Source organism: Dendrobates tinctorius, unplaced genomic scaffold (assembly GCF_039654945.1).
Source record: "Dendrobates tinctorius isolate UK_male_01 unplaced genomic scaffold, ASM3965494v1 ptg000022l, whole genome shotgun sequence".
Taxonomy (NCBI): domain Eukaryota; kingdom Metazoa; phylum Chordata; class Amphibia; order Anura; family Dendrobatidae; genus Dendrobates; species Dendrobates tinctorius.
Genome location: NW_027361690.1, coordinates 20,013,300 through 20,140,620, shown reverse-complemented (window position 1 = coordinate 20,140,620; position 127,321 = coordinate 20,013,300). Strand labels below are relative to the sequence as shown.

Here is a 127,321-nt window from a genome sequence, read left to right as displayed (position 1 = left end):
AGGCAGGAACATGTCCCCAATACATAGCACAGGTCCCCAGTAGGTAGCACAGGTCCCAAATAGGCAGGAACATGTCCCCAATACGTAGCACAGGTCCCCAAAAGGTAGCACAGGTCCCCAGTAGGCAGCACAGGTCCCAAATAGGCAGGAACATGTCCCCAATACATAGCACAGGTCCCCAGTAGGCAGCACAGGTCCCAAATAGGCAGGAACATGTCCCCAATACGTAGCACAGGTCCCCAAAAGGTAGCACAGGTCCCCATTTTTCAGCACAGGTCCCCAATAGGACCCAGAGTTAAAAAGAAAAAAAAAATAGTACTCACCTATGTCCCCTGCTGCTCCGAAGAGGCGCATGCTCATCTCCTTCTTCCAGCACAGGCACAGGCGGCGTGACGTCATCAGGCCGCGCAGGCGGTGTGATGATAATCACGTCGCCTGTGTGGTCTCTGCTGCATACTGAGGGCTGCGCAACGCCTTTCCTTGGCACCTCGTCCCGCCCGTGATTACAGGGCCTGTCGGTCCTGTAATCAGTGCAGTTTAATGTCGGCCTGGCCAGGGGCCGGATAAAAGTCCTTGGCGGGCCGCATGTGGCCCGCGGGCCGCATGTGGCCCGCGGGCCGTAGTTTGAGGACCCATGGTATATACGGTATGTATTTTGTATGTAATTATGTAAATGTTTTGATTTTTTTTTTTAGTCCCATCAGACGACGTCTAAGTACAATCACTATGGGCTGTTCGGCGCATGGGTACACACACACACGCAGACACCAGACAGACGCAGACACACATGCACACATTCTCTGCCCACACACTCTTCCTCTTCATAATTTTCTTTGACAATTTGCAGCGTTTTTGGTGCAAACCATTTTACACCTGCGTTTTTGCTGCAGATTTGACTGACTAAATTGAAGTCAATGAGTCAAAAACGCTGCGTAAACGCAAAAGAATTGACATGCTGCAGAAAATAAAATGCTGCAAATACGGTCGGAAATTTACTGATCATGTGCCCAACATTTCAGGAATGTCATTGAATTACCTTGCTTTCGTATTCCATTGCGTTTTTGGAGCATTTACGTGCACGAAAACGCGCCGTGTGCACCTAGCCTAAAAGGCCTCCTTCACACGTTCGTGTTTAAACATGTACATGAAAAAACGATACTGGTGCAATCATTATTTTCCATCAGTGTGTCATTTGTGTGTCCGTGTTTACAAGTAGCGTTTTTCCGGTATGATTAACAAAAAAAAATGAAATTACAACGCTTCTCCTATACTTTGCAGAGTCAAATACAGACAGCACATGGATGCCATCCGTGTGCTGTACTTGTTTTTCACAGACCCATAGACTTGTCACTTGTCATCCATGCTGCTGGAAAAAAATGGATATGTATCCGTGTGTTTTGCAAGGACAAATGCGAGTGTAAAAAATGTGCATATCAGCATAGGTTATAATGGGTATGTGTGGCTTCCGTGAAAACATCCGATGCCACACGTTCTGCAAACACGGACATGTGAAGGAGCCTATTTCTGGACTTAACTCTTGGTTGAATCCACAAGCATTATGCTGGCAGTACATGTGAACGGAGTATTTGATGCCTCACACAGACCACAGGCTGGAAACCACAGACTGGCTCCATTGAACTACAAATAGGTTAATTTGCATGCAATGCCGTAAAACCAACTTTCTACCATAGATTATATTCATAATTTAATACAGATTTACCTAGAGGACATCTTGAGAATGTGAACATAGATGTAGAAGACTAATCACCTAAGTGACGTCAGAAAGTGAGGGTTGTTTCTCCAAAATCCATTAACTATTTTGCTATGAAGTAAACTGATACCTCTAGAAATCTCACGAAACCTTTCAAGAGACATTGTAGCTTTAAATATGTGGTGCCCGGTTTTGAAATTCCACAAACTTTTAGTTGATTCACCATTAGTTTTGTATCCTGCTAAAAGAAGTAAACCAATGTAAGCATTTAGAGTGGTCAGTTATCTAATTTGTTCCATTTATCACCATAAACTCGTTGTCCCTCAATGTTCGTCATTTGTATTATAATACTAGCTGAAGAGCCCGGCGCTGCCCGGGCATAGTAACTAACTGTGGTTAGTTATAGCAAATTATAATTATCCTCCATCCCATAGTCCCGTGCCCATATACCCATCATACATATCCACGATCCCATAGGCCCGTGCCCATATACCCATCACACATCCTCCATCCCATAGTCCCATGCCCATATATCCATCACAAATCCTCCATCCCATAGTCCCATGCCCATATACCCATCATACATATTCGCCATCCCATAGTTGAGTGCTCATATACCCATCACACATCCTTCATCTCATAGTCCCATGCCCATATACCCGTCATACATATCCTCCATCCCATAGTCCAGTGCCCATATACCCATCACACATCCTCCATCCCATAGTCAACCATTATGACATCATAATGAGCGGCGGGGCTTGCAACCTATGATGATATCAGCGTCGCCATGGCAACCATTATAATATCATGAGGGGCGGGACTTGATACACACACTTTTTCCCCATTATGTAGATAGGGGCAAAATTGTTTGGTGAATTGGAACGCGCGGAGTTAAAATTTCACCTCACAACATAGCCTAGGACACTCTCGGGGTCCAGACGTGTGAGGCTGTGTGCACACGCTGCGGATTCCGCTGCGGATTAATCCGCACGGATTTTGCAAAAACCGCAGATAATCCGCAGGTCCAAAGACCTGCGGATTATCTGCAGTTTTGCCTGCGGTTTGGTCCTGCGGATTCACTATCTCCACAATGGTGGAGATAGGAACCCGCAGCGGTTTCCGCAGAAAGAATTGACATGCAATTCTTTCTGCGGATTCAAAACCGCAGCAAATCCGCGCGGTTTTTTCCGCAGCGTCGGCACAGCGTTTTTTTTTACCATTCAAATGAATGGTACTGTACACCGCAGCTAAAACTGCTGCGTGTCCGCAGCGGCCAAAACCGCTGCGGAAACGCAGCGGAATCCGCAGCGTGTGCACACAGCCTGACTGTGTCAAATTTTATGGCTGTAGCTGCGACGGTGCGGATGCCAATCCCGGACACACACAGACTTGAGCTTTATATATTAGATTTAGGATAGTCATATTTAGGAACAATGCGAATGCTGATTCTATATCAGATAATCTTGATATAGTGTAGCTAGTAGAACCAAGAGTACCTTTTATGATATTTTCAGAGGACAAATCTACTAGCATGACTAGGCTGCAAGTTCCAAATTACATCCTTGTTTTTACAATGGATTTCTTGCACCCGACTAGTTGTCTAGGTATCATGTTCATCTTCATACTCCACTTCAGAATCTGAATTTTAAGCATTGCTTTCCCCGTCACTAATGTGGTCCTCCTCTTCGGACACATTTTCATGTGGGATATCATCTTCTGGATGACTGGATGAGTACTTGCTCACTGATAAGAACAGTGAAGAAACCTCCACCATTTTGAACAATGAGATTAAGTACACAAATTTTTCAGGCAGAAATAATTAGTGACCTATTGAACAGTATAAAGTGTTATCGGATCATATTGACCCGAACAGTACAAGTGAATCAGCGTGTAGCAAAAAGTAAACAGAAAAAACCAAAACCCAACACTCATAGCAAGAACTCCTCAAATGAGGAAAAGTCAATCACAAGATTCAGAGCCTCATAACAAATAATCTGCAGGGTCTCAAATTTAAATTTGGGTCATATATACCCGAACAGAACAGCAGGGTAGGGATTATCTAATCTCAAGAAAAAAAAAAAGTCTGCAGTCATACTACATGACTGTGACCTGCTGAACTGTGACAGTGTGTAATACGTGCACTGCCAGGATTCGCCTGCAGACTGGTCTCACCTGTGAAGCCCAAGCATCTATTCAGCACTTGACAGACGAATCCCATACATGTGGTCACGTCTGCGCTGGAAACAGGGGGATCGGCTCTGCTCCCCATCTCCCAAACCCTGAGTGAAGCCGCTAGGTGCTTTGGAAACCCAAAGTGGTTAAAATACTGATAAGAAGTACAGCAAATAGTTTTTACAGAAAAGCGTATATTCATTATTTTGAGCAAATTCTGAGCACTTTTTCAGGCGGTTTTTATAGCTGCAAATCTGCCTGAAAACAACATGATGTGAACAGACGTTTATAGGGTTTTCAGACTTAGGCTATGTGCCCACGTTGCGTTTAAATCCAGACAATGAAAACCGGACTCCTTCCCAGAAATCGCGTTTTTTTCTGCGCGATTTTACTGCGATTATGTTTGCAATTTTGCTGCGATTTTCAAGTGCGATATTCAAGCACTTTCCAAGCGATTTGAAGCATCGCTTGGAAAGTGATTGACAGGTTGGTCACACTCGTCAAACATAGTGTTTGACAAGTGTGACCAGGTTTTTACTATTGAGGCCGTCTATGCGGCATCAATAGTAAAAGAAAGAATGTAAAAAATAATAATAAAAAAAAATAAAATAAATAAATCGGGGTATATTCTGGCGTCCCGCGCAGTCTCAGCGGCGCTCCCGTTCCCAGCGATGCCTTGCGAGACCTGTGATGACGTTGGTCTCGCGTTGCTATAGCGATCTCACAAGACCGCTACAGTCACGCGAGACTACGTCATCACAGGACCTTGCCGCAAGGCATTACTGGGAACGCTGTGGCCCGGGATGGCAGCGCGGGACGTCGGAAGGTAAATATACCCCGATTTTTTTTTTTTTTTTTTTTTTACAGGGGTATGGTACCCAGGGCCTGGAGGACAGTCTCCTCTCCACACCGTGGGTACCAACCGCACATGAGACGCTTAACTTCCCGCATGGTGGGCATAGCCACATACGGGAAGTCAGCGATTCTCATGCATTCCTATGGGTGCGGAATCGCAGCAATTCTTTGCGATTCCGCACAAAAGAATGATCATGCTGCGATTTTTTCCGCAATGCGATTCTGCCGAGGAAAAAAGCGCAGCATTAGCACAGCATGTGCGGAATGCCATAGGAATGCATGGGGGGCGTTCTGTACACGATTTTTAAACGTTTTCTCGCCGAAAATCGCGGCAAAAACGCTTAAAAATCGCATCGTGGGCACACAGCCTAAACCAGCAGCAAAACCAGGCTCCTTCTGAGGGAAAAAATGAAAGTGAGTAGCGGAATGTAACAAATATTATGCGAAGAAAAAGCAGCTCTTGGCGGCCATGGTTTTAGAAAACACCACACACCGCGGCACCGTGCTTATTCCTACCAGGCACTCACAGACGTGTAGCTTTAGGCTAAGTGCACACGTTGCAGAAAATTTCTGCACAAAAACCTGAATCCCTTCCCAGAAACCGCACCTATTTTTCCGCGGCGGTTTTTGATGCGATTTTTACCGCAGCGGTTTCTAAAAGCATGGGAGAAGCCTAAACCGTGGAAAAAAACCGCAAAATTAATGTGCATGCTGCGGTTTTTACCGCGATGCGGTTTTTTTGCGGTAAAAAATGCATCAATGTGCACAAAAAGTGCAAAATGCATAGAAATGACTGTGCACCTTATTTTTAGCGGTTTTATAGTGAAAACCGCGGTAAAAACCGCTGTGTGTGAACACTGCCTTAGACTTAGAAGAACTACAACAAAAATGCGTGAAAAATATCCAAATATTTCCTACTTGTAAAAACCGTGTTATATAACATCCCCAATAAACCCAGCGTAAACCAGACGAGTGAGAGAAAACCGTGCGCAGAGAAGAACCAAAGCTCTCATCACCCAGCGGCGGCCGAGGGCTTCACTGACTAGACCCCGCCTACAATGCTACCAGCTCATCACGTGACCTAACAACCTTCCCGCTGCCTATCGCGCCACTGTCCCGCCCACCACAATTTCCGCTTGAGACTGTTGACTGTACCGCTCAGCCTAACTTCACTAATAACACTACCTAACACGGCTCCGTCTGTTTACCACGCCCCTATAGAATGACAAGATTCCGATGCTGATTCTGGATTGGTTGGTTCGGCTGTCACTTAGAGCCATGCTTGGCGAATCAGTGACTTGGCTCGCATTTTGACTGTTGAGAGGGAAGTGGGAGATGCAGGTGTTGTGCCGCTGCTGTGGTTACGGTGCAGGGAGCCCATGAAGCCGGGCGCTGACTTGCAGTAAGTGTGCGATGGCTGCGCTGTCAGCTGTAGCCGGGATGTCTGCTTAGCTTTGTACATAGGTGAGCGCCGGTGTAGGACTACAGGTGCCAGGACGCCTATTGCTGAGAGCTGTCCCTCATTCATGTCCTGTGGGGGTGACAGCTGGGCTCTCGGGGTAGGCACTCCCAGCAGTCCCATAGTAGTAGATGGAGCACTGGGGGCTGTGATTCCTGGTGGGGGCCCCGGGGTTAGGGCCACTCAGGTGGATGGGGGAATAAGGGTATGTGCACACGCTGCAGATTCTGCTGCCTTGTACAGTACCTTTATTTCCTATGGAAATAAAAAAAAGCTGTGCACATGCTGCGTTTTTTTCCGCGCGGTTTTTCTGCGGTTTACAATCCGCAGCATGCCAATTGTTTGGTGCAGAAACGCTGCGGTTTTACACCTCATCCATTATGAGGTGCAAAACCGCAGAAAAAACGCAGATATTCCGCAAATAAACCTCAGAAAAACCGCAGCACTTTGTCCTGCAGATTTCCTGCGGTTTTCTCTACAAAATCCGCAGAGACTAAAAACTACGTGTGCACATAGCCCAAGGCGCAGCAATGAGGCAGCGGGGTTCACATCCGACAACTGTCAGAGCTGGAAACCATTGATCAGAGGACGTGCTGGGTGTCAGACCCCCCCCCCGATCTCCCGTACAGGCCGGTCATCAGTACGTGACGCTGGGTGTCAGACCCCCCCGATCTCCCGTACAGGCCGGTCATCAGTACGTGACGCTGGGTGTCAGACCCCCCCCCCGATCTCCCGTACAGGCCGGTCATCAGTACGTGACGCTGGGTGTCAGACCCCCCCTGATCTCCCCTACAGGCCGGTCATCAGTACGTGACGCTGGGTGTCAGACCCCCCCGATCTCCCCTACAGGCCGGTCATCAGTACGTGACGCTGGGTGTCAGACCCCCCCGATCTCCCGTACAGGCCGGTCATCAGTACGTGACGCTGGGTGTCAGACCCCCCCGATCTCCCGTACAGGCCGGTCATCAGTACGTGACGCTGGGTGTCAGAACCCCCCCGATCTCCCCTACAGGCCGGTCATCAGTACGTGACGCTGGGTGTCAGACCCCCCGATCTCCCCTACAGGCCGGTCATCAGTACGTGACGCTGGGTGTCAGACCCCCCCGATCTCCCCTACAGGCCGGTCATCAGTACGTGACACTGGGTGTCAGACCCCCCCGATCTCCCCTACAGGCCGGTCATCAGTACGTGACGCTGGGTGTCAGACCCCCCCCGATCTCCCCTACAGGCCGGTCATCAGTACGTGACGCTGGGTGTCAGACCCCCCCGATCTCCCCTACAGGCCGGTCATCAGTACGTGACGCTGGGTGTCAGACCCCCCCGATCTCCCCTACAGGCCGGTCATCAGTACGTGACGCTGGGTGTCAGACCCCCCCGATCTCCCCTACAGGCCGGTCATCAGTACGTGACGCTGGGTGTCAGACCCCCCGATCTCCCCTACAGGCCGGTCATCAGTACGTGACGCTGGGTGTCAGACCCCCCCGATCTCCCCTACAGGCCGGTCATCAGTACGTGACGCTGGGTGTCAGACCCCCCGATCTCCCCTACAGGCCGGTCATCAGTACGTGACGCTGGGTGTCAGACCCCCCCGATCTCCCCTACAGGCCGGTCATCAGTACGTGACGCTGGGTGTCAGACCCCCCCGATCTCCCCTACAGGCCGGTCATCAGTACGTGACGCTGGGTGTCAGACCCCCCCGATCTCCCGTACAGGCCGGTCATCAGTACGTGACGCTGGGTGTCAGACCCCCCCCCCGATCTCCCGTACAGGCCGGTCATCAGTACGTGACGCTGGGTGTCAGACCCCCCCTGATCTCCCCTACAGGCCGGTCATCAGTACGTGACGCTGGGTGTCAGACCCCCCCGATCTCCCCTACAGGCCGGTCATCAGTACGTGACGCTGGGTGTCAGACCCCCCCGATCTCCCGTACAGGCCGGTCATCAGTACGTGACGCTGGGTGTCAGACCCCCCCGATCTCCCGTACAGGCCGGTCATCAGTACGTGACGCTGGGTGTCAGAACCCCCCGATCTCCCCTACAGGCCGGTCATCAGTACGTGACGCTGGGTGTCAGACCCCCCGATCTCCCCTACAGGCCGGTCATCAGTACGTGACGCTGGGTGTCAGACCCCCCCGATCTCCCCTACAGGCCGGTCATCAGTACGTGACGCTGGGTGTCAGACCCCCCCGATCTCCCCTACAGGCCGGTCATCAGTACGTGACGCTGGGTGTCAGACCCCCCCCGATCTCCCCTACAGGCCGGTCATCAGTACGTGACGCTGGGTGTCAGACCCCCCCGATCTCCCCTACAGGCCGGTCATCAGTACGTGACGCTGGGTGTCAGACCCCCCCGATCTCCCCTACAGGCCGGTCATCAGTACGTGACGCTGGGTGTCAGACCCCCCCGATCTCCCCTACAGGCCGGTCATCAGTACGTGACGCTGGGTGTCAGACCCCCCGATCTCCCCTACAGGCCGGTCATCAGTACGTGACGCTGGGTGTCAGACCCCCCCGATCTCCCCTACAGGCCGGTCATCAGTACGTGAGGCCCGTCGTCTCCTCGTCAGTCACTGCCTCCGCTGTACAGAGGACAGCATGCACCGTATTCTGTGGGACCCTCTTATAGGGCAGCACTGAGCGGCTGAGGACCGGGGGTCTCCGGTGGGCCGCCAGGGCTGTACACTGTGATGTGACTGTACGGAGTCCTTGGAGCAGATTTCCTCTCCAGTCTGGAGAATAGAAATAATTGGGGTAAGTTGCGGCCACTTAGAAGGCGCGCACCACCTAGGACCTCATTCACACGTCAGTATTGTGTCAGAGCCAGGAGGGGAACCTCTCATTGACAGACTGACGCCTGCTTGTGGCAAATACTGAGGTGTGAATAGAGACTAAGGCACGTTATTAGAAAGCCCTAAAGTCAAGAAAGGAAATCTACCTCTCCTGTGACCAGACCACAGTTTATCACTTAAGCCTGTTTCACACTTCCGTTTTTTCAAATCCGTCAAAATCCGTTGGTTTCCGTAAAAAAACGGATCCGCCATTTTTTTGCAGGATCCGTTTTTTTTGTCCCATAGACTTACATTAGTGGTTACCGCGGATCCGTAAAAAAAACGGATCCGGTTTTTTAAAAACGGATCCGTCTGCATCAGTTTCCGTCAAAAAAACGGAAACGGATCCGTTTGGCGGACACAAAAACGGAAGTGTGAAACAGGCCTTAGGAGCTGCGATTGTACCGAAACATATTATATTACTAGAGTTGGGCCCAATGCTATTGCATCGGGAGGGAAGTGTGTGTGTGTCCCGCAGCTGCCTGCCCACCCACCTCCGTGCAGTCACAGCCGGCAGGAAAGACGGTGGTTTGCAGCCTGTGCTGGAGATGGGGTGCGGCGCCACCCCATCTCCATCACTTGGGTATTCCAATATGGCAGTCGGTGCGGTGAAATAAGGGATTCGAGGACTTCCAAATGGAAGTGGATGATGGACAATTTTAAGTAAATATATATTAGAAAGGGAACCTTCACCTGATTAATGGTGTCCGATCTGCAGGAATCCGAGCCCGGCTGTACGACTGCACCAGGTGTATTACTCTGACATGTCGGGGAGAACACAGTAAGTAGATGCTGCAGGTGATTGACAGCTGTCAGCCACTTGGGAGAAGCTGGCAGGGGCAGCACTGGACCAGTTAGGTCACTCTATGTGTTCCCCGGCTGCACCCACTAACTTATGTTTTCTCTGAAACCCCAGAATATTCAGAGAACGCTATACCTGGCAGCAGCGGGGCTCTGATTTCTGCTCTTTGCGCTTGTGAACATCCCCTTTAATAGATGTGGATAAATGCGCCTGATTCCTTGTGGTGACCTTCCCCTGTACACGATATACGGTGTCACTTCTGGCCATGATGTTACTAAGAGTGTGTGCACACGCTGCGGATTCTGCTGCGGATACAGTACCATTATAATCAATGGAAATAGAAATCCGCAGTGCAGACAGTGCGGAATTTTCTGCGCAGATTTGCTGCGGTTTCAAATCCGCAGCATGTCAATTCTTTGTGCGGATTCTGCTGCGGTTTGGCACCTGCTCCATGGCAGGTGTCAAACCGCAGGGGAAAATCTGCAGATAAACCTGCGGATTTACACAAAAATTCCGCAGGACAATCCGCAGCGTGTGCACACAGCCTAATGCTTCTGCTTTTCTCCTCTAGGGTCTCCATATCTGACCGCTCAGAATCACAATGTCTCTGGACTTTGACAGTGGAGCGTTACAGACCCAGCACGATGATGAGGAGTATGATAAAGAGGATTACGCCAGAGAGCAGGAGGTGAGGCCTGCAGCCCCTGATCGCCCCGACGCCTTTTGTCCCTTCTGATCTTGAATAAGGAGGTGGATTAGTGGTAAAATCGTACACCTACAATTACCGCGGGGATTAATTACCTGACCCCATCTGCTCCCAGCTTTCATTACCTTTGGGATGTACTTATTATCCTTTTTATTTTTTGTCCGGTTAAATTATTAAATCCAATCAGTGATCCAAGCTCCACGAGCGTTAGGCAGATTATTTAATTTGTTCCGAAATAATTTTATTAAAGTGGCACAAAATGTTATTTTCTGTTTTATTCAATTGTTTCTTTATTTTTTTTTTATAGAATACGCGCCTCCATGTAGAAGTTGCCCCCAAAGGTGTTTCTAGCCTTTAACTCCTTGGTGTCATAGCCAGATTTTGGCTTTTATGACAACCTATTTTATTGTGACATTCCAGGACCCATACGTTTTTTTTTGTTTGTTTTTTGTAAAAAATTTTTTCTGCAACGTTCTCCTATAAGGACTTTTTTTCACTGTTTTTGTAATAATTGTAATATTTGTTGTAATAAAATGTTAACTTTATTCTGTACATTAGTACAAATACGATAAATTCAATAATTAATATTTATTGGAGGGCTTATTTTTTTGAAGCAAAATGAACAAAAACATCAATTCTAAATGTATTTATTTTCTTTAACGTAATTCACTGTAAGGTATCATTGACATCTTCATTCTGCTGGTTCTGACAATGACGGCAATACCAAATTTATATATTTCTTTTAATGTTTTTGCTACTTTTTCATACAAATGATTTTTATTTAAAAAAAAAATCTTTTTTTTTTTTTTGGGGGGGGGGGGGGGTGGGTCACCAAATTTTGATAGCTATAACTTTTTACTTTTCTATAGACAGAGTTCAGTGAGGACTTGCTTTTTGTGGGACAATCTACCTTTCTTTCTCGCTTCATTGGGGGACACAGGTTACCATGGGTGTATGCTGCTGTCGCTAGGAGGCTGACACTATGCAAATGAGAAAGTTAGCTCCTCCCCAGCAATATACACCTACCGACAGGACCAAATTACCTCAGTTTTTTGCTTAGTGTCTGAAGGAGGCGGACCTAGATTTAACACCAGATCTGCAGTGCTTTTTCCTTACAGGTTTTGTGTGTGTTTATTAATCATTTCACCTTTATTTTTCAGATACAGCTCTTCGGGTAACAGGGTGCAGATTTCTCACCCTGTTTTCCCACATTTAAGCGACCGAGAGAGCATCGCCCACTCTCGGACCCGCTGGTAGGACTTTGTCCCCTGTTCCCCGTCAGGGAGTTTCAGGGCGACTCTCGGTGGCCAGTCCTTGCCTTATCCCCTCCTCACCCCTCTCCTTGGAGAGGGCTGAAAGGAAGACGGTGGTCACCGGTGGTGGCCTTCCCCCTTATTCCTATGGGGAAACACCATCTTCTGCACCTTCTGGAGACAGTGCGGGAAGGAGGATCGTACTCCCAGGGACCCTTTCCATCCCGAGGGCTCCTGATGTCATCCTCGGCCATGAAGAGGTGCCGGATCAAGAAGCAGATACTAAGTGTCCCCCCCCGAAGCTAAACCCCTGCAGCACCCACCAGTATGCTCCTGCTTCTCCCTTACTTTCAAATTCCGCGCCTTTTTTCTTACAGTGCGCGCTGTCCGGCATTTTTACAGCCTTCTTCCCCGGGCTGTTCTTTGTTTAGGTCACGCCCCCTTGCAGGCGTCGGCCAATCAGTGCCTTTCTTTCAGTTTACAGCGCCGGACACGCCCCCTGCCTGTCCCGACAGACATTATGCTCATAGCAGGCTGGTCACGCCCCCACAGGCGTGCCAGCCTATCAGGACACCGCTTTCAGTTCCTTCGACCGGGCACGCCCCCTTCTTTTTCGGCGCGCTTTTTTGGGTCCCTAAGTTGTTTACCCCGTTCAGCGTGTCTTGTGGCTCTGAGTGCACAACCTCCATCTTGTGCTCCTGCAGCGTCTTCTCTCTCCCGGGGGACTCAATACCGGCCTCCTGTTCAGAGTTCCGGCGGCGGACGCAGCTACCTGCGCTACTGCTGCTGCATCGCTGGGTGTCTGGTAGGCTCCGCTTTCCACTCCCTTGGCCATCGGTTAGCCCCCTTCAGCAGTATCGCCTCCATAGCGTCCTGCTGCAGTCTTCAAATGCGCTCTACCTATGCCCAACCCTGCTGGGGCCTCTGGCTAAACCCCTACGGTAGTTCACTACGCTTGTGCCAGCTGTAAGAGAAAGTGGGCTTCAGGCCAGCCGTCTCCTTTCTGCCCGTCCTGCAGTCCTTCCACCATGTCTGCCCCTCAGGACACCTCCAACGCCCTGGATGAGAGCACCCACCACCTCCGGAGTAGGCTTTTGCCATGTCCCAGTCGGTATCATGTCTGTCCGTTGCCATGTCTCAGTCCGTATCAGACCTCACCAAAATATCACAATCCCTGGTACAGGTCCTGGAATGTATGCCACATCTCTCTACCACCACCAGCGCTCCGAACACCTCTCACGGTGGTTCGCACGCACCTGACCACGACCTCCACAGGGACAGATCAGGAGAAAGGTCTAGGAAGCGGACTCTGTCTAGTTCCTCCTCAGATTCAACAGCACCACGGGTGCCCCTTTCTGCCCGTTCCCCCTCCTCGGAGGCGGACGTCGGGTCAGACATAGCCTCTCTGTCAGAGTCTGACTCTGATGCAGATCACACCTCTAGAACGCAGGACATGGTAGATAGACTTATTTCGGCTATTGTTCAAACACTCGAAATAAAGTAAGAAAATGCTACTGCTCAAGATCAATCCGTTTCATTCAAATGGGTAAAACGTCCTTCCAAGCTTTTCTGCAATCACAACGAGTTTGAGGTTACTACCTCTAGACACTGGGAACATCCTGGGAAGCGTTTCCTGGGAAGGAAACGTCTGGACATCCTTTACCCCTTTAGTCCTGACCTTGTCAGCAAATGATCAGAATCTCCTAAGGTGGACCCGCCGGTTTCACGCTTAGCTTCTCACACAGTCCTGTCCATTCCCGATGCGGTGTCCCTCAAGGACGCTACGGACAGACAGATCGAGTCTCTAGCCAAACCAGCCTTTGAGGCGTCAGGCGCTTCTTTTTGCCCAAACTTTGCCTCCTCATGGGTGGCGAAAGCAATATCCACCTGGGCCAAGATACTTTGTCAAGGCATTGTGGCGGCAGCCCCCACACAAGAGCTAACAGATTTGGCAGACCAAATTGCCCATGCGGGTAAATACTTGTTGAATGCCTCCCTGGATGCTGCTGCTTGCTCAGCAAGAGCAAACAGCAATGTTGTTGCTATTCACCGCATCATTTGGTTGAAGGTGTGGAACGCAGATCCGGCCTCCAAAAAATCTCTCGCTGGCCTACCTTTCCAGGGCGCCAGGCTCTTTGGGGCTAAGCTAGACCAGATCATCTTGGATGCTACCGGAGGCAAGAGTACTTCTCTGCCCCAATCCAGGCCAAGACGCCCTTTCAACAGAAAGGGCCCCCAGCCTTTTCGGCCCTTTCGGCCTTTCTCTTCCTCAGGCGGATCATCTCAGCAGGACCGTTCTTCTGCACAGGGAGAAAGAAGGAAACCTTCCTTGAAACCTGCCCCTCGCTGGAGGTCTAGAAGCTGCCTATCTAAGTCCTCCAGTTCTCGCAGCCACAGATTTTCCATTAAATGATGGGTCACCCCCACCTGGTAATCTTTCCATGGTGGGAGGCAGGCTTCTGCTTTTCAAGGAAACTTGGTTGGCAATGGTCGACGACGCCTGGGTCAGGGAGATTGTCACATCAGGCTACAAAATAGAATTTTCTTCGCCCCCAAAAGGACGTTTCTTCCTCTCACGTCCACCAAAACAGCCCTCTCATGCCCCAGGGCTTTTCCAGGTTGTCTCTTCTCTCCCAAACTCAGGAGTTATCGTACCCGTTCCTTGGCACGAACGGTTTTCCGGGTTTTACTCAAACCTTTTCGAAGTCCCAAAAAAGGATGGTTCCCTTCGCCCGATCTTGGGCCTCAAAAAATAGTTGAATCGTCCCCTTTGGGTCTGCCACTTTCGAATGGAGTCCTGCGCTCGGTGATCGCCTCCATGGAGCCGGGAGAATACCTTTGCTCTGTGAACATTCAGGACGCTTATTTGTATGTTCCTATTTGTGTGCAGCATCAGAGGTTCCTCAGGTTTGCCATACAGGAGTGCCATTATCAGTTCACGGCTCTCCCATTCGGTCTGGCATCTGCCAACAGGGTCTTCACGAAGATCATGGCGGTGGTCATGGCCATTCTTCGTTCAAAGAGGATTCTTATAATCCCTCATCTTGACGATCTCCTGGTCAAGGGTCCATCTCGCCGGGACTGCGATCACAGCCTCCAGATCACTCTGGACACGCTGCGTCGTCTCGGCTGGATAATCAACAAAGAGAAATCGACCCTGATCCCAACTCAGCGTCTCGTATTCCTGGGCATGGAATTCGATACCAGCCAAGCTCGAGTCTTCCTTCCAAAGAAGAAATTTTCGTCCCTCCGACAGGGGATCAGAGCTCTAAAGCGCCCGGTCCCTCTTCCCCTTCGGCTCTGCATGAGTCCTGGGGAAGATGATTGCCTCCATGGAAGCAGTGCTGTATGCCCAGTTTCACTCCCGCCCTCCTGTCTGCTTGGGAGAAGACAACGATCTCCCTGGACCGTCCAGTGCTTCTGCCTCTCAACGTGAGGCAATCCCTAACTTGGTGGACGCTTCCTAACTTGGTGGACGCTTTCCAACTCGGTCCTACGCGGGAGATCCTTCCTTCCCATTCAATGGCAGGTCATCACAACCGATGCCAGTCTCTTGGGTTGGGGAGCGCTTTTTCTCCATCTGATAGCGCAGGGCCACTGGGATGCTCAGGAAGCCCTCCTCCCAATCAGTCTCTTGGAGATCAGGGCAATCTTTCTTGCCCTCAGCCGCTGGCAGTCCATCCTCATGGGGAAGCCGGTCTGCATCCAGTCGGACAACGCCATGGCCATAGCGTACATAAATCACCAAGGCGGAACTCGCACCAAGCAGATCATGCTGGAGGTGGCGAAGATCCTGTGTTGGGCGGAAAGCCATGTCAGCCGTCCACATTCCAGGAGTGGACAACTGGGAAGACGATTTCCTGAGCCATCAAGGGCTCGTGTCAGGCGAGTGGTCTCTCAACCCTGCCGTCTTCCACCAAATTTGTCTGAGGTGGGGCGTTCCGGATGTCGACCTCATGGCGTCTCGAACAAACCACAAGGTTCCCCGGTACGTAGCCAGGTCTCTCGATCCGATGGCCGTCGGTTGCGACGCTCTTGTGATCCTGTGGTCCCAGTTTCGCTTGCCTTTCCTGTTCCCACCCCTTCCCCTGATCCTAAGAATCGTAAAAAAGATAAAGGCAGAAGGGGTCCCCGTTCTGTTAGTAGCTCCGGACTGGCCACGGAGGGCCTGGTATGCGGAGCTAGTGAACATGCTCTCCGACGTTCGCTGGAGGCTACCAGACCGTCCAGACCTTCTATCGCAAGGGCCCCTCTTCCACCCGAATTATCAGTCTCTGAATTTAATGGCATGGCCGTTGAGGCTGCGGTACTGAGGGACGCAGGTTTTTCCCACCAGGTCATCCAGACCATGATTAAGGCAAGGAAGCCAGCGTCATCACGCATCGATCACAGATGTTGGAAAGCCTTCTTTCGGTGGTGTGAGGTCAACAGTTTGTTTCCTATGACCTTTTCTCTCCCCTCCTTTTTTTTTTTTTTTTGTTTTTCTGCAGGCTGGTCTCTTCTCCGGCCTTTCCCTAAGTACCTTAAAGGGTCAGGTGTCTGCTCTGGCTATCCTCTTTCAAAGGGATCTGGCTTCTCTACCCCAGGTGAAGACTTTTCTTCAGGGTGTCGCTCACATAGCGCCTCCTTACCAGTCTCCGGTCGACCCATGGGATCTGAATCTTGTTTTGGGCGCCCTCCAGCGTGCACCTTTTGAGCCGATTCAGGATATTTCTTTTTCCCTCCTCTCGTGGAAGGTTGCCTTCCTTGTCGCCATCACCTCGATTAGGAGGGTCTCAAAGTTGGCAGCATTGTCCTGTCGTTCCCCTTTCCTAGTTTTGCACTAGGACAAGGTAGTCCTCAAAACGATTCCTGCCTTTCTGCCAAAGGTAGTCTCCGCCTTTCACATCAATGAGGACATCGTCCTCCCCTCTCTGTGTCCCTCTCCAGCTCATCCCTTGGAGCGATCGCTTCACAAGTTGGACTTGGTCAAGGCTATTCGAATCTACCTTGCTAGGACTGCTCCCTTCCGTCAGTCCGATTCCCTGTTTGTCGTCTGTAAAGGTCATCCGAAAAGATTTCCAGCCTCCAAATTCACCATTGCTCGTTGGATTCATTCAGCGGTTCTGGAGGCATACCGCGTCCAGGACAAACAGCCTCCTCCGGGGGTGAGGGCTCACTCTACCCCAGCTGTGGGAGCTTCCTGGGCCGTTCGTCACCAGTCTTCGGCCTTGCAAGTCTGCAAAGCTGCTACCTGGTCGTCCCTCGATACCTTCGTGAGATTTTACAAGGTAGATATTCACGCCTCTGCTGATGCAGGCTTGGGTAGGAAGATACTGCAGGCGGCGGTCTCTCACCGGCCGACCTAAGTACCCTTCTCTCAGCATTTATTTCCCACCCTTGGGACTGCTTTTGGACGTCCCATGGTAACCTGTGTCCCCCAATGAAGCGAGAAAGAAAGTGGGATTTTTGGTACTTACCGTAAAATCTCTTTCTTGGAGCCTTCATTGGGGGACACAGCACCCTCCCTTAATGTTGTACCGTGTTGGCCAATGTGCCGTTGTTTTGGTTGGTAGGTTGAGTTCTTACGGTTGAGTTCCTATAGTAGCTCCTTATACTGATTTTTGCACCAACTGAGGTAATTTGGGTCTGTCGGTAGGTGTATACTGCTGGGGAGGAGCTAACTTTTTCTCATTTGCATAGTATCAGCCTCCTAGCGACAGCAGCATACACCCATGGTAACCTGTGTCCCCCAATGAAGGCTCCAAGAAAGCGATTTTACGGTAAGTACCAAAAATCCCACTTTTTGGGGTTCTTATGACAACAATCAATCTGGAATTGCTTTTATTTTTGAAGTTCACTGTGTAGTATAACGTGCCACGTTCGCTTTATTCTTTGTGTAAATGCTATTAAAGAGTGTTTTATTATACAGTATTTGCACAAGAAAATCGCTTTTTTCATGTCATATTGTGAGAGCTTTAACTGTTTTCACTTTTCTGGGTACAGAGCTGAATTAGGGCTAACATCAGAAAACAAGCCCTGCATCGCTGCGGTGCAGCTTCTTCAGGGGAAGTGCTGGTGTGCAATTGAAGTGGTCTTTAAATAGCCGTAAAGACAAATACTTATTAGTTACCAGTAATGGAGCCGCAGATGCGATATCAAATGCCCGGGCACTGCCGTGCGCAGGCACAATGGGGCTAAGTGAGACAGAAGACATGGTAGTGAGACCCGCGCGTGCAGAAATGTGATATTAAATGCTGGGGCACAGCCGTGCGCAGGCGCAGTGGAGCAGACATGGTAGTAAGGTCCACACGTGCGTGAAGAGGGACCAATTACTGAAAATGGCAGGCGCATGCGCGGTGTGTGGCCGCACACAAGAAAAAAACCATATTGAATAGAAAACAAATAGAAGTGCCGCGCGTGCGCAGTATTCGAGCGTCTCTCATGAGCCATACTTGAGGCATTGTTGCTCGGGGCTAGAATTTAAAGTGCCGTGCATAAGGAAGTGCCTGATCTCAAGGGCATAAAGATAAAACTGATTTCGTGGAACCACACATATAAAGATAATCAAATATCTTGTATACTCGTGTATAAGCCCAAATTTTGCCACAAACTGGGAAAACTCATGTATAAGCCGAGGTTGGTGCTGCACAAGGGTTAATGGTGGTCCAAAAAGGTGCTCCATAGATAAATACCCCCATAAAATGCTGCACAGGGGTTAATGGTGGCCCAACAAGAGGCTCCAAGGATAAATATCCCCCATATATTGCTCTACAAGGGTTAATGGTGTCCCAAGTAGATGCTCCATACATAAATACCCCCCCATATGTTGCTGCACAAGGGTTAATGGTGTCCCAAGTAGATGCTCCATACATAAATACCCCCCATATATTGTTGCACAAGGGTTAATGGTGTCCCAAGTAGATGCTCCATACATAAATGCCCCCCATATATTGCTGCACAAGGGGTAATGGTGGCCCAAGTAGATGCTCCATACATAAATGCCCCCCATATATTGCTGCACAAGGGTTAATGGTGGCCCAAGTAGAAGCTCCATACATAAAATACCCCCCATATGCTGCTGCTGCTGGGGGCCTGGTGCCGATGTCGCCGCTGGCTCAGGCCCCCGGCACTGGCTATATTTACCGTTCCCCGCTCCATCGCTGTCTCCCGGGTCCTGTGCAGTGATGTTAGCAGAGGGCACGCGCTGACTACGTCATCGTGCCCTCCGCTGAATGTCACAGCCAGAGGACCCGGGAGACAGCGATGGAATGGGGATCGGTAAATATTTCTCTGCTCCCCATCCTCCCCCGTCATACTCACCCCCTCCTGGCGCACGGTCTCTTCAGCCCCTGCTTCCCGCAGGATCTCGGCGTCCCAGCTGTTCCTGCATTCAGCATTCACGTGGTACCGCTCATTAAATATGCGCATATTCATGAGTTTAATGAGCGGTACCACGTGACTGCTGAATGCAGGAACAGCTGGGACACTGAGATCATGGGGGAAGCGGGGGATGAAGAGACCGTGCCAGGAGGGGGTGAGTATGGTCTCTGACACCCTCCACTCCCCTCCGAGCCGAGAGGTGGGGGGGGGGGGACTTTCAGCTCGAAAAAATGGGCTGAAAATCTCGGCTTATACACGAGTATATACTGTATGTCCTCAGCTTGTAACTTTTTATATACTGTAAATGGCTGATGAAGCAATTCCTTCAATTCGGCCACCAGTGTCCATTGACCTTCATGTGGTGTTTCCTGAGAGTTGGCCATATCTACAAAAAAGGGTTTCATCTCAAGAAATTGATCAATCATTAAATAGGTGTTGCCCCACCAAGTGGCTTGATCCACAATTGCACCTTTTCCAGCATGTCTCTTCAAGATGGAATCAATTTTAGGGGTTCTGGCAGCAATATGCAATTTCCTCACTTTGCTAATCATAGTTCCAGCATGTCCCTCTTGCAGACTATGTCTTATTGTCAGCTGCAGTGTGTGCACAACACTGTGCATGTGATGAATAGGAAAGTGTTTTGAAGCAGCTTCAACAAGATCATATAATTGTAAAGAATAATTTTGTTGTTCTTCTGTAGTAATATCTGTTTGTTCCTCCGTTATGGGGACAGTACTGTGGACTTCCATCTCCAACATACTGAATGAAATGTTCTTCTAGCTGCTGTTCACCTTCATTATTCTCATTCATCAGTTTAGTTGTACTTATCATGTTGGAAGCATTATCAGTTACAATAGCAAGAACCTGTTCTTTTTTGCATTCATAATCTTGAAGAGCTTTTTCCACTAAGGTCTGGAGAAACTGACTGCTGTGATGAGCTTTAGTTTCTTTTACTGCCAGCGTCTTAGTAACAATTTTTTTGTTGTCACAAACATATCGAACGTTGATAGCAAAATAGTTCACTCTGTGACATGTGCAGGCCTCCATTTTAAGAAACAAAGCATCTCTTGAGAGTCCTTTTAAGATCTTCCTTTTAGTTAAGGGCTTCTTCAATCACTAATTTTCTAATACTTTCTCTTTCCAGAGAAACACCAAGTGTCATGATTCAGGTTGGATGATGACAGTTAAAAGCACATGTAACCTTTTTTTCCTTAAGCTGTGTGCTTAAGTTTGGTTTTGCCCCCGGTGGCCATTAGGATTATTACACAGTGGTGTCTTTTGTTCTAGTTTGCCCCCGGTGGTGGTTAGCGTTATTACACAGGAATCACTAACAGATGTGATTCCTCTGGCTTAACTATAAAGGTGTGTCATGTGCTCTCACTGGTGTTGGTGTTCATTTCAACCATCCTTGGTGGGGAAGGAGCTAGAGAGAGTTCCTTGCAGCACAGTCAGAGTCCTGGTGTGGAAGGAGTCAGAGGGGATTTCCTTGCAGCTCTGACAGAGCTTGGTGGCAGCTATTCAGGAGGAAAGCTGCATTCTGGTGGTGGACTCTGTTGCTGGGAGCAAGAGCAAAGATAAGTGGTGTTTCTCTGTTTGTGCCTTTCCTTTATGTGTGTTTCAGTGCAGTGGTGGGATTAGTCTCTGCACCGGCCATTTCACTAGAAAGGGGTAGGTGCAGGGTGAGCTAGGGTTTAAAGGTATCCTGAGTGGCGCCCGGTGCGAAACCGGCCTAGGGGTCGGTAGGAGTGTAGAGACACTGACTCGGGAGTGCAGGAGGTCTCCACGTCCCCGTTCCCTATCTCAGGGCCCTCCATTGTAATTGTTTCCCCTTATTATTTAAATTCGCCCTGCTGGAGGCAGTGTATCCGGTTTCACGTGTATTTCTGAAATTCGCCTGCTGGAGGCGGTGTATCCGGCTGCACTTCTTATTATTTAAATTCGCCCTACTGGAGGCGGTGTATCCAGGGTCGCGTGTGTCATATAAATTTGCCCTGCTGGAGGCGGTGTGTTCAGTCACACGTTGACCCTTACATTGTCACCAACCAAAACATTTTTTTCTCTCTGGTGAACCATGGGCCAAGTTCAGACCAGTGAGCAGTTGTTGCTGGCCCTCACTGAGATTAGTGAGGAGCTGAATGATGCGGTTCAGCAGCACCTGCAGCGGAATTATGGGTCTGAGGCCTACCCTCAACTAGAGGGTCCATATACAGCTTTGGCCAGGATGTGCCGTGGAGTCCCTGCTGGGGTGCAGGACTTGCTTATACAGGCGGACGTACCCAGGCAGGTGGGTGGAGTCGGTGTCCCCATGGTGCTGCCTGGTGTTCCCCAAGGTGAAGGGGTACTTCCCTGTAGTGAGCAGACTAATGATTTAGTCCTTGGCATTGACACCGAAAATTCTGTACTGTCAGAGAAGCCGTGCCCCCCTGGTCGTGTGGAGGTAGACTATGTGGGAGTGTATATTTCCTCCTCGCCCTCAGAAGGTACTATGTCAGCAGAGGTGATGGTTTGCGAGGTACCTGAGGGCATACCGGTGCTTGTGAATAGTGGAGCTGAAGTCAGTCTGGTGGATGCTCAGTTTGTCCAGACTCATGGTCTGAGGTGTGAGACGCCGGACAGACCCATAAGCGTCCAGGCCATTGACTCAGTCCCACTGAGCCAGGGGGGTTAAACCAAGTCATAGAAGACATTGTGCTGTATAGTGAACATCATGACGAGTCCCAGTCATACTACGTCTTGGAGGGAAATCCAGCACCTATCGTTGTGGGCCCCCCTTGGTCTAAAAAAACACAACCCGGTTTTAGATTGGCGGACTAGGGAAGTAGTCAGCTGGGAGCAGTTTTGTGAGGGCTGCTTTCTCTGCCGTCTCTCTACAACCATCCCCTGCCTCTCCAGTGCGGGCAGCAGAGGTGCTGCAGGAGAGTAGGGGCAAGTCTCAACCCTCGCCGTTGGCCAACCCTGGGAGGCGGAGACCTCGTGGTGGAAGGGGTTGGAGGGTGGTGTACCCCTTGGTGGATTGCAGGGGTGAGTGTGGTGACACTGGGGGACGCCTTTGTTGTCAGTTCCAGAAGGAGTTCACCCTATTTTGACAAACGAATGTGTGGCAATAAACATTCAGGTCCGGACCTGTGTGTGAACGAGCATGTATGGGTGGCCACCAAAAACATCCAGTGGAAGTGTGTTGCGGGGGTCTGGAATTCTCAGGTGATGGGGCTGTATCTGGTGTTGGCTATCCAGGGCCCGGAGACTTACCAGCTGGAGTTACCCACATACTTGCCCATACACCTCTCATTCCCCAGATCGGTGCTTCGGAGATGGGTGGTGCCTCCGGAACATTTTTTGCCAATACCAGCGGTGCTCGTTTGTGTAAACCTGAAGTGCAGGTAGTTCTAGGTGTGAACTCTGGATCTGGACGTCCCCGCTGTAGGTGGTTCCCTGATGAGGAGCGGTCTTGAGGGTCCAGAGGCCCCTCATTGAGGGAGGGTACTGTCATGATCCAGGTTGGATGATGGCAGTTAAAAGCACATGTAACCTTTTTTTCCTTAAGCTGTGTGCTTAAGTTTGGTTTTGCCCCCGGTGGCCATTAGGATTATTACACAGTGGTGTCTTTTGTTCTAGTTTGCCCCCGGTGGTGGTTAGCGTTATTACACAGGAATCACTAACAGGTGTGATTCCTCTGGCTCAACTATAAAGGTGTCGTGCTCTCACTGGTGTTGGTGTTCATTTCAACCATCCTTGGTGGGGAAGGAGCTAGAGAGAGTTTCTTGCAGCACAGTCAGAGTCCTGGTGTGGAAGGAGTCAGAGGGGATTTCCTTGCAGCTCTGACAGAGCTTGGTGGCAGGTATTCAGGAGGAAAGCTGCATTCTGGTGGTGTACTCTGTTGCTGGGAGCAAAAGCAACAGAGCAAAGCTAAGTGGTGTTTCCCTGTTTGTGCCTTTCCTTTCTGTGTGTTTCAGTGCAGTGGTGGGATTAGTTTCTGCACCGGCCATTTCACTAGAAAGGGGTAGGTGCAGGGTGAGCTAGGGTTTAAAGGTATCCTGCGCGGTGCCCGGTGCGGAACCGGCCTAGGGGTCGGTAGGAGTGTAGAGACACTGACTCAGGGGAGTGCAGTAGGTCTCCACGTCCCCATTCCGTATCGCAGGGCCCTCCATTTTAATTGTTTCCCCTTATTTAAATTCGCCCTGCTGGAGGCGGTGTATCCGGCTGCACGTCTTATTTAAATTCGCCCTACTGGAGGTGGTGTATCCAGGGTTGCGTGTGTCATATAAATTCGCCCTGCTGGAGGCGGTGTGTCCAGTCACACGTTGACCATTACACCAAGTTTGTGGGCCATTTCTCCATTAAAAGCTGGTCGTTCAAATAATGATAATGGTACACTGTCCTTCACAACAAGCTCGATGAGCTGTCTTTTAAACACATCTGCTGTGATTGTTAGTGACTTTGTCACTTACGCAATATCTTGTAACTGATGTTTGAGACGCTCTTTCCTCCTCCTTTGCCTGGGGGGAAGAGCTGGTTTCTGGTTTCTTGGTGCTGCTGTGATCTTTTTCAATCACAGCTTTGTAAACTTCTGGGTGGCAGGGTTGTAAATGTGTTTTTAGATTGGAAGCTCTTAAAGGAGCATTTTTATCACTGCCTGAGTATGCTCTGATTTTGGCATCCCAGCATTTGTTTTCATCTGGGTTACTTATACACTGAACACAAAATGTTTTTTATCTTGAGTCACTGTGAAATGCTCAAATACAGCTGACTTCATAAGATGCTTCTTAGACATTTTGTAATTATGTAAATTTGCTCTCAAAATAATTTTGTCCTGTAAAAAAAAAAAAAAGGTATATTGTAATTCTTGCAAGAATAGGGAATCATGCACTGTATAATTTAGGATGAAACAATCTTTGCATAAATCAATAGGACAGATAATTATAAAGTTTGTAAAATATGCTGTTAGACAGCTTTACTCTGAACTTTCAATGTCAGGCTTGTCTCGGGGTACAGCTCACTAAATGCTCCACATCATATTTCTTCATAGTCTATGTAGATATGTAGATGGGAGGGAGCATGCTTGTGCTGAATCATATTCCAGAACACACACACACAAATATATACTGTATATACTCGTGTACAAGCCGCCCCCCCCCCCCCCCCCCCCAATTTTGCCTCAAAAACTGGGAAAGATTATTGTCTTGCGTATAAGCCTAGGGTGGGAAATGCAGCAGCTACTGGTAAATTTCAAAAATAAAAATAGATACCAATAAAAGTAAAATTGAGACATCGGTAGGTTAAATGTTTTTGAATATCCATATTGAATCAGGAGCCCATATAATGCTCCATACAGTTCATGATGGCCCCATGATTGCTCCGTGCAAAATACACCCCATACAATTCTGCACAAAAGTTAATGGCCCCATAAGATGCTCCATGGAATATGCCCCATATGCTGCTTCATAAAGGTTATGGCTCCATATATTATGCTCCATAGATTATGCCCCATAAAATGCTCCATAGATTTTGCCCCATATGCTGCCTCTGCTGCAAATAACAAAGAATGACATACTCTCCTCTTGTCGCTGGCCAGGTGCCGGTGTCATGAGCAGGTGGGGACAAGTGACTGTGTCACCGCTGGCTCAGGGCCCCAGCACCAGCGATATTCACCTGTCCCCGGTCCATCGCTACACCCGCTCTCTCTTCCGGGTCCTCTGTCTCTGACGTTCAGGCAGCAGAGGGCGCGGCGCGCACTAACTACGTCATCGCACTCTCTGCTGCCTGAACGTCACTGACAGAGGACAGAGCAGCGTGCAGTGACAGACCGGGGACAGGTGAATATTGCATATACTCTCCTCCCCCCCCCCCCTCCTGGTGTGGTTTCTGCAGCCCCTTCTTTTCCGGCAGCTTTTCCTTCCTTCACCGTTCACGTGGTACTGCACATTAAAGTCATGAATATGCGCATATTCATGACTTTAATGATCGGTAGCACGTGACCGCTGAAGGAAGGCTGGGACAAGCAGGGGGGGCTGCAGAGACGCGCTGGGGGGGTAAGTATGATCTCTGACATCCCCGCTCCCCCTCCCCTCCTGACCCCTGGTATATGACTCGCATATAAGCCGAGAGGGGGACTTTTAGCCCCCAAAAAATGGGCTGAAAATCTCGGCTTATACGCGAGTATATACGGTATGTCCTCATGGATACTGTGTGTTTCTGAATCTGGGATGTTAGAAAACAGTCTTTACCCTTATTTTCTAGGTATAGTGTATATAAGTCATCAGAGCAGCCAATTTCTCCAAAAATGAGCTAAGAGGAAAAACAAATGAAAACCTCAAGCATATAGAGACAACATATACTGGACTATTGATTTATGCACAGTTTATTGAAAGTTTAGATATGCTTTAAGAAGTAATTGCCTTAATCCTGTATTCCTGTTCACTCCAGAAGTTCTGAGATGAATGCAGGCATTCCTTCCCTGTGTTTATTGTTTCCCCTTATCTGTAGAGGAGGAGCTTCACTACTAATCATGAACATAAACTGCAGCACAGATTCATCTCAGCTAAAAGTCTACACCTTAGATCAGGAATAGGACGGACATTTATAGGACATTTAATAACTTTCCCAAATTCTTATGAAAAAAATGTTCCCCACAAACTGCATTGAACTAGTATACCCAATTTATTATATATTTTAGGAGTCTGTTCATTTTATACCAACTCCACCAAAATGGATTCCACGTCCCTGACTCCACAGCCCTGACTGTACCATCACTATCCCATGGAGAATGAATAGAGCAGTGGTGCGCATGTCTGGACACCGCTCCATTCACATGGGGCATTTCCGTATCAGTGGTGTTCCCAACAGTTGAACCCCCCCCCCACCAGTCAGGTGTGATCTTTGCATCCTTCAGGTGATGTTCTGTATGCAGCATTCAGTGACTTGATGATGGAAGGTTTACTCGACCAGATATTAGTGTATAAAATAGACTTTTCACATCTGGTGCCCTAAGCAATGTCATTTTTTATATTGATAAAGGAATATTATCAATAAATATTGCTTTTTTTTTCCCTACAGCTCCAGCAGCTATTAACAGACCTTCCTCATGATATGCTTGATGACAGCCTCTGCTCATCTTCAGAGCCAAACTTTAGTGACTGTAGTGACCATGACTTATCTGAACAGTAAGTACTGTCTTTTCTTGCTTTGACACTGTCATATCATATTCATAATTTCTTTGACAATTACATTTTCCTTTTCAAGGCAGCCTCATTGGAATCCTGAGGAACACTGGGAAAATGATGGAGAAAGATCTGATCATCAAAATGTAGGTAGTGTGGCGTTGCGCCTACTGTGTGTATTGGGGAATACTCACTTGGCAGCGGATTAACATAGTCAGGTACACAAAACAGACCATTTGGTTTATTTAAACATCATAAACCGCACTGTAAGCCAGGTTGCACATCACCGTCTTACACACAGTCCATTACTTCATCACATGTGGCTTTACAAAGCATTCACTAGTCACACCTGACTCTCCAGTCACCGGGTGACTGCAAAGATCAGTAACTGACCATTATCAATGCATATAGTTCTTTCCTCATACCCGGGGTTACCTCTCAGGAGCTCCTGCTCCACAGGCTGAGTCCTTGTCAGTCCAAGGACCTCAACAGGATGGCATCTTTCTCAGCATAGGGCCGTCCCAGGCTCTGCGCACACATGTGGCCTGTCCGCGTGCTATTCAGGACATTCGTCTAACACCCAGGTCCAAGGTCTAACTGCGTGCCCTTCAGGAAGTTCATCCCCACCCGGGACCTTCCAACACAGACCTTTCAGGACCTAGCACTCGGAACCATTCATATCCATGCACTCTGCCTATGTGACCAGATCTTAGTCACATTATATGGTTGTAACCACCCCCCATGGATGGGCGGTGCATGTGTGGTTAGTCAGTTCCTGCCCAGCTCTCTGACTAACCCTATAAGCCCCCCTTATAAGTAATACACAACAAACAAGTTCAGAAAAGAGCGACCAGAATGGTGACCGGTCTGCAAACCCTGTCTTATGAGGAAAGGTTGCAGGATTTGGGAATGTTTAGTTTGCAAAAGAGAAGACTGAGAGGAGACTTAATAGCTGTCTACAAATATCTAAAGGGCTGTCACATTGTAGAAGGATCATCTTTATTCTCATTTGCACAAGGAAAGACTAGAAGCAATGGGATGAAACTGAATGGGAGGAGACACAGATTAGATATTAGAAAAAACTTTTTGACAGTTAGAGTGATCAATGAGTGGAACAGGCTGCCACGAGAAGTGGTGAGTTCTCCTTCAATGGAAGTCTTCAAACAGAGGCTGGACAGACATCTGACTGGGATGATTTAGGGAATCCTGCTTTGAGCAGGGAGTTGGACCAGATGGCCCAGGAGGTCCCTTCCAACTCTACGATTCTATGATACGCTTGTGGAACTATAAGTCCCAGCATAACCATGTCATTTTGGGCTTATAGCGCAGAGAACCTCTGCGACACATACCGGCCATTTAAAATAATGCCAGTCCCTAATTCACCATCATAATTATGCCTCCAAGCGCATCCTTAAGAGCATACACAGCGCCCCCTAGCTGTAACAGGGGTCATTGCATCATAGTACAATCCAGACCTTTTTTTCAGCTTTCTGATTTCTTGTTCTGATGGATTATGTGTTCTTGCATTTCAGTGTCAAACTGGTTATAGTGACCGAACAAATTCTGCTCAGTATATGGGCCTACAAAATGGACCTCCTAGAAGCCAAGATGTGGAAGAAATCAAGCCCACTGGGTGGGGAGCTCTTGGCAGAGACAAAGATAAAACTCTCTTACCTAATAATTATATGTACCCCAAAGAATCGGCAAATGAGGAATCGAATATAGGAACCTTTCACAGTGACAATCATTATGATGGACCTGACCATTGTTCAACCAGTGAGTTATATCATCTCCCAGAGGACTTTCAGCCTTATACCAATAGTGCACATCGGATGAATGAAGGCTTTCCAGAGGATAAGCATGACAAGTTTCAGGTGAGTAATGAAAATCCATTTAAAGCCATCATGTGTCAGTGAGTATGATGCTGTTGGAACCCCAAGAGCTCAGTCCTCTGCTGATTTCCAAGCTAAAACTGCACCCAAACCCGTTTGATGCTTGTCTGTGTCTGGTTCCTGCTCCGGCATATCGGGACTAGTAAGTACTAATGATGCACTTTGGGGCCTTCCCTGCAAACCTCTTATACTATGGGTACGGAAAGTATTCGTACCCCTTTAAATTTTTCATTCTTTGTTCAATGCAGCCATTTGGTAAATTCAAAGTTAATTTTTTTTTCTCATTAATGTACACTCTGCACCCCATCTTGACGGGAAAAAAACAAAAATGTAGACATTTTTGTACATTTATTAAAGAAAAACTGAAATATCACATGGTCATAAGTAATCAGACCCGTTGCTCAGTATTGAGTAGTTGCGCCTCAAACATTTCGGTGACTTACCCTCTCTCAGACGTTAATGCATTTGCCAAGTTTTATTGCAGCCTTGGAATTGAATGAATCTGACATTATGTCCCGTGGACTGAAAAGGTGGTTCATGCCTGATAGAACAAAATAGCCCTTGTCTGTCCCAGCTAACAGAAGAGTTCAGCTTGTTGCTTATTGTCAGTGCTTACAGTGCTGCTCTTTTCTACAGCAGTATAACCCCTTAACCCCCAAGGGTGGTTTGCACGTTCATGACCGGGCCAATTTTTAAAATTCTGACAATTCCCTTTATTAGGTAATAACTTTGAAACACTTCCATGGATCCTGGTGATTCTGACAATGTTTTCTCGTGACATATTGTACTTCGTTAGTAGTAAAATTTCATTCAAATAACTTGCGTTTATTTGTGAAAATAACGGAAATTTGGCGAAATTTTTGAAAATTTCACAATTTCCAACTTTGAATTTTTATGCCCTTAAATCACAGAGATACGGCACACAAAAAATTTAATAAGTAACATTTCCCACATGTTTACTTTACATCAGCACAATTTTGGAACCAAAATTTTTTTTTTTTGTTAGGAAGTTATAAGGGTTAAAAGTTGACCAGCGATTTCTCATTTTTGCAACACCATTTTATTTTTACGGACCACATCACATTTGAAGCCACTTTGAGGGGCTATATGATAGAAAATACCCAAAAGTGACACCATTCTAAAAACTGCACCCCTTAAGGTGCTCAAAACCACATTCAAGAAGTTTATTAACCCTTCAGGTGCTTCACAGGAATCTTTTGAATATTTAGAAAAAAAAAAAAAAAAAAAAATGAACATTTTAACTTTTTTTCACAAAAAAATACTTCAGTTTCAATTTTTTTTTATTTTACCAAGGGTAAAAGGAGAAATTGGACTGCAAAAATTATTGTGCAATTTTGTCCTGAGTACGCTGATACCTGATATGTGGAGGGAACCACTGTTTCGGCGCATGGCAGAGCTCAGAAGGGAAGGAGCGCCATCTGACTTTTTCAATGCAAAATTGGCTGGAATTCAGATCGGACGCCATGTCACGTTTGGAGAGCCCCCGATGTACCTAAACAGTGGAAACCCCCCACAAGTGACCCCATTTTGGAAACTAGACCCCCCCCCAGGGAACTTAACTAGATATGTGGTGAGAACTTTGAACCCACAAGGGCTTCACAGAAGTTTATAATGTACAGCGGTACAATTAAAAAATCATATTTCCACAAAAATGATCTTTTCTCCCCCAATTTTTATTTTCCCAAGGGTAACAGGACACTAAAAGTTATTGTGCAATTTGTCGTGAGTACGCTGATACCCCATATGTGGGTGTAGACGACTATTTGGGCGCATGGCAGAGCTCAGAAGGGAAGCAGCGCCATTTGACGTTTTGGGCTGGAATTGAGATCGGACACCATGTCTCGTTTGGAAAGCCCCTGATGTACCAAAACAGTGGAAACTCCCCCACAAATGACACCACTTTGGAAACCAGACCCCCCCCCCAAGGAACTTATCTAGATGTGTGGTGAGCACTTTGAACCCCCCAGTGCTTCACAGAAGTTTATAATGCCTGGGCGTGAAAATAAAAAAATGATCTTTTAGTTCCCAATTTATTTTTTTATTTTTTTTTTCTCCCCAAGGGTACCAGGAGAAATTGGACCCCAAAAGTTGTTGTCCAATTTGTCCTGAGTACGCTGATACCTCATATGTGGGAGAAAACTACTGTATGGGCATACTTGGGGGCTCGGAAGGGAAGTAGTGACGTTTTGGAATGCAGACTTTGATGGAATGGTCTGCGGGTGTCATGTGCATTTGGAGAGCCTCTGATGTGCCTAAACTATTGAAACTTCCCACAAGTGACCCCATTTTGGAAACTAGACCCCCCACGGAACTTATCTAGATGTGTGGTGAGCACTTTGAACCCCCAAGTGCTTCACTTGGGGCGTGAAAATAAAAAAATCATATTTTTTTCCACAAAAATGATATTCCAGGTCACCACCTGACAGCACACTGGAGGACGTCCTTCTTATACGTAGTGGGACAGGAAACCACGAGAGCTTAAAAAGATCCTCCCCCTACCATCCTTCAGTGTTTTTCCTGTCCTACTGCGGATAGGAATGACGAGAGAAGATCTGACCGTTCCATGCAGGCAGTTAGGATCGGAGGGGCCCAGCCTTTCCCTTCCTACCTCGAGAGGTGTGCAGCTGACACCCGACAGAGGGTCCCTCAGCTTATCCAATGTAGCGCTGCTCCTGGACTCCGGGTTGCTTCCTCCTGACAGGGGCTCTTAACCCCAGACACCGCCACCGTCAAGCCCGGGCCGCCTCTCGGGAGTCCACTGGCCCCACAAGCGGACCTCGGCAGCATGTCATCGCGCCAAAACCCCCCCCCCCCCGGGGGACGTGGCACGTCAGGAAGCAAGGCCGCCATACCCGGAGGAGCGGGGGCACGCCACAGACCGGGGGCGCATCAGAGCCGGGCGCGTGACAGACCGGGACGCGTCTCTTCCGGTCGCGTCGCCTATGCGCAACTTCTGGCGGCGACCGCCCGGCGTCACTGGCTGCAGCTGGTATAGGCCCACCAGAGAAGGTGGACAGGCGTCCTAAGGAGCGGATCGGCAGCGCGGATCGACGGGCAGCGGTATGCAGGTTCTGCTGCTGTTAAGGGAGCTGGACGTGGCCAGGACCACTTACACGTCTCTGTGTCTTCACAGCGGCCAGCAGGCAGCCACAGTATTCCTCGTTACCAAGATGGAGGACCAGGCAAAGTCGGAGATGGGAGCAGTAAGCCAGGGTCATGTGAGTAACCTCAAAAAGAGAGGTCACTGCAGGGCCCCAGTAAGCAGACCCCACAGAACACGTATTTTATATGTTCTAGGGGGGAACCTCCACCTCAGAGAAAGGAGCCCAGGCGAAAGGAAAAGAAGTGTCCGGTTTGCTCTAAGAAACTAAAGACCCTCTGCGATGCATGTGAAAAGCGTATAGTGGGGAGGAACAGGCTACACATGTCTAACATGAGAGCAATAATTAGGGAAGAAGTACAGGCCTTGGTATCCGGCCTGACCACTTCCCAGACCCCGCAGGTGACCCCCCCCCCCAGTTGTCCAGAAATAGACAGAGGGAATCGGACACGTCTTCCGAAGACATCTTGTCCAAATCAGACGCAGAAGACGAGGAGATCAGAGAGCACCCAGAAAGGGGAAGGAAATATCTCTTATCGTCCGGGGATACGGACGAGCTATTGGGGGCAGTGCGGCAGACTATGCAGATCGAGGAACCCCCAGCTACGCTCTCAATACAGGACGAGATGTTCGGGAGGTTACGCTGCCAGACTTCGATGGTCTTCCCAGTAAACACCCACATACGGGCAATGATATTGGACAAATGGGAGGAAGCAGAGAAAAGATTGACTATCCCCAGAGACTTCAGGCTTCGCCTGCCATTTGACCCAGAGGAGGTCCCTAAGATAGACATCTCAGTGGCGAAGGTGTCAAAAAAGACGGCGATTCCGTTCGAGGACTCCTCAAGCTTGAAGGCGCCCCTAGATCGGAAAGCAGACGGACTCTTAAAAAGGGCCTGGGAGAGTTCAGCAGCGGTCATAAAAACGAATATAGCCGTGACATCAGTGGCACGCTCTATGCATCTGTGGATAGATGATTTAGAGGAGCACCTGTCAGAACTCCTAGAGAAACTATCCTGAAGTCACTCCCCTTACTAAAATTAGCTACTGGGTTTTTGGCTGACGCCTCGGCGGAGTCGGTTAGGTTCACAGCCAGAAGCCAGTCCTTGTCCAACACAGCCACAAGGGCCATCTGGCTTAAGAGTTGGTCAGGTGACATGCAGTCGAAGAATAAGCTATGCTTGATTCCCTTCTCGGGGGGTAGAGTCTTCGGGCCCGTGCTTGATGATATCTTAGAGAAAGAATCGGATGAAAAAAAGGGGTTCCCGGAAGAAAAACGTAAAAGATACCAGCCCTTTCGTATACCCCGTTACAACCAGAGAACGGACTACAGAGGGAAGGGGAAGTCTGGTTGATGGAGCTACCCTAAAGGAGGCGAGGGTAGAAGTAGGAATAGAGATACCATCTTCTCAGGCCCAGGGTCCAGCTCCTGGAAAAAATGACCCCACCAGAGTAGGGGGGAGATTGCTCAAGTTCAGGGGAAAATGGCAGGAAGTTACCTCCAGCCCCTGGGTACTACAGGTCATTTCTCAGGGGTACAGGATAGAGTTCAACTCCCTGCCCCCGAACAGATTCTTAGTGACCAGTTCTCGACTCAGTTCAGCATCCCCCATGTGGTTGGACATCCAGGATCTCCTGGAGGTGGAAGCAATTACGCCAGTACCCGCTCAGGAAGAAAGAAGAGGACACTACTCGAGCCTCTTCGCAATAAAAATGCCCTCTGGGGAGACCAGAACCATAATAAATCTCAAACCCCTAAACAAGTGGGTAGCGTACAAACGCATCAAAATGGAATCGATAAGATCCACGATCCCGCTTCTGGGAAAAGTGGTGGTAATGTGCACGCTCTATTTAAGGAGCGCATATTACCACGTCCCCATCCACCCAGATCACCAAAAATATCTCAGGTTCGCGGTAGAAAGGGATGGCAGGATACACCATTATCAGTTTTGCTGCCTACCCTTCGGCCTAGCATCCGCCCCAAGAGTCTTCACAAAATTAATGGTAGAAGTAGTGGCCTACCTAAGAGCCCGAAACATCACGGTGATCCTGTATCTAGACTACTTTTTAATTATAGCCGATTCAGCAACCCAGCTCAGAGTCGACTGTCAGTCCTCAATCTCCACGCTGCAGAGTTTGGGTTGGATCATAAATTGGTCAAAGTCAGATTTCATACCCAAGCCCAGAATAAAATTTTTGGGGGTCATGCTAGACTCGGAAAGAAGAATGTCCTATCTACCTGTCGAAAAGCAGGCCAGCATGCCAAAGAAGATTCGTCAGTTCTCAAAAAATCGGGTATCGATCAGGGACGCAATGAGAATCTTGGGGCTGATGACTTCATGCATTTCCTGCATCAGATGGAGTCAGTTCCACTCCCGCAACCTACAACGGGCAGTCCTAACGTCCTGGGACAGAAGGCAGAGCTCGCTGGACAAGAAAATACTTTAACACCCCGAGCAAGAAGGTCGCTGTTGTGGTGGACCATTCCGAGAAACCTAGAAATCGGTGTCTCATGGGTTCAGTCCCCGGAGGTCGTAGTGACAGCGGACGCGAGTTGGTACGGCTGGGGCGGACACGTCACAGGAAAATACTACCAGGGGCGTTGGACTCCGGAGAACAGCAACAGGTCCTCCAACTTCAGAGAACTACATGCGGTCTGGAAGGTACTGCTCGTCGCCTGGTCTCACGTAACGAACAAGCACGTCAAAATACTGTCAGACAATACCACGACAGTAGCCTTTCTCCGCCACCAAGGCGGACCAAGACACCCGACACTGCAGGCCTTAGCAGAACAGATCTTCAGATGAGCAGAGAAGGAGGTCCTCTCAATCTCAGCCGTGCATCTGGAGGGCACCAGGAACCAGGTCGTGGACTTCCTCAGCAGAAAAAGAATAACCGCAACAGACTGGGATCTCAACGACGAAGTGTTCAGCAGCCTGTGCGACCGTTGGGGACAACCAGAAATAGACCTGTTCACGGACAAATGGAATGCAAAAGTCAGGGCCTTCTACACCCTGAACGAGCTGGGGAACCCGATAGAGCATCTATCCCTATCACAGTCCTGGAGCAGGGGCCTGTTGTACGCCTTCCCACCTCTAGCTCTCATTCCACGGGTCTTCAGGAAAATCTGCTAGGACAGAGCCAAGTTCATATTGGTGGTTCCCTATTGGTCAAAAAGAAGTTGGTTTCCCCTACTCAAGAAGATATCGGGCGAGGAACCCATTCTCCTACCAAGAAGAGAAGACCTCCTCCATCAGGGTCCGGTCCTACACCAAAGGCCGGAGGCTTTCCAGTTGTCAGCCTGGATCCTGAGCGGCAGGTCCTAAGAGCAAGGGGTCTATCGGACGAAGTCATTTCCACCCTACAAGCAAGTAGAAAACCCGTGACCGCAGCAATATATAACAAGGTCTGGAAAAAGTTCTGCAGCTTTTGTAGAGAGGCGACAGTCGAAACTGACCAACCCAACTTCCCGAAGATCCTTGACTTCTTGCAGGCAGGGTTCAGAAAGGGCCTTAGACCCAGCACTCTGAGAGTGCAGATCGCAGCCTTGAGCGTGTTCTATGACACAACCCTATCATCGCACCTGTGGGTGGCCCGGTTCTCAAGAGCGGTACAGAGGCTTAAACCCCTTAATAAGAAAGACCGTCCCTCCCTGGGACCTTAACCTAGTCCTCAGTGCGCTATGTAAACAGCCATACCAGCTAGGAGCAGAGATAAATATGGGTAATCTCTCACTCAAAACAGCCTTTCTGGTAGCAGTTACCTCAGCCAAGAGATTAGCGGAACTGCAGGCCCTATCGACCCAAGACCCCTACTTACAAGTATTTAGTGACCGATTAGTCCTAAGACTTGACCCGGCCTTTCTACCCAAGGTTGTCTCAAACTCAAACATGAATCAGGAGGTAGTACTCCCTTCCTTTTTTCAGTTCCCCAAGAATAACAGGGAAAAAGCTTACCATAACCTGGACGTAAGGGAAACTGTACTCAGGTACCTGGACGCAACCAGACCCTGGAGGCAGGACAACAATCTTTGTCCAATATAGAGGCCCTAATAAGGAGGAAAAGGCGTCGAAATCTACAATAGCAAGGTGGATTAGATCCACTATTAGCATAGCCTATAGAGCACAAGGTCAAAATCCCCCTGGGAGCCTTAGAGCCCACTCAACTAGAGCCATGGCCGCATCATGGGCAGAGAAGGGGGGAGCCTCGGTAGAACAGATCTGCAGGGCAGCGTCTTGGGCCAGTCTTAGTACTTTCTCCAAGCACTATAAACTAGACGTGGCATCTACACAATTAGCATTTGGGAGAAAAGTACTCCATGCAGTAGTCCCGCCCTAGAACCAATATGCTTTGGTACTACTCCAGTGTGCTGACCTGGAAAACCGTAATTAGACCTACCGGTAATTGTTTCCAGGAATCCATCCTGACAGCACTATTAGTTCCTTCCCTATGACATGACACTTTCCATACAACTGTGATGTAACATGTGTATGAAGAATGTTGGTTTAAATAAAGTCTGTTTGCATCCATCCAGCTGTGTTACTTTGTGAAATCACTGAAGGATGGTAGGGGGAGGATCCTTTTAAGCTCTTGTGGTTTCCTGTCCCACTACGGATAAGAAGGACGTCCTCCAGTGTGCTGTCAGGATGGATTCCTGGGAACACAATTACCGGTAGGTCTAATTACCGTTTTTTACCCCCAGTTTTTTATTTTCCTAAGGGTAACAGGAGAAATTGGACCCCAAAAGTTGTTTTGCAATTTGTCCTGAGTAGGGTGATACCCCATATGTGGGGTTAAAACACTGTTTGGGCGCATGGCAGAGCTTGGAAGGGAAGGAGCACCATTTGACTATTTCAACGCAGAATTGGCTGGAATTGAGATCAGACGCCATGTTGCGTTTGGAGAGCACCTGATGTGCCCAAACAGTGGAAACCCCCCAATTCTAACTCCAACCCTAACCCCAACACACCCCAAACCCTAATCTCAGCCCTAACCCTAATGGGAAAATGGAAATAAATCAATTATTTTGATATTATTTTTCCCTAACTAAGGGGGTGATAACGGGGGTTTGATTTACTATTTGTGGTGGGTTTTTATGTTTGGCAGCTGTCACACGCTAAAAGACACTTTTTATAGTAAAAATAGTTTTTGCATCACCACATATTGAGAGCTATAATTTTTCCATATTTTGACCCACCGAGACATTTGAGGTCTTATTTTTTGCAGGACGAGTTGACATTTTTATTGGTATCATTTTCGGGCACGTGACCTCTTTTGATCGCTTTTTATTCCGATTTTTGGGACGTAGAATGAACAAAAACCAGCATTTCACGAATTTTTTTGGGGGGTGCGTTTACACCGTTCCACGTGCGGTAAAATTGATAAGGCAGTTTTATTCTTCGGGTCAGTACGATTACAGCGATACCTCATTTAGGTCGTTTTTTTATGTTTTGGCGCTTTTATGCAATGAAAACAATTTTATATAAAAAAATAATTATTTTTCCATCGCTTTAGTCTGTGAGCTATAACTTTTTTATTTTTTCGCTGATGACGCTGTGTGGCGGCTTGTTTTTTTTGAAAGACAAGATGACGTTTTCAGCGGTACAATGGATATTTGTGTGTGCCCTTTTTGATCGCGCGTTATTGCACTTTTTGTTCGGCAGTATGATAATAGATCATTATTTTTTTGCTTCGTTTTTTTATTTTTATTTTTTAAGGGGTTCGCTAAAGGGGTTAACTAATGAGACAGTTTCATAGGGCGGGTCGTTACGGACGCGGCAATACCAAATATGTGTACTTTTTATTGTTTTTATTAGGGAATATTTTTTTTCTTTTTTTTACTTATTACATTGTCCCAGGGGGGACATCACTGTCCTGTGACAGATCGCTGATCTGTCAAATCACAGATTGCTGTGACAGATCAGCAATCTGTCACAGGCATTGAAGCAGACTTCCTCATGCCTGCTGAGGAGGCCAGCTCCCTGCAGGCCCCCGAAGGTCCCCGTCGCCATCTTGGATCCGGGGACCTGCAGGGAAGGAGACCACCGCAGCAGCGCTGCACATTGCACTGCTGTGGGAGGCTCAGGGAAGCACGGAGGGAGCCCCCTCCTTGCCGATGCTTCCCTTTAACCCCCGGTACACCCCGCGATCGTGTTTGATCGCGGTGTGCAAGGGGTTAACGTGTCGGGGGCGGTCCGTGACCGCCCCTGACACATCGTGCCTGGTGTCAGCTGTGATAATCAGCTGACACCCGGCCGCGATCAGCGGCGCTCACTGTGTGAGCGCCGCTGATCGCTGTGACGTACTATCCCGTCCCTGGTAATTAAGTACCAGGGCACATGGACGGGATAGTACGTCACATGGCAGAAAGGGGTTAAAGGGGACATGTCACATTGCACAAGCAGTCTGATGTTCCAGCGTCTTGTTCTAGAGCAGGTATATATATTTTTTTGTAGTGCCTGCTCATTCTTGGCTTCGTCGTCCAAAGTGAGGGCCTAGTTAGTGACTGACAGCTAACTCCATGCACTGTTATGCAAGAAAAACTGTCAGTCACTGGTTAGAACTGCCCTTTGACTCCTAAGCCGAGAATGAGCAGGGCTGTAACTGAACAAAGGTAAGGCCTCATTCAGCCATACCTATTTCACGCACGTGTTTTTCCCATGTTTTTTCACGAATAAAACATGTACCCGTTCTAGATTAGGGTGCTATTCCCATGTCTTTGTTTTTCTCGCTGACCGTGTGTCCCCCTCCCCCTTCCCCCAAAACATCTGATTTTGTTTGGACTAACCGATCAAAATTACCCATACTTGAGAAAATCATTGATGACACTGATAATTAAAAGCTAAACACTAATGGATATCAGACCTTTTTTTTTGCGTATTTTAAAAATCATTGATGTCTGAAATATATGAAACCCACTATATATGCTGTATCAGTGTGTTCATTTTATCCTGCCATAGATTGCACAGCTTTTGTAAGCTACCATATTATCTTCAATAAATTAAGATTGCTTACTAGGCAAGTCAGGTTTTTCCATTCCTTTTAATGGGGCCGGAGCGGAACTGGAAACAGCTGAAGACAGCGGCTGGTAAGTATGTTATTATGATGGGCAGGCAACATGGATTAGTGCCACCACTCCAGCTCTGAAATGATAATAAAAAAAACCCTGAGTGGTGCATCACATGAAATCTGTAGTGCATGTACAGTACAAATCTGTAATTCTCCTTTAATAATCTGACTTAAAGGGGTATTCCTATCTCAAATATCATATCCCAATATGTAGTAGGTATAAAAATAGCAAATACGTACATTTGTAAATCTAGTATAATTTTTCTGATTCGCTAGGCCTCTTTCTCATGTGCATGCATTGCAGGACCTTAGGTATCCATGGTTACTACCACAGATATAGTGACAGCTAGTTGCTAGTGGTCGTAACCATGGATACCAAAGTTCCTGCAATGCCTGCACATGAGGAAAGAGACATAGCGAATTAGAAAAACTATACTACATTTCTAATTGAAGGTACACACTTGGTCAAAATTGTTGGTACCCCTCGTGTAGTGACAGAAATAGCTCGAATCTGACATAAGTAATGATAAATCAAAAATCTATGAAAATGAACAAATGAAAGTACATTGCTTTTCATCCATGCTTCCACAGAATTTAAAAAAAGACAAAAAAAAAAACTCATGAAATAGGCCTGGACAGAAATGATGGTACCCCTAAAAAAAAAAAAGTGACAAAAGGGGCATGATAAATCAAGGTGTGTCTACTAATTAGCATCACTGGTGTCTACAATCTTGGAGTCAGTGAGTGGGCCTGTATAGAGGGCTACAGATACTCACTGTGCTGTTTGGTGACATGGTGTGTATCACACTCAACATGGACCAGAGGAAGCGAAGGAAAGCGTTGTCTTAGGAGATAAAGAAAATGATAGACAAATATGTTAAAGGTAAAAGTTATAAGACCATCTCCAAGCAGCTTGATGTTCCTGTGACTACAGTTGCACATATTATTCAGAAATTTAAGCTCCATGGGACTGTAGCCAACCTCCCTGGACGTGGTCGCAGGAGGAAAATTGATGACAAATCAAATAGATGGATAATACAAATGGTAACAAAAGAGCCCAGAAAAACTTCTAAACAGATTAAAGGTGAAGGTCAACCTCAAGAAACATCACTGTCAGATGGCACCATCCGTCGTTGTATGAGCCAAAGTGGACTTCATGGAAGACGACCAAAGAGGACACCATTGTTGAAGAAAAAAAATCATAAAAAAGCCAGAGTGTAATTTGCCAAACTACATGTTGACAAGCCTCAAAGCTTCTGGGAAAATGTTCTATGGACAGATGAGATAAAAATGGAACTTTTTGGCAAGGCACATCAGATCTATGTTCACAGGCTGAAAAATGAAGCATATCAAGAAAAGAACATACTTTGAAACATGGAGGAGGCTCTTTTATGTTCTGGGGCTGCTTTGCTGCATCTGTCACATGGTAGAATCTGTGCAGGGTATAATGAAATCTCAAGACTATCAAGGGATTCTAGAGAGAAATGTGCTGCCCAGTGTCAGAAAGCTTGGTCCCGGTTGCAGGTCATGAGTCTTACAACAGGATAATGACCCAAAGCACATAGCTAAAAACACCCAAGAATGGCTAAGAGGAAAACATTGGACTATTCTAAAGTAGCCTTCTATGAGCCCTGACCTAAATCCTATTGTGCAAATTGCCTCTTCAGAGAGGAAGAGGACTTGAACTTTATAGCGCCACCTGTTGGTAGTTGCGATCCTACAAGTCACAATCAACCCTTTAACGAGTCTTGCAATATGACTTAGGATAAAAGCCAAACCAGAATCTCAACTTGAAGACACGATGTTTCGGGCTATTGGCCCTCGCCAGTGCAAAGTATGAGAACTGATTTGGCTAGGTGAGAGGCTCTGGACTAAGGAAGTAAGGTTTCTCCTTGTGGAGAGTGACATACCAGCTCGGGCTTGTCAAGGTAAGGGGGCTTATTCGCCATGCAAATTGCCTCTTCAGAGAGAAAGAGGACTTGAACTCTATTGCGCCTGTTGATAGTAGCGATGACTTGGATATCCCTCAAAAATGGGAAATCTGTTACTCGTGTATTATTTGTAGTTCTTCCAATGCTGACATCTTTTGCAATATTTTAGTGAAATGACATACTTTAGAGTGGATTTAATAAGTTTTGCCATTTCTATAGATATTCCCTGCTGCAGAAGCAAATGGCCATCACACGTCAGAGAGCATTCAGCTGAAATACAATCCATACCAACTAAATGTGACCCGGAAAGATGTAGCCACCAACCAGGACCCTATAGGACGAGATGACAAGTATGGGGATCTGCAGAGAGAGTTCCTGGATACTGGTGAATGTAAGTTTCCTAGTAAAGAATCAGTCTGGATTTCCAAACATTGATAACACAGGTCTGCAAAAAAAAATAAATTTCAATGGCTGTTTTGGTCATTCGACGTAATCTTTGTTTTTTTGGTGCGCTGAATCCTAAAATGACCTTCGTTTTGTCATAGGACATCATGTTTACTGACAATTTAGGAAACTATGTTAAATAAGGCAATACCGCAAAATAAATGAAAACAGACTTCTAAAATTTGTTTTTGCAAATTTTTTCATAAATCATTTTTGAACTAAAATGAGCTAACACGAAAATCAAATTATTATTTCCCCCCCCCCCCCCTGTGAGGCTCCTCTTGGTACATTTATGCTTGTGAGTAGCATGTGTAATGTCCCTCTGAAGCATCCAACACTAGTCTGCCATCATTGTAATGCTCCCCCTGATATCTTCTTTTCATCTCTTTTATGTCCTGGTGGAATTGTTCACCTTGCTCTTCACTCAGCTCCCAAATTTTCAGGATAGTCAAGTTGAGAATGGAGGAAATGCACTTTCCAGGACGTCCTATCCTGACAGCACCATGGGGTTGTCCTTTCATCCTTCCAGGGACAGGAAATGCGCGAGAGGTTAAAAGGTCCCCTCCCACACCACACTCCAGTGTTTTTCCTGTCCCTGTAAGGACAGGCACGAGAGCGCCGCAGCCGCGGCATACAAAGATCTTACCGGGGCCAGGAGGTTCGGGGTCCTAACCACCAACTCCTCCGGGTCGGACGATGTAAGCGGCACCCCCCTAAGGAGGGTTCCCCGCCGGGTGTCCCGTGGAGCGTCGCTCCGGGACCCATCCCTGCTTCCCCCAGCGCGGCTCCCGCGGCCAGAACGCATCAGAGCGGCGGCGCGTCACTTCCGGGCGCCCAGATATGACGACTTCCGGTCGGGGCACGGAGGACGCGTCAGAGGGCGGCAGAAGGAGCGTTCCTGAGCAAGACAAGGTAGGATAAGAGCGGGGGGGAAGCGGGAGACCAGCGGCAGATTGAGAGCGACAGACGCCTAGGTTTCTGTCAGACGCCGCCAGCATGGACGCCAGGACCAGTGAACAGCCAGAACCAGCGTCCGTGAGTAAAGGGGCACAGGGGCAAGATGGCCAGAGACGGGAGCTTGTTTGTAAAGGGAGGACTCCTGTCTTTTAGGATAAGGCGACACCGGCTCCAGCAACAGCCAGGACATCAGGCAAACCCAAATGCCCCATCTGTGCCAGCAAGCTGCCGAACGCATGGAAGAAACCCCTATGCGAGGATTGCACACTCCAAATTGTCAGAGGCGAGCAGGCAGCCTTTCTCACGGAGATGCGCGCAGTAGTCAGAGATGAAGTTCAAGCCTCGGTCTCTGGAATGCTACCTACTCAGTCTTCCGGCCGGTCCCAGTCCAAAAGACCTAGATGGGAGTCCGACCTATCATCGGAAGAAGAGATACGGGGCGCGGACTCGGAGGAAGAGGGCGAGATTACCTCGGAACCCCTAGAAACAGGGAAGAGGTACCTCTTTACATCAGAGAACACGGAAGAGCTGCTCAGGGCAGTAAGAAGTACAATGCAGATAGAGGAAACCCCGAAAGAACAATCCATCCAGGACACAATGTTCGGGGGACCTAGAGCCAGGATTCGTCAGGTCTTCCCAGTTAATGACCATATCCGGGCAATGATCCTGGAAGAATGGGAAGATGCGGAGAAAAGACTGATCGTGCCGCGAGACTTTAAACTGCGACTTCCATTTAACCAGGAGGACATCAGCACTTGGGACGAGGTGCCTAAGATCGATTCACCGGTGGCCAAGGTGTCGAGGAAAACTTCGATTCCTTTTGAAGATTCTTCCAGTCTCAAGGAGCCCATGGACAAAAAGGCCGACGTGCTCTTAAAAAGAGCTTGGGAGGCCTCAGCGGCAGTGATAAAAGCAAACATAGCCGCTACATCGGTCGCTAGATCCATGCACCTATGGATTGACCACTTGGAACAACAGTTAAAGGACAAAACCCCTAGGGTTGATATCCTTGAGAGTATTCCCCTGTTGAAAATCGCGACCGGTTTTCTAGCAGATGCTTCTGCGGAATCGGTACGGTTTGCGGACAGAAATAATTCCCTATCCAACGCGGCCCGCCGAGCCATATGGATGAAAACCTGGTCGGGAGACTACCAATCTAAAAATAAGTTATGTTCCATACCCTTCTCGGGCGGGAAGGTATTTGGGCCAGCTTTGGATAAAATTCTAGAGTGCCTCCGACGACAAAAAAGGTTTTTATTCGGTCGTCCATGACAGCACCACCTGAGAGAGGGATCCGCCCTTCCTAGGAACAGGAAAACCTACAGATACAAAAAGGGCGGCACCTCTCCCACGCATCAGTTGGTTTCCTGTTCCTAACAAGGACAGAACTCCCTACAGATCGTCCGTCATGGATAACTGAATTCCCAGGCCAGCGGACCGACTCAGGTAGCGGGGGGTTCTCCTACCTCGGTCTCGCTGGGGGCCCTGGATGTGCCACGGTGGGTCCGGGTAGGATTTCCACGGCAGTGGTAAGAGCAGGCGGAGACAGGGTCCGGTGGGCGCCTTCTCCATGGGACCGGTGAGGTAAGCGGTGTCCCCCTGTGTCTCCTTTCCCCGGAGCTGTCCGTTCGGGCGGGCACCGCCGGCGGTGTCCCACAAAGGGAGCGGACGGTTCCGAGCCGGCGGCGCAGTGCTAGCCCCTTGCCGCGCGTCCCCGCGGCCTCTGTCGAGCGGCGGAAGTGACGCGGCGGAGGGGGCGGGGCCTAGCGCCGAAACCGGAAGTCGGATGCCGGTCGACTTCCGGTTGTTGTGGACACGCGCCGATGCGTGCCCGCCGCCTGACGGGCCTGAAGGGGAGAGGGAGGATCGCGAGGCGGTCCAATGGGGGGCCCGAACACCGGACGGAGTTCCTGCTGATCCGGAGGGGAAGCCTTCTTAAGACAGAAGGCATTGCTGCTGAGGTGCTTCTGGAGGTCCAGCGATGGACACAACAGAAGCCCCCATGGACCCACAAGAGGTGCAGCCCGTGGCAAAGCACCCCAGTGACCAGCCTAAGGGGCGGAAGAAGGGACGTTCGAGTGGACAGAGCCACAGTAGTTCCTCTAGGCCAAAGGATCCTCCTGCAGCCCCCCATGATCCGGTACCTGTCCTCATCTGCAAGGGTAAGAGATCTGCGAGAATGTACCCTGATGCAGTGTCCCCTTATGTTTTTTGATTCTCAGGGGAAGAAGGCCACAGGGAAGCAGAAGCACAAGGAATGTGCCCTCTGTAGTTACCCCTTACCAGATGGCCACCCTAAGAGATTGTGTCAGTCTTGCGTGAGACAGACGGTAGGGACGGAGATGAGGGGTAGAACGTGAGTGGAGTATCAGACTCTTACACTCTTCCCTATTTATGCAGGTAGCAGAAGAAGCTCCAAGCTTCGCTACAGACCTGAGGCAATTAATCAGGACTGAAATAAAAGCCCTATCAAAAGAAGATTCTTCTAAAAGAAGACGGGCTAGTGTTTCAGGCTCAGAATCTTCAGTCGGCCCTAGGAGGGAAGATATCTCCTCAGAGTCCTCGGCCTCCTCTTCTTCTTCCGAAGAGGATTCCAGCCGGTTCTGTTTTCCCTTGGACCAAATGGATAAATTAATTAAAACCATAAGGTCAACCATGGGGGTAGAAGAAAAAAAGACGGAACTGTCTGCTCAGGACATTATGTTCGGGGGTCTAGACCCCAGAAAGCAAAGGACTTTTCCATTAAACGAAAGAGTCCAGAGCCTGATAGACAGGGAGTGGAAAAAAACGGAAAAAAGGGGTTCTATGCTGCCTGCTTTCAAGCGAAGATACCCCTTTGAGGACCCAATAGTAAGTCGATGGGATAAGGCCCCCAAGCTGGATGCAGCAGTAGCTAAGGCCTCCAAAAAGTCATCTATACCCTTCGACGATATGGCCTCCCTTAAAGACCCCCTAGATAAAAAGGCAGATTCCTTTTTAAAGGGCACATGGGAGATGTCAGCAGGCGCCCTAAGGCCAGCAATAGCAGCCACGTGCGCAGCCAGATCCATGATGGTTTGGCTGGATCAATTGGACTCCCAGCTAAAGGATGGAACCTCGCGAGCTTCCATCCGTAAGTCTCTTCCGATTATCCAGAATGCTGCTGCCTTTCTGGCAGATGCCTCGGCAGACTCAGTAAGAATGGCGGCCAGGTCTGCAAGTTTGTCTAATTCGGCCCGAAGAGCCCTCTGGTTAAAATGCTGGCCGGGAGATATCCAAGCCAGGTCCCGTCTCTGTTCTATCCCCTGTGAGGGTGAATACTTGTTCGGCCCCGTCCTAGACGAACTGTTAGAGAAAGCCGGGGATGAGAAAAAGAAATTTCCGAGTCTGCCGAAATACATCCTGGAGACGTCCCTTTTCTAGGAAAGGGTATTCCCGCAGGAGGCAGGCCAGAGATCAGAACAGATGGGACAACAAGAAAACCAGAGGTACGGGCTTCATGTTCGGAGGAGGGGGGCGCCAAGAAAGTCCATCACGGGATAATAAGAAGCCGCCCCAATGACTAGTGGCTCCGGTAGGAGGAAGATTATCTGCCTTCTACCCAGCCTGGGCCAGAATCTCAAATAGCAGCTGGATACTGGGGGTGATAGCTACAGGACTGCACCTAGAGTTCTCCTGCGTTCCCCAAGATCGGTTCAGGGTAACTCCGCTCAAATCTTCCCCGCTAGAACAAGCTGCCCTGGAGACCGAGGTCCTCGAGCTACTGGTCAAAAAAGTCCTGACGAGAGTTCCAGAGGAAGAGAGGGGGAAAGGCTTCTATTCCCCCCTGTTCTTGGTCCGTAAACCGGACAACTCATTTAGGGCTATATTTAACCTCAAAGCCCTCAATAAATTCCTGGTCGTATGTCCGTTTAAAATGGAAACAATTAACACCGCAATAAAAATGCTGTTTCAAAACTGCTTCATGGTGGTCCTAGATCTGAAAGACGCTTACTACCATATACCCATATGTCTAGCACACCAACCTTTCCTTAGACTGGCGGTTCAGTTGGAGGGGTCAATCCAGCACTTCCAGTACGCGGCCTTACCCTTCGGGGTGGCAGTTGCGCCCCGAGTATTCACCAAACTGATGGCAGAGGTGATGGCCCATCTGCGCGAGCTAAACATTCTAGTCGTTCCCTATCTAGATGACCTCCTTATAATAGGCAGTTCAGCCGAGCAGTGTTTAGAATAATTACAGAAAACGGCAGCTCTAGAGCGGTTGGGATGGCTACTTAATATCAAAAAATCCCGTTTGCAGCCATTAAAAATTCAACAATTTTTAGGCCTAACCCTAGATTCTAAAAAGCAGGAATGCCGTCTGCCCCCAGAGAAGCTGCTGCACCTGCATGGCCGGGTCCTGAACGCTTCCAACAACCCCTCCATGTCCCTCAGGAAAGCCATGTCCCTGTTGGGTTCCCTCTCGTCCTGCATTCCCGCGGTCCAGTGGGCCCAAGTTCATACGAGAACTCTACAGGGCGAAGTTTTATGGTATCAGAGGATTCTTGGGGGTAACTTAGAAGGTCGACTGACCTTATCCAGAAACACAATAGAGTCCCTGGAGTGGTGGCTAGAAAGAAATAACTTGTCTAGAGGGGTCCCTTGGGAGTATAACATTACCCGCGTGGTCACCACGGATGCAAGTCCTTCCGGTTGGGGGGCGCATATGGAGGAAATTCTGGTCCAGGGCCTATGGGAACGGGATCAGATACAAATGTCTTCTAATTTGAAAGAATTGACAGCGGTAGTACACGCAGCTAAAGAGCTCCTTATGTATCTACAGGGCCATCACGTACGAGTTCTCTCGGACAATCGAGTGGCCGTGGCCTATATCAACCACCAAGACGGAACTCGATCCAAAACTCTGATGAATGTGGCAGGACAGTTGTTCCAGCTAGCAGAGCGGCATTTTTTATCTCTCACGGCTCTTCACATAAGAGGAAAAGAAAACGTTGCGGCAGATTTCCTAAGCCGCAATCTGTTAAAACAAGGAGAGTGGGCCTTAAACACCTCCATTTTCGTTCAGATCGTGCAGAGATGGGGTCAACCAGAGGTGGATCTATTCGCCACCAAGGAGAACTCGAAAACGAGACAGTTTTGCTCCCTAAATCCCAGGGAGACTCCTCTGGCAGTAGATGCGCTTCTGATAAAATGGGACTTCAGGCTAGCCTACGCCTTTCCTCCCCTATCTCTACTTCCTCTGGTGTTGAGGAAGATCAGGAAGGACAGGGCAAGGGTCATAGTCATCGCCCCGTTCTGGCCCAGAAGAGCATGTTTCTCGAACCTCAGGATCATGTCGGTAGACGATCCTTGGGTTCTCCCGGACATCCCGGACCTTCTGTCCCAGGGCCCGGTCTTCCACCCTCAGGTGGCTGGCCTACATCTCACGGCGTGGAATTTGAGCGGTCACTGCTAAAAAGTAAAGGCTTCTCCCCAGACCTAATTGACACTCTACTAAAAAGTAGGAAAGTGGTGACAACTAAGATTTACGTCAGAATTTGGAAAAGATTCCTCCAAAGCTCAAATATAAATACTGATGATTCCGTCCCTATAGGCCAGATCTTGGAATTTTTACAAAAAGGGCTGGACCTGGGTCTCTCCACCAGTACCCTTAAAGTACAGGTATCCGCCTTAGGGGCCCTCTTTAGCTGCAACATCGCGGCTAATTACTGGGTCAATAGGTTTATCAAAGCAGCGAGTAGATCCAGACCAATAGTAAAGAATAGACTCACGCCATGGGATTTGAACCTAGTCCTCACAGCTATGACAGAAGTGCCATTTGAACCCATCTCGTCAGCCTCTATTAGGAGCCTGTCCCTCAAGATAGCTTTCCTGATAGCCATAACGTCAGCCCGTAGGGTAAGCGACATTCAGGCATTGTCTAGGCGCCCACCTTTTCTTCAGGTAAAAGAGGATAGGGTAATACTTAGACCTGACCCAGCGTATTTACCAAAAGTAGCCTCCAACTTTCATAGGTCGCAGGAAATAGTCCTTCCATCCTTCCTCCCTAAACCAACTAATGAGAAAGAGGAGAAGCTACACACTTTAGATGTTAGGAGATGCCCCTTGGAGTATCTAGCGGCTACCGATCCCTGGAAGGACAATGCCCTCTGTCTCCTACCAAGGCCCTAGGAAAGGTCTTAGGGTGTCCAAAAGTACACTAGCCAGATGGATTAGAGAAGCAATCTCGTTAGCTTATACCTCAAAAGGTAGAGTAGCTCCGGAGAAATTGAAGGCGCATTCCACCAGAGCCGTGGCGACCTCGTGGGCCGAGAGATCGGAAGTCTCCATCGACCAGATCGGTAAGGCGGCCATTTGGTCCTCTCCGAGCACTTTTTATAGTCGTCATAGGCTAGACTTGGGTGCTTCTGCAGACCTCTCCTTCGGTATCAGGGTTCTGCAGGCTGTAGTCCCCCCCCTAAAGTAGTGATTACTCTCTGTAATTCTCTCAGGTGGTGCTGTCATGGACGACCGAATAAAGTCTTAGTTACTTACCGGTTAACGGTATTTTTCGGAGTCCATGACAGCACCCATAGATTCCCTTCCCTTAGTCAATTTGGGTGTGCACGTCTTCCCTTTGTACATATCCACGGGTGATAAAAATTTAAGTATTAATATTGTTGTACATATAATCATGCATTAACCTTGGAGGTCCTCTTTTATGCTCTGTAATCCAACTGATGCGTGGGAGAGGTGCCGCCCTTTTTGTATCTGTGGGTTTTCCTGTTCCTAGGAAGGGCGGATCCCTCTCTCAGGTGGTGCTGTCATGGACTCCGAAAAATACCGTTAACTGGTGAGTAACTAAGACTTTCAGAGGAAAAACCAAAGAGGCAATTTCCCTTTCAGAGATCCTGACCATACCAGAGGCAGGAATATAGAGGGAAAGGGAAATCTTCTCGCTGGGAGTACTCGAGGGGGGGGGAAGAAGTAGAGCTCCCCCGTCTCGCTCCGGACAAAGTTCCAGGAGCTGAAGGCAATGATGCCATGCCTGTAGGGGGGCGCCTCAAACACTTTGCAGGGGCATGGCAGCGCATCTCCCAGAACCCATGGGTCCTCAATACAATCACCCAGGGCTATACCCTCGAGTTCACAAGATCCCCTCCAGCACGATTTGTGGTTACAAAACCCCGTTCCAAGGCCATGTTAGACCCTATATGGGCAGACATAAGAGACCTGTTAAAGACAGAAGTAGTAATTCCTGTCCCAGAGGTAGAGAGAGGTCAGGGCCACTTTTCTACACTCTTCACGATAAAAAAAAACCGTCGGGGGAAAGCCGAACTATCAAATTTAAAGCCATTGAATCAATGGGTTCGCTACAAAAGGTTCCGAATGGAGTCCCTAAAAACCGCCATCCCGCTAATAGACCAAAACGCATCCATGTGCACTATAGATTTAAAGAACGCATATTATCACGTTCCATCCATCCTCAATCTCAGAGGTTCCTGCGTTTCGCCCTAGAGAAAGGAGGCAAACACTGCCACTTCCAGTTTCAGGCTCTTCCGTTCGGCTTGGCATCAGCACCTCGTGTTTTTACAAAACTTGTGGCCGAAGTCGTGGCAGACTTAAGACAAAGAGACATAATAATTGTACCTTATTTAGACGACTTCTTGGTAATATCCCAGTCAGCGTCCGAATTAAAAGAACAACTCGGCTCAATAATTTTCAGCCTCGAGAGCCTAGGTTGGATCCTAAACAGAGAAAAATCAGATCTGCGGCCCAGCACCCAGAAAAAATTCCTAGGGGTAATGCTAGACTCCAGAAGAAGGGTCTCGTTCTTGCCGGAGGTAAAGAAGAAACCCATCATGGACAAGGTTCGGCAGCTTGGCCAACACCAGGTTTCGATAAGGACCGCGATGGAAGTCCTGGGCACCCTAACCGCATGCATACCCTGTGTCATGTGGAGCCAGGCTCACACAAGAATCCTACAAAAGGAGATCCTTACAAAATGGGACAGACGGCAGTCCTCACTGGACAAGAAGTTCCGACCGTCTCCGGTGCTGAGATCATCTCTGAAATGGTGGATCAGCAACAGAAACATCAGCGGGGGTTCCTTGGATCCTGTCTCCATGCGTGACCATCACTACAGATGCCAGCAGGGAAGGATGGGGAGCCCACCTAGTAGGAAGATTCTTACAAGGAACGTGGCCCAAGAGTATCAGCTTACAGTCCTCAAACTACAGAGAGCTGCGAGCAGTTTGGGAGACTCTGAAGAGAAGCGGGTCAAGACTACAGAACCAACATATAAAGATCATGTCGGACAACGTGACCACAGTAGCCTTCCTACGCCACCAGGGGGGGGCCCAAGGCACGGGAAACTTCAGAAGCTAGCAGCTCGCATCCTCACCTGGGCGGAAAACAATTCTCGCTCCCTGTCAGCAGTGCACCTGGAAGGCTCCCAAAACAGGATAGCTGACTATCTAAGCAGACAAGAAGTCCGAACACCGAATGGGAGCTAAAAGAAGAGATCTTCAAGGATCTTTGCCATCGCTGGGGGACACCCCAGCTGGACCTCTTTGCGACAAGAAAAAACGCCAAGCTGAAGAGGTTCTACTCCCTCAACCCGGCGGACCATCCAGAAGAAATCGATGCCCTGGACTAGAATTGGGGAAGGGGACTCCTATAAAGTTTTCCACCGATCGCCATAATACCGAGGGTCCTCAGGAAGATCCAGGAGGAAGGAGCTCGGGTGATGCTGGTCGTACCTTTTTGGCCCAGGCGGAGTTGGTTTCCCCTCCTCAGAAAGATGGCTCAGAGGGGGCCACTCCACCTACCAATAATACCAGACTTGCTCTCCCAGGGTCCAGTGCTACACCCAAACCCAGGAAGCCTGCAACTGGCAGCATGGATCCTGAGAGGGACATCCTAAAGTCCAATGGCCTCTCGGACCAGGTGATCTCCACATTGCAGGCCAGCCGGAAACTGGTGACGAGAGCAATATATTGTAAAATCTGGAAGAGATTCTGTACAGAAAGTGGTAGTGCTCCTTTTGACCTATCTTGGCCTGATATCCCTCGGATCCTGGACTTCCTACAGGCCGGATTAGATAAGGGCTTGACCCCGAGCACACTCAAAGTCCAGATAGCGGCCTTAAGTACCTTCTTTAATTTCACCCTATCCTCCCATCCATGGATTGCGCGATTTATTAAAGCCACCCAGAGGTTAAGACCCACATTAAGAAAAACTGTCCCCCCTTGGGACCTAAATCTGGTACTCAACACGCTGTGTAGGCCCGCTTATGAGCCAATTTCGGAGATAGACATTTCAAAGCTCACACAAAAAACTGCTTTTTTGGTAGCTATCACCTCATCTAAACGTTTAGGTGAGATCCAGGCCCTCTCAATCCAGAATCCCTACATTCAGATCTTCGAGGACCACATTACACTCAAACTAGATCCAAAGTTTCTCCCTAAGGTAGTGTCGCCGCAGAATCTAAACCAAGAAATAATCCTGCCCTCGTTTTGTCCAGCCCCAAAGAATGATAAAGAAAAATTGTTTCATTCTCTGGATGTTAGACGTACGGTCACCCGTTACCTGGAAGTCACCAGGGACTGGCGACAGGACACAAAACTATTTGTCCAGTACGGCGGCAAAAATAAAGGTAGAAGTGCGGCTACACAGACTCTAGCGAGGTGGATAACAACAATAATCTCCTCGGCGTACGAGGCCGAGGGCTTGCCGGTACCTGAGGGGCTTAGGGCTCATTCCACCAGGGCGATAGCGACTTCATGGGCAGAGAGGGCGGGTGCCTCAGTAGAACAGATATGCAAGGCCGCCACCTGGTCTACACCAAATACTTTCTGCAGACACTATAAGTTGGACACTCTATCAGCTAGCCAGGCGACCTTTGGTCGCAGAGTGCTACAATCAGTAGTCCCACCCTAAGCGAATTCCTACTTTGGTATTCCCCATGGTGCTGTCAGGATAGGACGTCCTGGAAAACGGAGATTAGACCTACCGGTAATGTTATTTCCAGGAGTCCATCCTGACAGCACTGGTAGTTCCCTCCCAAGGATTTGTATTGGTATCATTATGCTTGTACTAAATTTAAATAAAATTTAATTGCATCCATACTGGTGTGGTACTTGGGAAAATCACTGGAGTGTGGTGTGGGAGGGGACCTTTTAACCTCTCGTGCATTTCCTGTCCCTGGAAGGATGAAAGGACAACCCCATGGTGCTGTCAGGATGGACTCCTGGAAATAACATTACCTGTAGGTCTAATCTCCGTTTTCAAACTCCTCATTCAACCTAAAGCTTGAAATGCTTTCAGCATTCGTCCGATGATCTTTTTGTAGTCAGGATCTGTTTTGTTGCCTAAAAATTTCTCTACGACCTCTTTAAATACAATCCATACTTCTTTTTGAGGATCCGTCATGGTATTGACAAACTTTTTATCAGCTATAAGCCTTCTAATGTCTGGTCTGATAAACACACCTTGCTTCAATTTTGCCTCCGAGAGGCTTGGAAACTTGGAGACCAAGTATTTGAAGCATTCCCCATCTGTTGGAAGTGATTTTATGAATTGCTTCACCAAGCCCAATTTTATGTGGAGAGTTTGTAGAAGAACTTTATAGGGAGGTATCAAAGTTTCTCGGAGGACATTTTTTTCACAGACTGTGTGCACCCACGGCTGCCAACTCTTCTTGGTCTAGTGATTTTCAGTCTCTACTGTCCCACAGACATAGAAAACGAGGGTATTTGGTATGCCGAGTTTGTTGCCTCAGCAGCATGCACAATATCTTCAAATCCCCACACACTTGCCAACCGTGTTCTTCATATTTAAGTTTACGAAGAACCAATTCTAAGTTCTCGAAGGTTTACTTCAAGTGTACGGAATGACCTACAGGGATGGAAGCGTAAAACCCGCCGTTGTGGAGTAAAACTGCTTTGAGACTTCTTTTCGAAGAATCTATTAAAAGACGCCATTGCGCTGAATCTTATTGGATTTTGAATTGACCCATCATCAAACCTTCAACATAGATGTAATTACCCAGGAAGACAAATTGGTTTAAGTAAGGAGCAAACGCCTTTTCACGATGTCTGAACCATGAAAAAGACACTCCTGGTAATATTAAATTCTTGCTTTTGAGCCTTGATCCAAGTCAGCGGCATATTTGGGAAGATTAAAGTCTCTTACTAAATCCTTCATCTCCTCCTGGGGGAAAAAAAATTAGTCTTGTATCATCTTCAAAATCAGAACTTGATTCGTCATCTGGTTCAGGTATGATTCCACCTTCATCGGAGCTAAGTATCTCTTCCACGGTAGCAGGGGCCCTGTGTACTGGTATATCCCATGGGGGATGGGACGAATTGCTGAGTGAAGATTGGGGTAGGAAATGGAATGCTTCCATTTGCAATTATACCCTTTCACATTGTATGAACAAAAGTAACATTCGTCACTGTTTCTTTTGCTGTCGCCATACCTTAGGAATCCCATAATGGAAAACTTTTTTCTTGAACCAATTTCGGAGGTCCTCAACACACCGTTTGCACACTTTGAGGCGCCCAAACCTCATCTTGATCTCCAAGTTTTAGTCTGAAGTATGCAAAGTATATTCACAAAGTCTGTAATATTCAGCTGTTAATTCAACACTGTATATTCCCCACAAATGAGACAGAAACGGTCAGGCGAATTAATACACTTCCACAAAGCCATAGCACTAATTTGGGGAAACATGGTTGATGAATGAATTTCCAATGCGAGTTTTTTGAAAGCATAAGGACCTTTAATTACATCACTAACCACCTGACTGACACCAGCCAATCACGCAGTTCCTATTGATGTTAATATGGAATGAAAATAAGCTGCCTGACGATGATTCACACCAGAGTTTGCAGAAGAACCTATAGGTTTGTGGCAAGTCCTGACTTTTAGGATTTTTTTTTAATATTTTTTTCGTTATCAAAATGCCAAAATACATGGAAATTATGTGAAAATAATCAAACCGCTTGTTAGTCGCAGACTTGTGTAATCGCTTCTTATGTCGTTTTAGGTACATCAAATAAAATGCAGTTTGTGCAGTTACAAGTTCTGTACAAAGCGAGAGGGAGACAACTAGAAGAATTAAGTGCCAAGCTGGAAGAATGTGAGCGAGACATGAGATACCTCAATCACCAGCTTACCATAGTGAAAGGTAACAAACTCTAATAATATCTTGGTGGGATGTTAATATTTCTGGGAAACTACATATAAAATAATAAACAAATACTCCAGGATGGATAGAAAAAATCCCGCAGGGAAAACCAAAATTCTTTAAAATATATCTATATCCATACAAATAAAATTATTTATGTTTTATAATAAAAAAGTTCCGGTAACACAATGCTCAATAAAAAATGCCTTTATTAAAATTTTGGCACAACATACAAGTGCATAAAAAGTAAAATACACAACCACATTACCAATATATGTATGGAAACAGAAAATGCCGATCCATAACATAAGGCTTAATTAATAAACCAGGTAATTAATCATATGTGTACATATTTGATTAACCATACCTGTGTGTAAAATCATGTGCTCAAAGTGCTGTAGTGCAACTGTGCAAACATTAATACACTAATAGTGTAACCTAATCACAAAAAAAAATATATAACAACTTGCTGTGTAATAAAAAATACCTGTAAGCCTATATGCGCTGTGTGGAGTGTCCTAGAACGCGCCCCGATGCGCGTTTCGGAAGATAGATCTCCTTAGTCAGGGAGGTTCTTATGGTTTTGGAGGGGATTGGTTCAAACACACTTTGTTAGCTTTAAATGATTTTGAGTAAATATATTTTATTAATTTTAATTGAAATTTGGTAGGTTTGAATTCTGTTTCCTCCATTCATTTTATATAAAATAATGTATATTGTTTTTATAAATGCTTCTTACAACTTTCAATATTAAGATGAAAAAGACGGAGTGGCAATGAGTCTTCAAGAATCCCAGAATTTGTTTCAGAATAGCAAAGAAGTAGAGCTTCAGTTACGAGGCCAGATTACCGCCCTGGAGAAGACCGTTAATGGTCTGACCACAAATGAAGAGCAGGTAAGTAAAATTACTGAGGATCTGTTCAATTCCTGTCTGAGCCATTAAGTTCAAGTCTATATGACTGGATTGTTTTAGCCAATTTATTTACACGCGCAATATTAGGGCATGAGATGTAAGAGAAGTATAATAGGAATATTCTATGAATATGGGTCCTTGAAGACCCGAAGTGCACGCGTGACTGGTGTCTACATGCCTGTTGGATTTCATGCTATAATATAAAAAAGCATGTCCAATTTCTACAAAATATGGCTGCAAGAATCCTTGTTGTTGTTGTTTTTTTTTTTTTTTTTTTTCTAACTCCACTGAGTTGCTATCTCCCTGGAGAAATCGGATATCAATGCACGACATAGACCAAAAGCTACTTTGACTTGGTTCTATAATATTTCCTGCAGAACATACTTTAGCAATTTTTTTTTAATACTAATTTCTTTTACAGTAACTTTACTGGCTATTTTTTTATTTTTTTTGTATGCACCTTTCAGTTTTGCATTTATTGTGAATTAAAGGGTTCTCTAACATCATGTACTGGCATCACCCACTGCTGCTTGACCCCTTTAGGGGAGAGTTCACATCACGTTATTTTTATCTGTGATCATTCCATTTGGGGGTTACATTTCAGTACGTTCGATGGCAGCTCCTATCTTTTGTCAGAAACAATAGGGTAGGTCACTGCATGTTGTTTTCAACAAGAAAAGACCAAATCAAAGAAAAAGAGTGAAATTGAGTCCAAGTTTTATTTTTGCTGATACATCCACCGGCAATTTTGAATACCGTACTACGATATGGAATCCATACATAACCCCTGGATTGACTGATCTACAGAGAGTGTAATGTGGACCCTTTCTAAAGGAGTTGTGTTAGTTATGTTTTCTCTAGTCACCTTCCACGGCAGCCATATCGGAGGATGTCGCCCCACCCTAATGGGGGACAGGAAATGCACAAGATGTTAAAAAACCCTCCCCTTCCTGCTATATCCAGTGTTTTTCCTGTCCCCTATGCGGCATGAAGAGGTCCTGATAGTGCTGCCGTGGCCGGTGACCGGAGGCACTACAGCATCAGATACCTGTAACGCCGGGCAGTCAACGGTCGGGGGCTCTGCTCTCCTCCGTAGGAAGGCTGCTCCCGTCTCCACTTTGGTGGTACTCGGGACCCTTGCCCGCCCCCTCAGCGCGGTAAAGCGGGGCGGTGCTGTGAGGCCGGGTCCTCCTGGAGCTCCCCGGCGTCCTCCCCATGCGGCATGCTATCCGGGCACGCACACCGGAGGTGGCATCGGGACTGGGGCCAAACTTCCGGTTTGCCTTCCACCTGCGTGCCAGGCAGGAACGCACACGCGACTGTGGGCGCGGTCCGGGGCCCCAGCCACCGGCCCTTCTGGGCGGAGTGTGAATGCTCTCGTCAGAGGATGGAGCACCGCTGAATGTTCAGGGACAGCCGCTGAGCAGCTGGGGAATTCAGCTGTGGGGAGAGGTGATTGAGAGGAGTAGCACACAACACGTTGATGGACCTCGGTTATTCTAATCCTGGTCCAGGTGCGTCCAGGTAAGGCCATTATCTGTACAGTGACTGTGGCTGTCTGACCATGGACGGCGACAAACCCTTACTGTCGGCTACTGCGGACACACGTCACCCTCCTACTGTAAGTAGCGGGTGGGTCCCCCCTTTTCTGTCCAAAGTAGTCTCGGAGGTGGCTTTGTATGCCTTCTCTCTCGTAAGGAGACAAGGCCTCTGACCCTAAAAAGAATAAACCAGGTGTGGTTCCAGGCCTCCCTCTTCATATAGGGGTAGCTTTGTCAGCCCTGCACGGACAATGTATTACGTACAGAGCAGCCCTCCCTACTGGACAGTATAAAAACTCTCATCGGACATGAAGTCCAATCTTCTATGACGACATTTTCCCAGCCACAGCTCCCTCCTGCTAAGAAAATCGGCACCTGTGTAATCTGATTGACTCGGGTGAATTTGATACCTCTAACTCAGAGGATGGTTGGTGAAAATGAGGGTTCCACTTCCACCCTCAGATCTGGGAATACTATCTCTTGTCCGAAGGTGCCTGCGGCCATTCTAGGCTGAGCGTGACTACATTGTCACGGCCACTAAGCAGCTTGAGGCTGGGTCGGGACGGGAATGAGAGACCAGATTAGTTAGTACGGGAGGAAGTGGAATTCTCTGTATATGATGAGATGTTTGGAGGGGCTGAAGCCTTCACGGTTGGTAATGGGCCCCTCCCGAGAGAGACTTGGTGTCACCTCAGAATTGAGGAATCGGTTTTTCCCTTGGACGGAGAGGGCTACTTATGGGAAGTCCCTAAAGTGGATGTGCAGGAGAGCGGCTCTTGCATTTAAGGGTAACTCTCAATGGCAAGCTTGCTCAGGAAATCCTGGGATGCCTCCACAACCCTTTCTTAAGGCCAATATAGCTTCTACATGTGTAGCCGGGTCCCTGTCTGCTGGTGGCGTCCGCTAGAGGATCACCTCACTCGGGACCTCCAGGGAAGAAACCCTTGACTCTTTCCCTATTACAAAAGCGACCGGGTTCCTAGCGGATGCTTCTGCTGAGTCCGTCCGGGTAGCAGCAAAATCTGCGGTGTCAACCGGCCCTTCTAGGTTCGGCAGGTGGTGGCTGCTAAGCAGATTGAGCCTGGGCCGGGACCCGAATGGGAGACTAGCCTGCAATCGCAGGTCACGGGTCATGCATTTATCTCTCCAACTCAGCCAGGGGAACTCTGTAGATGAAAGGTGGGGGTGGAGATTTTGTCAAACGTCCATACGTTTCCCTTTCAGGGAAATTATGTGGCCAAGCTCTGGATGATATCCTAGAGAAAGCAACTGATAAAAATTTTCTTCCGGAACCTAGGAAACGATTTTTTCGTCTCCCTCCCCGTGACCAGTCCTCCCAGAATTCACGGTTCTCCGGTCAGGGGCCGACCCTTGAATTTCATAATCGTTGCAATCCATAACCTCAAACCAATGGGTTATTTGCACCTTTCACAATGGACTGAGATTGAGGTTCGAGAGTCCTCCCCCTCAATGCCTAAGAGTGACGTCCTTGCAGGCGTACCTCCAAAAATCTTTGCTGTCAGACATAAAGACACTTCTGCAAGGCGATCTCCCCAGTTCCACGCTATGCGTGACTGCTCCCGTCGGGTGTCGATTGATGGGCGGCTTGGAGCAGGTCCGGGACCAGAGTGGGAGATCAGCGGGCAAATCGACAGGAGATGGGCAGAAGCCACTACTCTCGCCTCTTCATAATTGTAAAACCCTCAGGAAAGCAGGGTTATAATAAACTTAAAACCCTTGAACCAAGTGGTAAAGTACAGATGATTCAGGACGGAGTCGGTTAAGTCGGCAATCCGCCTCATAAGACAAATTGGGTGTTGGCCACAATAGACCTGAGGGACGCTTACTATCATGTCCCGATTCATCCAGACCACATGGAATTCCTCAGGTTTGCGGTTTTCCAGGGTCCCCGGGTCAACCACTACCAGTTCAACCTCCTGCCGTTTGGGGTGTCACCAGCCCCTCGAGTGTTTACCAAGATAATGGCAGAGGCAATGATCTTCATTTGCCAGCAGGGGATTTGCATTGTCCCATACCTAGACGACCTTCTAATAAGGGCTGCATCCATGTCTCGCCTGAACCAGGACGTAGGAAAGTCCCTGAAGATTTTACAGTCCTTGGGTTGGATCCCCAACCTGGAGAAATCAGACCTTCCTTCGCCAGGGAAGAAGTTCTTGGGGATACTCCTGGACTCAGGAAGGCGAACATCTTTCTTACCCAAGGAACGACAACTCTAACTTGTTCAGAGGTCCTCCAGGTTGGAGACAAAAGAGCACCAACCCTGAGACTGTGTCCTTCCTAGGTTCGCTTGCAGCGTGCGTCCAAACTGTTTCCTGGGCTCAAGCCAATACTCGGTTCCTTCTGTCCTATGTACTCCGGTGTTCGAAGAAAAATCGGAATACTCTGACCAAGAGAACCCCTCTTCCTGGTCATGTGAAGGCGTCTCTCCTATGGTGGCTGGACTACCAGAACCTCCAGCGGGGCGTCAGCTGGGATCGGCTCTCCCTGGAAATTGTCACCACAGATGCCAGCCAGAGAGTCTGGGGTGCTATGGTGGAGAAATCACACTTTCAGGGGGTATGGCCCCCAGACATCAGAGCCAGCTCCTCAAATGTCAGAGAACTGAAAACTGTGGAGGAAGCGTTGAAAGCAGCATCAACCCTTGTCCAAATCATTATGTACGTGTCTGCCCAGACAATGCAACTACAGTGTCCTACATCCGACACCAAGGAGGCATGTAATTCTTCAACCAAAAAATTGGTAGCTGCAAGAAATTTTTCTTGCGCAGAGAAACGTCGGTTGTCCATATCAGCAGGCTAACTTCGTCAGCAGGAAGGATGTTCATTCCGGGGAATGGAGCCTAGGCCAAGTAGTATTTTTGCCTCTGGTGTCAAGATGGGAAAATCCCGATGGGGACCCTTTTTGCCAGCGGTCAAAACGCGAAGGTGGAAACTTTTTTCCCTCAGTCCCACCGACGGAGCATGGGGAGTAGATGCCTTCTACCATCCGTGGCAGTTCAATCTGGCTTACACCTTCCCTCTGATTCCCACGGTAGCGAGAACACTGCAGAAGATACGGGCAGAACAAGTTGCTACAATCCTAGTGGCTCCCTTGTGGCCAGGGAAAAGCTGGTACGGAGCCCTACGGAACATGGCTCAGAAAGACCCAATACTTCTGCCCCTAGAGGGCCAGTCTCCTTTACGAAGACCCTCTACTGCACCCAGACCCGGAATGAACCTTGCGGCCTGGCTACTGAAGCCAGAATTCTAATGGCTTAAGGCTTTTCCGAGGAAGTAATCCAAACTCTACAGGGCCACCGGCCATTCTAGGCTGAGCATGACTAATGCCATTTACGGGAAGGTTTGGAAGATGTTCTCATCTTGGTGTTCCCTAAGTGCCCTAATCCTAATATCACAGATCTTAGAATTTCTTCAAGACTGCTTAGTTCTAGGGCTCACTCCTAGTACACTAAAGGTACAGGTATCAGCTCTTAGTTCATTTTACAATCAAGATCTGGCAAGCCATCGCTGGATCAAGCGATTCATAACCTCAGCAACTAGAATCCGTCCCAGATTCTGTAGTCAGTTTCTCTGTGGGACTTGAACCTAGTTCTCAAAGGCTCGACCAGGGAACCGTTGAGCCACTGTCTTCCACGGCTCTGGAAAACTTAACACTAAAAACTGTGTTTTTGGTAGCAATTACTACCGCAAGGCGCATAGGAGAATTACAAGCACTTTCAATACAGGAGCAATACTTGACCATCACGGAAGATATCATCTTCCTAAGGTTAAATCCCTCCTTTATGCCTAAGGTAGTCTCAAACTTTCATAGGTTCCAGGACATTGTATTACCTTCCTTCTGTGCAAACCCCTCCAACACGAAAGAAGAAGTCTTTCACACCCTCGACGTCTGTAGAGTAGTTCTCTTCTACCTCCAGCAGATGGAGAGTTGGAGGATTGACCAGACTTTATTGATTCAAATTTCCGGTCGGAATAAAGGCAAAAAAGGCGGCAAAAATTACAATCACGAATTGGATCAGGCAAGCTATCAGCCTCACCTACTCTTCACAGAACGTTCCTCCTCCTACATCTCTGAAAGCCCACTCTGCTCGTCAGTATCAATATCATGGGCAGGAAGAGGGAACGCATCTTCTGAGCAGATATGCAGAGCCGCCACCTGGTCGTCTGTACATACATTCAGCAGACACTATACACTAAATTTTAACAGGGATTTAACGTTTGGCAGATATGTTCTGCAGGCTGTTGTCCCTCCCTAAGAAATTAGTTGTTGGTATTTCTCCGATATGGCTGTCCTGGAAGGTGACTAAAGAAAATAGAATTAGTCTTACCGGTAATTCGGTTTCTAGGAACTTTCCATGACGGCACTAATTTCCCTCCCTATCTGATACTCTTATTGGATGATTCCTACACCTTGGTGGTAACTATACATGCTAGTATGTCGAGAAAAAACACTGCATATAGCAGAAAGGGGAGGGTTATTTAAACTCTTGTGCATTTCCTGTCCCCCATTAGGGCGGGGCGACATCCTCCGATATGGCTGTCGTGGAAGGTTCCTGGAAACCGAATTACCGGTAACACTAATTCTATTTTTTGTTTTGTATTTTCCCCCTCGCTCTTGGAGCATACCTTTTTGAATTCCTGTCAGAGCTATTGTTTTTGGACTCAGTTGGGTTATTTTTGGACTCTGATACTTTCAAGTATGATGCTGCACAGATTAGCGAGAACTGTTTGTCATTGATGTGTTGACATAATTCTGTAAGGGTAGGCCACGCTCACTTATTGATTTCAACCTTTTGAAGTGTATTCCACGAAATTATATAACCTAAACATTGTATGCAAAAGTCGCCAAAAATCAGATTATCAAATGTTTTATTGTACAAGACAAAATTAAGAAGAGCATACAACACGAGACATGATTAAAAAAATATATAAAATAGGGGAGGTGGAAGGGTGTGCGTGAATGGAAAATAAGGGCTAGATATCCCAGACTGTTAGAGTACATATTGTAGTTCATGCAATAAATCATTGATCGTGATAAATAAGAAAGAGACATATATATCATGTAATAAGTAAATATCAAGTGAAAAGGAAAACTGTATTCATATACTGCCCAGGGTCAGCGAAACTCACGTTTTTCGTGGTTGGGGGGGGAAGGCAGTGGCTTGTCCTATATGGTCAGTATCATGTAGTTATCCTTATAGTTTTAAATTCTTCCATTTTGGGTTTCTCACTACCTGGCATTATGCAACCCTTGGCAGTGTACATAAAAAATATATATATATAAAAACGGTAACATACAGATGAGATCAAAGTTATACCTGGAGAGTAGTGGAATGAAATCCCAATTGACCATATGTGTTCTGCTGCTGCTGAATAATATATGGAACAATACTCAGGGATTCATCAAAAAATATATGCAACATATATGAGGATAATAATGTAATGGAAAAAAGGAGGATTGAACTCCTCACAGGATGGACAAAGCATTTAGTTGTGAAACATTTGGTGGGTGTAGTGGGTTTCTGGACTTATTTTCCCAAGGTAATGCTGCTCTATACTATATAAAAAAGAGAAAACACAGTAGTTTGACAATAAATGGCTTCACCCAACCACTAATCATGAGTGGAGAAAAAGTTTTGGTGTTATCATTCATATTCTCTGAAAAAAGGCCAAGAAAGCAAAAATTCTGTCGGGGTATGTAAACTTTTGAGCACAACGGTATATTTCCAGATATTACCCACCTTTTACTTCATCTGTATTGTCCCGTTTTTATACGATAAAATATTTGATATGCTGATTTTTGCCTACTTTAGAATACAATGTTTAGGTTATATATTCCTTGATGGTGGACATGCTTGGCACGTAAATGGGGCCTAAGACTACAGAATAGTAAAGCCTTTTAAGACTTCCCTCCCTCTTCCAGTGCTCATACATCTGGGTATCTGTCTCCAGTAGGCATAGATGCCCAAAAATAATGCCCAACAGAGCACGCGTACGCTGTTGGTCTATGACTCCGTGTTGGGGGGGGGCAGGGGTGTTCGGACGTATGCCCTGACGGAGTCGCTGAATGGGTGCCTGAACGCAGTGTGAAAGCTGCATGTGACGGAACCTGTTATATAATGATGTTGCTAATTCTCTTAGGATGTAACATGTTAGAATTAATGTTGGCACTGTCGTGCTCTTGGTAAAAGAAGAAACAAAATTGATTCAAACCTAATTGTACTGAATTCTTCATTTACGTAGTTAAGGAAGGAGCTAAAAGTTGCCAAGCTTGCAATGGACAGTATGCAGCAGCAAGTCATGGACCTGCGACGTTCTGACTCGATCCACAGAGCTAGAGAACAACACGAGGCTGTTGTTTCCATGCTTAAGAAGAAGAACGAAGAGCAATTGCTTTCCCTGCAGCAGACGCTGGATGAGGTTAATGGCGCACTTACCGAGCAGGTATAATCCGTGAGTCACGTGTTAATAAAGCGCCTGATCTCTTGACTGAGGCCATGTTAATAGTGCCATACTTCTGTAGTTATATGTCTTTGAATTCTCTTATCTGGATTGTTAATGATTTTTCTTAATCCTTATTTATCAAAGAAAGAAATCTGTAATCGCCTGGAGCAACAAGTGAAACTTTCCGAGAGAAACCAAGAACAAATCAAGATGGAAAAAACAGAGATTATAAACCGCCTGACCAAGAGCCTGGAAGAAAGTCAAAAGCAATGTGCTAATCTCTTACATACAGGTAAGGATGACTTTACTATCGGTTTATGTGCAAAGTTATATTAGTTTTGCTATTTTTTTTGTGTGTGTAAAACGTAAATGGGTGAGAACTATTGATTAGCGAGCGTTCTCGGATAAGGTGTTAACCAAGCACAATCATTTGCCCTGAAGGTGCTGACATATTTATCTGTGCGGCTAAATAATGCATCCACTATAGGAATATATTTTACATTTTTAAATAATTGAGTAGCATTTGTTGTTCATTTTCTTGTTCACCCTTTTTTAGGCTCGATTCAGGAGGCCACTCAGTTACGGATTCAGCTTCAGCAACTGCAGTCTTCCAAATTATTGGGTGATGGCATGAATAAGGCTTTGCAGGTTAGTATTTGTGTCTTAGAAAAAAATGTTTGTAATATCTAGTTTTTCACGTTTTAAAGATGCCTACATAGTGAAAGTTATATCTTTGTTATTTAGGCAGAAATAAATGAATTAAAAGAGCAAATTACCATGTACGAGTCTGCTGCCAAAATGGGAGTTTTTATCAATGGCGAAGAGGAACAAGAACTATCTGACTCTTATGTGGATCTGGGCATTAGGAAAGTTAATTGGCAGAAATCCCAATTCAACAGGTACTTTCCTATGCTTTAAATAATGTCTAATGTCTAGCTCAATCTGTGACATTTTTTTAAAAAAAAAACTTATTTACTATTTTCAATGCATGTCATGGACAAGTCATCATGTAGAACTTGATAGGACTAAAAATACGGTGGTTGTTCCTATTGGTCAGGGCTGCTTCCACGTCGTGGTGCACATATTTAGAATTGCGACACGTGTATTTTTGTATGTTTTCCAGCAACTACTTATGTTATGATGTTTTCCAGTATTTGATGTTTTTTCTTGTCGTTATATATGTGAAGGACGAGGCATACTGGTCTCAGGAAAGACCTTTCTTCTGATGAGATCACAATAGAGCTGAAAGCTGAGCTTGAACGCTGCTTGAACAGTAATAAAACAAAACGGCAGCAGATTGTTCAGCTGCAATCAGATCTGAAAGGATATCAATCAAAAACTGAGGAACTGAAAAAGCTACTTGAAAGCGCTGAAAAAGAGGCCAAGGAATGCAAGGTGATTGTCTATTCCTAGAGCTTGATGTCTCTCTGGATGGATGGAAGGACCTTCTTTTGATTGTACTTTTTTCCTTTTTTTTTTTTTTTTTTTTTTTTTTTTTAAATCCGGTCACTAGGCTAATTCAAGGAACTGTGATACTCAGTTGCAATCTACATCTGAAACGAACCTGGAGTTTTATAGACTGCAAGTGGAAAAGCTTCAGCAAGAAATCGAGGTTGAATATCAAACAGTAGATGTATTGTATATTTGTTTAGTTCAAAGGGCTACTGGGAGACTAAAATGTATTTGCATAAGCGTTACAGAAAAACCTATAAAGGCTCGTATCCATTTTACTGTTTTAAATTATCGCTTCATGTGCTTTTTTAGAGCTACTTACTGTGATATTGATGCTGCTCCCTAACTTTCCTGCTTTCACTGATCAGGATTCTTGGATTGGTTCTGAAAGCCCCTGACAAAGCCTGATCTCTGTGTGCCTGTTTGCACTGTCATGGCTTGTTTCATTCGCCCTGTGCGCTCTGCCTGCTCTTTCACAGCTTGTATGTGACATTTCCTAGCTTCCAATTTGCACATTTACTTATCACATACAAGCTGGCTGTGAATGTTTTGCCAGGGAACACAGAACCAGCCATTACAGTACATTCTGTGAACGATAATGGCTTGTTCTGTGTTCCCTGGCTCATTCTGCGCTCCCTACCCGCACCTTCACCGCTTGTATGTGAAATATCAAAGTGTGAAGAACCAGCAGGGAGCACAGGGTGAGTGTGGCTTCAGAGCTAAAGGCCCCGTCACACATAGCGATCTCGCTAGCGAGATCGCTGATGTTGTGACTCCACACTGTGTGATGGGGATAAGCGACCGGCCCCCCTGCCGGGTATCGCTGATTGTGCTCGATCGACCTGGGCCATTTTTTGATCGTTGGTCTCCCGCTGGCCAGCACGCATCGCTTTGTGTGGCAGCGAGAGACCAGCGATCAGCGACGCTGGTTTCTAATGTAGACATCAGGTATCCAGGAGCCGCGGCTCTTGGATACCCGCTGTTTACCTTGGAAACCGGCGTACACGCTGGTTTTGCAAGGTAAACATCTGGTATCCAGGAGCTGCGCGGCTCTTAGATACCCAATGTTTACCTTGGAAACCAGTGGGTATCCAAGAGCCGCCGCTCCTGGATACCCGATGTTTACATTAGAAACCAGCTTGCTCGCTGTTCCTGATCGCTGGAGAGGCTGTCTAACGATGTCCCAGCGATCCCATCCCTGTCGGATCGGTGGGACATCGTTATGTGTAACAGGGCCTTAAACAAACCATGACTATACAAAGAAACAGGCACCCGCTGGAGATGAGGTGTTGTCAGGAGACTATCTCACATAAAGCGCAAGAAAATTGCTCCCCTGATCTTTGAAGTAGCATCCAAGAAAGGGAGGGGATCGCTCAGAAGCACCATCAGCTTCACAGTGAGTAGTTCTAAAAAGTAGAAGTGGCAATTAAAAGAGAAATATGGGTATGAGCCTTTATAGTTTTTGATGTAATGTGGATTAATAAAAAAATTAATCTCCCTAGGGTACCACTTTAACACAGAAGAAGCTTGAAGTTATCTCAATAAATGAAAAAAAATCTATGTCTGTAACTAATACAACACACGCTGGCAAGCTAATTAATTATTTTTTCTAACTGCCTAATATTGTTTCCATTTATTTTTTGCAGAAACATTTGCTATGTATCAATGAACTGACCACAAATGAGGCGAAATTAAAGGCTGCGAACCAGCAACTCTGCAGTGAAATGAGACAAATGCTGGAAGACTTTGATAAAGATAAGAAGGAATCTATTGAAAGGTGCCAACAGAATCTTGGTGTATTGTGCTTCTGTCCTGCTTTGAGGAGATAAATAAATATACATCTGTAATGGACGATTTTAGACTTGGCAGTAATCGGGGAGCGAGCATTTGTAGGAGCACCCGTTCTCAACTATCAGCCCCTTTGAACAAGATGGCAATCACAAAACAAATGATCAAAATGCTCATTCATCGGGTGGAATCATTTTTTAGTAGGTTTAAAAATCAACGGGCAAAGAAGGATACCACTAACAATTGTTCTGGATGCACAGAATATTTGCCAGACTGTCTAATCAAACTAGCAAACGACTGCTGATCAGCTTGTATATAGTTGATCAGCAAATGTTTAAAGGGAACCGGTCACCCCCCCCCCCCCCCCCCGGGCGTTTTTAAGTAAAAGAGACACCTTCAGCAGCCCTAAGGCTGCACTCTGTGAAGGTGGCTCTTCCGTTTCTGACCCCCAGTAAAGCCGAAATATTAACTTTTATAAATAGGTCCTCATACCTGTTATGCGTCCCATAGGTATGGTGTGTCCCCCTGAAGCAGCCGCCTCCCCGCCGTCAATCATGTCTCTGCAGCGTCTGGGCCCCTCCTCCTATAGATGTCCATCATGCCCCCGTGCTGCCGTCTGGGCCCCGCCTCTCATAGATGTCCATCATGCCCCTGTGCTGCCATCTGGGCCCCACCTTCCCTGTCTCTTATGGCGGCGCCTGCTCTGTGAAAACAGTTCTCGGGTATGCGCATTGCGCGCTGCCCGTGAACTGACATCAGGCAATCACGCCTGCTTGTTGTGGAGGCCCCAGATCCTGCCCCGCAGTGTGAATACATCATAACACACACACTGTGGGGCAGGATCTGGGGCCCCCACAACACGCAGGCGTGATCGCCTGATGTCAGTTCACGGGCAGCGCGCACTGGGCATACCCGAGAACTGTTTTCACAGAGCAGGCGCCGCCATAGGAGACAAGGAGGCGGGTCCCAGGCGGCAGCACAGGGGCATGATGGACGTCTGAGAGGCGGGTCCCAGGCGGCAGCACAGTGGCATGATTGATGGATATGGGAGGCAGTGCCCAGACGCTGCAGAGACATGACTTGACGGCGGGGAGGCGGCTGCTTCAGGAGGACACACCATACATATGGGATGCATAACAGGTATGAGGACCTATTTATAAAAGTTAATATTTCGGCAAAACTGGGGGTCAGAAACGGAAGATCCACCTTCACAGAGTGCAGCCTTAGTGCTGCTGAAGGTGGCTCTTTTACTTAAAAATGCCCAGGGGGGTGACAGGTTCCCTTTAATGGCCTGAATGAGCCATTAAATGATCAGAACATTTGAATACATTGCCAGCAATGAGCACTGATGGCTGCAGTTCAACCTCCCCGATACCTGTGACTGGTCTTCATTGGAGACTGGCAAATTGATAATGCTCAAACTACAGAATTGCAGTGTTTTGTACAGTTGCGGCGGGGCTTGCAACCTATGATGACATCAGCGTCGCCATGGCAACCATTATGACATCATAATGAGGGGCGGGGCTTGATACACACACATTTTCCCCATTATGTAGATAGGGGCAAAATTGTTTGGTGAATTGGAACGCGCGGGGTTAAAATTTCGCCTCACAACATAGCCTAGGACACTCTCGGGGTCCAGACGCGTGACTGTGCCAAATTTTGTGGCTGTAGCTGCAACGGTGCGGATGCCAATCCCGGACATACATACAGTACATACATACACACACTTGAGCTTTATATCTTTATATAATAAATATATATATATAGATAGATATATTATAGTGTGTGTATATACCGTATTTTTTTGGACTATAAGATGCAAGTGTGGTCATAACGCACTGTTATGGGGGGGGTGGAATCTGTCCCAATTCTGTACTAATGTATCCCATCCTAGTTGTGTGTGTGTGTGTGCTATATTGGCCCTCCATCCTGGTATATATGCCCCTTTTTCCTGATACATATGGCCCTCCATCCTGGTATACATGGCCTTTCATCATGGTATACCTGGACCCCATCACGCTGTGCACATTAAAAAAAATAAACGATTCTACTCACCTTCCTGCTGCTCCCTCGCAGCGCCGCGTCCTTTTCTGATGCTGGTATCTGATTACAGCATGTAAGCAGCGTATGTTGTCACTGCCATGCTCCCCCACACACCACCGTCTGCTGCCAGAATATTTAATGCTCCCGCAAAACCCCAAAACTTGCATTGGTTTCACCCCACTTGAGATTGTTTCCCAATATTTCAGTTTATTGAATGTAAAAGTGGGACTTGGGGGAATAAAAAAAAAAAAAAAAAAGTTACGGTTCTTGGAAGAATGGAAAGAAAGTTCAAATTTAAAGGGTTAAATGAACTATGTGCAGCACTGAAATTATTGGACACATTTTCAAATTGGATGTGGACTAACAAATCCTTGTCCTCCCAGGTGTGAGCGCGTGTATGAGCAGCATCACGTGGACATTAAGAACCACATGAGGATGGAGCTGAGTGCAAATTTTGAAGCAGAGAAGGGACAGCTAAGTCAGACCTACGACACTAAAATAGCTAATTTACAGTAAGACTCTGTATTTGCCTTATTAGTGGGTTGTTGGTGTACAGGACTTTACTTTACTCCAGAATGTGAGGTCAATAATTTCATGCCCATTTTCATGACTCCATGCAGATCCCAAATCGCTGAGTTGACCCACGAGATGACGGCAGTGCAGGAATGTTATATAGCAGTTTGTAAAGAGAAGGATACTCTAGAAGATAGTGTCCGAGACAGTCTGAAGAAAGAGTTTCAGCTGAATGAAGAAAAGGTACCTGGAATATTTTGATCTGTTTAATATAAAATGTGTTGTGACAAAAAATGCTTGATTTATTTTTATTTTTGCAAGTGGAGAGAAAAACTGATACAAGACAAAGAAATGACTTTGCAAGCTCTGAAAACAGAGCTAGAGTTAAAGTACCAGTCGTCTTTGTCTGATGCGAAGGCTCAGTGGGAAAAAGAAAAGGAATGCTCGATAAAGCAACTGCTGGATGCACAGATAACACTGGCAAAAGACAGCTGGACAAAGGAGCATCAGAAGGTATGTGCACCAAATTCAGCCCTGTAGATATAGGGAATATTCTGATATTATGATCTGACTATGTTATAGCTACAGTGCCTTGTGAAAGTATTCACCACATTGGCCTTTTTCTCCTTCGTCTTATTGGGGGACACAGAGACTGTGGGGTGTGTGCTACTGCCGTCTGGAGGCTGACACTAGGCATACAAAAAACAAGTTAGCTCCTCCGCCGCCGCATACACCCTCACCCCGATAGCGGGCGGAAACCAGTTTTTGCTTAGTGTCTTATGGAGGCACATGCAGTCTGGATCTCTCCAGACTATTTTTCTCTAGTTTACCATGAAGATGAGACAGGGGCGACGGATCCTATAGAAAGGGTCCGATCTCCCCAAACCAACAACGGGCGAGCACGCGTTGAGTATCGCCTCCGCGTATCCTTTCCCGCACCGAGGGACATATCTGGGACTTTTCCCCAGACATCTATTTTTTTCTTTGTTTTTTGTTTTATGAAGATAAGAGGGGCAACGCATCCTATTGAAAGGATCCGATTTCCCCAAACCAACAACTGGCGACCACGTGCGAGTGTCCCTCCACGTTTCCTCTCCCGCGACGTGGGACATTATGCCAGACTTAGCCCTGTCCACCCCTAGGTATTGAAACCATGGGCTTGCACAGAGGCACAAGACTAGTCTGTGCGGCCCCCATGACTCCACCAACGCATGACGGCGGTGCTGCATGGCGGCAGACGGTCCCTCTCCTCGCCCCTGCAAGGCGGTCGGAGCTAGGGTGCCTGCACCGTCTTAAACAGAGTACCTCAGGTATGTGCTGGAGCGAGTGGAGAGCCCTGGGCAGCGTTTTCGGAGAAGTCGGGGGCACGCTCCCCCCCCTTCCCTCACCCCCCCCTTCCCTCCGCTTCTCTAACCTGGTCGCCTCCCTCCAGGTATTGGCGCGGTCCGGGAGAAGTGGGGGGAGCTGCAGCCGGATGGCCGAGGTAGCGGTCTGCCGGCGTGCCAAGCGGGCAGACCGGCTCTAATTTAGCCCGCGGTTTCAGCCTGGGCCGCGGGCGGAAGTGCCGCACTGGGCGCAGGTCTCTTCCGACGCCGCCCCCCGTCACCGGCCGGGCATGGGGAGACGGGCGGCCGGGGTAGCGGTCGGGCGGACCGTTTCTAAATTTAGCCCGCGGCTTCGGCCTGGGCCGCGGGCGGAAGCGCCGCCCTGCGCGTGACGTCCTCTCCGGCGCCGCCCCTCATCTCCAGGGCGGGCGCCGGATTAAATTGAGGCCCCGGCGGCAAGGCAGGGTAGGCCGCGATAACAGAAGAATCGCAGCCTATCAGGAGTGAGGCAGGCGAACTGAAGCACGGGGAGAGACGCGCAGGAGCGGGTAAGTGCGACCCCCGTCCCGGAGCCACACTAGGGCACTACAGGGTACCCTCCTCCCCCTCCTCCTACCCCCCCAAACCTTTAAGGGATTTTTTTTGTGTGTGGGCCGGCGCCAGCAGTATGTCTGGAAAAGGTAAAACGCACACGTTCCTTTATGCCGCATGTGTGTCCTGTGGGGTTATGTTCCCACGAGCGCAGACTATTAAGTTATGTGAAGCCTGCGACTCCGAACGCGCCCAGGAGCCCTCCCCTGCGACAGAGCCCAGGGGTCTGGATCCCCCAGAATGGGCGTTATCACTCTCTCGGTCCATGGCTTCGCTCACGAAGGCGATTGAGACCCTTCAGGCCCCGGATAGGGGTAGAGACGACGGCTCGCCTGTTTGGGAGGGTTCATCCACCTCACAAGAGCCTCCGGCCTGCAGGGGCCGCACACTCTCTAGGCAGACGCACAGGAAAAGAACCCGTACTGCGTCTCCAGGCCCCTCCAGTGCCTCAGCATCCGTGAGTGCGGCACCTCGCTCACCGTCACCATTTTCTGGGAGCGAGCAGAGTTCAGGTGATGACTGGGAAGAATCCTTGGACCTGGATACCCCGGGGTACCGGGAGACGGTAGACAGTCTTATTGAAGCAGTCAATCAGACTCTGGGTATTGACGATGATGTCTCCCTAACCGCAGGTCATAAGGTATCCTTTAAGAAGACCAGGAGACCACATAGAGTATTTAGCACTCATCCTGAGTTCGAGGATATAGTGCAGCGGCATAGGGAACGTCCAGACAAACGTTTTTTAGGACAAAAAACGCTGGAAACGAGATAACCGTTTGCATAGGAACTTTGTAAAAGATGGGCGGAATCTCCGGTAGTGGATCCCCCAGTGTCAAGCCTGGCTTCAAGGTCCTTGTTGTCAGTACCTAGCGGTTCTTCCATTAAGGACCCCACGGATCGACTCATAGGAGGTTTAGCTCGCTCGGTGTATGAGGCATCGGGATCAGCGCTCTTTCCTTTTGCGGCAACGTGGGTAGCCAAAGCCATGATGTCATGGTCAGATTCTTTAAACAAGGTCCTACAGGATAGAGATTTGCCGACGGAAGTGGCTGAGATAGCAAGTCAGATCACGATGGCGGGTGACTATTTAATTAATGCATCCCTGGATGCAGCTAATGGCGCGGCTTTAGCGGCAGCAAATGCAATCGCCATTAGGAGAGCCTTGTGGTTAAGGTTATGGCGGGCTGATTCTATTTCTAAGAAGTCTTTGACTTTCCTGCCTTTTCAGGGTAATCGGCTATTTGGGGAGAAATTAGACAAGCTCATTTCAGATGCTACAGGGGGAAAAAAGCAGCTTCCTTCCACAGCAAAAGACTAGGCCGTTTTTTCGTCAACCTCAGGCACGCTTTCGAGCATTTCGCACCCCCGGGTGGATGGCAGCGGCCAATACCTCCGCCCCAGCTCGCCATAGCCAAGACAAGGAGCGTCAGGTCACGTATAGAGCCAACCCGCTGGGTAGGATGCGGGGCCGCCCGCCCAGATCAAGGGGGGCCAGGTCCCTGAAGCCCTCAGCGAAATGACTCGAGGCATCTAGTACCTGAGGACAGCAGAGTAGGCGGACGTCTGCGCAGGTTCTGCCGCATCTGGGTCGCGGTGGTGCGCGACGCATGGGTGGCAGAATTAGTGTGTTCCGGGTACAAAATAGAGTTTGTCAAAGATCCGCCAAGACGATTTTTTCTTTCCCGGCTTCCCAAAACGGATTCCCGAGCAGAGGAATTGCTATGGGCCATCGAGGTGTTGCGGCGCAACGGGGTCATTGTCCCTGTACCAGAGTGCGAGAAGACCCAAGGATTTTATTCCAATCTGTTCGCAGTCCCCAAGAAGGACGGAACAGTAAGGCCGGTTCTGGACTTAAAGCTCCTGAACAGGTTCATCAGGGTCAGGAGTTTTCGCATGGAATCTCTCCGGTCAGTCATATCGTCCATGGAGCACGGAGAATATTTGGCCTCGATCGATGTCCAGGATGCCTACCTGCACATCCCTATTTTTCCCCCGCATCAAAGGTTCCTTCGGTTTGCAATCGATGGCCGGCATTTTCAATTTGTGGCCCTACCTTTCGGGTTGGCCACGGCCCCCAGGATATTCACGAAAGTGATGGCGGTCGTCATGGCCGTTCTACATTCTCGGGGCATAGTGGTTTTGCCGTACTTAGACGACCTCTTAGTAAAGGGGCTGGCCTTTCGGGCATGCGAGGAGAATGTCAGCATCACACTGGATACCCTAGCTCGCCTAGGATGGTTGATCAACGGGAAGAAATCATCCCTTACCCCAGCTCAGAGGATTCTATTCCTGGGGATGATTTTTGACACTTCCCAAGAGTTAGTAATTCTCCCTCAGGACAAGGCTCGGGCGCTCCGGCAGGGAGTCCGAAGTCTTCAACAACCGGGCCCTCATACTATCCGGTTCGGGATGAGGGTTCTAGGAAGGATGGTGGCGGCGATGGAAGCAATTCCGTTTGCTCAATTTCATCTCCGTCCCCTGCAGCATGCTCTCTTAGCGGCTTGGGACGGGAGTCCGTTCTCCCTCGATCATCAGTGCAGGTTGCCCTCTCAGGTTCGACGGACGCTTCAATTCACCAGGGAGGCACGCGCAGCAGGGCAACCATGCGCGAGATAGAGCATGTGCTCCGTTGGGCCGAGAGGCACCACTCGGTAATCTCAGCAGTTCACATACCAGGTGTGGAAAATTGGGCAGCAGATTTCCTAAGCCGGCAGGGCGTCGCGGCCGGGGAATGGTCCCTTCACCCCGAGGTCTTCCAGCAGATTTGCCAACGGTGGGGGACTCCAGACGTGAATCTGATGGCGTCCAGGGAGAACGCCAAGGTGGGCACGTTTGTCGCTCGGTCGCAGGACCCGCGAGCAATCGCGGTGGATGCGTTGGTCCTACCGTGGAGCCAGTTTCGGCTCCCATACTTGTTTCCCCCACTGCCGCTTCTCCCAAGGGTCATCAGAAAGATCAAGACAGAGGGGGTCCCGGCAATTCTGCTGGCCCCGGACTGGCCCCGTCGAGTATGGTACGCGGATCTAGTGCAGCTCTTCGCAAACGTGCCTTGGCGTCTACTGGAACGGCCAGACTTACTGTCTCGGGCCGATCTGCCACCCGAACTTAGGGGCCCTGGCTTTGACGGCATGGCCGTTGAATCTTGGATTCTGACCCAGGCGGGATTTGGGCGTGAAGTGGTTGCGACAATGGTTAGCGCCCGGAAGCCGGCCTCGGCGAGAATTTATCATAACACTTGGAAGGTTTTCTTTCATTGGTGTCGAGAACACGGGGTTGCGCAATTATCCTTTTCGGTCCTCAACATCCTGGCTTTTCTGCAGTCCGGCCTAGACGCAGGGTTGGCGCCGAGTTCCCTTAGGAGGCAGATATCGGCCTTGTCAGTCCTTTTTCAGCGAAGGATCGCTACCAATATGCAGGTCAGGACGTTCATTCAGGGGGTCTCTCATTTGGTGCCCCCCATAGACGCCTGGGAACTTAACCTGGTACTGGGTGTCCTACAGGAAGCCCCGTTTGATCCGTTACAGGAAATTTCATTGTCATATCTCTCCAGGAAGGTTGTATTCTTGGTAGCCATAACTTCCATTAGGCGGGTCTCGGAGTTAGGAGCATTATCTTGCAGAGCTCTTTTTCTGACTTTTTTTTTTTTAAGGATAAAGTAGTCCTTAGACCACCGCCGCCTTTTCTGCCGAAGGTCGTGTCCTCTTTCCATATTAATGAGGACATTGTTCTGCCTTCGTTTTGTCCAGTGCCAGTACACAGAGTGGAAAGGGCGCTCCACTCTTTAGATCTGGTTAGAGCTCTCAGGAGGTACGTGTCAAGGACAGCACCTTTTCGCCAGACGGACTCGTTGTTTGTTATTCCTGAAGGGCGCAGGAAGGGTCTCGCAGCCTCACGGTCAACCATAGCCAGATGGATTTGCCTAACTATTCAGGAGGCTTACCGTATTAGAGGCGCACCGATTCCAACAGGGATAGGGGCGCACTCTACTCGGGCAGTGGGCGCCTCTTGGGCGCTTCGGCACCAGGCTTCGGCAGAGCAGGTATGCAAAGCAGCAACCTGGTCCAGCCTGCACACTTTTTGTAAGCATTACAATGTGCATATTCAGGCCTCGTCGGATGCGAGCCTGGGTAGGAAAATTCTCCAAGCAGCAGTGGCACACCTTTAGACAGGAGGGCATGCGGCTTGGATCGGTGAGTTGTCCTCCCACCCAGGGACTGCTTTAGGACGTCCCACAGTCTCTGTGTCCCCCAATGAGACGAAGGAGAAACATGGATTTTTGTGAGTACTCACCGTAAAATCCTTTTCTCCGAGACGCTCATTGGGGGACACAGCACCCACCCTGATAGCCAGTTGGCTCTTGTTTATTTAATTAGTATAATTCCTTATTTAATGTAGGGTGGTCTTTTTTTCAGACATAGGATTTTCTGCATTAAGACTAAGTTATGGATGTTCTCCTACTGCTTTTGCACTAAACTGGTTTCCGCCCGCTATCGGGGCGAGGGTGTATGTGGCGGAGGAGGAGCTAACTTGTTTTTTGTATGCCTAGTGTCAGCCTCCAGACGGCAGTAGCACACACCCCACAGTCTCTGTGTCCCCCAATGAGCGTCTCGGAGAAAAGGATTTTACGGTGAGTACTCACAAAAATCCATGTTTTTGTGTTTTGCTGCCTCACACATCCTGGTATTTCAATGTTTTTTCTTTTTTGTTTGTTTTGTTTTTTTGTTGAGGGTTCACCTCAATTCATGTGAAGATCATGCCTACAGCTGTGAATATTTGGTTTTCTTTTTTTATTGTGACGCAAACTACAAACAGGATAAAATAACTGAATGCTACAGTGTGCATAACTTTCACCCGGGCCCTAAAGTAGGTACTTTGTAGAGCATTCTATTGTGCCACTTCTGCAAGTCGTTTTGGATAAGTCTCTGAGATTTCCATATGTGAAGAGCGAACATGCTCGGATAAGGTGTTATCCGAGCATGCTCATGTGCTAACGGAGTGTCTTCAGCATGCTCAAAAAATATGTTCGAGTGCCCACGGCTGTATGTCTTGCCACTGGGATTTTTGCCCATTCCTCAAGGCAAAACTGCTCCATCTCCTTCAAGTTAAAGGGTTTCCTCTGGTGAGCAGCAATCTCAAGTCTGACCACATATTCTCAATTGGATTAAGATCTGGGATTTGACTAGGCACTCCATTTACATGTTTCCTCTTAACCCACTCGAGTGTTGTGTTAGCAGTGTACTTTGGGTCGTTGTCTTGTTGGAAGGTGAACCGCCGTCCCAGTCTCAAATCACTGACTGAAACACATTTTGCTCAAGAATATCCCTGTGTTTTGAACCATCCATCTTACACTCGATTCAGATCATTTCCTTGTCTCTGTTGCCAAAAAAGATCCCCACAGCATGATGTTGCCACCACCATGTTTCACTGTGTGGATGGTGTTCTTGGGAGGATAAGCTGTGTTGGTTTGGCGCCATAATGTTTAACTTGATGGCCAAAAAGTTCAATTTTGGTCTTGCCTTACCATAACACCTTCCTTCATACATTCGGGGAGTCTCCCACATGTCGTTTGGCAAAGTCAAAATGAGCCTTACAATTTTTATGTGTAAATAAAGGCTTTTTTTTTTCCATTCTACATGACGGCACCACGAGAGAGGGGATCCGCCCAATGAGGACAGGAAACCTTCAAGATAAAAGGGGCGGCTCCTCTCTCCGCATCAGTTGGTTTCCTGTCCTCGATGGGAAACCCTCAAGATGAAAACCTCTTGAAGATTCTGGAAGAAGGAAGAAAGAAAAGGATGCCTGGGCCTTGGTCGGGTGATTACTGGCAGGCACCGGTCTGCTACACCCGTCACCAGGTACCGGTAGTCGGCTCGGGGGCCATATATTCCTATGCCCCCCCTGAGCGAGTGCATGGCCACAGCCTGTGAGGCAATTGCCCAGGTGAAGTTTGATGCCTCGGAGACCACATTGGGTGCACCCTCCCAGATGCCGACATACCCCATAGAAGTCCACGGAGGCCACTTTTGTGCTCCCTCTCTGTTGACGTGTGGTGGCCATGCAGCCCATGAGGCACATCGGTGCACGGGCAGAGGTAAGACTCCTCGGAGGACCCTCTCGGAATCCCTCCTTGTTGAGCCCAGGACGCCGGTCACCATTTGGGCCATAAAGAAGAAGCAGTACCTGCAGTAATCAGTTTGGCCAGCGGGGTGATCGCTCCCTCCAGGTAAAACCCAGCACAGGTATGGAGGAGGTGGAGGTGACCGGGCGTCTTGGTAGCCAGTGGTGGTGCAGCGTTATCGCCCCCTCCGGGCAGGTCCAGGTAGGGAGGGGGTGGTGGTGCCGGGTGTCATGGTGGCCGGGCGACAGAAGAACGCCGGGAGGCACGCACCGGAAGTGACACGGGCGCGCACCGGAACTGACGCGCCCGATAGTGGCAGGACAGAGACGCGCACCAGGAACTGGCCGGAAAGGCTCCCCGAGTGTAGAAAGGGGGCGCGCACCCGAGGGAAAGGCTGACGCGCTCCGGGGTATGCACGGGGAGGAGATCAGCACACACCAGTAGTGGTTACTGGGGGTGCAAACAAGTCGGATGTAGTGCGCAGGTGACCGGCATGTGCAGGATCAACCAGGTGATCAGTTAATTAAAAAAAAAAAAAAAATGGGGTAATGCTGTCAGAAGTGCTGGCAGGGGTCACCAACATTCTAGGTTGAATGTGACTGTTCTCATCTGAAAGCAGCAGCAGCTAACTTGTTAAGATTGAGAGCCTTTTTTGCCAGAGCACTTACAGCCCCGCTAGGAGGTGCAGGAGTGGCGGTCTCGCTCAGATGAGAGGAGCCAGACGCACCATAACTACAGTGGAAGCCGCTCGGACAGCGTACCGGAGGATCGTCATGGGGGGGTCCACAGTCCCTATGGGAGTCATGTGTACAGACCAGTCAGCCTCCAGATCCGGTACCCGTCTTGTGAAGCGTCCGAGTGGTGAGTGAGCTTCGAGAAAGTCCAGTACAATAATGTCTGTTCTCTTTCTCTCTCTCTTGTCTCCTCTCTCCCCTCTTCTTACATACATTGGTGGGGTAGAGCATTGGAGGTCCCTAAAAAGGGGGTAAATTAAATGCTAGGAATAAGGAATATTCCTTATGTAAAAAAAAAAAAAAAAAAAAAAAAGTCCCTTAGGAATAAGGGGTTGTGTCAGACCTGTACTGTTAGAACAGTAGAGGAAGAAACACCCGCTCTGCTGAGAGCTGGAGATCCCTGATTGTAAGAAGTCTACAATCAGGAAGGGCTTTGCAGTCAACAAACATGGATAGCAAAGCAATGGATAGACCAGCCCCTCATTGGTCTCTCAGGAAGACCATAGGAGAGCTCTATTAAAACTCGCTACTGAGAAAGTAGCTCAGATGGAAAAGATACATTCCTAGAAGAGGATACAGTACGGACAAGCTTATTAAAGCAGTCCAACCTACCATGGGGCTTGTAGATGCGAAAGCCAAGAACTCATGTTCGACAAGCTTGCTATAAGGAAAACGTAGAGCCTTCCCTATTAACTAACAGTTGCAAGGACTCATTAAAAGGGAATGGGAAAAACCAGTGAGGAAGTTCCAGATAATCAAATCCCTGTAAAGGAAGTGCCCTTTTGAGGAAGAGACAGCCTCATCCTGGGATGAGGCTTCAAAATTGACGTAGCGATCTCAAAGGTTGCCAGAAAGTCCTTCCCGCTCCTTAAGGATTTAGGTTCCCTGAAAGAACTTCCAACAGAAAGACAGATAGTTGTCTTAAAACAGCCTTGGTGCCCTCAGCTGAAACACTTAGATCGGCCATCGCGGCCACTGGTGTGGTTAGATCCCTTAAGAACCTGGAGGATCAGCTAGAGCAAAGAATCCTCAGGGAGACTATCCTAGAGGCAACACCGGCCATAAGAGCAGCAGCAGTATTCCTAGCTGAGACTTCAGCAGGATTCAGCAAGGCTAGCAGGAAAATTAGCAGCTTTGGCTAAGGTGCGACGCCGTTCAGGATTGCTTAAATGCTGGCTGGGGGACACACAGGCAAAGAGTATAAGGATCGAGACAAACCACTCTGACAAACGATCCAAAGGTGGGAGAGGCTTTTACTTTAGCATGCCCTCCAAAGACACCAAAAAACCCTTCCAGTGACAGGCCTTCTCAGGTGCACTTCCTTCCAGCTTGGGAGAAGTTCTCGTTCAGCACCTGGATCCTGAAAATTGTGGGATCAGGTCTGGAGTTAAGATTCCACCACTGGCTTCCACGAGGGCATAGGCAGTCCTCTCAAAGAAAGACAGTCTGGAAGGGGAAGCAACCTCACTCCTAGACAAACATGTCTTCGAAGAAATTTCGATAGGATAGAGTTTTACTCCCCCCTGTTTAAAAGAAAAAAAAAAAAAAAACTCCCCAGATAGATTCCTGGAGGACAATCATAATTCTGGAAAGACCTCAATAGGTATCTAATAATCCCGTCTTCCAAGATGGAGACGATAAGGCCAGCAGTAGAGCTCCTCCTTCCTCAAATGTTATATAACAATTCCGAGACCTCAAGAATACTTATCACCAGATCCGGCAATAAGGCCATATATGTCTCAGAGTGACAGTCCAGATGGGTCTCAGTAGCGTCACTTCCAATACAGGGCCCTGCCCTGTGGAGTAGTGATAGCCCTCAAGTTTTTCACAAGGCTAATCGCAAAAATCACAGCGCACCTCAGAGGGAAAGATACTTTGGTGATACCCTATCGGGACAACGTCTTAATAGTGAGAAGAGATCTTCCTTACTGTCAGGATCAAGTCAGAATAGTGATGAAAACACTATAGACGCTAGGATGGCAGCTGGACCTCAAAAAAAAAAAAAAAAATGGAACCATCAACGATCTAGAAATTCTTGAGGTTAACAGTGGACTCGGTGGAGCAGGAGTATCACCTCCCAGAGGAAGACAAGGGAGATATATAAAAAAAAAAAAAAAAAAGCAGAAATAGTTCTGAGAAGGACCATGTTGATGTTGGGGTCCCTCACCTCTGACATACCAGCAGTGAAATGGCCTAGTTCCACACAAGGGAACGGTAAGGGTGTGTGATACAGAACAACCGGGAACTTCAGGAACGGTTAGAGCAAAAGCTCACCCTCCTGGACTCTGTACTCCAGTCACTCAGGTGGTGGTTACAGATAGTCCTCCCCGAGAGGAGTACCCTGCACACACACACACACACACACACACACACTGCCTCCAAGGTGGTCACAATGGGCGCTAGTCCTTGGGGGTGGGGCGCCAACCTAGGCCACCGGCCCTTCTTGGGTGAGCGTGACTGCTTCCAAAAGTAAACACATTATGGCTCCAGGATCCCTGGGCCCAGGAGGAAAGAAATCTATCCTCAAACAATTGAGAACTAACAATCGAAAAAAGTCAGAGGAGTTGTTACCACACTTAAAGAGGACACCATGTGAGAGTCCTATCAGACAACCAAGCGGTGGTTGCATATGTAAACCACCAGGGAGACACCCGTCCTCAGTCCTTGATGCAGATAGTCACCGGCCCTTTTTAGGCTGAAGGTGACTGCTATTGTCAAAGGGCCTCCACTAAGCAGCTTGAGACCAGATCATGACTCTGGCAGAACACCAGTCCCTCTCATTACCGGCCCTGCATATCCGAAGTATAGACAACCTGAAGGCAGACTGTCTGAGCAGGAACCACTTGAGGCAAGGAGAAGGGTACCTAAAAGAATCCATTTCTCAATGGATAGTGCACATTTGGGAAAACCCAGTATAGATCTCTCCACCTCAAAAAAGCCAACAGGAAGGTTCATAAATTCTGCGCCCTAAGTCCAGCAGACAGACCATGGACAGTAGACACCTTCAGGATAATGTGGACATCAGGTCTCCTGTACGCCTTCCCTCCAATATGCCTCATACCAGTGGTTTTGAGGAAGATCAGGGAGGTCAGAGCCAGAGTGTTCATAATAGCTCCCTTTTTGGCCAAAAAGAGTGATATCAGTAACAGAGGTCTAGGACCTTCCAACACAGCGTCCCTTCAATCACCCTCAGAGATCCAGGCTGCAGTTGACAACCTGAAATTTAGAAGGTCGCTACTAGAGGAAAAGGGATTCTCAGCAGCGTTAATATCCACCTTACTCATTAGCAGAAAACTAGTGACTACAAAAATTTTTTAAGAGGATATGTAAAAAATTCTTATCTCCTCAGACCCAATACGGGAAGGGAAAGTCCCGATAGGGGCAATACTGGAATTTCTGCAGAAAGGTTTAGGATTGGGGTTAACTGTCAGTACCCTCAAAGTACACGTCTCAGCCCTGGCAGCCTTTTTCAACTGCGACCAGGCAAACAATAGGTGGGTGGCCAGGTTTATCCAGGCCTGTACTAAAGCTGATTCTGTCATGTCCTCTACTCCTCCTACTCCTCCTTGGGATCTAAATTTACTCCTGTCATCTCGGACAGAGTCTGATCAAAACACAACATTAGCTAAGGATTCTAACATTAAACAGCCTTATTAATGGCACGCACGTCGGCCAGTAGGTTGAGCATTCACTCGCATTATCAATAAGACCCTCCCTACACTCAGGCCATAGACGATAGAGTTGTGTTAAAATTAGATCCAGCATACCTTCCCAAGGTGATGTCAAAATATCATAGGGCTCAGGAGATAATCTTATCTATTTTGTCATGATACTAACTACCAGAAGGAGGAGAGGCTTCATTGCCTAGATATGAGGAGATATCTCCTGCAGTATTTAGAGGTAACGAGTCCTTGGAGAATACAGAGGTCCTTATTTGTCTCATTCCAAGGGGCAAGGAAGAGCCTTAAAAGCCTCTAAACAGACTATAGCTAGATGAGTGAAAAAGGCCATTATGCTAACATATAGCAGTGTAGGCAGGGCTATTCCAGAAGGTATAAAGCCCACTCCAGGAGGGCCATGATGACGCCCGGGATGGAGAGAGCAGACGCTCCCATAGACCAAACCTATGAGGCGGCCTCTTGGTCCGCTCCGGCATTATAGGTTAAACCTATTTGCTACCTCTGATCTCACATTTGGGAGAAGAGTGTTACAAGCAGTGATCCCTCCCTAAGAGAATACAAATCTCTGTAACTCTCTCGTGGTGTCGTCATGTAGAATGGAAAAACACGGGTATTACATACCTGGTAATGTGTTTTTTCATGAGACATGACGGCACCCTTATATTCCCTCCCTATTGATCACATCATTAGTTGGGTGCATTATTAGCATTATACACTCCCTTGGGTGTCAGAAATTTAGTAGTGTAAAGGATGTATTATTTATATGTACACTAACCTGCGTAATTCCTCTCGTGCTCTGTAAAACAACTGATGCGGAGAGAGGAGCCGCCCCTTTTATCTTGAAGGTTTCCTGTCCTCATTGGGCGGATCCCCTCTCTCGTGGTGCCGTCATGTCTCATGAAAAAACACATTACCAGGTATGTAATACCCGTGTTTTCTGTCCACTCTTCCATTAAGGCCAGCTCTGTGGAGTTTATGGCTTATTGTGGTCATATGGACATATACTCCAGTTTCTGCTTGACAACTCTGCAGCTCCTTCAGGGTTACTTTTGGTTTCTGTGCTGCCTCTCTGATTAATGTTCTCCTTGCCCAGACTGTGATTTATGTGGACATTTGCCAGTCTTTATGTTTTCCTGTTATACTACCATAGGAGAAGTTAAAGGGAGCTTGTCACCTCAGAAAACGCTATCTGCAGGTAAATAGTATTTGAATGCTGGCTGGCCGACTTAATGAAAGTGTGGCTACTGGGAGAAATAAACTTATCTTCCTGGTACCCACCAGCTTTCAGTAATGGGATATACGCAGAGTCTATATTGTGAGCGATGACTGTAAGCACACCCTCCAGCATTTTCATTGATGGTACTATCTGCAGCTCTTCTATGCACATCGAACTATCAATCAAAGTGCGGGGGTGTGCATACAGTACAAGTGAGCAGTGCGGTCAGTGGTGTAAGGGTACCGTTACACGTAGCGCTATCTATATGAGTTCGGAGTCGCCAACGAGGTCGCTCGTCGTTGATAAGGGGCGTCAAACACAGCGATGCATGCTGGTCAGCGTGACGCCAGCGATCAAAAAATGATCCTGAACGTTCGCGCACGATCAGCGACATCGCAGCAGGGAGCCGGTCGTTTCCGCGTGTCACACTTAGTGAGATCGCTAGCGATGTCGCTGTTGCGTCACAAAATCGTTGTCGCTTCAGCGATATCGCTAGCGATCTCGCCGTGTGTAACGGGGGCGTAAGACTACACTTCCCAGAGTGCTCATAACCTGAGCAAGCACATGTTTAAATATAGATAAAAGATGTTGTATTCCTTTTTTGTTTCAAAAATAAGCCCAACTTCATGACAGTTAGTGGAAATCTCGTTCTCATTTATTAGGAAACTGAGTTAAGGATTCAGGATCTGGAAAACCAGTGGAGACATAAACTAGACCAAGCAGTGCGTGATACCAGAGCAAAGTCAATGCAGTCCTTAGAAGATCATGCCGTGCAGACAGATGAGCCGCTCCTCTCACAATCTGTGTGTGGAACTGAGAAGCTAGATGAAGTAAAGCTTCAACTTCAGAATGCCATGCAAGACAAAGAGAGGGCTGTCCGGGACATCCAAAATGATCTAGAAGCACAGCATCGAGAGGCTATTGCAAAGCAGGTAAGATGTGTGGTGTCTTCAGAATGTTCACACTTGCGGGCAGACTTTCTCTGTCTGGGTTGAAGCACACGAATTGCCAGTCAATATCTGGGACAGAATGACTTTCTTAATTGATTATCCAGAGAAGTTGACCATAGACATATGCTTTGTAGCCGCAATTTATGTACATTTGGGACAAATATACTCAATAAATTCTTCCTTTTTATATTCTAATTATTGATCTTTATGTTTTAAAAACATCACATAATGGTAATTTATTTTTATTACTCCTTTGTTAGTTTTGCTTTGCCCATGTGGAAGATTAAAATGTAGGTTTGAGAAGACAGGGTGCACTGTTGTGAATGGGCTTGGTTGGATTAGATCATGGACAACTAGTAACTTCTGAAACATTAAAGTTGTGATCCGGCCTTAAACATTTATTACTTATCCAATGATAATTTAGCTTTTCTTTATCACTTCTTTGAGGGACAGAGGAAACCATGGGTGTATGCTGCTGCCACTAGCAGGGTGCCACTATGCAGAATAAAATTAACTCCTCCCCAGCAGTGTACACCGCACCGACTGGCACTAAGTTACCCAGTTTAGTTTAGTGTCAGTAGGAGATGAACACGGGTCTTTCACTAGACCCATATCTACCTCAGTTTTCATAGTTTTACTGTAATGTTTTTTCCCTTTTTTATTTTTCAAAAGCTTCTTCTCTCCATACCTCTGGAGGGAAATAATGTGAACAGTCACACTGTTCTCCCACATAGACTGTGAGTACAGCGTGAACTGCCACCCCTTATCCTCCTCTGTCTAGCTTGCAGGACCCTAACCCCTAACACATGAAGAGTGTTAGGTGATCCGAAGAATGGTCCTGGCTACCCTCTCCTGCCTGCTTACCCACCAGAGCTTGACTATTTTCAGGAGGAACGGACGTCCCACAATCCAAGGAAGCTCGGACATCCGATGGCCATTCACAAGCCTAAAGGATTGTACAGGTAAGGTACCCTTTTTTTCCCTTTCATTCCAGAGCGAAGAAGATGAAAAGGAAAAACGAAGGATAAGCTGAGGACAAAATTGTCATATACACTATCCCTGTAGATCTACATAGATCTGGGGGGCAGTATGTTGTGTGTGGGCTTGTGTGTTAGGGAAACAACTCAGTAGCTTTCTTCCGCCTGTTCTCTGAGCTTCTCTTTCATTCGCTGGCTTTATTTCAAAATTGAGTCCCCGTCTTCATCTTGGCCTAGTTTCCGACGCTTAACTCCCAAACACACCCCCCCCCCCCCCCCACACACACCTTATATCGCGTACCTTTCTCCCTCCTCACGCCCCCTGTTCCTCCTGTACTGGCACAGACTCTGTGTGTCCTTTGATACTCAGGAGGCCCGCCTCTTCCTCTCTACGATCGCCATTTGCTCGTGTCTGGACACTGCTGCAGAACAGGATCCTCTCAGGACCAAGAGTGTCTCCAATCAGCCCTCCTGAGTCCTCTTCTACACAATCTCCTCTCCTGTGGGTAAGCTCTGCTCTGCAGACTGACACTCTGCCCAGCAGATCTCCTTACTGTCCCCTAACCTCTAGCATTTATTAATGAGTCTTCTCAACCTCTGTCATGTCTAATCCTAAAGGAGAGCGTTCTTACCCTCCACCATCTACTACACTTGTCAAACACTGTTTACTCCTCTTATAAATGCTGACTCCCCTCAGGTCAAGCTTCTTTCCTCTGTCAGGACTGTAATAATTCACCTGTTCTTACTACCTAGTAGTCCTCTTCCGCTTCTGGAGAGAGTGGCCCCCCTGTCCCATCATGGGCGACTTCTCTGTCACACTCCGTTGCATAACTTACCAAGGTGTTCCAGTCTCTGGAATTCGCGCTGGACAGGTTGCCTATTTCCCCTCCCATCCCCCTCCCTCAGCAGTGCCTGCTGTATCTCAAGATACACTCTCTAAGTGTACCAATAATGGCCATAAGAGGATTGGGCAGGAGAATCTCTCCAGGTCCTCTTGCTCTTGGTCCCCTCCGGGTCCCTCTCGGCCAGCTTCATCACGGTCGTCCTCTCCAAACTCTCCTGAAGATCCGGATTTGGACATAGTTTGAGTCAGATTCGAATCTTGACAATGATCAAGCCTCCAACATGAGAGACATGGTCCAGAGTCTTACTGTGGCCATCAACCATACTTTTAATATTAAGCAGAAAAAACAATTGGTGTCTTTCAGATGATCGAGACCAACTCCTAGGGTATTTGCTCCCCATAAGGAATTTGGCATAAAGTCCTCTCCAGAGAACGGTAAAATACTACCAGATGTTTTCAGAGAGGGAAACGACTCAGTATCTTGTATCTTTCTCCTCTGATCTGGCGGAAAAGTGGACAGTTTCTTTTACGGTGGACCCCAAGGTTTCCAGACTATCCACCAACACAGTTCTTCCCCTCATGGACGGGGCATCTCTCAATTACTTATATAAATAGAAAAAAGTGGGCTATACGCCCAAGCCAGCTCACAGACGGCCTGAAGGTGCCCGGGACTCCGTCTGGACTGACATGTATAATCCAAGAAGGAAAAAAAAAAGGGAATGCACTGTATGCTTCATGTGCACTGTCACTGCTGAGGAGTAGCCATTTGTCAATTATTTTTAATGGATTTGTAATAAAGAATTTTTTCAAGTTTTAAGGAGCTGGGACGCCTCCCTTTTTTTCCCTTCTGGGATCTCTCAAGTACTCCAGTAACAGACTCCTAGATTTGTTTGCAAAGTCAGCTTTTGAAACAGTGGGCTCCGCTTTATGCCTTGCCTTTGCCACCACATGGGTGTCAAAGACTATATGTGCATGATTTAAGCAACTCTGGCAAGGCATCCGCTGGATCTCCCCCTGCCGAGTTAGCTCATCTAGCACACCAGATCTCTCAAGCAGGTAAGTATGTAGTAGCGGCCTCCCTCGACGCTGCCTTATGTGCTGCACAAGCTTCCAGTATTAATAGTGGCCATCCGCAGAACCATCTCGCTAAAAGCATGGCAGGCAGATTTGTCTTCTATAAACTCCCCTTACCAATTTGACCTTCCAATGATCACGACTGTTTGGTACTAGGCTGTACCAAATTATATGGTACTCTAATGGTCGGACAAGTTGTCTCCTTCCTCAGGCAAAGCCTCGACGTCCTCACCTGAAGCGTAAGTTTCGGCCATTTCGGCGCTTCACATCAAAAGAGGATTATACTCGCCAGGAGAGGCTGCAAGCACGACAGGCTAGGAAACGGACGTCCTTTAAACCAACGCCCTCCTTGCATCCCCCGCAACAGGCAGGGTAGATCTTCCAGGAACAGACCTGGCAGATTCTCCTCCACATGACGTTTCTCTGCAACCAAGGGGTTCTCCGAGAGTGGGCGGTTTTCTCCTGTTTTTCATGGATGCTTGGTTTGTCTGTCAAGGACGCCTGGGTCACAGAGGTCGTATCTTAAAGATACAGAATAGAATTAATTTTTGATCCCCAAAACCAGTTTTTCGAATCCCGTCACCCAGAGACCCCTCTCTGGTTCCAGTTTTTTTTTTTTTTTTTGCATCAATCACCTGTCTTCTCAGATCAGGCGTCATCATCCTATTTTCACAGCAAGAACGCTTTTTGGGCTCCTATTCCAACCTCTTTGCGGTTTCAAAAAAAAGGATGCATCAGTTTGGCCTATCCTGGATCTCAAATTACTGAACAAAAGGGTTCGTCTACATCAGGGTTCCCAAACTCCAGTCCTCAAGGCCCACCAACAGATCATGTTTTCAAGATTTCCTTTGTATTGCACAGGTGAAGCAATTATCACCTGAGCAATACTAAGGAATTCCTGAAAACATGATCTGTTGGTGGGCCTTGAGGACTGGAGTTGGGGAACCCTGGTCTACGTCACTTCAAGATGGAATCCCTATGCTCAGTATTGGCGTCCATGGAACCACTGAAGTTCCTGTACTTGGCTCATATCACCAAGTTCCGATTTTTCCAGGTTATCAGGCATTCCTCCATTTTGTGGTCTGGCAAGACCACTTTTAATTTGTCGCCCTGCCCTTTGGACTCACAGCCGCTCCCGGAGTCTTCACAAAGATAATGGTATAACCCATATAGAGAACAGATTACACATAAAAGAACCAAAGTATATTAAAAAGTATACTTTATTAAGTAGACATCATAAAGAAACACACATAGATATCACCGTACATTTATAAGGGATAATAAGATGGTGAAAACTACCATTAGTGAACCACAGGTCAAAGGCAATATAGTGATTTGTGTAAACAATTACTCCAACATCAGTGTCAAATATATTATCCAGAGTAGACTATAGCACCATGGCGCTCATTAAAGCCACAAATGACATATCACCAAGAAGAGGTAAAAGGAGTAAACAAAGTAGTTAAATAACCATTAGGTAATTACCTTGGACCAGCAGTGCCACAACCCCTACTGCGTTTTGGCTATGTGCCTTCTTCCGGGGGAGTGGCATTGTCAGGTCCTAAAGGGTTTAAATACCCAGGCCAGCCAGTATAATCAATGGTATTAAAAAAACCGAGAAAAGGCGCATGCACAGTTGGTGTACAGGCCGCCCGCGTCAATGAGGGAGTCATCGGATGCATGTTGTGTTGGATGACACAGCGACCGCTCACTAGATCACGTGCACAGGTCCTGGTCTCCACACGCAGAGCCGATATAGACACCGTGCATGGCACCCGGCAGCCAGACCACAACGCACCTGCGCTCTGGCTGTGAGAAATCAGAAAGTTTGCTGACAAAACGGAACATAATATATCAATAGAGGGAATTGGACCACTTGATACGACTACAAAAAACCTATAGGCATTGCAATTAAAGTGTTACAAATGAATAAGTGCTACTATTGCACATATAAAACTCAATAATGAATATAAATTGATCATATATAAATAAGTATATTAATATTAAGAAGTGTTAGTACATACAGAACCATTTAAAGTATCTAATTTTCTAATTTAATAAAAAAATGAGATGTGTAAACATATGCAATATATAAAGTGCTTCGAAAAAAGATTTATTAAATAGTTAAAATTAATATAGGGCATATATATTCATAGCACAAAAAGATAATGGTAGCGGTGATGGCCATCCTTCGGATCAGAGGTTTATTAGTCACGCACTATCTCGATGATATCCTCATCAAGGCTCCGTCCCTTTACCTGGCTCAGGAAAGTCTGTCCGTTACTCTCAATACCCAGTCTCGACTCGGCTGGTTAATCAACGGGTCAAAGTCCTGTCTAGTCCTTCCCAGTTGCTTGTATTCTTGAGCATGTTTTCAACACCCTTCAAGTGAGGGTGTTTATTTTCCTTGGGAAGGAAATAGTGCTTTAACAGGGGTTTGATCTTTTCAGGCCCCGCTGTCTCCCTCATTTCGCTCGGCCATGGTGGTTCTGGGCAGGATCGTGGCGGTTGTGGAGACAATCCCCTTTGCACAGTTCCACACAAGGCCACTTCAGCGGACCATCTTGTCCCAGTGGAACAGATCCCTTCTTTCCCTGGACTGTCCAGTGCAGATCTTGCCTCGAAACTGGTGACTGTTGTGCCCCTCATTCTTTAGGGTTGGTCCTTCCTTCCCATTCACTGGCAGGTGATTACAACGGATGTCAGCTCCTCAGCTGGTGAGCGGTTTTCCGACACCTCAAGGTCCAGGGCCGATGGCCCCGGAAGAGACTTCCCTGCCAATCGGCATACTCTAGATCACAGCTATCCTTCTGTCCCTTCTGCATTGGCAGAACATCCTCAAAGGTCTTCCAGTCCGAGTTCAGACACAGCGCCACGGCAGTGGCATATGTCAACCACCAGGGAGGAACCCCGAGTCCTTTGGCCTTGACCGAAGTCTCCAAGATCCTCCTCTGGGCAGAGAGGTCAGTCCCGGTAATATCTACAGTGCATATTCCCAGTGTAGACAGTTGGACCGCCGACTTTCTCCAACACGAGAGTGTCGCGGCTGGAGAAAGGTCTCTGCATCAGGACGTCTTCCGTCATTTGCCTATGGTGGGGCACTTCGGACATGGATCTCATGGCGTCCCGGTTGAACAAAAAGATTTTGCAGTTCGTTTACAGGTCCCGCGACCCCCTTGTGGTGGGAACCGACTATAATCTGGTCACAGTTCGCTCTTCCCTCTGTTTCCTCCTCTTCCCCTACTGCCCAGAGAGTTGAAGATGAAGGCAGAAGGGGTACCGGTCATCCTGATAGCAACAGATTAGCCCAGGAGGGTTTGGTATGCAGAGGTTGTCGGTATGCTTACAGACACCCCCTGGAGGCACCTGGCAGACAAGATCTGCTTTCTCAGGGTCCCATTTTACAACAGAATTCTTGGTCGCTCGATTTGATAGCGTAGCTGTTGAGTCCGTGGTTGCAAGAGCATGCAGGTTCTCGGGGTCAGTGATTCAGACGATGATCCGGGCCTGGAAGCTGGCCTCGTCTCCAGTTTATTACTGGATTTGGAAAGCTTTCTTCCGTTGGTGTGAAACTAATCACGCCACACCTATGAGTTTTCTCTCTTCTGTCTGTTTTTGCTTTCCTTCAAGCAGGGCTTGATGCAGATCTAGCCCTCAGTTCTGTGAAAGGCCAAGTTTCTGCACTATAGATTCTTTACCAAAGGAGTCTGGTCTCTCATGCTCCTGCAGCCCCTCTGTACCAAACGCCAGTGAATCCTTGAGATCTCAACTTAGTTCTGGGGGGGCTTTTTGGAGTTCTCCCTTCGAACTGCTACGAGAAGTCTCACTAACTTTTTTCATGGAAAGTGGTCTTATCATGGCCATCACTTCCACAGGCGATCTTTCTTGTCACACGCCCTTCCTGCTTCTCCACCAGGATAAGGTGGTTTTGTGACCTGTGCCTATCTTTCTTCCTAAGGTAGTTACTGCCTTTCATCTGAATGAGGACATTGTCCTCCCCTCCATTTGCCCATCTCCGACTCACCCTCTGGAGCGTTCTCTGAACAGGTTGGACCTGGTCAAGGCTATTTGCATTTACCTAGCTAGGACCGCTCCCTTCCATAGGACAGATTCTCTCTTTATTAGTCCTGAGAGTGTACGTAGAGGCCTTCTGGCTAAGGCTACAAATGCTCACTGGATCCGAACAGCAATCTTGGAGGTGTACCAATTAACAGAATTCCTCCCCCTGGGATTAAGGCCCAATCTACCTGAACGGTGGGCGCCTCCTGAGTAGTTCATCATCGGGCATCCTCCCTACAGCTTTATAAAGCGGCGACCTGGACTTCCATTCACACGTTTGCCAAGTTTTACAGGGTCCATACCTATGCCTCGTCTGATGCTAACCTAGGCAGGAGAGTTTTCCAGGTGGCAGTGGTTAGTTCCCCGGTCTGAATGGAGTCTGTCCTTTTTTTTTTTTTTTTTTTTTTTTTCCTCTCTAGTGACTGCTTTGGGACGTTTGCTTGGTTTCCTGTGTCCCCTGTTGAAGCAATAGAGGAAACAGGATTTTTGGTAACTGACTGTAAAATCTGTTTCTCGGAGACTTCATTGGGGGACACCAAAACAGCACCCTCCCATGGTTCACAGTTGGGTTTTGTGTGTTCTACTTCTACATGTTGCTTTTCCTATTGCTTTCTCAGTAACTGAATAACTTCGTGCCAGTCGGTGGGATATACACTGCTGGGGAGGAGTTAATTTTTTTTTTTTTTTTCTGCATTGTGTCAGCCTACTAGTAGCAGCAGCATTCACTCATGGTTTCCTGTGTCCCCCAATGAAGGCTCAGAGAAACAGATTTTACGATGAGTAACCAATAATCCTGTTTTTCATTGACACTTTTTAATGGAGTGCCTCACACCGATTTCTGACAATGACGTGACCTTAGTGCTGAATCGGTGCTGCAGCCCTTCAGTGTTATTTATTTCATCACCCTATACCATCATTCTCTGGCCACCTTGGCTGTCTTCCTGCCCAGTGGGGGCTTGAGTGTTTCTCCTTTGTTCGCAGGATCTGTGACAGTCATTTTTCTCACTCCACAAATCATAGAGGTGGAAGTTCTCTATGTGCATGAAAATTTAGACACTTGTCCGAAAACTACTTGACAGCAGATCTTGTGGACGTTATACTCCTTTTTTAAGGAGTTCGTTGACACTACCAAAAGGGAACCTTTTTACTATTTTTTTTGGGTTGTTTTTGCTTTGACAGGTGGAACTGTCAATAACAAAAGCTCACAAAAGGTGGTTAGAAGAGCTTACAAGTTTATCAGAATACAAAGCAAACTTGAGGATTGAGAGAGAAAAATGGGAGAGACTTCATGACGTTAATGTGAAAAAGCAGGTAAGTCAAGAGCATTAACAATCTCCTTTGTTAATCATATGACTTTTGTTTTTTAAAGGATTATTTTAAAAAGGATCTGGCCAAATCAGGAGCAAACAGCACCTAATCCCCCCTCCTCCCCAGATGCCTTTGGCCATCAATTATCTGTAAAACTTATCAATATTTGCTTTGTAGATATCTGATGCTGTTGCTGCAGCTAAGGCACATTGGAGGTTAGAAACTGGAAAATCTGACTACAGCAAGAAAGAAAAAGAATTGGAGGAGCAAGTGTCCTCCATGAAAAGGGAGTTGGAGCGAAAGAATGATGAGTTTGAGGCACGAATGAAAGTAGAACTCGGGGAGGCGCGTGCGATGTGGAACAAAGAGCGACAGGAGGAGATTCAGCAGATTCGGGCACAAAATGAAAAGGATTACCGCACGTTTTTGAATGAACACAGGACTAAGATCATAGAAGTTCTTGCCACAGCAAAAGCTGATTTTGAAAAGCAAAGAAATGAACTAGTTTCTCAGAAAGAGGCAGAATTGACGGAAATGTTTAACCACCAACTCAAGCAACGGACTTGTGAAGAATTGCGGAAAATTCAAGATTACAATAAAGAGATTTTATGTGAAATCGAGCAAATTATGTCCAACATTCATGACAATCTGGTTGAAAAACGTGTTCCAGAGCGTTTCTCCAATACATCAAGCAATTTCGATGCCCAGTTTTTGGATAAGCTTCGATCTCACTTACAGAAGTCTGTCATGGGGATTGCTTACCAGGTTATTTCCAATGCAAAATCTGAGTGGAAGCAGGTAATTATTTGTATGTTCTTTCTATCTGTAAATGTAAATATTCAGTGGGTTATTCAGCATAAAGACCAAACTTTTTCTTGATGTTTTTCAGAACCTTGATGAGAACTTTGCAAAGAAGGACCACTTTTCAGAGAGGCAGACAAATGGTATTTTTTTTTTTTTTTTTTAAATCATGGAATGTTAGAGTTGGAAGGGACCTCCAGGGTCAGAGACTTGGGCCTCTCTATCTTCAAGACTACCCCCAGGACAGGGATCATTAGGGTCTAAGTTTCAGGGACAGTTTGAGTGAATATCTTCGGCTCCCTCCTTATTCGGCAAGCTGTAGCGCTTCCCGAATAAGCTGCAGCCGGAACCCGGATACCTGGAGCGCTCCTGCTGATCAGCTGTTCAGGACTGCAGTTGCATGTGTCGAGGCTGTGTGGCAGTCGCAACACATGCATGGAGAACCTGTTTGTTAGGATCACTAGCCTGTAATTTCCTGACACCGTCTTATTCCTTTTTTGAAGATGGTGACAACATTTGCCTGTCTCCAATCTTCTGGGATTTCTCCTGTTCTCCAGTTTTTTTTTTTGAAGATTCTGGCTAGTGGTTCATCAATTTCCACTGATATCTCTTTCAGTCCCCTAGGATGTAATTCATCTGGACCAGAAAATATAAATTCATTTAAAGTAGTTAAGTGTTCTCTGACCATCTCTATTTATAGATAGTGTGGATTCTTCTATTCATTCAATAGTACACTGAAGATCAGTTGCTGTTACAATTGCTTTGTTAGAGAACACAGATACAAAAAAGTAATTAAAAAGTTCAGCTTTCTCAACCTTCATTTTTTACCATTTCACACTTTTCATCCTGTAAAAATGTTATACCATCTTTTAACTTTTCTTTTGCTTTTGACGTACCCCATGATGTGGAAACCTATATAGAAAGTTTTAGGAGAAACTCAAAAGGTTTCACACGTTTGCCAGTTTTGATCAAATCAGAGAGACGATCTGAGATGCCCAGTCACACGTTTTTATTACAACCACAAAGATAAGGAAAGTGGGAATGGCTTCTTACATTACATTATCTAAGACAGAAGATGTTTAAGTTGGGGGAAAAGCAAAATAGTAAATTCTGGATTCTGTAAAATTCCTTTCTATACAGTTCTAGCCAGGTTATTATACTTTTTGAAGCAAAGGATTGTTTAACACACAGAAACCTCTATAAAACACCCTGTGTAATTGCTTTTATAAATAACACTAATAAAGCTAATACTAAAAAACTAAATTCTGAAATATATAGGTACCGTATTTTTCGGATTATAAGACACACTCCCCCCCCCCCCCCCCCCCCAATTTTGGGGGAAAATGGCGGTGCGTCTTATAATGCATATATACCTTACCGGTACCATTGCTGCAGGCCACAGGCTGGGATGAGGGGGTGCCCGGCGGTGCTACACACGTGTCCGGCGCTGCGGGGAGTGTCTGGCGGTGCTGCTGCAGGTGTCCGGTGTTGAAATCTCATCTCCCGAGATCTTGGTGCCGAGATCTCCATATGCGCATGCGCCGCCCCCGGTAGCCATTGTCCCGGAGTCCACCCCATAGGAAACCATGGAACGGGCTCTGGCCTTTCATAAAATGTCGGCAGAGCCCCCGCAGCGGCGCGCTGCACATCCGAGCACCACCTCATCCCAGCCTGCAGCAACACTCCACTCTTTCCTCCAGCAGCGACCCTGGGACCCTGCTCCACCGCAGTCTGTAAGGTATACCTGCATTATAAGACGCACCCCCATTTTCCCCCCAAATTTGGGGGGGAAAAAGTGCTTCTTATAATCTGAAAAATACGGCAATTTATTATATTAAGCTTACTATTTTCTGTGGAACCTGCACTTCCTCTATGCTTTTCCTCCCTTTCTGTGCACATCCCCAGTCGCTTCCATCTTGCAGCAGACATGACGACGCCCTCCCCATGACTTAACCATTTAGAACACTGCTCTGAGAGCTGCTGGCTGAGCCCTACTCCCTGTGCTTAACTGATAGATGATATCCTGTGTAAAGCACAGACAGGAAATCTTTGTACCCTGTGCTTTGATCCGATTGTAGCAGGAAGTACGGAGCTGGTGTCAGGAACAGAGTAGAATAGTAATGCAAGTAAATTATGAAGTTTCTTCATTTTTCAGAGGCTTTTTGTCATGGGTTTATTGCAACAGAGAGGAGCCAGAAGAACAAAGTATCTGATTTCTCCTACTCCTGCACTGATTAGAGGCACTTCACCTACATATTAATCATAATATTGTTAATCTGCTCAATTGAGAGCTCCTGGAAGCTTTCCTGCATTAAGGCTCTCAGCTGTGCACTGTCAGCCACTTCCATCTTCTATATAATGGGTCCTGGCTAGCACTCATTGTCAGAGTGGCTTATGGTGCATGGCCGGAGGTTGTTGGCGGTTATTATTGAAAAAGGTGTTTGGTGGATTTATCTGTGACTGTTGCTAGGTTTTGTGTGTGATAATTCCCTTTCTTCTCCTACTTTGGGTTTAACCCCATCCTCCACTCCCTGGTGTTTACCTCTGTTGTTTATGTGTGTATATTTGTATGATTGGTATGTTCCTTCATCCCTGTTCGTATTATCTTGTTAGTCTGGTTGGTGTATTACAGTACACTACTACTTCCCGCTTCCCTGGGTGGGAGAAAGGTACAAACTGAGGGCGAATTCAGGATCTAAGGCAAGGTACGTGACCTCCGCATCTTCATCATCAAAAGTAATCCGGGGAGCAGGGCAAGATAGGGCGCCCCTAGCATTAGGGACAGTGAAGGAGCCCCTGGTCCTGGTACAGCCGACAATAGATTTTTGACACTTTTACAGTGTTTGAATATTTTTTGTTCCAAGAAAGTCCCATTTAAAGCGCTCCCAAAACTATGATCATGCATGGTCTTGTCTATAAAAAGCACAGAATGAGCGCAATGCAACCATCTTCGAGAGGCATAACTTGACACAGGTGTAAAGCACAAGTCAATAAGCCCTGAAAGGCAGACAAATATATATCTGCACTGGGATTTCAAAGTCTTAGGTACGTTAGAAATATTGTATCTGTAGGTTTTTATTCTGTCGCTGTAAACCAGGCTTGTGTTCATTCACTGACAGCAAGCTGAACTCTTGAGGTTTAGTGATTTTTCTGCACTCCACCCCCACATTTTTTTTAATCTACACTGTCTATAATAAAGATCCTGTAGGATTATGGATTCTAATCTTAGGCATGACTGTTGCCGAGAACGAGGGACCCTTAGGTTTTTTGTTTTTTCCTGGACAGCAGGATGAGCATTCGTAGAGGTGAATGTTTTGGTCGACAAAATTATTGAGGCTGCACATGCTCCTCCTGCCTTCCAGCCAAGAATAGGACAGAGGGCACCGTGTACTCGGCAGTAATGGGGGCAGCTCTAGTTCTGTGTGCTTGATTTCATTTGGAGTTTTTTCTGTACGACAATGTACAAATCTTCTAGACAGTAAGTCATAGCAAGTTTTCGATATAGGTGTATTTTTTCCTAAAAGCATTACTTCTAAGGAAAGCTGACTCCTTCATATGAAGACTAACAGACTGTTCTGTGCGTGTGACCTAATTATCTCGTGCCCTTACGCCTAGCATTGATGTATGGTTGTTTTTCGTACCCTTTTTAATTACCTATAATGTAAAGATAATCCATATTCACATTCCCAAAGGCTTCATCTCCAAGTTTTCTTTTTTTTCATGACAGTGTATTGTTTATCCCATTCTTGCCAAAATTGTGTGTGCTTGAATGTTTGAGCAGGAAATGCCTCTGACAATGGCAGATAGTCAAGATCCTTTCCGCTTTGAGGAGCGTGCGATCTGTCTTGTATTACACCTAATTAAAACATAAGTGTATCGGCTCGATACTTTGCATGGAGACGTGTTTGTGAAAGTTACGAATATTCTCCATACCGTTGCTTTGTATTTTCTTCCTGTAGGTGAACAGTTGAAAAGGAAAACTGACAATTCTGCATTCTGCTGCTGTGAAAACTGCTTGCAGCAACTTGAGAAATACAAGAAAGACTGTCAAGAACTGCGAAGCAAACTGGATAAAGCGTGTCGCCATCTTCAACAAGCCGTGAAAGACCAGAAATTGAAAGCAGAGCAGTTCAAAAGTGAGTAGTATTTCCTGCAATCGCACTTGGACCTCTGGTACATTTCTTAGCCTCCAGCGTCTCTGGGGCAGCCAAAAATGCCAAAGTTGTGTGGCATGAGTATTTTAACCCCTGTAGATCCCTTGATTCACATGATGTAACACTGCAAGTACAAGGTATTGTTCTACCATGGGACAATCAGACCTAATTCTTCCCCCTTCTCAGAATTTCATCTTTTTTTTTTTTTTTTTTAGTTCTCTGTGATCTGATTAGATCAGTAATGTTAAATGGAACCTGAAAGCAGATACTTGCTGACCGATCCATGGGCAGCATGTATCAGATACTGGCTTTAAAGCTGCCGGGGACCAAGCTGCTTGGTGAAAATAGTGAGCTCCCCGGCACCTTCTCCCCAGCCACTCCTAGTGACTGTCCTATTTCTCCCTGCGTGCATGTATATGGAGAGACCTGTCACTGCAGGGTGGTAGGTGGGAGCCTGGCAACTTCTCCCTGCCCATCGCGCGACTGGGTTCCCTGCCTTTAAAAGTTGTGTTTTTTTTCTCTTGAATGTCGCATCATTTGTGGTATAGCAATATTATTTTTTAGATTGTGTGCTGTTGATAGATGGCAAAAAAGCAATCGTAACATCGATGGGTAACCTGAATCAGTTTCCATCACTTCTGCAGAAGTGCCAGCTTTAGGCTGGGTCTACGTGGCCACTTTTGCCACAACACCTGTCCGGCAGTGAAAGATCACTGTATACCACTACATCATTGTAGCTAATTGCAGGTGACTGGGGTTGTATCGCAACACGCAAGATTCTGCAACCTTGATAAGCATCTTGCTAAAAAATCCAACTTTTTCTGACTTTTAGTTACTTGCTTGTCACGGTACATGCCGGTCACAGTGCATTCTCCTGCATTACGAGCAATCTTTGGCCTTGATGCAGGTCATATAGCCAAAGTCGCCACGTAGTCCTGGCCTTAGCGAACGCTGACTTCTGCAGATCTCAGTCCTGGAGAATACAAGATAAAAACCTGTGTCCAAGAATTTGATTTGAATGTCCAACTTGTAGATTTTTTGTTACCAGTAGAAATGATGAACTAAAAGTATAGTAGATTTTCCTATATACACCGTAATGGCCTCTATCTTCCACAGGGAAATGACTTTGAAAGGTATTTTACTGCCATTGTTACTAAGTTACAACATGACCCTGTAAAGCTCACGCTTTCTACTTATTCAGAGCCAGTATTCCACAGATCCTGAAGATGGTGGTAATGCATTTCGGTAGAGACATGCACAGCATTGTAAGAACACTCCTAAAGAGAGGGGAAAACATGAGCAAGAGGCACACATGTGATCTAGATTTGGAGCTTTTTTTTTTTTTTCTTTTTCACTGCTTAACAACCTATAATGTACATTTTCGCTATAGGTCGCTAATAGTGTTGAGCATTCCGATACTGCAAATATCGGGTATCGGCCGATATTCGCTGTATCGGAATTCCAATACCGAGTACCAATATTTTTACAATTTCGGATATCGGAATCGGAAGTTCCCATAAAGCAAAGAGCCACTGCTGTGGCTCTGATTGGCTGCTGAAATGACGTCATCATGATGCGCAGTCTGTGCGCATCATGATGCGCCGTCAGTTTGGGCCTTCCGGAGGGGGGGGGGGGTCTATGCCGACTGCCCGGGGTTCTGTACCGGCCTGCCGGGGGGCTGTGCCGACTGCCCGGGGTTCTGTACTGGCCTGCCGGGGGTCCGTGCCGGCCTCCCGGTGGTCTGTACCGGCCTGCCGGGGGGCTGTGCCGGCCTGCGGGTGGTCTGTTCCGACTGCCCGGGTGTCTGTGCGGACTGCCGGGGGGCTGTGCCGGCCTGCCGGTGGTCTGTACCGACTGCCCGGGGTCTGAGCAGACTGCGGGGGTCTGTGCAGGATCGTCCGATGGGACGATGCCTGCTACCATGACGGTGATTGACACATTAGCCAATGATGGGACAGTAGTAGTCCCATCATCCGGCTAATGTGTTGCATGTACAAAAAAAAAAAATCGCTACATACATACATGCTACATACATGCTACATACATACTACATGCTACATGCATGCTACATACATACTACATGCTACATGCATGCTACATACATGCTACATATATACTACATACAAGCTACATACATGCAACATATATACTACATACATACTACATGCTACATACATGCAACATACATGCTGCATATATACCACATGCATGCAACATACATACATACTGCATATATACCACATATATACTACATTTATGCAACATGCTTACTACATATATACCGGGGGTCTGTGCCGACTGTCCGAGGGTCTGTACCGGCCTGCCGGGGGGCTGTGCCGGCCTGCCGGTGGTCTGTACCGACTGTCCGGGGGTCTGAGCGGACTGCCGGGGGTCTGTACCGGCCTGCCGGGGGGGCTGTGCCGGCCTGCTGGTGGTCTGTACCGACTGTCCGGGGGTCTGTGCAGGCTGCGGGGGTCTATACCGGCCTGCCGGTTGTCTGTACCGACTGTCCGGGGGTCTGAGCGGACTGCCAGGGGTCTGTACCGGCCTGCCGGGGGGGCTGTGCCGGCCTGCCGGTGGTCTGTACCGACTGTCTGGGGGTCTGTACCGACCTGCCGCGGGGCTGTGCCGATTGTCCGGGGGTCTGTATCGGCCTGCCGGGGGGCTGTGCCGACTGCCCGGGGGTCTGTGCCGACTGCCCGGGGGTCTGTGCCGACTGCCCGGGGGTCTGTACCGGCCTGCCGGGGAGCTGTGCCGGCCTGCCGGGGGGCTGTGCCGACTGCCCGGGGGTCTGTACCGGCCTACCGGGGGGCTGTGCTGGCCTGCCGGAGGACTGTGCCGACTGTCCGGGGGTCTGAGCAGGCTGCGGGGGTCTGTGCAGGATCGTCCGATGGGACTACAAGTCCCATCGGGCGATGCCTGCTACCATGACGGTGATTGACACATTAGCCAATGATGGGACAGTAGTAGTCCCATCATCCGGCTAATGTGTTGAATGTACAAAAAAAAAAATCGCTACATACATACATGCTACATACATGCTACATACATGCTACATACATGCTACATACATGCTACATATATACCACATGCATGCAACATACATGCTGCATATATACCACATGCATGCAACATGCATACTACATATATACCACATATATACTACATGCATGCAACATGCATACTACATATATACTGGGGGTCTGTGCCGACTGTCCGAGGGTCTGTACCGGCCTGCTGGTGGTCTGTACCGACTGTCCGGGGGGGTCTGTGCAGGCTGCGGGGGTCTATACCGGCCTGCCGGGGGGCTGTGCCGGCCTGCCGGTGGTCTGTACCGACTGTCCGGGGGTCTGTACGGACTGCCGGGGGTCTGTACCGGCCTGCCGGGGGGGCTGTGCCGGCCTGCCGGGGGTCTGTACCGGCCTGCCGCGGGGCTGTGCCGACTGTCCGGGGGTCTGTACTGGCCTGCCGGGGAGCTGTGCTGGCCTGCCGGGGAGCTGTGCCGGCCTGCCGGGGGGCTGTGCCGGCCTGCCGGGGGTCTGTGCCGACTGTCCGGGGGTCTGTTCGGCCTGCCGGGGGTCTGTACCGGCCTGCCGGGGGTCTGTACCGGCCTGCCGGGGGGCTGTGCCGGCCTGCCGGGGGTCTGTGCCGGCTGCCCGGGGGTCTGTACCGGCCTGCCGGGGGTCTGTACCGGCCTGCCGGGGGTCTGTACCGGCCTGCCGGGGGTCTGTGCCGGCCTGCCGGGGGGGCTGTGCCGGCCTGCCGGGGGACTGTGCCGACTGTCCGGGGGTCTGAGCAGGCTGCGGGGGGCTGTACCGGCCTACCGGGGGGCTGTGCCGACTGCCCAGGGGTTTGTGCGGACTGCCGTGGGTCTGTACCGGCCTGCCGGGGGGCTGTGCCGACTGTCCGGGGGTCTGTGCAGGCTGCGGGGGTCTGTACCGGCCTGCCGGGGGGCTGTGCCGGCCTGTGCCGACTGCCCGGGGGTCTGTTCCGGCCTGCCGGGGGGCTGTGCCGGCCTGCCGGTGGTCTGTACCGACTGTCCGGGGGTCTGTGCAGGCTGCGGGGGTCTGTACCGGCCTGCCGGGGGGCTGTGCCGCCCTGCTGGTGGTCTGTGCCGACTGCCCGGGGGTTTGTGCCGACTGCCCGGGGGTCTGTGCGGACTGCCGTGGGTCTGTACCGGCCTGCTGGGGGGCTGTGCCGACTGCCCGGGGGTCTGTACCGGCCTTCCGGGGGGCTGTGCCGGCCAGCCGGTGGTCTGTGCCGACTGCCCGGGGGTCTGTGCGGACTGCCGTGGGTCTGTACCAGCCTGCCGGGGGACTGTGCTGGCCTGCCGGGGGACTGTGCTGGCCTGCCAGTGGTCTGTACTGGCCTGCCGGGGGTCTGTACCGGCCTGCCGGGGGTCTGTACCGGCCTGCCGGGGGTCTGTACCGGCCTGCCGGGGGGCTGTGCTGGCCTGCCGGTGGTCTATACCGACTGTCCGGGGGTCTGAGCAGGCTGCGGGGGGTCTGTGCAGGATCGTCCGATGGGACTACAAGTCCCATCGGGCGATGCCTGCTACCATGACGGTGATTGACACATTGGCCAATGATGGGTCAGTAGTAGTCCCATCATCCGGCCTATGTGTTGAATGTACAAAAAAAATAAAAATACATACTACATACATGCTACATACATACTACATGCATGCAACATACATACATACTACATGCATGCAACATACATATATACTACATATATACTACATGCATGCAACATGCATACTACATATATACCACATATATACTACATGCATACAACATATATACTACATGCATGCAACATGCATACTACATATATACCACATATATACTACATGCATGCAACATACATATATACTACATGCAACATGCATACTACATGCATGCAACATAGATACTACATATATACCACATGCATGCAACATGCATACTATATATATATATATACACTCACTGGCCACTTTATTAGGTACACCTGTCCAACTGTGTGTTAAGACTTAATTTCTAATCAGCCAATCACATGGCGGCAACTCAGTGCATTTAGGCATGTAGACATGGTCAAGACAATCTCCTGCAGTTCAAACCGAGCATCAGTATGGGGAAGAAAGGTGATTTGAGTGCCTTTGAACGTGGCATGATTGTTGGTGCCAGAAGGGCTGGTCTGAGAATTTCAGAAACTGCTGATCTACTGGGATTTTCACGCACAACCATCTCTAGGGTTTACAGAGAATGGTCCGAAAAAGAAAAAAAATCCAGTGAGCGGCAGTTCTGTGGCCGGAAATGCCATGTTGATGCCAGAGGTCAGAGGAGAATGGGCAGACTGGTTCGAGCTGATAGAAAGGCAACAGTGACTCAAATTGCCACCCGTTACAACCAAGGTAGGCAGAAGAGCATCTCTGAACGCACAGTGCGTCGAACTTTGAGGCAGATGGGCTACAGCAGCAGAAGACCACACTGGGTACCACTCCTCTCAGCTAAGAACAGGAAACTGAGGCTACAATTTGCACAAGCTCATCGAAATTGGACAGTAGAAGATTGGAAAAACGTTGCCTGGTCTGATGAGTCTCGATTTCTGCTGCGACATTCGGATGGTAGGGTCAGAATTTGGCGTAAACAACATGAAAGCATGGATCCATCCTGCCTTGTATCAACGGTTCAGGCTGGTGGTGGTGGTGTCATGGTGTGGGGAATTTTTTCTGGGCACTCTTTGGGCCCCTTGGTACCAATTGAGCATCGTTGCAACGCCACAGCCTACCTGAGTATTGTTGCTGACCATGTCCATCCCTTTATGACCACAATGTACCCAACATCTGATGGCTACTTTCAGCAGGATAATGCGCCATGTCATAAAGCTCGAATCATCTCAGATTGGTTTCTTGAACATGACAATGAGTTTACTGTACTCAAATGGCCTCCTCAGTCACCAGATCTCAATCCAATAGAGCATCTTTGGGATGTGGTGGAACGGGAGATTCGCATCAGGGATGTGCAGCCGACAAATCTGCGCCAACTGTGTGATGCCATCATGTCAATATGGTCCAAAATCTCTGAGGAATGCTTCCAGCACCTTGTTGAATCTCTGCCACGAAGAATTGAGGCAGTTCTGAAGTCAAAAGGGGGTCCAACCCCTTACTAGCATGGTGTACCTAATAAAGTGGCCAGTGAGTGTATATGTATGTTGCATGCATGTAGTATGCATGTTGCATGCATGTAGTATATATGTATGTTGCATGCATGTAGTATATATGTAGTATGCATGTTGCATGTAGTATATATGTATGTTGCATGCATGTAGTATATATGTGGTATATATGTAGCATGCATGTTGCATGCATGTGGTATATATGTAGTATGTATGTTGCATGCATGTGGTATATATGTTGTATGTATGTTGCATGCATGTGGTATATATGTAGTATGTATGTAGTATGTATGTTGCATGTAGTATATATGTATTATATATGTTGCATGCATGTAGTATATATGTAGTATATATGTAGTATGCATGTTGCATGCATGTGGTATGTATGTATAGTTGCATGTAGTATATATGTATTATATATATGTTGTATATATGTGGTATATATGTAGTATATATGTATGTTGCATGCATGTAGTATATATGTGGTGTATATATATATATATATAGTATGCATGTTGCATGCATGTGGTATATATGTAGTATGTATGTTGTATGCATGTAGTATATATGTATGTTGCATGCATGTAGTATATATGTGGTATATATGTAGTATGCATGTTGCATGCATGTAGTATATATGTTGTATGTATGTATGTTGCATGCATGTAGTATATATGTGGTATATATGTAGTATGCATGTTGCATGCATGTAGTATGTATGTAGCATGTATGTAGTATGTATGTAGCATGTAGTATGTATTTTTATTTTTTTTTACATTCAACACATAGGCCGGAAGATGGGACTACTACTGTCCCATCATTGGCTAATGTGTCAATCACGTCATGGTAGCAGGCATCGCCCGATGGGACTTGTAGTCCCATCGGACGATCCTGCACAGACCCCCGCAGCCTGCTCAGACCCCCGGACAGTCGGTACAGACCCCCGGGCAGGCCGGCACAGACCCCCGGGCAGGCCGGCACAGACCCCCGGGCAGGCCGGCACAGACCCCCGGGCAGGCCGGCACAGACCCCCGGGCAGGCCGGCACAGCCCCCCGCAGTCAGCACAGACCCCCGGAAGGTCCGTACACCCCCCCGAGAGGCTGTACAAGGAGAGAAAAGGGTTTTTCTTATTCCGATACCGGAAGTCCCATAGACTTGAATGGGACTTCCGGTATCGGAATCGGCGATACCCGATACTTTTTTCGTATCGGGCCGATACCATCCGATCCGATATTTTAGGGTATCGGATGGTATCGCTCAACACTAGTCGCTAAGCAAAGTATTAAGCGAACTCCAAAGTGGAGCCTGCTTCTTACCAGGCATATTCCGGCTGTGTTACATAGCCATCCTCTGCCTGTAACTGCAGCGACCAGCTCCGATCACTGCAGTTTAATCATTTAAAGGGATATTCCCATCTCCAATATCCTACTCAAATATGTAGTAGGTGTAATAATAATAACAATAATAGTATTATCAAATACCTCCAATTAGAGATGTAGTATAGTTTTTTTTGTTTTTATTCACTGTGCCTCTTTCTTCATGTGAAGGCATTGCAGGCCTTGCGGTATCCATGGTTGCAACAACTAGCTAGCTGTCACTTTATTAGTGGATGTAACCATGGATACCTAAGGTCCTGCAATGCCTGCACAGGAGGAAAGAGCCATAGTGAATAAAAATAAGGATACTACATTTCTAATTGTAAGTATTGCTAATATTATTTTTACACCTACTACATATTGGGATAGGATTTTGGAGATGGGAATACCCCTTTAAATTACTTCATGGCCAGTGTGAGTGTACCCTGGCAACTGTTGGCCACATGTGATGTGCTTGTGGGGAAACAATGGATTACTCTGGAAGGGGGGAGGTGAACCTGATAGTGGCCCAGTAACCGGCATGTTAGTCCTCCTGTGAAGCCCCATCACAGGCTGCAGAAGACAAACCATCATAAAGCTATGTCAACTGAAGAATAAACACTATGGCTCCTAGAAGAAGGGGAGGCAAAACTATTGGCACAAAAAAAGGAACTTGTCATGGTCATTAGAGGGTTAATGTGCAGTCCATTTGGTGAAATACTTTGGAATATATGCTCTCCCTTTAGGATCCCTTCTTTTCAGTACTTCTAGAGTGAAATGTAGGGTAAGATAAAAGGTCTCATCTTGGAGCATTTTCCCAAGTAGATCCACATTATATAATGGCGTAACACATGTCCGGTACATGATGCCTTACCTGCAGCGCAGGGGTGGGGAGCCTCAGGCCCCAGGGCCATTTACGGCCCTCGATGACCTTTAATCTGGCCCCCGGGCATATTCTCAGGGACCACAGTACATTGGCAGGGAGTTATATTTTGATTGCCACCAGCTCATTAATTTCTTCTTCCTCAGTGAGCACACACATGCAGTGTTCACTACTGAACGACATGCAATGAAATATTACGTCCGGACACCAGTGCCAGAGTCAGGATGTACTTTGTGGGCGGAGTTTGTACGGCCCCCGAAGGATGGTATAAATATCCAAATGGCTCTTGGCAGAAAAAATATTCCCCACTCCTGCGGGTAGCGACTGCTTGAGATGGGCTATTTATTGAGGATATATTATGACTAACACATGAGTGTCTAGAATGAGATTCCTCACCCCCCTCTAATACAGCATTGGCTAACTGCCCCTGAGGGTTTGCCTCCATCTTGCATGAATACTTTGTGCATGGTGCTACGTCACTACACCATGGATCCACCCATTCTAATGCGTATACTGTAATATGTGGCTACATGAAATCCTCCAGACAGGTAGCTGCTCTTTCTGGGGATATCTACGTTAGTTATTAGAGGAGGGTCCAAGCAGTAAACTCTCTATGATGTTTGTATCTCCTCCTTAGATATAGCTATAGATGTGTCATCTACACTTCCACCATGCTCTGCTCTTTAGTTCGTGAGCCGTTTCTGATAGATCCCTTTTTACATCTTGTGCATTTTCGTTCATGCTCAGTGAGCCTTTGAAGCCAGGAAGCGTACTCCCGGCTTCAGAGCCGCAATGACGCAGTCAAATAGAGCTGCGCACATACGCGAGATTTGCAGGGAGCTGGTGATGATGCCGACTGTTGGAAATCATGTTTTATTCGGACTCCCATGACAGCACCACGAGAGAGGGGATCCGCCCTTTAGGAACAGGAAACCTACAGATACAAAAAGGGCGGCACCTCTCCCACGCATCAGTTGGTTTCCTGTTCCTGAGGGGACGGGATCCTACAGAGAACCGGATCCCAGGCCGGCCGATACAGGTAGCGAGGGGGTCTCCTACCTCGGCCTGGTGCGGAACTCCTGGAGGACACCACGGTGGCCCAGGATGGGTGGCACGGCGGTGGCGTATGCAGCAGGGAGCGGCGTCCGGAGGAGGTCCGTCTCCAGCGTAAAGCCGCCGCCGGTGAGTATGCCCCCCCGGGGGCTCCTGGCTCCGGCGGCGCAAGTGCGGTGGTATCGGGGGCCGGCGCGGCTGCGGGGTGCAGAGACCGGGGAGCGCTACATTCCGGAGCGCCCGGGCGTCCCGCGTGACTTCCGGTCACGTCGGGGTCGCGGTGACGTCAGGGGGCGGGCGGAGGATGCGCTTCCGGGTCAGCGGCGCCACTGCGCAGGCGCGAGAAAACCAAGATGGCGGCGCCCATCGAAAACGCCGATAAGCGTCGGCTCTCCGGCCAGGTGCGGCGCCAGCTGGGGAAGGGAGCCCTATTAAGTGGGGAGGAGTGCGGCAGGAATACTGCTGTCCGGAGGAGGGGTATATAGGCAGGACCCTGGCAGGGTGCCTTGCCTTGGCCACATTATTGCGAGCAGTAATGGAGAGCGATCAGGAGTAGCAGCGGCAGCAGCAGCAACGGCGGCAGCAGCGACAAGCATCACTGCCGCCCCTGGATGACCTTCGGCAGGTCAAGCAGAAAAAGAAAGAGTCCCGTGACAGTAAGGAACGTGCGGTACGAAGTGACCAATCCAGTCATAAAAGCTCCTCTAGGCAGATAGGAGCATCGACTGAGAAGAATCCCCCTCATTCTCCGGTACTTGATTGTGGCTCTGGTAAGTGATCTTCGTGAAAGTTCACTCAGTGACGGGACACCCCTTCTGTGTTTTATTCTAGGGGAAGAAGGCTACAAGTAAAACTAAACACAGGGAATGCGCACTCTGTGCATGCCCATTACCTGACTCATGCCCAAAAAAATTGTGCCCCCCCTGTATTCAGCAGACAGTGGCGGAAGAGTCGCCCGCGGTAGCGGCGAGTTTAAGGGACATAGTCAGGGCAGAAATGAAGGAAACCCTAAAGTCTTTGTCCCAGCCGGAAAGTCTAAGGGGTGGGGTCCCGGTGGAGTCCGATTCCTCGGCAGAATGGAGGCGAAGTAGAGACTCCCAGGCTTTATCTCCCTCGTCCTCCTCAGGAGAAGAGGAATCTGGGCGGTTTTGTCTCCCACTTGACCGTGTAGACAAGCTGGTCAAAGCAGTCAGAGGGACAATGGAAGTAGAGGAGACTAAGCCCCAGTTATCCATGCAGGATGTCATGTTCGGGGGCCTGGAGCAGAGGAAGCGTAGAGTCTTCCCATTAAATCAGAAAATCCAGGATCTGATCCACAGAGAATGGAAAAAACCGGATAAGAGAGGGTCACTACCACCAGCCCCCAAACGCAGATATCCCTTCGACGATCCGGCAGTGAATACTTGGGACAAGGCCCCCAAATTAGATGCAGCCATTGCGAAGGCATCGAAAAGATCCTCGCTACCCTTTGAGGACATGGGATCCCTTAAAGATCACCTAGACAGGAGGGCAGATACCTTCCTTAAGAATACCTGGGAAATGGCTGCCGGGTCCTTAAGACCAGCAGTGGCATCAACATGCACGGCCAGGTCTATGATGGTCTGGTTGGACCAGTTAGAGTCACAATTAAAACAGGGTACATCGAGGCAAACAATTCTTGGGGGCCCTACCAACAATCCAAGAGGGAGCAGCATTCTTAGCAGATGCCTCAGCGGATGCAGTAAGAATGGCCGCCAGGGCAGCAGGTCTTTCTAATGCGGCTCTTGGAGCCCTGTGGCTGAAGTGCTGGCAGGGGGACATTCAGTCCAGGGCGAAGCTCTGTTCTATTCCGTGTGAAGGTGAATATTTGTTTGGCGCAGCCCTGGACGAACTGCTTGAGAAAGCTGGGGACGACAAGAAAAAATTCCCAAAATCTCTGGTCTGCGTCCTACCGACGTCCATTTGGTAGAAGGAGATTCGGTCAGGGGAGAAGGCGCAATTCTTCGCCTATTAGAGACCGTCCCAGATGGGAAGATAGAAGGAGAAGAGGTACGGGCTACATGTTCAGACGCTCGTCGAGAGATCAAAAGAGACAGAATCAATGACTAGTAATTCCCGTGGGGGGTAGACTGTCATCCTTCCTCCCGGCATGGTTACAGATTACAAATAGTGACTGGGTGCGCAAGGTAATATCCACCGGGCTTAGATTGGAGTTTACCCAGGTCCCGCGGGATACTTTTAAATCAACTCCTTTAAGATCTTCACCCCTCGAACAAGCAGCTTTAGAAGCGGAGGTCTTAAGCCTTTGCCAGAAAAACGTCCTGATAGAGGTTCCAGATTCTGAGAGAGGAAGAGGGTTCTACTCTCCCTTGTTCCTGATCCAAAAACCTGATAAGACATTTAGGACGATTATTAATCTACGTTTCCTTAATAAGTTTTTGGTTAATCGTACTTTTAAGATGGAATCCATCAATACAACAATAAAAATATTGTTTAAAGGGTGTTTTATGGCAGTCATAGATTTGAAAGATGCATACTATCATGTACCTATCCATGCAGATTTCCAGCAGTACCTGAGCGTGGCAGTTTCAGTAGACAGCACAGTCCGTCATTATCAGTATAGAGCCCTTCCCTTTGGTCTCTCAGCAGCAACCCGGGTATTTACAAAAATAGTGGCCGAGGTTATGGCTCATTTACGGGAAGTGGACATCTTAATTGTTCCATATTTAGATGATTTTTTGATTGTGGGAAAATCAGTGGGCCATTGTATATCCCAGATAGAAAAAGCTAAATCAAGGTTAGAAAACCTTGGGTGGATATTAAACTACGAAAAATCCCGCCTCCAGCCCTTAAAGATACAGAAGTTTCTAGGCTTACTATTAAATTCAGAAACTCAGCAGTGTCTATTACCATTGGATAAATTGCAAAAGATACAGCAGCAGGTCCTTCGGGCGATTGATAATCCTTCTATGACCCTCAGACAGGCCATGTCCCTGTTAGGCTCTCTAACCTCATGCATCCCAGCAGTCAGGTGGGCACAATTCCATACTAGAGCCCTTCAGAAGGACGTCCTGGTTAATAGCAGGGCCTTGGGAGGCTCCTTATAGGGTCAAGTGTTGCTAAGCCCCTCAGCTGTTACGTCGCTTAGATGGTGGCTCGATGACAAGAACCTAGCCTCAGGGGTGCCCTGGGTAACGCAGATAACCCGTATTATAACCACAGACGCTAGTCCCATCGGTTGGGGGGCCCATATGGGGAACATAGTGGTACAGGGACATTGGGATTCTGATGCTGAGATCTCATCCAACCAGAGAGAGCTATTGGCGATAGAGCGGGCAGTCAAAAAACTCATTATGTACCTACAGGGTCATCACGTGAGGATACTCTCGGACAACCAGGTAGCGGTAGCATATGTCAACCACCAAGGTGGAACCCGTTCCAACGCCCTGATGCGGATAACAGAACGTCTCCTTCAGATAGCAGAGGAAAGTTTTCTATCTTTAACAGCCCTCCACATCAGAGGAAAAGACAACGTGAAGGCAGACTTTCTAAGCCGCAAGGCTCTGAAGCAAGGAGAATGGGCTTTGAACAGGGATATTTACCACCAGATTGTCAGCAGATGGGGTCAGCCAGAGGTGGACCTCTTTGCCACCAGAGAAAACAGAAAAGAAAAATCGTTCTGCTCTCTGAATCCCAGGGAAAATCCACTGGCAGTGGATGCCCTCCTGATAAGATGGAACTTTTCTCTGGCATACGCCTTCCCACCATTAAATCTTCTACCTCTGGTAGTAAGGAAGATCGGGCAAGAGTCATATTAATTGCCCCCTTTTGGCCCAGGAGGACCTGGTTTGCATGGTTGAGGACCATGTCTGTATGCGATCCCTGGGTACTGCCAAACCTTCTGGATCTGCTCTACCAGGGGCCAGTCAGCCACCCGCAAGTAGCGGGACTCCATTTGACGGCGTGGTGTTTGAGAGGACACTATTAAAGGATAGAGGGTTCTCCAAGAATTTAGTTGATACCCTCCTAAAAAGCAGAAAACTAACTACCACTAACATCTATGCTAGGACCTGGAAGAGATTCCTGTCCACCTTTCAGTTTGATGTCAGAGACGGAATTCCCACAAAACATATTCTGGAGTTTCTCCAGAGGGGTCTCGAATTGGGTCTCTCCACAAGTACATTAAAAGTACAGGTTTCAGCCTTAGGAGCCTTGTTTGCATGTGATATTGCCAATAACTATTGGGTAGCAAGGTTCATCAAAGCAGCGGCTAGATCGAGACCCATACACAAAGACAGATGTGTGCCTTGGGACTTAAACTTAGTCCTTACAGCCATGACAGAAAGTCCGTTTGAACCTTTGGATTCTGCCTCATTAAAGATTATATCTCTTAAGGCAGCGTTTCTAGTAGCGATAACATCCGCACGTAGAGTGAGCGACATACAGGCACTTTCCAGATTGGCCCCTTACACAGAGTTCTTACAGGATAGAGTAATCCTAAGGCCAGATCCAGCATACCTTCCCAAGGTAGCATCACAATTTCACAGGACACAAGAGATAGTTCTACCTTCCTTCCTCCCTAATCCGACCAACCCTAAGGAGCAAAAACTTCAGGCATTAGATATTGGGAGATGCTTACTTAAATATTTAGCAGCCACGGATCCTTGGAAGAAGGAGAATGCATTATTCCTATCCTTCCAAGGTCCCAGGAAAGGTTGTAGGGTATCGAAACGCACATTAGCAAGGTGGATTAGGGAGGCTATCTCTCTTGCCTACACAGCAGGTGGAGGTCCGGCTCCGCAGAACCTGAGGGCGCATTCCACTCGTGCCATGGCATCGTCTTGGGCAGAAAGATCTGGAGTGTCAATTGATCAGATATGTAAGGCGGCCACCTGGTCATCTCCTTCCACCTTTTTTAACCACTACCGGTTAGACATGGGTGCCTCCTCAGATCTCACCTTTGGGCTAAGGGTGCTGCAGGCTGTAGTCCCTCCCTAAGTTAGTTTACATCTCTGTAATTCTCTCGTGGTGCGGTCATGGGAGTCCGAATAAAGTATTAAGTTACGTACCGGTAACGGTATTTTTCGGAAGCCCATGACAGCACCCTTAGTTCCCTCCCTTGTTCACATATAGGGGTGCACTCCTTTAGAAGATTGTCCACAGTTTGCTGTATGTGGGAGATGCTATAAAAATATTTCTGATAAATAGGGTAGATAGGTTGTATATATCATATGTTGTGTACTAACCATGGTAGCCTCTCAAGCTCTGTAATCCAACTGATGCGTGGGAGAGGTGCCGCCCTTTTTGTATCTGTAGGTTTCCTGTTCCTAAAGGGCGGATCCCCTCTCTCGTGGTGCTGTCATGGGCTTCCGAAAAATACCGTTACCGGTACGTATCTTAATACTATCATGCCCTTAGGGCTGGACTAGTCTGGGGAAACTGACGCCACATTGACTAGTCAAAGGCATAATTAGTAGTGATGGGCGAGTAGCATTGTGGCTCGGATGTCCCCGAGCATGTTCGAGTGATCTCCAAGTATTTTGGCGTGCTCGGAGATCTCGTTTTCATCGTCTCATCTGCATGATTTGCGACTTGTAGACAGGCTGAATACATGTGGGAATTCCCTAACAATCAGGCATTCCACACATGTATTCAAGCTGTCTAGCAGTCGCAAATCATGTAGCTGAGGTGACGAAAACTAAATCTCCGAGCACGCCAAAATACTCGGAGGACACCCGAGCATGCTCAGATAAACCCGTGCAACGAGTATACTCGCTCATCACTAATAATTAGCATAAGAAAAACTGAGGTTATAGATACTTTCGTTTAAACATGGATTTAAGTGACTAACATTATACAGGGCTGGTTAGGCAGGGAATTTAGAAATACATATACGAATGCTGCTGGGTTGGAGGGTACGGGGGACATGACGGGTCCCATTAACGGTAGTAATCATAATAATAGAATTTATAAGTGATGTCTGTGAACATTACCGTATTCCGTTTCAGGATAACACTGTATCAGTAATTCCTGACCAGTTTTAGTTTAATTTCAGACAATCAAATTGTTACCCAAAATCTAAGGCAAGAAAATGCTGAACTTCATAAAACTCTTGAAGAAGTGAACAGTAACAACACGTCACAAAGGTGAGGATTTAGTTTTTGGTCTTTTTATTTTTTGTTTTTTTTTAATCTTTATTTCTGATGCTCATGTCTATCAGCAGGCATTTAGCATTTTTGTTTCGTTCTAGAAAGATCTCTCCGTCTTAGATTTGCCAAGCTCTGTCAGGTTCTGTGGTGAATCCCATGCTTTTTTACAGAACCTGGACTCCGAAATCTCCTATCAGTACTACTGGCCTCCTCTAAAGCCCTCCCATACTCTGTAGATGGCGTTTTGCCATACGATGCTTCGGCCAGTTGTTCGGCTGGCACCTATCTCCCCCAAAACTCTTCCTTACACAGAAGCGCTTATACCGCTGTGTGCCTCTAGATTCTTTGAGAGCCATTGCCAGACGTCTCTGACATCTTACCTCTTAGAGAGCAAAAATATCGACAGTCTGAAATCAGACATGACAGATCCTTATCTTCCTCAATGTTATTTGTTGGGTGACAGTCAGGAGCCCCCCCATACATATTAGACTGTGGGTTCAGACAATCTTGGACTCATGTATGGGATCCTTATTTCGTGACCAGGTGCAAGGAGATGGCATCTGTGCAGTTTGGAGAATAAAGACATTGCTTAACATTTATTTGTTGACTCTTTTCATTGTAGTAACCCAGAAGATGAGGGTTCAGAGAAAGGCTGCGCTCTTTGTAGAGGAAATGCTCTAGAAGAGATGCGTGCTCAGTATATCAAAGCTGTGGACAAAATAAAAAGTAAGTTGACCACTCAAATTCAACAAATCAACAAACATATAAAGGCCATGATTATCTAAGAATGCGAAGATACAGGAAAGAGGCTTGTCATTCCCTGACATTTCAAAGCTCATCTCCCCTTTGTTTCCCAGAGGAAATTAAGGTTTGGGAAGAGATCCCAAAAAATGATATTCCTATTGCTGCCCATTGACAATCCAGCACAATGGGCAGCACTCTGAACACATTTTATAAGTGGTCATAATCTCGTAAATAACTAATGAAAGAATAAAGTTGCATTAAAACCAAGCACACCATTGTTTTTCTTGTGAAATTCTCAATAAGTTTGACGTGTCACATGACCCTCTTCTCATTGGAAAAAATAAAGTTGGATCCAAAATGGCCACCATGGTCACCACCCATCTTGAAAAGTTTCCCCCCTCCCATATACTAATGTGCCACAAACAGGAAGTTGATATCACTAAGCCGTCCCATTTTTCTTAGGTGGATCCATATAAATGGCCCACCCTGTATACTAATTGCTAATCAGAGGTAATTGCTAATGTTATTATACTGAGGGAGAAGGAGTGAGATTTTTCCTAAGGTTCAGTGCAGTGCGACTCGGATTAAAATGAAGGACTCGAGCACCATGCGTTACTCGGCACTGCTCGGTACTCGATCGAGCACGGCGAACACGCTCGCTTATCACTAGTCAATAGTCATTGTAAATGATAAGTTTACTTTCTATATTTAGTTATCACTTTGAAATAGAGTACGTTTTTCCCAGTTGTGATGAGCTTTCTAGGAATTGTCGACACAATGATTACTTTTTGTCTTGCTAATGGCCATTACACCAGCATTACTACGACCATGCACTAGTTTTTTCCCTATTGATTAAACAGATGACATGCTTCGTTATATACACGATAGTAAGGGAAGAGCCGCTGAAATGCTGAAAAGTGAAGTTCTAAGAGAACGGCAAGAAACGGCTAGAAAAATGCGCAAATATTACTTGACCTGTCTGCAACAATTACTAAAAGACGATGGAAAGAATATGGGGTGAGTGTAAATCAGCAGCTTATAAAATGTTCTACTGGACAATTCTCGGTTCGGAAATATGCCATTGGATTTGTACATGCAGACAAAAGGCAATCTATTTTTTTTATGTGGGACTATGACAAGTGCTTCTAAAAGTTGGTGCTGCTCATTTTATGTTTTTCAAAGTGTCCCTGTGATTATTTTTTTTTTAAATATATTTTATCAGAGAATTTCGTGGGATATTAGAGCATAGAAAAATTAATTCTTCCCTATGACCACCCTTAGATTTTCTTAGTAAATGTATACAGTTTTGGCACATTTATAACCAGCGTTGACCAGTTCAGGACCGAGACCTATTTCCTCCTTCCTGACCAGGGATGTTTTTAAGTGCTTTTTACAGTCTTTTTCTTTTTCTCTAAAAAAAAAAAAAAAAAGTGTATTTTTTCCCAGGCAACCCTGACAGCTGCTAGCTGCAACCCTCAGCTGTCATCTTTAGCAAGGCTGGATATCAAGAATAGAGGGGTCCCCACCCTGTTTTTTTAAATTATTTAAAAAAAAATAATGAAAAAAACTGCATAGGGTTCCCCCCATTTTTTTGACAACCAGCCAAGCTAAAGCAGACAGCTGAGGACTGGTATTCTCAGACTGGTAAGGGGCCATGAATATTGGCTCCCTCAGCCTAAAAATAGCAGCCTGCATATGACTCAGAAAAAGCGTATTTATTAGATGCGCTTATTCTGGCGCTTTGCACAATTCTTCACACTTGACCTGTGGCGGTGGAAAGTGGGGTTCATATTTGTGGGGTTGATGTCACCTTTGTAGTCTGGTGACATGAAGCCCACGGGTTAGTAATAGTCATCTATAAGACTCCTGTCCATTACTAATTCTATAGTTGTATTGTAAATTAACACACATCTAGAATAAAGTCCTGTATTTGAAATAAAAAACAAAACACTTTGATTCATTTATTTAAAAATGACAAACAGTTATACTCCCCTAACGCCATTCCATTGAAGCCCTCGTCTCCTGTAATAAAACAAAAATAAAAAGCAACAATATCCCTCACCTGTTCGTCTTTTTGTCCCACGCCGTAATCCATGTCTGCGATAAATAGTTTTCAACCTGGACGGTGCCAAGATGTGACCGTCCTAGCTGAAAACACTGGAAGAATGAGCTGCTGCATGCGCAGCCTCAGTGACCAGCGGTGACCTCATCGAGGTTACTGCAGGTCACTGAGGCTGGATTCCCAGCTGGGCCCCTGAACTCTGTTGACCTCAATGAGATCACCACTAGCAGAGTGAGAAAAAGTCTCACGGTGCAGCGCTCAGCTCAGTGACTTCACCGCAGTTCACTGTGAGAAATTTCTCATTGTGAACTCAGTGAGCTGAGCGCTGCACCATGAGACTTTTTCTCATGGTGCTTAGGTCACCACAGTTCAGGGGCCCCACTGGTACGTGTGATACTGATGCGGATGTAACACTTATGCCACACAACACAGATATCTTTTGTACTGGTTTTTCCAGCTTCCTTCCACCACAGCGTCACAATCTAGTGCTCGCTACTTAGAACTGCATTGCCGTTTAAGAATGTCAGTGCGTGGACAAAAGTGGACTGCCTGTAGACTAAGATGTTTCTTGCCAACATCTTTATTCACTACTAGCTGAAGAGCCTGGCGTTGCCTGGGCATAGTAACCAACTGTGGTTAGTTATAACAAATTATAATGATTATATTGCACATAAAAACATTTCACATCATATATTCAACACTACAGATTTGCAACACAAATTAACTAAACGATTACCTAAGTACTGATAGTATTTTATTTTTAACTCATTCAAGAGCCTTTTGATAAACAGCATTTTTGGTTATTCCTTTCGGTGCAAAGATGAACAGATTTTTGGCAGTTCCAACTCTTGAACAGACCACGTAAAGTTGGCCATGAGAAAAGCATGGAGATTGCAAATCGATCCCTACTACTTTCAAGGACTGTCCCTGAGCATTGTTAATGGACATTGCAAATAGCAGTTGAACTGGAAACTGGAGGCGTTTAAAATCAAAAAACAAATCAGATGGAATGAGTGGAATTCTTGGAATGAAAATGTCCTCTCCTTTGGCACATCCTGTTCTGAGCTGTGTATCTAACCCTATCCTGTGTGATACTTTCTGCTGAGCTGTGTATCTAATCGTATCGTGTGTTACTAACTGCTCAGCCGTATATCTAATCCTATCCTGTGTGATACTGACTGCTGAGCAGTGTATCTAATCCTATCCTGTGTGATACTGACTGCTGAGCCGTGTATCTAACCTTATCCTGTGTGATACTGACTGCTGAGCAGTGTATCTAATCCTATTCTGTGTTACTGACTGCTCAGCCGTGTATCTAATCCTATCCTGTGTGATACTGACTGCTGAACCGTGTATCTAATCCTATTCTGTGTGATACTGTGTGCTGAGCTGTGTATCTAATCCTATCCTGTGTGATACTGTCTGCTGAGCCGTGTATCTATTCCTATCCTGTGTGATTCTGACTGCTGAGAGGTGTGTCTAATCCTATCCTGTGTGATACTGGGCTCCCCCTGCAGTCTGTGTCAGACGGTGGTCTTTGTTGGCACGGTAATAAATTGTGTTATTTCCAGCTGTACAGAAGCACGATAACAACATAGAAATGATAAGAATAATAGGCAAAATTGTTTGGTGAATTTTAATGCTCGGGGTTAAAATTTCGCCTCACAACATAGCCTATGACGCTCTCGGGGGTCCAGACGTGACTGTGCAAAATTTTGTGGCTGTAGCTGCGACTGTGCAGATGCCAATCCCGGACAGACAGACAGACAGACAGACAGACAGACAGACAGACAGACAGACAGACAGACAGACAGACAGACACACATACATTCAGCTTTATGTATTAGATTTTCATGAGACTTCACAGCTATTTTCACCATGTACTACAATTTGTAAAAGTTGGTGTGGATACTGCTCAACCATGATTTAGACAAATTTATATAATGCAACTTTTACTACGTTGCATCGCTACGCCTCCCAGAGGCAAAAAAGAATGGACATACCTTTAATTTGCTAGAAAGTTAATCGCTATGATGTGTGCTATGACTGATCTTTAAAAAAAAAAAAACACTCCCTGCAATACAGGTCAAAAAACAAACTGCACACTAACACTCTCTAAAATGTCACATTTGATAAATGTTGGCCATTGTTTTCCTATGTACAGCACTGCCGTCTGGCTACCAGTATATACAATGGTTTCCATAAGTATTCCCTCCCCCCTCCCTTGGCAGTTTTTGTGTTTTGCTACCTCATAATCTGAAATTTCACTGTTTTTTGTTTTTTTTGAGGGTTTCTATGAGTTCATGTTAAGAACTTGCGTACAGCTGTGAAGCTTTTGCGTTTTTTTTTTATTGTAAAGAAAAATGGAATAAATACCTGTCACCTTCACTGTGCATAACTATTCACCCCCTAAAGTCAGTACTTTGTAGAGCCTCCACTTGCAGCAAATACAGCAGCAAGTCGCTTTGGATAAGTCACTATGAGCTTTTCACATCTTGCCACTGGGATTTTTGATCATTCCTCAAGGCAAAACTGTTCCAGCTCCTTCAACTTAGATGGTTTCCTCTGGTGAACAGCAATCCTCAAGTCTGACCACAGATTCTCAATTGAATTAAGGTCTGGGCTTTGACTAGGCCACTCCAAAACATTTACACGTTTCCCGTGAAACTATTCAAGTGTTTCTTAAGCAGTATATTTTGGGTCATTGCCTTGTTGGAAGGTGAACCTCTGCCCCAGTCTCAAATCACTGACAGACTGAAAAAGGTTTTGCTCAAGAATATCCCTGTATTTCACACCGTCCATCTTCCCCTTAACTCGGACCATTTTTCTTTTCTTTGCTGCCTTAAAACGCTGTGGGGATGGTGTTCTTGAGCTGATGAGTTTTGTTAGTTTGGCACCAGACATAGTGTTTAGCTTGGTGCCCAGAAAGTTCAATTTTGGTCTCATTTGACCACAGCACCTTCATCCATACATTTGGGGAGTGTCCCATATTTCTTTTCGCAAACTCAAAATGACCCTTACAATTTTTTTTTGTAAGTTTGTTTTTTTTTTTTTATTCTGCCCACTCTTCAATAAAAGCCACCTCAATGGAGTGTACGGTTTATTGTAGTCATATGAACAAATACTCCAATCTCTGCTTGGAAACTCTGCAGCTCCTTCAGGGTTACCTTTGGTCTCTATTATGCCTCTGATTAATGCCCTCCTTGCCCGGGCTGAGGGTTTAGGTGTACGGCCCTCTCTTGACAGGTTTGTTGTGGTACCATGTTATGTCTATTTGATGATAATGAATTTGATGGTGCTCCAGGGCATCATCAAAGATTAGGGTTTTTTTTTTTATAACCCAGCCCTGACTTGTACTTCTCATCAACTTTGTCTTTGACTTGTTTGGAGATCTCCTTGGTCTTCATGGTGGTGTTTGGTTGGTGGTGCCTCTTGCTTAATGGTGTTGCAGCCTCTGTGGCCTTTCAGAAAAGGTAAAGTTATATACTGACAGACATGTGACTCTTAGATTGCACATCGAGGACTTCTTTTCACTATGCATGAGACTTATGAAGGTAATTGTTTGAACCAGAAACTTTTAGGGGCTTCATCGAAAAAGAGATTTATACGTATGCACATGTAAATTTTTAGGTATTTCTTTCCATAAATTCATTTTATTTCTATGTTTTTCTCACTTCACCAACTTTAGGCTATTTAGTGCTGATGCATCACACTCAAATACGATTACAAAAATATTTAAACACAAGTTGTAATGTAACAAAATAGGGAAAAATCCAAGGGAGTGAATACTTTTGCAAGTCACTGAAGTGCAAAACTGTGAAGCTGGTTTCATTGATGATCTCTGTGGAAATTAATTTGACTAATGTGCAGTGTATGGCTGTGTACCCACGTAAGCGTTTTTTTAAGCGTTTTTCCCAGCAAAAACGCTTCAAAAACACATACAAGAAGCATCCCATTCTTTTTAATGAATTCCGCAATTTTTGTGCACATGATGCAGTTTTTTCAGCGAAAAACACAGCATTTTCATTAATTTTGCGGAAAAATCCGCATTTCTAACTATATTCTATGAGCAGGAGGATGCTCCTGTAAAAAACACGCTTTTTTCCTGGGAAGGAGTCTGATTTTTTTTCTGCATATGTGGGTACATAGCCTAAATACACATATGGGGATAATAATTGTTTTACATCTCCTTATTCTACTAATGGTCTTTTTGATTTTTTTTTTTTTTTTTTAAGAGCTGAAAAGAAAATAATGAATGCTGCAAGCAAACTTGCAACTATGGCAAAAGTGTTAGAGACCCCAGTCTCCCAAAAAACAAAAAGTAGAAACTTTTGTGTAGGTATGTATCTAAACTTTGGGGATACATTTATTGTTTGCATCCATTATTTAGGCCTGAGCCTTGCCTTAATTGCTATTTTTTTGTTTCTTCCTGACATTTGTTTGCTCCTGAAATAATTTGGTTAGGCAACATTTCTAACACTTTTGATTTCTAACTTAGAAAATGGGTGTAGTTCAAGTTTCAGCACAAAATGACTGATCAAACCAAGCACAGGCACTCGGTACATCCTTGGCTTGGCCGAGCATTTGAGTACAGCTTCCCAAACTACTTGTTTTTTTATCATCCTTTCCGGACTTTCTTTGGTACAGTCAGAGCTGTCAGTTAAGCAAGAAGCAGGTAAAGATGGATGATAACCAAGTTGGGAAGGTGCAACTAGTTGATTTAAAGAGCCAATCAAGTAAAACAGCATGCAATGTAACTTGGCACATGACCCTGTGTGTCAGATTAATCACTTTACAAATGAGCTTTATTATTGATTATTGAAGATAGGCCAGGTTTTGGGATGACTTCTGCTCTGTATTTCTAGAACGCTAACCTATTCTGCAGCATTTTCCAGTTCAGAAGATGTATGTAAAAGGGAGATCATTATTATTATTTTTTTTTTTTTATTATTATTGCGCCATTTATTCCATGGTGCTTTACATGTGAAAAGAGGTATACATAATATAAAAACAAGTACAATAATCTTAATCAATACAAGTCACAACTGGTACAGGAAGATAAAGGACCCTGCCCGCGATGGCTCACAATCTACAGGGGGTGGGTGATACAGTAGATGAGGGCAGAGCTGGTCGTGCAGTGGCTTGGTCGATCGGTGGTTACTGCAGGTTGTAGGCTTGTCGGAAGAGGTAGGTCTTCAGGTTCCTTTTGAAGGTTTCCACGGTATGCCATGGTTAGGGTTTTGAACTGGAGTCTCTGGGTATTGGGGAGCCAGTGAAGGAATTGACAGAGAGGAGAGGCTGGGGAATAGCGGAGGGATAGGTGGATTAGTCGGGCAGCAGAGGTTAGGATAGATTGGAAGGGCGTGAGAGTGTTAGAGGGGAGGCTACAGAGCAGGAGGTTGCAGTAGTCTATGCGGGAAATGATGAGGGCATGCACTAGAGTTTTTGCAGATTCTAGGTTGAGGAATGTACGGATCCGGTAGATATTTTTGAGTTGAAGTCAGCAGGAAGTGGAAAGGGCTTGGATATGTGGTTTGAAGGAGATATCAGAGTCAAGGATTACCCCGAGGTAGCGAGCTTGTCGGACTGGGGAGAGTGAGCAGCCATTTACTTTTATAGATAGGTTTGTTGGGAGAGTCGCGTGAGATGGGGGTAAGATGATGAATTTTGTTTTGTCCATGTTAAGTTTTAGAAATCTAGCAGAGAAGGATGAAATAGCGGACTGACATTGTGTGATTTTGGTTAGTAGGGAGGTGATATTTGGTCCAGAGAGGTAGATCTGTGTGTCATCAGCATAGAGGTGATACTGCAAGCCGTGAGATTCTATGAGCTGTCCCAGTCCGAAGGTAGCAGACATTACATGGTGACAAACTGATCAACAGTTAAAAAAATAAAAAGTGAGGGCCCTCCTCACAAGAGCTTATGATCTTTGCAGAGAAGTAGAGGACACAAGGATAAAAAGTTCTTGTATTGAACCAATATTCAAGCCATATTTGGTACTAAATGTATTAGTGTACTTAAAGGGCACCTATCATGTCCCAAAACGCTATTAATCTTGATATGGGATTAATCTGCTGGTTAATAGCAATGAAAGCTGCACTGGAAGCCAGGCTACTGGGAGGAAATGAAGCTTATTCCTCCCAGAAGCCTCTGGCTTTCAGCCATTGAGGCACGGTCAGAATGGTTTCAGTCTTTGCTCAGTACATAGTGACTGACAGCAGGCTCAGCAATGCATCAGCACAGAGCCGGCTGTCCATCAGTGGCGGGACGTAGTTATAGCCGCCACTCACTGTGTACTGAGCATCGACTGAAACCTCTCCTCAATGACCAAAAGCCAGAGGAATAAAATTAATTTCCTCCCAATAGCTGGGCTTCCGGTGTGGCGGCTACACAGTATTTGAACCCTATTGACCTGCAAATAAATCTCATGCAGGATAATATAGTTTTGGGACATGACAGGTTTAAGGCATTTAGGGCCAGTCATCAGCTAGTACACGTGTGTGGACAATGGACATATATTAAGTCCTCCTGTGCTGCATAATAATTTACTCCTGACATTAAAATGCTGGTACCCCTAACAAAGCGGAGAAAATGTTAGTATATTCTCTCCTGGGAAATGTAGAGTACTATCCAGCAAGTTCCTTTTGCTTGTAGACTTGTGTAGTTTTACGTGATGGTTTACAGTAGCCTTATACTAACAGTCGTAATGCACTTTTCTGCACCCGAGCACTCTGATTCCGCAGTCACCGTTCTCTCTATATACATTACATTGTACATTTTGACAAATGACGAGCAGTCTTGACATGGCAGATTACAATGAAAACGCTTAAACACTGTATCTTTTATATATCTTTTCGATCTTTAATTAGGATTTGCAGTGAGCCAAGATGAAAGTGACTCTGAAGCAATTGAGCCAATGAGGAATGTTCTAAGCTTCCCAAGTAATAGATCGAGTGGTAGAAACGCAGACCAGAAGACCCTGGATGAGCTCATCAGGAGGCATGTAAAAGAGAAGGGTGACGGGGGAAGATTCCCTGACACAGAAGATCCCACCACCATTATATTAGATGACTCTAAGAAATGTGGAAGGGACAACCTTGAGCATAAAGCTACAGGACATATGGGACGGTCTATGAGCACACCTTTGGATGACTGTCTCACTTTCAATGGTCCAAACGTTAATACACATTCTCTCCAGGTGACATTTCATAAACAGAGTGAACCGTCTGTTCCCCATGGGCTGCAAGATCATGGAAATCTGAAGTCTAGACCAGATAAACGAAGGTTTGAACTCCAAGAAACTCCAGTGAGGGATGAGAATGGAAGCAATGACTGGACCTGTATGAACATTAATGGACCTTTTTTAACACAGACTACACAAAGCTCTGTAACCCATTTAAAGACTTCGTCTCAAAATCTGAACATTCCTGAGAATTTTTCAGCAGCAGGTTTATTTCCCTTCGTGGAGGCAAGTCATGATGGCTTTGGCAGCAGATACGAAGGTCAGAATCACTCGGCACACATTGCAAAGAAGAGAGATCAGACTCTCGGTACACAGCATCCTAGTAAAGCCGAGGGTCACCCCTCTGCAGCTGTTGAATCTAAGCCATACTCTGATGTAGGTCGAGGCAGCCAGCTACTTTCACGGAAATTATTGCTGGATTTTGTATCCCCCAAGCAAGACAGCGGCTTTGATAGTCCTTTGCTTACTTAAACAGTTTTAATTCATCAGGAAAAATGCTCAGAAGGCTTTTTATTTCTTGTCCGTTTCTATAGCCGTCTAAATTGTTGCTACAGAATGAATCGACTTATTTATTGGCTCCTGTATAGTTTTATGCCTTTTTTATACTTTATTTTTGTATTTGTGTGTTTGTTTGTCAAAAGATTATTTTCATATTTGCGCCTGGTTTTGCAAAATTATGTTATTTAAATAAAGATCATTTTATTATTTAACCTGCTTTTTTTATTTAACATACGGCACATGTGATATACTGTGTGCTGAGAATTTGTGTTAGGATGTATTTTTGAATAAACATACCCAGTTGTTGAAAAATGCTGAAATAAAGGGATTTTTGATGAGTTGTATGTACAAATGTGGACTTTAAAGAAGTTGTCCACTACTAGGCAGTCCCATTGTTAATGGGCTGAGGGAGGTAAGAAAAAAAAAATTATAGTCGCCTACTGGATCCATGTCACTACTTCTTACACAGAGCTGCATCCTCCACTGGTCTCCTGTGATCAACAGCCAGCGTCGGCGCCACATGAAGGCTGCTTGATTGTCTGCAACACTCACATGACACCCTTCCTGGATGTTGATGCCAGAGGAACGTCATTGGTTTAGCACTGAGCTTTTTTTTTTTCTTTTCCCTCCTGTTAGCTCCCCGAGCCGATTAATAACACGCAGCATTGCACAATCCCATTCATTAGTAATCTTTATTCCAACCACCTTATATCTGACCTATGTCTGCCAAATGTTTTGGTCCCATATACAGGCGCTTCTCACAAAATTAGAATATCAAAAAGTTAATTTATTTCAGTTCTTCAATACAAAAAGTGAAACTTGTATATTATATAGAGTCATTACAAACAGAGTGATCTATTTCAAGTGTTTCTTTCTGTTAATGTTGATGATTATGGCTTACAGCCAATGAAAACCCAAAAGTCATTATCTCCGTAAATTAGAATACTTTATTACATCAGCTTGAAAAATGATTTTAAAATCCGAAATGTTGGCCTACTGAAATGTATGTTCAGTAAATGCACTCAATACTAGGTCAGGGCTCCTTTTAAATCAAGTACTGCATCAATGCGGCGCAGCATGGAGACGATCAGCCTGTGGCACTGCTGAGGTGTTACGGAAGTCCAGGTTGCTTTAATAGCAGCCTTCAGCTCGTCTGCGTTATTGTAACTGGTGTCTCTCATCTTCCTCTTGACAATACCCCATAGATTCTCTATGGGGTTAAGGTCAGGCGAGTTTGCTGGCCAATCAAGCACAGTGATACTGTTGTTTTAAAACCAGGTATTGGTACTTTTGGCAGTGTGGACAGGTGTCAAGTCCTGCTGGAGAATGACATTTCCATCTCCAAAAAGCTTATCGGCAAAGGGAATCATGACGTACGCTAGAATTTCCTGGTAGACGGCTGCACTGACTTTGGTCTTTATAAAACACAGTGGACCTATACCAGCAGATGATAAAGTTCCCCAAACCATCACTGATTGTGGAAACTTCACACTACACCTCAAGCAGCTTGGATTGTGTGCCTCTCCACTCTTCCTCCAGACTCTGGGACCTTGATTTCCAAATGAAATGCAAAATGTATTTTAATCTGAAAACACTTTGGACAACTGAGCAACAGTCCAGTACTTTTTCTCCTTGGCCCCAGGTAAAACTCTTCTGGTGTTGTCTATTGTTCATGAGTGGCTTGACACAAGGAATGTGACACTTGTAGCCCATGTAATGGATACATCTGTGTGTGGTGGCTCTTGAAGCAATGACTCCAGCAGCAGTCCACTCCTTGTGACTCTCCCTGAAATTTTTGAATGGCCTTTTCTTAATCCTTTCAAGGCTGCAGTTATCCCAGTTGCTTGTGCACCTTTTTCTACCACACTTTTTCTTTGCACTCTACTTTCCAATAAAGGGGTTGACCGGGCTTTTCACATAATCTCAGTGCATATCTGGGCTGCAGAATGCTGACAATAAGTAATTTACCTTCTGTGGCCAGTTTGCAGCGTTTGCTAGATATCATCTCTTGCTTGTAAGAAAAACGTCCGGGGGGGTGGTTTCTGGCATTGAAATGAGAACTGGCATTTCCTCCTCACTAGTTTCACTTTCCATAGATCACTGTTCAGTGTGTGTCTGGGGGAGGAGCAGCTGCTCTCTGCACTGAGGCTGCTAGAGGGGGAGGATTTGTTACTGTGTGAGGAGGGATAGGCTTGTTCATGTGGTCAGGGAGGGCCTGTTGCTATGGAGGGTGGGGTTGTTGCCATAGAGGGCAGTTTTTTAGTAGAGTAGGAGGAAACGACCAGTTCTCATTTCAATGCCAGAACACACCCCCCGGACGTTTTTCTTACAAGCAAGAGCTGATATCTAGCAAACCCTGCAAACTGGCCACAGAAGGTAAATTACTTATTGTCAGCATTCTGCAGCCCAGATATGCACTGAGATTATTTGAAAAGCCCGGACAACCCCTTTAATGTGCTTGGATACTCTGTGAACAGCCAGCTTCTTTAGCAATGAACTTTTGTGGCTTACCCTCCTTGTGGAGTGTGTCAATGACTGCCTTCTGGACATCTGTCAAGTCAGCAGTCTTACTCATGATTGTGGAGCCTACTGAAACAGACTAATGAACCTTTTTAAACGCTTAAGAAGCCTTTGTAGGTGTTTTTTTGTTAATAATTATTCTAATTTACTGAGATAATGACTTTTGGGTTTTCATTGGCTGTAAGTCATAATCATCAACATTATGAGAAATAAACGCTTGAAATAGATCACTCTGTAATGACTATATGAGTTTCACTTTTTGTATTGAAAAATTGAAATGACCTTTTTGATGATATTCTAATTTTGTGAGCAGCACCTGTAAAACCTTAAATGTAGGTGGTTGAAAAGTGCCATTTGCTTTTTACTGCTCTCAGTGGAAGGGGTAGATAAAAAAAAAAAAATACAGTATATTAATATTCCTTCTAGTAATAAGACAACCTTGACCATGTTATTATAGAAGAGGCTATCATAGAAAAGTTATTTATGCTATTTGTGATTATATCCTAATTTAGGGGATAGGACTAAAAATTGCATTCATTTTAGGCTTTATTCACACATCTGTGTTATCGTTGAAGAAAAATTGATTTTCCCCGCTACCTTTGGTGACCAACCCTTTAGGGTATGTGCACACGTTGCGGATTCTGCTGCGGATTTTTCCACGCAGATTTGGCTAAATCTGCAGGTAAGAAGACCTGCGTTTTACCTGCGGATTTTGTGTGTATTAGCCTGCGGATTACCCGTGAGTTTTGACACCTGCGGATTTCTAGAATGGAGCAGGTGTCAAAACGCTGCTAATCCGCGCACAAAAATTTGCAGCATGTGCACTGCGTTTTCCATTTTCCATAGTCTATAATGGTACTGATCAACGCAGCAAACTCTGCAGATCCGCAGCAGAAACCGCAACGTGTGCACACACCCTAAGTCATCGTACAAATGCCATGATGAGGTTTCATGCCCAGAGCTTGCCACTTCTCATCTTCAGCAGCACTTTCCAACATGGTGTCTTTAAAAATAAAAGCATCATTACTCTGTCCCATAATAAAAATCTCTCCCATGCTGAGGCCCTGAATAAATAATTGCCCTTCGCCATGCAACCCGCAAAAAAATCACCCCCACGCCGCCTCTTTCCATAATATTCCCCCCATGCTGCCCCCTCTCTGTAATGTCCTGCCCACACTGTCCCTCTCCATAATGTCCCACCCCAGAATGTTTCTATAATGTCTCCTACACATTTACCCTGTCCAAAATGTCTCCCACATTGCCCCTCTATGCAGTGCCCCTTCACAATTCCTTCCCTCCTCTCGTTGCCGCATAAGAGAGCATTCAAAGTAAAATTAACACCAATCCCTTCTATAATAGTATTTCTCTATTGCTTCATTGGGGGACACAGGAACCATGGGTGTATGCTGCTGCCACTAGGAGGCTGACACTATGCAGAAAATAAGTTAGCTCCTCCTCCGCAGTGTACACCCCCCGACAGGAAGTAGGATGTTCAGTAGGAGGTGGACACGGGTCTTTCACTAGACCCTTATCTACCTCAATGTGCGTCGTTTCTTTTCAGGTTTTCTGGAGGAATACAGTGTGAATGGTCACTACTGTACTCCCACACAGAGACTGAGTACGGTGTGTACTGCCACCCCGTATCCTCATATGTCTGGACGGCAGGACCCCATCCCCTAGCACAGAAGCGTGCTTAGGTGTTCCAGACCCAATCCTGGCCCACCGTCTCCCACCTACTCGCCCACCAGAACCTGTTAGTTGGATGAGACGTGAGGTCCGGCAACCGTCAGGACGACTTAAATAAGAAGATAAGTAAAGAAGAGGAGACCCCTTGTCAGGTGTAGATGGTCATTGGTAATCTAGGCCCCGGCTTATATTGGGGCCTAGTCATCCCTTTCCCCTGGCCGCTCTCCTGCCGCACTTGTGAGGAGCTCACTTCCCGGCTGAGGCTGGCGGATCATGCTGTGCGCTTCAGGCTTTCCTCAGTTAGTGCCTTCCCTCATAATAGGTGACAGTGGGCAGCAGCCTGCTCTCCTCAGCGCGGTGCCCCCGCCCCACCGGTTTTTCCCCCACACCCGTCTATCTTTCTGATAGGATCCGGATTATAGCTCCAGCTTTTCCTGGGCCTCCGCGCGGCCCCCGCTCCGGCGGTTTCCAGGGACTAATCTAGGCCCCGGCTTCATTTGCAGCCTAGTCCTTGGTAGCTCCACCCCCTGTCTTCTCTGTATTCGGGCGGGCTTTTTTCCTGCCCGTCTCCC

The 127,321-nt window shown here is 47.1% G+C and overlaps 1 protein-coding gene across 1 annotated transcript; it reads left to right on the top strand.

Moving 5' to 3' along the window:
- The first annotated feature begins 5,988 nt into the window (after positions 1 to 5,988).
- CEP152 (centrosomal protein 152) lies at positions 5,989 to 122,755 on the top strand. Its single transcript, XM_073568457.1, has 28 exons — positions 5,989 to 6,143; positions 10,400 to 10,516; positions 26,203 to 26,309; positions 26,389 to 26,452; positions 27,839 to 28,180; positions 40,537 to 40,708; positions 53,729 to 53,869; positions 54,625 to 54,764; positions 62,587 to 62,787; positions 62,932 to 63,079; positions 63,344 to 63,435; positions 63,532 to 63,686; positions 63,975 to 64,182; positions 64,301 to 64,399; positions 65,886 to 66,016; positions 68,457 to 68,585; positions 68,694 to 68,829; positions 68,908 to 69,099; positions 82,913 to 83,182; positions 91,334 to 91,465; positions 91,640 to 92,260; positions 92,352 to 92,406; positions 96,223 to 96,399; positions 111,903 to 111,993; positions 112,619 to 112,722; positions 113,601 to 113,757; positions 119,038 to 119,141; positions 121,672 to 122,755. The coding sequence occupies exons 2-28, from the start codon at positions 10,430 to 10,432 to the stop codon at positions 122,514 to 122,516; spliced, it is 5,100 nt and encodes a 1,699-aa protein (XP_073424558.1). The 5' UTR covers positions 5,989 to 6,143; positions 10,400 to 10,429; the 3' UTR covers positions 122,517 to 122,755.
- Positions 122,756 to 127,321: the final 4,566 nt, after the last annotated feature.

Excerpts from the sequence above, each read along its gene's own strand:
- CEP152 (XM_073568457.1), top strand. The coding sequence starts at position 10,430 with ATGTCTCTGGACTTTGACAGTGGAGCGTTACAGACCCAGCACGATGAT. Across the intron at positions 63,436-63,531 it reads GCATGAATAAGGCTTTGCAG|GCAGAAATAAATGAATTAAA; the intron begins GTTAGTATTTGT and ends TTTGTTATTTAG. Across the intron at positions 66,017-68,456 it reads AAGAAGGAATCTATTGAAAG|GTGTGAGCGCGTGTATGAGC; the intron begins GTGCCAACAGAA and ends TTGTCCTCCCAG.